Raw genomic sequence first — 144,179 nt, forward strand, 5'->3', positions numbered from 1 at the left:
TAAGGAAATTAAAATTTGAAGTGCACTTTTTTTTAACCCCAACCCTTTTTCTCAGCTACCACTTGACAGATAATACTGTGCATGGCTGGGCCCTTAACAATGGGGTCCGTCGGGCAAAAAGTGTCCCCTGGAGGGGGATGCACAGCGCCCTTCCTCTATTTGAAAAAGAGCAGGCCCCGGGGGTGTAGTCTTGGGGCTGAAATTGACCCAGGGACGAAGGCAACATGGACCTCCTCCCATATTTCTAATAGACAGGGCCACAGGGGTTGGGGTCCCTAGGGCCAAAATTGGCCCAGGGAGGGGACCCATGTGGCCCCCCTCACCCACAGCAGAAGGGTCTGGCCCTGGGGGAAGGGGTCCCTGGGGCCAAATTTTAACCCAGGGAAGGGGAGCCTCATGGCCTCCTTTTCCTAACAAAATAAAAAAATCTTTAAAAAGCCGGTCTCGGGAAATGGCTGGAGGCCCCACCCCCTTTCACCATAACTCTGAAAACGCACCTGCCGGCAAGCTTGTGAAAAAATGGACAGATGATGCCAGGATTCCCCTCCTGACACATTACTAGTTGGGGTAAAAAGTACCCTTGTCTTCTGAAGGTCCGTGGGGGTCAACTATCCCTCCTGTTACCTCCAGTAAGTCTCACACAGCGGGATTGCTGAGAGGTCAACGGAGGCCCTGTCTCCTTTTTCCACCACTCTGCAAACATGCCTCCTGGTACACCACAAGTTGGGGGATGACGTCCCCTTTACTGCTGAGTGTCCTTGGGGGCCAAGAAACCCTCCTTTTATTGGCATTGTTGAGAACTGGTAAGAGGCCCGCCCCCTTTCTCCACCAATCTGAAAACCTGACTACTAGTTACAAAACCAAAGGTTATAGGGACATTATAGTTAGGAAATAGAACCTTTAGAAACATTTTGAAATTCACTGAAAAAACAAAGCTTACAGGGACGTTATAGTTAGGCTGACATTTCAATCATACAAAACCAGAGAAATTCAGCAGTGATAGTTAGCTGAGCTGATTATAACTTAAACCCTGCAATGCACTTCTTATAACCTCACATATTACATCACTCACTCAGAACATGTTCAGTGACATTACCCATGACATCATTCATGACATCTGAACCGATATCACTTATGACATCACAGATTACATCATCCAGTGATTTTGAGTGTTTTCTAAATGTTGAACATATATGCTAAGGTAAGTGGCTGTGGGAGTGCCTGTATGGGTGAGTGAGTGGGTATGTGAGTGAACTGATATTAATTACAGAACATTGGGGCACATGCGAAAATGCTTTTCAGATGTAGCAAACCCTATTTTGAGATGCAGTAGCCTGTTAATGGGTTTGCAATTTGTTATTAGGGAGGAGTGTGTTTTGAGTGTCCTTTCCTAATACCGAATCGCCTCGGTACATAGGAATGTTTTGTGACCGAAATGCAGTTGCAAAACATTCACATTTTACCACCTACTTTAAGTAGGTGGTAACCCATTCGCAAATGGGAAGAGGTCTCCAAGGGACTCTTCCCCTTTGTGAATGTTTGTTACAGCATTTCTTAAGAGCATTTCTTAAGAGCAGGCAGTGGTCCCATGGACCAATGCCTACTCTTATAAAAGGAAAAGAAAACTTTTCATTTTACTTTTTGTAAATCATCTCATAAATGGGCTCCTTTACAAAAAGAAAGATTGCTATATTTAAAAGCAATGAGGGACATGGTGGTCTGCTGACCTCAGCAGACCACCATACCCTTGATTTTTGTGATTCGTTGGGGGTCGCAAATTGCAATCTACCTTATTAATATCAAAGAGGTAAAGCAGTTTGCAAACCCCTAGGAATCGCTATCTGAAACTCTTTGAGTTTCATACATTGTAAATTGCGATTCCCAGGAATGCTTTATCCCACACTTCTGCCTGTAGAAAAGTCCTTACTTATGCGTGGGTATATATACAGGCTGGTTTGGGAAGTTGTTATACAAGATATTACATTACAAATAATATGGATTACCCTGTCCACCAAAGATTATGGTAGACATGTTTTATTTAGAATCAAGGGGACTGTGATCTTCCAAGATGCACTATCCATTCTTGTTCATCTGTCTGAAAGCTTAGTCCCAAAGCCAGGAAAGGTTTTTGCTCTGATAGTGCCATAGGCAAAATCAGTTATTTTGCTACTACCCCATTGATTGAAACAGCATGGCAATTTGTCACACCATGAGTGTACCTCAATAGATCCCTCTACATGTTGGCGTCATGGGCAAATGCCCAGCTTGCCTTTGCCAAATCTAGGTACTGACCACAGTCTGACAGATTATTCTTTTTGTGTTCTTCCACACAAGGAATATTGCTCTGGTAGGTTGGGGTCAGGGCTTACATTTGCATGACCAAGACGAGTGTTTGCCCAGGACTCTGTCACTTGGAAAGTTCACCATTCAGCCAACCACAAAGAAAGTTGCAAAACTGTTATTTTTTTGTCATACAGGTACCTCACCACATTTGTGATGAAGCATCCTGTTTGCCAAAATGAAAATCATGAGCAGAAGGTACATGGCACATTTTCCACAGCAGACGTCATATCCATCACATTGCGGTCAGACTATCATGTCAAACAATATTCAAATTATTGTTACAACAATTACAAATGGACTGTCTTTATTTATTCTCAACTACCTGATTCTCGTCTGGACCATATTGCTGGCTACAGTTAGTTGGGATTTCCAACACCTCAGGTGTGAAGGACGGGGCATAGTCACCTGTTTCTTCAGCAACAGTAAAAATGTTCTGAGTTTAGGAGGAAAATGACCTAATTGATTAAAAATCATGTATATCAATGTGACAGTGGACACTGATACAAACTCTATAAATGAAGTACCCGTTTAACCAATGAGGGACTGGAACAACCAGATAAGGTAAACACAGCACTGTTGTACTAGTCTGTCAATCATGATAGATACTTCAGATGTCCACCATGTTTGATCCTCCTTCCAAAACTGTTATTGTCAGCATGGAGTATGCCTCATACATCATTTGATGCCCAATCCTGCCATGTATTATGATGTTTTCACAAATAATAACTATTTGACTCAATCGCAATCAAAAAAGCTACACTATGTTTCATTTAATTTCTGTCAAGTTTGATGGAAATTTAAAAAATGTTCAACAAGTATTTTTTTTATTCTTTAGGGAATTTTACATGTAGTTTATTTAACTATATTAATATACTTATATTACACTGAATTTTAAAAAAGTGTTTGAGTTTGTTTACAAATGTAGGTTACTTTAGAAAGTAATGTTTTATATTTTATAAAAAATTTGGCCATTCCAATATCCTTTTAGCATTGCACTTTCTAATATTAAGATATGGCCATTAAATATCCCAGACAAGAAAGAGAAAGACATGACAACATAATGAACGTGTTTGCAGACCACTTCTTGCTCTACAGACTATGCAGGAAAGATACACCATTAAATAATTCAGGCTTGACCACACTGACATTGGAGCAGCAATTTCAATCTGAATTGTTGTTGTACGTGAGAATTCTGACTGGCATCCAACCTACTATGAAGATCATCACCGTTTGCATATATGCTAAACTGATTTTTTTGAGGAATAAAGTGGATGCTCAGATGATGTCTCAGTCAATATGTTTAGCTGTCCTCAACCATGTCCTGGATGTTATGGTCAGATCCATAAAGGATTATATTTTCTATGAATTTTGCAACGCTGAACAAAATCAAGACTGAGCTTTTTGGATTGAAAGATGCACCGCCTGTAGTAGGCATCATAAATGGTACCCATGTTGCATGGATACCATTTCATCTTGGGAGCAATTGGACCACACCTTTAAGCATTTTCACTCCATCAATGTGCAGGTGATGTGCAAGGTACTTCAACATCATAGGTGTCTGTGCAAGGTTTCCTGGTTTTACCCATGACTCGTTCATGCTATGCAACCGCAGTGTACCACAACAAATAGAAGGCATTCTAACAAGGATAACCTGACTTGTTGGTAAGTGTCATCTATTAGCCCTGTTAACTATTATGTGTTCAAACATTCATCAGATGTTTAGACTTACTTTTTGTGTTTATGTCTTTCAGGTGACTCCCAGTATGCTATACATACCTGGGTATTGATACATCTGAGATACCTCACAATTCCAGTAAAAGCCCATTTCAATGAGACCCATGTGTTAATGAAGGATCATGTGAGCGGACATTCGATCTCTAAAGGCCGAGTTGTTCATCTACTGAGGATTATTTAGAAAAATATATATACAGTTAAAACCTTTCAAGGCAATATTCACCTAATTCTCATGATTTAATTTTCCCATTCCTTCCTTGGTCATGCCATCCTGCAATCAATCTGCTGTGACATGAGTAAGTCATTGGTGAAAACTGTGGATTATTTTACAGTTACTGGTGTTGGAGAGATCAGGAGTGCTAGATGCCAAGCCATTGGTGCAATGGTGATGCTTCTATTTGCAATCCACTTGTTCTCAAGCATGGAGTGATACAATTTACATTGATCTCAAAGGGACCTGACACATGTGGTGAGTGGATCATAGTCCTGAATTCGGACTTGATATTTTCTGCTCTACCCAATCTGTGGGGATTTGGTGAACATTATGCAATCACCAAAGAATAATGTCTAACGAGAATATGTGAGCATCCAAATGGGTTGGGGAGGACTCCCATTTATATTCTGAGTAATTTTGAGAATCAGTTAACACATATATGCAAAACTGACTTAAGATATTGCCAATACGTGGATTTAAACCATTAAATTAATCGGAGAATTCATGTTTGACTTAAAAAATGAAAAGCACCAAAAATATTTATGAATTCTGAGCTGTATTTTCCAAGCTTGTGTTTTTTTTGCATGGTGAATAGTACTTGTGAGTGTTTGTTGATGTGTCCTTCTACATTGCATGTTTGTGTGTGTTTTCTTCTCCATTGCAAGGTTTGTGGATGCCTAATGCATGTTCATTAAAGAAAATGTTCTATTCACACAATTTACTATTTTCTTAGAGACATATATTGGTGTGACAATTACTGTTTGTGATCCTAAACTGGATATGGGTTGTCTGGATTTATTGATTGTCAGTGGTATTAAGAAAGATTTGAAGTGTATACGGGATGTGATAAAAACAGTTTTATTAAAATAGATCCAAAGAAGGAGTAACATATGAACAACATTTCAATTTGATAGTTTGATTTAGAAAATGTTTAGAATACATTCTGCACATTATATTCCATGTACGATTGGCAGTAAACGGTAAACTTTAATATTAGATGCAAAAGTTCAGTTGGCCAATAGTTGTTTAAAGTACTTTTCCCTGCGACAGTTCATGGGCAGATGAGAAATGTTTTGTTATCAGGTAGATGGGAAGAACAGTCTTGATGCTCATTCTAAGATATCACTTTCTGTGTGCCTTGGTGGTAGGTTCTTTGGTGTTGTTCTGAATGGTGCATGATATATGACCCTTCCTAGGGACCTCTGGAGTTTTGTGAGTGGAAAAGGGGGTGACAGGTACCTTCACAGGCAGCAGTGTTCCACTTTGTATGGGTCCATCAGTGGGAAATGTCTCACGGGCAGAGATAGCAGCAGGTGGCGCTTGACCACAGGAATCAGTGTCCAATTTTGACACTGCTGCAGTCAGTGTTTTGAAGGCATTCTGGGTGACTTCAGATTGAAGACTTTAAACACTGAAGTGATGCTACAGGATTTTGTTCTGGACCCCCTAGAAGCTGAGTATTCTGGCCCAGCTGATCTTTCTGCTGTGTAGCCGCACCCATCCAACCACTGGCAATCAGTCAGGATAGCATTCCAACCCATTGATCGTTTGCCCACCATGCCACTTTAGATTAGAACTAACAGTAAGCAAATCAGTCTTGATCCTTCTCCAGTAGGAGCTGTCTTGCTTAAAATGCTAAGCCAGGTCTTTTCCGAAATGGAACACAAGCAAGCCAAAACTGGTTTTAATCTGATTGGGGTTCTTCGGTCTGGTGTAGATTGGTTTTAGAGGCACAATGAGCAAGGGACCTACATCTGGAAATACCTTTGGCCACTTAGGATGTTACATCAAATACACAAAAGATGAAGGGATGATGCTTGCAGTACATCTAACCATTGGCAATCTCTCGGTTAGCATTCCAACCCATCTTTCTTTTTCTCACCATGCCACCTCAGATTAGATATAGCCATTTGCATATCTGTTTTCGCCCTTCTCCAAAAGGAACCATCCAGCGCAATATGCTATGCCAAGTCCTAGCAGAATGGGAACACCGAAAACCAGCTTCACCATGATTGGGGTTCTTCAGTTGGGTGTAGCTTGGTTACAGTGGCCCAATGAGCAAGGGACACACATCTCAGCTTAGGCTGGGCAACTTAGATGTTACATCAAACACATAAAAGGTGATAGGAGAATGCTCAATAGGATAATAATAACAGAACCAAATTTATTTCTCTCTAGCTGCTGGATCTGGAGATACTATGGAAACAACAACTACAAGGACCCTGGTTCAGCAGCTGAGCTCAGAGGGGGATATCAAAATGGCAAATTCCTCTAGTTGGAGTTGGTGAATTCACAATGCTGAGCTATTATAATTCTATTCCTGATTCAACTTTTATTTTAGTTTACGTTGTAGGCTAACATGGTACTAAATGCACTATTTGAGGAACAATGTTTTTTGAAGTACTGTTTTGAAATATACCATATCATACTATACCATAGGACTTTATTTCGATCTCAGTGGATCATAAAAGTACGGACAAACAAGACAGACACAATACACATATACATAAAAGTGCAAATATAAATATAAATAGATAAAATATATCAATATAAAACACAGTATAAAAGGCACATAAATTAATGGCACAAGCCACTACCTAAAGGTGTAGAAGGATAAAAATCACATATAAAATCTACAGCGTAAAAATGTCCCGCTATGAAACCTCACAAACATCAAACAATTCTTATCAAAGGTCAGTAGCAGACTGTAGGAATTTAGTGCACTTAAACCAAAATGTCTTAAAAAACATAGCCAGACACAAAACTACAATCTCATTAGTATCACACTGCATTATTCTGAACATTTCCCAGAAGCTCCCTACCACTTAGATTTTTGCATAGGGGAACAATCCATTTTGCATATATGTGTTTATAAAAGGGGTACAAAACCTAACATGGATAATCGATTCAGAACATCCTTCACAGCATGAACACAGATCATTGAATGGACCATTTTCCTGTTGCCATCTACAAGTAAATGATTTTATAGGTAAAGTGACATACCCAAAATGAAGATAGAGTTTCCTTGCTCATGGAGGGACAATTTCATCAATAGTACTTTCGTAAAAGGCCATTGGTTTCCTGTCAGTGAAAGACATGGAAAAGGAGCCCTTCAATTGTCTCACGTTATTAATTGCCACACTTTACCAATATAGTCCCTTTATACTGGCCTTTCCAATCAAACGCATGCTCTCTGGTGAGGTCCAATATTTGTCCAATTTCAATCCGTGAAGTAGGGCCTTAACGGCACAGAGCCATGGTATTTTCCATATGTACTGTGGGACTAAAAGATCTTTGATTGCCTCCCGATAGGAATCGAGGGTAGGTGTAGTCCATAACCTATACCAATAAGTCAACAATCTGCAATTAATCTTGTGGCCAATTTTCTTTTGGGCCATGTCTAAATATAGGGGGCTCAACGGTTTACTTATAGGGAGATTCAGTAGGGTTCCTAAAACCTTTACTCCACTATAGAATGGCACTCTGTATGTGAATAGTCCCACACCTCTGTGCCATATAGAACCGCCCTGAGGCCTTCACATTATTTATTTCCAAAGCCGGAGCCACCCTTATCGATGATGTTTTTTGGTGGATTTTCCATATATAGGCAGTATGCTGGATCAAAGATAAATTAGCTTTTTCCACCTGCGTGACCAACAGAAATTGGAGGTCAATTTAATACCCAAATACTCAAATCTGGACAATACATCTAGAATTGTATCACTCACTAGCATCCTCCTCTTACCAAAAGTCGATGTCTGTCTGGCGAAAATCATCAATTTGATCTTGGAGTTGTTAAACTCCAAGCCCCGCTCCACACAAAACAGTTGAAAGGAATTTAGGATTTGTTGCAGATCCTGTGGTGACTTAGAAATTAACAAAGTGTTTACGGAAAAATAGGTGCTGGAACCCTACGCCTTCCTATCTTGGGTGAATCACACCCATCTCTATTGAAAAAGCCAATTACACTGTTTATATATAATCTCAAGAGAGTGGGAACCAGAACTTACCACTACTTGACCCCCCAATCAATATGGATGGGGTCGGTGAAGGCCCCGTCCTGCCCCACCTCACCTGAGCAAATGTATCAGCATGAAGCCTCACATGGATGTCCAACATGGGAGTTGGTAGCCCCATCCCCTTGAGGACCCTCTATAGCTAGGCATGGAGAACCAAGTCAAGTGCAGCACAAAGATCGACGAAGGCAAAATACTGTTTGCCCTTGCCAATAATCACCTTAATATAGTACATGCAGGTAAAATGAAAAATTTGATCCACAGAACTCACATATGGCCTAAAACCCACCTGCCAATCTGAGAGAATACACTTGTCCCTAATCTACTCCTGTGTACAAGACAAAACCTATATACAAAAGATTTTTTGTAGGTAGTCAGTCAGGCTGATAGGCCTATAATTGACTGGGTTTGCACTGTCCCCTTTTTTATAATTAGTAATAATTTTCACTAGGAGGGTAGAATCTACATACCAGCTAGGATTGAAATATAAAGCAGATTGTTATTTGGCCCCCAAAATTCTGGGTTTTCTCTATATATATTGTTGGCAGCCGTTCTCGCCCTATTGTGCAACCAGGAATACAGGCATTAATAGATGTTAGTGTTTTGCTAAGCGAAAATGTCAGGTTGGTAGACTTAGGGGTGGGACTGGTTCGTATAGCATCTACATCGCTCTCGGTAGTGACACATTTTTGAGAATAAAGCTGTTCAAAATGTGATATCCAGTCTTGGGGCTGAATACAGATATCAAGGGTTTGTTGATGACCGTTGAGACAACCAGCAACTATTTTCCAAAATTACATATTGTCTTTGTTGGACGGTGCTACATTAGTCCTTAGGGATCTCTCCCATTCTCTTTTAGCTTTCTTTATCACTTGATGATACAACTTCCTTTTCTTCGATATATCTGACTGTAATTTGTGTCTCAATAGCCCCAATGAGCTCAATCTTAGCTTTACTGCATTTACCATTGTACCAGTTATTAGTATTAGGCACAGTATTCCTCCTGTGCCTTTGTTTCCCCAATACCTCTCTGATGTGGGTTGTTAATTTTTATGATTTAAAGTAAAATTCTCAATTCTAGAAGTGAAAGGGAGCTTCAATAGGGACTCGCAGATAACAATTACACTACTGTTAATCATTTCCAGTGCTTCTGGGCTTTTCATTACCTTGTCCCATCTAGTTGCTCTAAGATTGTTGGTGTACGAGAGGGAACCCGTGTCTCTATTACCATAAGATACCTGGGCTGGGGGTACTCAATCACATCGCAGCTTACAAAGGCCATTATGGTCACTATATGAGAACTCGATTATATCCATTACCACAATTACGAGCCAGAGCTTTACGTCAGCCAAAAAGTAGTCGATTCTTCTACTACTTCATACCCCATTAAAAGTCCATTTGACTTGGCGCACAGAGTGACATTGTTAGACCTGGCATCTTTTGGTGTGTTTCCCCTGGCTTTTTGCTGTCTGACCTCCCATTTTTGACTCTGGTTTTACTGGTTTTATGTCTCTGCGCACTTTCTTACTACTGTTCAATGTTAAAGTGCAAGTGCTCCTGTTGTTATGGATTGGTGTTTCCATTATTGGCCTATTTGGTTTACTAAGTAAGTCCTTAGTAAAGTGTACTGAGAGTGTCATGGCCTGTAAATCAAATGCTGCTAATGGGCCTGCAGCACTGATTGTGCCACCAACCTAAGCAGCCCTGAAATGGGGTCTCAGATCTGCCACTGCAGTGTCTGCGTGCAGTTTGTAACTGCCATGTTGACCTGGCAAGTGGAACCACTTGCCATGCCCTAATCTTCCCTTTTCTCACTTGTAAGTCACCCATAAGGTAGGCCCAAGGTACCCCTGTGGGCAGGGTGCTGTGTATGTTAAATGTAGGACATGTAGTGGTGTGTGTAAGACATGTCCTGGTGGTGAGTTACAGTGTATTTTGTTTTTCACCACTGCAAGGTTATCTGTCCCATAGGACAGAATGGGAGGTTGCTTTTAGCATTTTCATGGCTGGACTGAATAGACCTGGGCTGCATTTAGAGTAGTAGGAGGAGATAGCCTTGCCCCTGAATGGGCCTGGTCTTCCTTACACAATGCTGTCTCCACCTCCTGCGGGGAAGCTGGGCCAGAGAGGACAGAACTGGTTTAGACTGAGCCCAGAGTCTCTATGCCTGAGAGAAAAAAGATAAACTGAGTATACATTTGGGGGCCCAAATCCCAGAGCTTTGGAACTCACTCGTATCAAGAAATCTTCCAAGAAGAAGTGCTGGAAGAGCTGGTGTGAGGAGTACTGCCCCTCTGCTGTGTTGTTGCTTTGTTGAGTTGGCCTGCAGTTGCTGCTTCTGCCTAGGGCAGTGAAAGGACTGGACAGAACGTTCTTTTCTTGTGCTGAGTATCTCCAAGTGCTTAAAGTAGAGCTTGCCTTCTGTTCTGAAGTCTCAGGAACTGCAAAGACTTTACCAACCTCTGGGTACAGCTTCTGGAACAGTTGTTTCAGTTTCCACAGAGAAGGGAAATGCAACCGACTCCATCACGTACTCCGTTGCTGGCTCCGAGTCCTGAAGGCACGGCAGAAAGCACCATTGTATCTTGGACCGCAACCCTGGTTTCACCGATGACAATGACAGGCGCCGCTTCCACCGAGCAACTGCTTGCACCATGTGCTGTGGGCACTGCACTCTGCACCACCTTGCTTCACTTTGCCACTTTGGTCTCACCGATGCCGTCGCTGTCTGCTGACTTTGACACCCGTGAACGCATCATGGCTAGGGGCACTGTTCTAAGTTTCACGATGCATCGCCTCGTCTTACACAGCAGTCTGTGCCGACCAATGGCAGCTGAAGCTGACCTGCTCTGTCGCTTGCACCATGACCTGCCGGCACCGCAACTAGCCCCGCCTCACTCCGTATCGTAGCCATGGTCTCACCGATGCCGCTGGATGGCAACCACTGAGCCGCTGCCTGCACCGCGCCTTGAGGGCACTGCACGCTGCACAGCTTATCTTCACATCGCAACCGCATCGGTTGATACGAGCAGCTTGCACCAACGTGTCGGTCATAGCACAAAAGGTACTATTTACGAGTCTGCCGACACCCCGACCAACGCTATCAATCAAAACTGTTGGACTTTGTTGTTTTCAGTATCACGGTAGCCCTGGATGGAGCTACCAACTCAGAAGAACTGTGTTTTTTAGCTATTTCTGCAAAGTATATATTTTTAAGTACTTGTGATGGACTCATATCATTTTGGTCTTGTTATGGATGTGTAAAAATATTGGATATTTTTCTAAAATGGTGTGGTGTTCTTTTGTAGTGTTTTCACTGAATTACTGTTGGTTATGTGAAAATTCTTTACACACCGCTGCTGAGATAAGCCTGACTGTTCGTGCCAAGCTACCAAGGGGGTGAGCAGGGGTTATTTTAGGAGTGTAACACCCTTACCTTGACTAGGAATAAAGGTCCCTACTTTGACAAACGTTCAAACCATTGCCAACTAATGACCCCCATTTCTAACAGACATCTACGGTTAGTTTAATGTCATGGCCAGCAACTGACCCACCTTTGCTGTCCACCTGACTATGGGTAGATCAACTGAAGGAACACTCCTTTAATTATCCTGTTCTTGCATTAGATCATGTGGAAAGGCTGCCAAAGGTTCAAAGGTGGCATTTAATTAAATTGCCTGCCATCAAAAGCCAATCCTTTTCCGGGCTCTCCAGAAGGGCTTGCTCTAAAATACTAATTACCTTATTGCTATTCTCCCTCTATTGTACACATTATACATTCTTAGTATCAACCCAGATGAAAGCACCAGTCTAACTGCTAATATATCACAAGAAACTACAGATTTAGAGATATTCTACATCAGAGGGATGCTTTGATCCATGTGCATAACCCCCTGAGGGTCTACCCCTGGCATATTGGATATCATTCACACAAAAAGATGTAGGCACCACGTGTCCTGAAAGAGACAGATGTCAAATGTGTCAATAAAATGACCACACTAATCCTCCTCCAATAGCTGCTACATTCCATGACAATATTTTGATCCCATCAAAGATAGAGGGGGCTGGTTCCCTAACAAGACTGCCCCCATTACTCACAGTCGGAGGCATAATCTCCAAATACAAGGTCTGACCAAACAGTCCATCACCTGTGACTCCTACATTTGCCCCCTTCTCAAGGGTGGTGGGTCAGCCAGCTTTTGGGCTTGTAAGGGACGGATGAGCTCTTTCTCCACATAAGCCCTAACAACTGCATTACTGGAAGGAGGAGCCTTACGTACCAGTCAATAGGAGGCAACAGTCAACCTGCGACTGGCTTTGTCCCGCCCAGTCTTGACCCCTGTGTGTTGTAACTCTCTAAGCATAACTGGATCACAGAACTTAGTTTGGATCTGTGTGTTTGCGTTAGAGATAGTGTGAGCTTCAACTGCCATGAGAACTTCCACCAAGTGATTGAAAACAAAGGAAACAAAGTAAATACACAGTTTATCATAGCAGTGATCAGTGGTACAGAACCTTTCCACCCTCTATAATGTCACTCCCAATTAATGTGTAGCATTGTCTTGTCATACTACACCAATATATCACCTTGTTAATTAGGGAATCTGAGTCTTCTCTAATCCCAGGGGCTATTGTGGGGACCCTCTCAAGGAATATTGTAGCTGTCTGGTACCCTTCAGTACCTATGGTATAAATACCATCTTGGACATTCCCTCTTAGCTGACACCTCCTTACTTCAGCAGAATGCTGAGTGCAAAAATACAGTGGGCATTCCTGCCGCCAAGCCACTGTGAATAGTTCCCATTAAAATGGACTCAGCCTTGGAAAAGAAGATTGTGGCCATCCTTTCCTGTCTGCTAAAAACAACCAATTTTCCACTATAGACCGGGTTGGAGTTAGCTGGGAAGCAATATTTTTATTCGATACCTGAAGAGCAGCTGAGCAGATGCAAGAAGCGATGGGCTTCCTTTTACATGAGGAGAGAACACCCAGGCCCCAACAGGGATGACATCTGGTCCATTTGCGTTTTTCCCTCAAGACTCTCAACCGTCTTCTGGAGTGTTAAATATGGTTCCCTAAATCCCCAATAAACCCCATCATGTTTTGCAGCAATGAAATTATCCCTGGGTTTATACAGCACTGGCAATCTGTTTGTAGATTCTCATTTACAATGGCATTTTCCTCTGTGAGGAGGGCTAAAAGCGATTGCTACATTCAATAGTTGGTTGAGTAGATAATAAATGCGACTGAACAGGCATTGTGTTGGATTGGGACCCATGCAAGTCATTATGAAAGGCTAGAAGGCAGCATGGTTGGTGTTTGGATTGAGCTTTTTCAATTATTTTATGTACCTGTATGACTGGCTCAGCGTCAGGGGTTTTTGATCTAGGCCTTAATAGATGCAGTTAGAATTGGCCAGGTCTGCGCATTCCAACAACAGGTTATCAATCCTGGCCAATTACCTCTTTGCCCCCAGCTGATGGTTGCGTTTTTTCCCATTGGGAGCCCTATGACCACCCGCCACAGCTTGGATTTTCCCAGGTCCAATAAAGGGGATAAACAGGGGGAAAGAAGCACATGAAAGAAGGTTTATAAGGGCAAACCACTTTTTCTAAATCTCACCACTTTGTAAGAATAATAATAATGAAAATAATAATAATAATAAAAGAAAAGCCTAAAAACCTAGTAGTAAATAGCTAATAGGTAGTGTCTAAGCTATCTTACCCATTTAATGACCACAGACATAATCAAAGACTCATAGTCTCCTTGTCTGAGTAAATAAAAAATGCTAAGCAGCAGAAATTACATTCCTGTGGCAGGTCAGCTGATAAGAGGTAGTCCATCTTGGACACCTTTGGCTGCCCAGTAGTGGTAGATGATGGACATAAAAAGAACAAAATACATACAAGCACCAATAGCAAGATTGCAAAGTCGCAGTATCTTGGCCTCTCCTCATGCGGCAGATGGTTTATGGAACAATGAGTCCCTCCAGCAACAAGCAGCAGACAAGAGAACAGGGCATCCCATGCGTGAGAAATGGAGCGCTTAAGAAAGCAGGGAAACTGGCTATGGCCCCAATCCTGGGAGAGATTATTTATGGGACAGCGAGTCCCTCCAGCAACAGGCAGTAGGGGACAGAACCTGTCATCCCGCACTGCGGGAGAAGTGGAGCCCTTGAGAGCACGTGTAAACTGGTGATGGCCGCTCCTCCTTAAGCAGATGGTTTATGGGACAGTGAGTCCCTTCAGCAACAAGCAGCAGGAAACAGAACCAGGCATCAAGTCTATGCAAGAAGGGGATGCCCTTTCAGTCGGAAGCAAGGCAGGAGAGCCACCTAGCCTGTGCCTGCTGCAGCAGGAGGAGGGGAAAAGGCAGGAGGACAAAGGGAGGCACAGCTGTGGCTGTGTCAGTGACCCAGGTGCAGAAGGAGAGGGGGTGTCAGTGATGTAATTAGAGATGTCATCAGTGATATCATCAGGGATGACACTGACCATCTCATGAGCGATGCATTATGTGAGGTCATAAGCATGGTTTTGTATGAGTGAAATCTGAACCTAACTATAACATCCCTGTTACATTTGCTTTTTCAGTGAATTTCTATGTTTTTTTTAAAGATATTTCCTTATCTAAAGTGCATGAACAGAAGAGGGAACACTTTTGCAACACATTTCAGTATTTTTCTACACTGGCCCAGGAGGGTCTCACTGTATCTGTGCATGTCTAACATAATTACACATCATTGTTTGCCCATATTTTATTACATCAGATGGAATGTGGGGGCAGCTTCCCAGACAGTTGAAATGTATTACCTGCATTTCAGTGACTGGTGGGCAGGGGATGCAAACACTGGTGTGAGTGAGGGGATGGAGAAAGGGCTCCCTTTACAAATTTAATGATGCTCCTGAATAAACTTCCTGAAGCTCTGCTATGGGTAGGAGTGTAGCCATAGGTTTAAGGAGGAACTTTAAGGCAAAGCATTTGTTTACCATAATCTCACTTAACCCCTTCGATGCTCATGACGGAATGGTTCCGTCATGAGCATCCGTGCCCCTGTACTCATGACGGAACCATTCCGTCATGAGGCCAGGGGCACGAAATCCCTCTGCTGCAGACAGCAGAGGGATTTCTATTTAATCCCTTTGACCTTGGGAGCTGGGGAAGAGCTTCCCCAGCTCCCGAGGCCCCCTCCCTGGTTTCTGTGCAATGAAGACCAGCGCGCACGTCACGCTGTCTTCATTGCACAGAAACCGAAACTGAAATGAGCCTTTAGGCTCATTTCAGTTTCACTTTGTATGTGCTCAGGGGGCTATCTCAGCCCCCCGGGCACATAGAAAGATGGGAGAGGTATCATTGGAAAGGGGAGAATCTCCCCCTCCCTAGTGGATCTCTGCTTGAGGATCGCCACAGGAGGGTGATCCCCAAGCAGGGATCCACCCACTAGACACCAGGGGGGGGGGAGCGGCCCCTTAGGCAAGGGCTTCTGCTCCCCCCAAATATTTTTAGTGTCATTTAGTGAGCAAAAAGCCCACTAGACACCAGGGATATTTACTTTAGCACATAATTTATTAGGGTGTGGGCTGCCCATGAAGGGCATGTCCATGCCCCCACCCCGCATAATGTACAGCCTTTCTGTCCCCCCTGGGGGGCAGTTGGGGGCAGAAAGCCCACTATACGCCAGGGATTAATTTTTTCTTATAATTTGTGGCCCCCACACAGCCTCCGCAATAATGACAGCCTTTCTGTCCCCCCCGGGGGGGAGATGGGGGCATTAGCCCCCAATCTGCCCCCCCGGGGGGCATAACGCCCAGTAGACACCAGGGAATTTTTAAGCACATTTTAATTAGGGTGGGGGCATTGGCATGCCCGTTTTGGGCAGCCCCCACCCTAATTAAAATTTGCCCAAAAAACTCCCTGGTGTCCTGTGGACTTTCTGCCCCCCCTGGCGGGCGGATGGGGGCATTAGCCCCCAATCTGCCCCGCCGGGGGGCAAAAAGCCCACAAGACACCAGGGATTTTTGGGGGGCAAATTTCAATTAGGGTGGGGGCTCCCAAAATGGGCATGCCCATGCCCCCACCCGCAAAAATAACAGCCTTCCTGCCCCCCTTGGGGGGCAGATGGCGCAGTAGCCCCCAATCTGACCGCCCGGAGGGGCAAAACACCCACTAGACGCCAGGGATTTTTTTGGCAAATTTTAATTAGGGTGGGGGCATTGGCATGCTCGTTTTGGGCAGTCCCCACCCTAATTAAAATTTGTCCCAAAAATTCCCTGGCGTTTAGTGGACTTTCTGCCCCCCTGGGGGGCAGATGGGGCCATTAGCCGTCAATCTGCCCTGCCGGGGGGGAACAAAAAGCCCACTAGATGCCAGGGTTTTTTTGGGGGCAAATTTGAATTATGGTGGGGGCTCCCAAAATGGGCATACCCATGCCCCCACCCCCTCCTCCCCAAAAATAACAGCCTTCCTACCCCCTGGGGGGCAGATGGGGCAGTAGCCCCCAATATGCCCCCGGGGGGGCAAAAAGCCCACTAGAGGCCATGGATTTTTTGGGAACATTTTAACTAGGGTGGGGGCATTGGCATGCCTGTTTTGGGCAGCCCCCAACCTAATTAAAATTTGCCCAAAAACTCCTTGGTGCCTAGTGGACTTTCTGCCCCCCCCTGGGGGCAGATGAGGGCATTAGCCCCCAATCTGCCATGCCAGGGGGGCAAAAAGCCCAATAGACGCCAGGGAGTTTTTTTGGGGCAAATTTAAATTAGGGTGGGGGCTCCCAAAATGGGCATGCCCATGCCCCCACCCCCCTCCCCGCAAAAATAACAGCCTTCCTGCTCTGCTGTAGGGCAGGTGGAGCAGTAGCCCCCAATCTGCCCCCCCCAGGGGGGCAAAAAGCCCACTAGACGCCTGGGATTTTTTAGGCAAATTTTAATTAGGGTGGGGACATTGGCATGGCCGTTTTGGGCAGCCCCTAACCTAATAAAAATTTGCCCAAAAACCTCCCTGGCATCTAATGGACTTTCTGCCCCCCTTGGGGCAGATGGGGGCTTTAGCCGCCAATCTGCCCCACCGGGGGGGCAAAAAGCCCACTAGACGCCAGGGATTTTTTTGGGCCAAATTAGTATTAGGGTGGGGGGTCCCAAAAAGGGCATGTCCATTCCCCCACCCCCAAAAGAATTACAGCCATCCTGCCCCCCTGGGGGCAGATGGGACAGTAGCCCCTAGGCTGCCACCCCGGGGGGCAAAATGCCCACTAGACACCAGGGATTTTTTGGGGCAAATTTTAATTCGGGTGGGGGCATTAGCATTCCCGTTTTGGGCAGCCCCCACCCTAATTAAAATTTGCCCCAAAATCTCCCTGGCATCTAGTGGACTTTCTGCCTCCTCTGGGGGGGCTGATGGGGGCATCAGCCCCCAATCTGCCCTGTTGGAGGGGTAAAAAGCCCACTAGACGCCAGGGATTATTTTGGGGCAAATTTTAATTAGGTTGGGGGCTGGCCAAAACTGACATGCCCATGCCCCCACCCCCTCCCTGCAAAAGTTACAGCCTTCCTGCCCCCCGTGGGGGACAGATGGGGCAGGCAAGGGCTCAAAAGGTTGTGAGGCGAAATCAACATTGCCTATCAAAAAATGTTTTGGGCCCTTGACTGTCGCGGCTACTTAGGCCTCCCACACAAGTGAGGCCCCATTTTTACCGGGAGACCTGGGGGAACGCTGGGTGGTGGTAAATTTGTGTGAGCCCGGTGATGCCACAACTTTCCCACACCAAAATGTGTAAAGAAAGTGATTTTTTCAGCTAAAATTTAGGTTTGTAGGGGATTCTGGGTAAGGAAACGTTGGGGGATCCATGCAAGCCATACCTCCCTGGAAGCCCCCGGGTGTCTAGTTTTCAGAAATGTATGGGTTTGGTAGGTTTCCCTAGATGGCCGCCGAGCACCGGGCCAAAAACCCAAGTGACCCCCTTGCAAAACCAGGTGGTTTTGCGATAGGCCATTTTGATGTCGCCTCACTACGTTTCGGGCCCTTGCCTGTCGCGGGTACTTGCGCCTCCCACACAAGTGAGGCACCATTTTTACCGGGAGACCTGGGGGAACGCTGGGTGGTGGTAAATTTGTGTGAGCCCGGTGATGCCACAACTTTCCCACACCAAAATGTGTAAAGAAAGTGATTTTTTCAGCTAAAATTTAGGTTTGCAGGGGATTCTGGGTAAGGAAACTTTGGGGGATCCATGCAAACCATACCTCCCTGGAAGCCCCCGGGTGTCTAGTTTTCAGAAATGTATGGGTTTGGTAGGTTTCCCTAGATGGCCGCCGAGCACCGGGCCAAAAACCCAAGTGACCCCCCTTGCAAAACCAGGTGGTTTTGCGATAGGCCATTTTGATGTCGCCTCACTACGTTTCGGGCCCTTGCCTGTCGCGGGTACTTGGGCCTCCCACACAAGTGAGGCACCATTTTTACCGGGAGACCTGGGGGAACGCTGGGTGGTAGTAAATTTGTGTGAGCCCGGTGATGCCACAACTTTCCCACACCAAAATGTGTGAAAAAAGTGATTTTTTCAACAAAAATTGAGGTTTGCAGGGGATTCTGGGTAAGGAAACGTTGGGGGATCCACGAAAGCCATACCTCCCTGGAAGCCACCGGGTGTCTAGTTTTCAGAAATGTGTGGGTTTGCTAGGTTTCCCTAGGTGCCGGCAGAGCTAGGGTTCAAAAACTACAGCTAGTCACTTTGCCAAAAAAGGGTAATTTTTCACTGCAAAATTGAGGTGTGACCACGTTGTGTTTTGTGCTGTTTCCTGTCGCGGGCACTAGGCCGACCCGCACAAGTGAGGTACCATTTTTCTCGTATTACGTTGGGGAACGCGGGGTGGGTGGAAATTTGTGGATCCATGCAGATTCCAGAACTTTCCATCATAGAAATGTGGGGAAAATTTGTTTTTTTTGACAATTTTTTAGGTTTGCAAGGGATTCTGGGTAACAGACCCTGGTGGGTGGCACTCAAGTCACCCCATCCTGGATTCCCCTGGGTGTCTAGTTTACAAAAATATATAGGTTTGCTAGGTTTCCCAAGGTGCCGGCAGAGCTAGGGTTCAAAGACTACAGCTAGTCACTTTGCCAAAAAAGGGTCATTTTTCACAGCAAAATTGAGGTGTGACCACGTTGAGTTTTGCGCTGTTTCCTTTCACGGGCACTGGGCCAACCCGCACAAGTGAGGTACCATTTTTCTTGTACGACTTTGGGAAACGGGGGGTGGGTGGAAATTTGTGGATCCGCGCAGATTCCAGAACTTTCCATCATAGAAATGTGGGGAAAATTTGTTTTTTTTGACAATTCTTTAAGTTTGCAAGGGATTCTGGGTAACAGACCCTGATGGGAGGCACTCAAGTCACCCCATCCTGGATTCCCCTGTGTGTCTAGTTTTCAAAAATATATAGGTTTGCTAGGTTTCCCTAGGTGCCGGCAGAGCTAGGGTTCAAAAACTACAGCTAGTCACTTTGCCAAAAAAGGGTCATTTTTCACAGCAAAATTGAGGTGTGACCACGTTGCATTTTACGCCGTTTCCTGTCGCGGGCACTAGGCCGACCCACACAAGTGAGGTACCATTTTTCTCGTAGGACTTTAGGGAACACGGGTGGGTGGAAATTTGTGGATCCACACAGATTCCAGAACTTTCCATCACAGAAATGTGGGGAAAATGTGTTTTTTTTTTACAATTCTTTAGGTTTGCAAGGGATTCTGGGTAACAGACCCTGGGGGGAGGCACTCAAGTCACACCATCCTGGATTCCCCTGGGTGTCTAGTTTTCAAAAATATATAGGTTTGCTAGGTTTCCCTACGTGCCGGCAGAGCTAGGGTTCAAAGACTACAGCTAGTCACTTTGCCAAAAAAGGGTCATTTTTCACAGCAAAATTGAGGTGTGACCACGTTGCGTTTTGCGCCGTGTCCGTTCACGGGCATTGGGCCAACCCAAACAAGTGAGGTACCATTTTTCTCGTACGACTTTGGGGAACGCGGGGTGGGTGGAAATTTGTGGATCCACGCAGATTCCAGAACTTTCCATCATAGAAATGTGGGGAAAATGTGTGTTTTTTGACAATTCTTTAGGTTTGCAAGGGATTCTGGGTAACAGACACTGGTGGGAGGCACTCAAGTCACCGCATCCTGGATTCCCCTGGGAGTCTAGTTTTCAAAAATATATAGGTTTGCTAGGATTCCCTATGTGCCGGCAGAGCTAGGGTTCAAAGACTACAGCTAGTCACTTTGCCAAAAAAGGGTCATTTTTCACAGCAAAATTGAGGTGTGACCACGTTGCGTTTTGCGCCGTTTCCTTTCAAGGGCACTGGGCCAACCCGCACAAGTGAGGTACCATTTTTCTCGTACGACTTTGGGGAACGTGGGGTGGGTGGAAATTTGTGGATCCATGCAGATTCCAGAACTTTCCATCATAGAAATGTGGGGAAAATGTGTTTTTTTGGACAATTTTTTACGTTTGCAAGGGATTCTGGGTAACAGACCCTGGTGGGAGGCACTCAAGTCACCCCATCCTGGATTTCCCTGGGTGTCTAGTTTTCAGAAATATATAGGTTTGCTAGGTTTCCCTAGGTGCCGGCAGAGCTAGGGTTAAAATACTACAGCTAGGCACTTTGCCAAAAAAGGGTCATTTTTCACTGTGAAATTGAGGTGTGACCCCATTGCATTTTGTGCCACTTCCTGTCGCGGACAGTAGGCCAACCTGCACAAGTGAGGTACCATTTTTCTCGTAAGACTTTGGGGATAACGGGGTGGGTGGACATTTATGGATCCACGCAGATTCCAGAACTTTCCACCACAGAAATGTGGGGAAAATGTGTTTTTTTTTCAATTTTTTAGGTTTGCAAGGGATTCTGGGTAACAGATCATGGTGGGAGGCAGTCAAGTCACCCCATCCTGGATTCCCCTGGGTGTCTAGTTATCAAAAATGTATAGGTTTGCTAGGTTTCACAAGGTGCCAGCAGAGCTAGGGTTAAAAAACTACAGCTAGTCACTTTGACAAAAAAGGGTCATTTTTCACTGCGAAATTGAGGTGTGACCACATTGCATTTTGTGCCACTTCCTGTCGCGGGCAGTAGGCCAACCTGCACAAGTGAGGTACCATTTTTCTCGTAAGACGTTGGGGAACACGGGGTGGGTGGACATTTATGGATCCGCGCAGATTCCAGAACTTTCCACCACAGAAATATGGGGAAAATGTGTTTTTTTGTCACTTTTTTAGGTTTGCAAGAGATTCTGGGTAACAGACCCTGGTGGGTGGCACTCAAGTCACCCCATCCTGGATTCCCCTGGGTGTCTAGTTTTCAAAAATATATAGGTTTGCTAGGTTTCCCAAGGTGCCGGCAGAGCTAGGGTTCAAAGACTACAGCTAGTCACTTTGCCAAAAAAGGGTAATTTTTCACAGCAAAATTGAGGTGTGACCACGTTAAGTTTTGCGCCGTTTCCTTTCACGGGCACTGGGCCAACCCGCACAAGTGAGGTACCATTTTTCTTGTACGGCTTTGGTAAACGCGGGGTGGGTGGAAATTTGTGGATCCACGCAGATTCCAGAACTTTCCATCATAGAAATGTGGGGAAAATTTGTTTTTTTTGACAATTCTTTAAGTTTGCAAGGGATTCTGGGTAACAGACCCTGGGGGGAGGCACTCAAGTAACCCCATCCTGGATTCCCCTGGGTGTCTAGTTTTCAAAAATATATAGGTTTGCTAGGTTTCCCTACGTGCCGGCAGAGCTAGGGTTCAAAGACTACAGCTAGTCACTTTGCCAAAAAAGGGTCATTTTTCACAGCAAAATTGAGGTGTGACCACGTTGCATTTTGCGCCGTTTCCTGTCGCGGGCACTAGGCCGACCCACACAAATGAGGTACCATTTTTCTCGTAGGACTTTAGGGAACACGGGTGGGTGGAAATTTGTGGATCCACACAGATTCCAGAACTTTCCATCACAGAAATGTGGGGAAAATGTGTTTTTTTTTACAATTCTTTAGGTTTGCAAGGGATTCTGGGTAACAGACCCTGGGGGGAGTCACTCAAGTCACCCCATCCTGGATTCGCCTGGGTGTCTAGTTTTCAAAAATATATAGGTTTGCTAGGTTTCCCTACGTGCCGGCAGAGCTAGGGTTCAAAGACTACAGCTAGTCACTTTGCCAAAAAAGGGTCATTTTTCACAGCAAAATTGAGGTGTGATCACGTTGCGTTTTGCGCCGTTTCCGTTCACGGGCATTGGGCCAACCCACACAAGTGAGGTACCATTTTTCTCGTACGACTTTGGGGAACGCGGGGTGGGTGGAAATTTGTGGATCCACGCAGATTCCAGAACTTTCCATCATAGAAATGTGGGGAAAATGTGTGTTTTTTGACAATTCTTTAGGTTTGCAAGGGATTCTGGGTAACAGACACTGGTGGGAGGCACTCAAGTCACCGCATCCTGGATTCCCCTGGGAGTCTAGTTTTCAAAAATATATAGGTTTGCTAGGTTTCCCTACGTGCCGGCAGAGCTAGGGTTCAAAGACTACAGCTAGTCACTTTGCCAAAAAAGGGTCATTTTTCACAGCAAAATTGAGGTGTGACCACGTTGCGTTTTGCGCCGTTTCCTTTCAAGGGCACTGGGCCAACCCACACAAGTGAGGTACCATTTTTCTCGTACGACTTTGGGGAACGCGGGGTGGGTGGAAATTTGTGGATCCACGCAGATTCCAGAACTTTCCATCATAGAAATGTGGGGAAAATGTGTTTTTTTGGACAATTTTTTACGTTTGCAAGGGATTCTGGGTAACAGACCCTGGTGGGAGGCACTCAAGTCACCCCATCCTGGATTCCCCTGGGTGTCTAGTTTTCAGAAATATATAGGTTTGCTAGGTTTCCCTAGGTGCCGGCAGAGCTAGGGTTAAAATACTACAGCTAGGCACTTTGCCAAAAAAGGGTCATTTTTCACTGTGAAATTGAGGTGTGACCCCATTGCATTTTGTGCCACTTCCTGTCGCGGACAGTAGGCCAACCTGCACAAGTGAGGTACCATTTTTCTCGTAAGACTTTGGGGAACACGGGGTGGGTGGACATTTATGGATCCACGCAGATTCCAGAACTTTCCACCACAGAAATGTGGGGAAAATGTGTTTTTTTGTCAATTTTTTAGGTTTGCAAGGGATTCTGGGAAACAGATCATGGTGGGAGGCAGTCAAGTCACCCCATCCTGGATTCCCCTGGGTGTCTAGTTATCAAAAATGTATAGGTTTGCTAGGTTTCACAAGGTGCCAGCAGAGCTAGGGTTAAAAAACTACAGCTAGGCACTTTGCCAAAAAAGGGTCATTTTTCACTGCGAAATTGAGGTGTGACCACATTGCATTTTGTGCCACTTCCTGTCGCGGGCAGTAGGCCAACCTGCACAAGTGAGGTACCATTTTTCTCGTAAGACGTTGGGGAACACGGGGTGGGTGGACATTTATGGATCCACGCAGATTCCAGAACTTTCCACCACAGAAATATGGGGAAAATGTGTTTTTTGTCACTTTTTTAGGTTTGCAAGAGATTCTGGGTAACAGACCCTGGTGGGTGGCACTCAAGTCACCCCATCCTGGATTCCCCTGGGTGTCTAGTTTTCAAAAATATATAGGTTTGCTAGGTTTCCCAAGGTGCCGGCAGAGCTAGGGTTCAAAGACTACAGCTAGTCACTTTGCCAAAAAAGGGTCATTTTTCACAGCAAAATTGAGGTGTGACCACGTTAAGTTTTGCGCCGCTTCCTTTCACGGGCACTGGGCCAACCCGCACAAGTGAGGTACCATTTTTCTTGTACGACTTTGGTAAACGCGCGGTGGGTGGAAATTTGTGGATCCACGCAGATTCCAGAACTTTCAATCATAGAAATGTGGGGGAAATTTGTTTTTTTTGACAATTCTTTAAGTTTGCAAGGGATTCTGGTTAACAGACCCTGGTGGGAGGCACTCAAGTCACCCCATCCTGGATTCCCCTGGGTGTCTAGTTTTCAAAAATATATAGGTTTGCTAGGTTTCCCTAGGTGCCAGCAGAGCTAGGGTTAAAAAACTACAGCTAGTCACTTTGCCCAAAAAGGGTCATTTTTCACTGCAAAATTGAGGTGTGACCACGTTGCATTTTGCGCCGTTTCCTGTCGCGGGCACTTGGCCGACCCACACAAGTGAGGTACCATTTTTCTCGTAGGTCTTTAGGGAACACGGGTGGGTGGAAATTTGTGGATCCACGCAGATTCCAGAACTTTCCATCACAGAAATGTGGGGAAAATGTGTTTTTTTTTACAATTCTTTAGGTTTGCAAGGGATTCTGGGTAACAGATCATGGTGGGAGGCAGTCAAGTCACCCCATCCTGGATTCCCCTGGGTGTCTAGTTATCAAAAATGTATAGGTTTGCTAGGTTTCACAAGGTGCCAGCAGAGCTAGGGTTAAAAAACTACAGCTAGGCACTTTGCCAAAAAAGGGTCATTTTTCACTGCGAAATTGAGGTGTGACCACATTGCATTTTGTGCCACTTCGTGTCGCGGGCAGTAGGCCAACCTGCACAAGTGAGGTACCATTTTTCTCGTAAGACGTTGGGGAACACGGGGTGGGTGGACATTTATGGATCCACGCAGATTCCAGAACTTTCCACCACAGAAATATGGGGAAAATGTGTTTTTTTGTCACTTTTTTAGGTTTGCAAGAGATTCTGGGTAACAGACCCTGGTGGGTGGCACTCAAGTCACCCCATCCTGGATTCCCCTGGGTGTCTAGTTTTCAAAAATATATAGGTTTGCTAGGTTTCCCAAGGTGCCGGCAGAGCTAGGGTTCAAAGACTACAGCTACTCACTTTGCCAAAAAAGGGTAATTTTGCACAGCAAAATTGAGGTGTGACCACGTTAAGTTTTGCGCCGTTTCCTTTCACGGGCACTGGGCCAACCCGCACAAGTGAGGTACCATTTTTCTTGTACGACTTTGGTAAATGCGGGGTGGGTGGAAATTTGTGGATCCACGCAGATTCCAGAACTTTCCATCATAGAAATGTGGGGAAAATTTGTTTTTTTGAAAATTCTTTAAGTTTGCAAGGGATTCTGGGTAACAGACCCTGGTGGGAGGCACTCAAGTCACCCCATCCTGGATTCCCCTGGGTGTCTAGTTTTCAAAAATATATAGGTTTGCTAGGTTTCCCTAGGTGCCGGCAGAGCTAGGGTTAAAAAACTACAGCTACTCACTTTGCCCAAAAAGGGTCATTTTTCACTGCAAAATTGAGGTGTGACCACGTTGCATTTTGCGCCGTTTCCTGTCGCGGGCACTAGGCCGACCCACACAAGTGAGGTACCATTTTTCTCGTAGGACTTTAGGGAACACGGGTGGGTGGAAATTTATGGATCCACACAGATTCCAGAACTTTCCATCACAGAAATGTGGGGAAAATGTGTTTTTTTTTACAATTCTTTAGGTTTGCAAGGGATTCTGGGTAACAGACACTGGTGGGAGGCACTCAAGTCACCGCATCCTGGACTCCCCTGGGAGTCTAGTTTTCAAAAATATATAGGTTTGCTAGGTTTCCCTACGTGCCGGCAGAGCTAGGGTTCAAAGACTACAGCTAGTCACTTTGCCAAAAAAGGGTCATTTTTCACAGCAAAATTGAGGTGTGACCACGCTGCGTTTTGCGCCGTTTCCTTTCACGGGCACTGGGCCAACCCACACAAGTGAGGTACCATTTTTCTTGTATGACTTTGGGGAACGCGGGGTGGGTGGAAATTTGTGGATCCACGCAGATTCCAGAACTTTCCATCATAGAAATGTGGGGAAAATGTGTTTTTTTGGACAATTTTTTACGTTTGCAAGGGATTCTGGGTAACAGACCCTGGTGGGAGGCACTCAAGTCACCCTGTCCTGGATTCCCCTGGGTGTTTAGTTTTCAAAAATATATAGGTTTGCTAGGTTTCCCTAGGTGCCGGCAGAGCTAGGGTTCAAAAACTACAGCTAGTCACTTTGCCAAAAAAGGGTCATCTTTCACTGCAAATTTGAGGTGTGACCACGTTGCATTTTGCGCCGTTTCCTGTCGAGGGCACTAGGCCGACCCGCACAAGTGAGGTACCATTTTTCTCGTAGGACTTTAGGGAACACGGGGTGCGTGGAAATTTGTGGATCCACGCAGATTCCAGAACTTTCCATCACAGAAATGTGGGGAAAATGTGGTTTTTTTGACAATTTTTTAGGTTTGCAAGGGATTCTGGGTAACAGACCCTGGTGGGAGGCACTCAAGTCACCCCATCCTGGATTCCCCTGGATGTCTAGTTTTCAGAAATATATAGGTTTGCTAGGTTTCCCTAGGTGCCGGCAGAGCTAGGGTTAAAAAACTACAGCTAGGCACTTTGCCAAAAAAGGGTCATTTTTCACTGTGAAATTGAGGTGTGACCCCATTGCATTTTGTGCCACTTCCTGTCGCGGGCAGTAGGCCAACCTGCACAAGTGAGGTACCATTTTTCTCGTAAGACTTTGGGGAACACGGGGTGGGTGGACATTTATGGATCCACGCAGATTCCAGAACTTTCCACCACAGAAATGTGGGGAAAATGTGTTTTTTTGTCAATTTTTTAGGTTTGCAAGGGATTCTGGGTAACAGATCATGGTGGGAGGCAGTCAAGTCACCCCATCCTGGATTCCCCTGGGTGTCTAGTTATCATAAATGTATAGGTTTGCTAGGTTTCACAAGGTGCCAGCAGAGCTAGGGTTAAAAAACTACAGCTAGGCACTTTGCCAAAAAAGGGTCATTTTTCACTGCGAAATTGAGGTGTGACCACATTGCATTTTGTGCCAATTCCTGTCGCGGGCAGTAGGCCAACCTGCACAAGTGAGGTACCATTTTTCTCTTAAGACTTTGGGGAACACGGGGTGGGTGGACATTTATGGATCCACGCAGATTCCAGAACTTTCCACCACAGAAATGTGGGGAAAATGTGTTTTTTTTGTCACTTTTTTAGGTTTGCAAGAGATTCTGGGTAACAGATCATGGTGGGAGGCAGTCAAGTCACCCCATCCTGGATTCCCCTTGGTGTCTAGTTTTCAAAAATGTATAGGTTTGCTAGGTTTCCCTAGGTGCCGGCAGAGCTAGGGTTCAAAAACTACAGCTAGACTCTTCGCAAAAAATGTGTAAATTTTCATTGTGAAAATGTGGTGTGTTCACGTTAGGTTTTGAGCCACTTCCTGTCGTGAGCACTATGCCTACCCACACAAGTGAGGTACCATTTTTATCGGGAGACTTAGGGTAGTTCAGATTTGTAAAGCAACTGTTATTACCTATTGATTTTTGATGCATTTCTCCCTTCCAAATGAAAGACATTGTGTAAAAAAAAAGTCATTTTGAAAAATGACCAATAATTCTCATGCTAGTATGACTATTCCCAATTTCGAAAATGTGCAAATATACACTGTTTCTAAACTCTGTAATTTGTTCCCATTTCAGAAATACATAGGTGTCTTTCATACCGATTTTTCCATGTATACATTTTCTCACAATAATTGCTATATACCCACCCGGAACATAATAATAAACCATTACAAAATGCTGCTCAGTTTTTTACTCTGGGTTTGTTGGGCTCTTAGTGAACCTACAAGTCCTATATATCCCCACAACCAGGAAGGTCAAGCGGATGTAACGGTACATTGCTTTCAAAGAGATGTCATAATTAGAAGAAGTTACAGGTGAAAACGTTGACACAAAAGGCTGCTTTTTTCAACTAATTTATAATTTTTCCTATATTTAACTGGTAGTTTCTATAAAGAAACCTTGATGGATCTACATAAATGACCCCTTGCTGAATTCAGAATTTTGTCTACTTTTCAAAAAGCTATAGCTTTCCAGGATCCATTATTGCTTTTGTACCCATTTCTACCATTAACTGGAAGGAGGTTGTCCCAAAAAAATGCCAAAACTGTGTAAAAAATGTTGTTTTTCTGACAAAATTCTGTCATTCCCTAAAATCTGGAGAAATGGTGATTTCAGCCCCACAAACCTTTTTTGATGCCATTTGCAGAGAAAAACCCAGACGCTTTCATTTGCAGCCCGTTTTCCCCATTTTTCACAAAAAAACCAAAAACAAATTGCTGTATTTTGACTAATTTCTGGGAACCCTCTACGACAATCCACATTCCCTGGGTACCTTTAGAATCCCCATGATGTTGGAAGAAAAGGACGCAAATTTGGCGTGGATACCTAATGTGGTCAAAACGTTACAGGGGCCTAAGCGCGCACTACCCCAAATAGCCCAAAAAATGCTTAGCACAGGAGGGGAAAAGGCCTAGCAGCGAAGGGGTTAAGAGCAGATCCCCCACACCTCTAAATGCCTCTGTTATGGATGCTCCAGGTTAGAGACAACCCTGCTGTGAGGGGCACCAATGCACACAGGCTGTGTCTGTAAACATATTGAAATGTACCTTTCCTTATCAGGAAATGTATCTGCCAAAGTCCTTTCGTTTTTTCAGAGATTGTGAAAGTTAGCTAATATCGTGCAACAAAACTTAAACCACACACGCCTCAAAAATATTCACATGCCAAACAAAGCTGCTTTGCCCATACAGCTGCAGACGAATGTTGGCTGTATTGAAGGGAGGTAGAAGTTTTCAAACTAAATTATTTCTACATATACAATTACTCCCAAAGCTAGACCGATACTTGAAAGGCAGGTTCCACCCTCTCGCAGCTGGAACAAAGCTTCCGCACTTCACTCGTAAGAAATATCAAGCAATTTGTGTAAAACGCAGCACTTTGAAAAGATAGGTTCTGTCACATACTGAGGGCCAGATGTACGACCAATGGCATTAGCAACTCTCAAATTGCAAAACATGTTGAGTCGCAATTTGCGAGTAGCTAATGCAAATTTACAACAGTGTCAGAGACACTGTTTGAGATTCCCAGTGGGGTCGCAAATTGCATGACTCATCAATTTTTATGAGTCACTCATAAGTTGCGACCCAATTGGGAATGGCTGGCCCTCCCAGGTATGGTGACTTGCTAGGCTCAGCAGGCCTCCATGTCTGAGACTACTTTTAAATAAAGCAGTTTTTTTTAATGGAGTTTGTTTTCCTTAAAGGAAAAAGGGATGCATTTAAAAAAAGAAAAATGAAACATTTTTGTTTTATTTTTTAAGGGCACTTAGTGGTCCCTGAGACCACTGCCTGCCCCTAAAAAATATTTTCCCCTGCATTCACAAAGGGGAAGGGGTTCCCAGGGTACCCCTTCCCGTTTGCATGAGCTTTACCACTCTTTTGAAGAAGGCGGTAAACTGCGAGTGTTTTGCAACCGCAATTGCGGTCACTAAACATTCTTATATAGGGTAGTGAGTTGCTATTAGGAAGGGACATCCTTGGAACGCCCCTTCCTAATAGCGAGTCGCAAATTCTATTTAGCGAGTTGCAGATAAATTGCAATTCACTAAATAGTGATTGAACATGGTCCATAAGTATTTTTGCATGCGGAAACGTGTCGCAAGCCCGTTTGCGCATGCACATGGGTCGTACATATAGCCCTGAGTGCTTGCATGTCCTCAGGTTAAAAGGAGAGTGCCAGCACTTCTAAGCAGGGATGCATTACTTTAATGGGTGAGAGCTAGTAGCAGAGAGGCACTTACTCAGTGATAGAGCCCTGGCCATATCTCATGGCACATGTGAATCTAGGGTGCTTTACCTAGCTCTCCTTGGAATCAATACCACAGAGTTAGCCTTGGCACCCCAAGTATCGCCGGAGCTTGCACATACATATTTTACGGTCGTCATCCGAGCAGTTGCAGGGCTCCGGCGCTCCGTGGAATGAACTAGTTCATGATTTGGTCCAAGGCTCCCCGATACTGTTGGGGTATTCCAGACTGCCAGAAAAACTCAAAACAAAATTAACATTAACAGTAATTACTATTAATGTTCTGGAAGCGCCAGCAGTTCCAGAACACTGGTCCCCTCTCATCTTAGAGGGGATCCGGAGCAATAACAGCACATGTATGCTATAATTTTGACAGGGCGCTCTGCAGCTTTCGTTCTTGTAAGGTTCACATTAGCAGTTCGGAGAAATAAATAAAGAGCACCCGTCTCTTATCCTTCTGAAAAGCAGCAGCAAAAATGACAGTGCAAAAGGGCACCTAAGTCATCTGTGAAACTCAGTCAATGCTCATTCAAAGTATATGGGAACACGGGGCAAGGCAGGGGGTTGCCAGGCCTCACCACCCTTCACAGTGGACTCAGGCAGAGTGTATTTACTTACTTTATGATGGTGAGTGGCTGAAACTGTTTATATAGTGCCCACTGTGAGCTGAGCAAAGCACCTCCTAAAAATCTTTTAAGAAGTTATCATATAAGGTTGTTATCTTATGATTCCATTGATCATACAAGCATGGCAGTGCTTGTGTGTATGGTGCTTCCTAATAATACTGTGAATCATCAAAGTGCTAAAAATTAATAAGGGCTGCCATTAACTGCTGCAATATTTCTCGTGCCATCGGACTTGAAAGGATGAAAGTGAAATCGGTCAGCAGATCCCCTGTCATGAAGTTAAATGCAGGTATAGGGGTTTGACCCACAGAGCCATCTTGCAGGCAGGTGTGCTGCAAAGTGTTCCTTTGCAGTGAGAGGAAGTGGCTCCCTACCTCCTGCCCTCGCACTTCCAGTTTTTCCAGCACCTTCACTCTCACAACCATTGACTGAGGCTCACCCTCCTTCTCCCTCACATCTGCCTAGGAGGTGAGGCAGACAAATATATTTTAGGTCCTGATATAGAGCCTCAACTACCTCCAATGGAGTGAATGCCCCACTCCCTCCTTCCCCAAACACACTTTCCAGAAGCCAGAAATCGCGTAAGACTATTTACTCATGGATGAGCTACAGGATTATGAAAACACAGCACCCCGGTCTACCCCCACATAATATCACTCACTCTCTAGGCTTCCTATCACCAAATCTGTTTTATAAAGACATTACACCTCAGCCGGCACAGTTCACCCTAGCATCTGCCCACTGTACTTCATCACCCCAGACACTTTCCGCCTCCTACCCCACTGCCCCTATGTCTCTCAGTGCTCCTAATCTTTGGGGGTCTCTCTTAGGGGTGGCCTGGGCAGGCTGCAGGTAGTCTGAGGCTCCTTATCAATCCCATAACTGTGTCTCCAAGACCCTCTGCACCAACAAGTGCCTCCAATTTTAATTTCATCAGTCAGGAGGGCAGACCGAGCCAACAGCTGGTACTCTAACAATTCACTTATTTATGGCCTCTATAAGCAGAAAGGTAAATAAATTACAATGTTAAATTCTACTTCAGCACGTTCAGTAGATCCAGTGAAAGTCCTTAATATACATCCCAATATGGCATTTTGTAGGTGCTCAAGCCATTACATTCCTCTTTCATCTCGCTAATCTAGTTAAATATTTGTATTAGGGGTTAGTATTGGCAGCTCGGAAAATTTGTTTTTTTTAATTTTTGCAGCAAATTTGTGATTATCCCCAATGTCACAGCAAACGTATAAAAAAAAAGAAGCTTTTTTTGCCGTGGTGGGTACCCAAAGGAACCCCAAGACCAAGGCTTGGCGGTCTAAGTATCCATACCCCTTTTTCTTTTCTGTTTTTTTTTAGGGACTTAGCAGATGTGTGTCCCAGAATGGCTGCCAACACTTCCTAATGGAACTGTTGCAGCCAAACAAAGCTCTGCAAATTCCTACACAAGCTCATCATTCTTTGTGAAGTCTTCGCAGCCACATATATCACTAACTTTATTTTCTTACATGTACCAACAACTATGTAGTATCCTGCATTTGTAATGTAATGTATTTTACTCTTCCTGCTCAGCCAGCGCCTGTGCTCTGTGCTCAATAGAATGTTGGAGTCATGATGTGCCTCGGAATGTTGGGACACAGAGAGGTGAAGTGACAATTGAGCATGAGCTGAGCAGCAGACATGCTGCTCCTGGTGGGGCTTCAAAACTTAACTACTTGTTGTTCTGAACTATTCAACATGTTACCTGCTTGAATAAAACATCTTAATTACAACCTTCCTGCGTGGACATCCTCACTACAAACTATTAAATAACAAAAAGCAAAATCTGCGGAACAAATCTAGCTTTCGGTCATATTTGGTGTAATTCCATCCAGCGGTTCAGGCAGTAATCGTGTTCAAAACTTGTATGGGAATTAAAACGGGAAACACGTTTTTCTGGGCCCCCGCTTCACGGATCACCATGAAACAGGATCACTTAAGCCAACTGAAGGAAGGGCTTCAGGCAGACAGGCCTGAATATTAGGACCAGTTAGTGGCAAATAGGGCACAGCTTAGTTGTGTACATGGTCCACCTTGTAGGTGGAGGCCATTTGCAATCTCTCCAGGTGAAAACCCAAGCCAATTCGGGTTGGACAGCTTCTACAACCCAGAGGCAGGTCAGGGCCTTCCTTGGTCTGGTTGGGTGTTATAGAAGATTTGTTCAAAACTATGGGACCCTTGTGGCTCCCCTGACAGAACTCACATCTGAAAAGTGGCTAAAGAACGTTATGTGGACCCCAGAGTCAGAAGGGTTTTGACACTGAACAATGCTATGTGTTCAATACCAGTGTTAGTGGCCCTTGACTACACAGGAGAATTTGTAGTTCAGACAGATGCTTCAGGACAAGGGATTTGGGCAGTGTTGGTACAAGTAAATAAGGAGGGCCTTGATCAGCCAGTTGCCTTCTTTAGCAGGTGACTTGTCCCTAGAGAACAAAGGTAGGATGCTATTGAGAGAGAAGCCTTTGCCGTGGTTGGAACCCTGAAAAAGCTGGCACAATACCTGTTTGGTACTCACCTCCATATTCAAACTGATCACTGACCTCTCAGATGGCTCATGAAAATGAGGGGGGAGAATCAATAGCTATTGAGGAGGTCCATTTCTCTACAGGGAATTGACTTCACAGTGGAACACAGACCTGGAATTGCCCATGCTAATGCAGATGGGCTTCCTTGGTTTCTCCACTTAGCTGATAAGGACTACCAGGGTGTAGGCTAGTTGCCTATCAACTTTCATTTAGAGGGGCAAATGAGAAAGTCATCCTTTTTGCCGTGTTAACTGCCATTGTGTTGGTAACTGACTCTAACTGTGCCCTATGCTCTGCTAACCAGGCCAATGGCCAGTTCTGATTAGAAAGGTGTATGGTATTTGGGTAAAGTTACTATTGCCCATGACAGAGCCTAGTGACTCCCTAGTATGTGGTAGGGCATGAAGGTTTAGAAGTCCAGAGTTTCTGCACTTATGTGTGCACTGCTGGGGGACCTGTTGTCATCTTGAAAGTTAGTCCTGCTTTACAAACTGCTTTTAAACTCAAATTAAAAGTAAATTTGAATTTCGTGCTACAGGTACTTACAAAGTGCTAATCTACCTTATTCTTCATATATGTCACCCCTAATGTGTCCTCTCGGTGTTCCAGGGTTGGGGTGCCATGTTATTATAAGCAGTAACATTATAAAATATGTTTGATATGCCCTGGTGAGGGAAGAACTGCCTGTTCCGATTTTGCCCATTGTAGATATTTACCTCCATAGGCTAACATTGAAACCTTTTTATTTAACATAAATATGGCTAGGAAGGGGCTCAAAATATCATTCAAAGACTTAAAAGATTGGCAATGATAAATCCAACAACTTGCCGCTGTTGGTTTTATCATGACTTGTACAGAAAAGAAGTCTCAGAACTTTCTTTTCTGTGTACCAAAATACAGCCTGCTAGTGGTCTCACCTGAATGGTCAGCTTTAGCAGGATTAGTCAGGCTGTTTTGATGAGGTGATAAATGGAAGCATAAAGCAGAGGCTATCTAAATGGGAGCGCTCTGCAACTGCGGAGGATGGGTCAGAAAGGGGCCTGGATAAATCAAACTTGGTTTCAATGAGACAGCAGGATAGTAAGGAATGCCAAGTCTGCTACCCCCTCTTCCTGTACCCCAATTAAGATGGCAAGCCCAGGAATGGAAATTGCAGAGGGTCTAGAGGGGTAGTGTTATTGGAAATGAGCCACATCGGAAGGTTGGTTTTGCTCGTTCTTACTCCAATGGATAAAAACTCTCCATGTTGAATTTTAAAGTGCAGTGCTTTGTGGGAAAAAATATGTAACCTTTTGGAGAAAGCTCACATGATTATGGGTGCCACCCTGCCCCCCATTGGAAAGAGGTGCCCCCTACTTCTTGCCCCAGATCATTGAAAAAACATGTAAAAGCTGCATAGCAACTCAGATTTGGTGCCTGAGACTATAAGAATAATGACTGCCCTGCTGGAACCCTAGTCTGCACCACACAGGAAGAACTACTCATGTTGGACACTTGGAACTGCAGCCCTGAGGACATTGTACCGCTTCAAAAAGGATTAAGGAGTGGACTCCCAGAGAGCATCAGATACAAAAGAGGTGCAAGAGTGCCATGCCTGAAACTATAAGGAAAAGGATTCCTTGTTGAAGCCGTGATCTGCACCCACAGGATTGCACTCTAAAGAAGTGCACTGCACAATCTGGAACAACAGCCCTAAATGACTTTGCCTTGCTCCACAAAGTAAAGGAGTGGATTCCCTAAAGATGACAGGTTAAAAGAGCTTCACCTGACTATCCCTCTGAAGTAGTCCGCATCCTGGAGTGTGCCTAGGAGACATTTAAAGATTTGACCAGGTGCATTGTGGAAAATATAGTGACAACATCCCAAGGACCATCTCAGAACTTTTTGACCCTCGGATTGGTGTTGTGGACTCTTTCTTGCATCAAGAAGCACTTTTGAAAGTAAGCGTAAACATATAAATTTTGGACAGCCTGAACTCCTGACTTTGTCCCAGTCCAGAACAACCTTTTTTACTTTTTGAGCGCTATTTGCTTCTAAGCTCTAGATTTACAATTAATCTTTAAAAATTCATATCTCTGGTTCCCTACATTTGATTTTTGTTGTTTTTGTGTCTCTATGTTTATTGAATATTTCCTATTTTATAAATTGGTTTGAGATTTTTATTTTCTGTTATGGCTTACTGATTTAGGTGCCGATTCCGATCCTGTAAAACCCGGGTACAAATGGTCGTACGGAGCTCTCCGTACGACTCGTACCCGGGAATTCCACCGTACAAACCAGCAAGTACGATTCGTACAGAAATACCATTTACGTACGAATCGTAAAAAACACCGACCGGCAAAAAAATACCTAAAATTCTGATCCTGGACAGCGCGTACGCGACGTCCGCACAGAGACAGGCAGCGTTTTACGGACCAGCAAGTACGATCCATCCCTACGGCACTCCGTAGGGCTCTTTTTTTACAGGAGCCAAAAACTGCCGTAAAAGCTGATTCCCCAGGGGTACGAGTCGTACAGGCCCCCCACCCCCTACCCCCGCATATGCGTGCCGTACCCCCACCCCCGCATGTACGCGCCGTACCCCCCCGCATGTACGCGCCATACCCCCACCCCCGCATGTACGCGCCGTACCCCCCGCATGTACGTGCCGTACCCCCACCCCCGCATGTACGCGCCGTACCCCCTGCATGTACACGCCGTACCCCCACCCCGCATGTACATGCCGTATCCCCACCCCCGCATGTACGGGCCATACCCCCCCCGCATGTACGCGCCGTACCCCCACCCCCGAGGCGCTGGGGGTACGGCGCGTACATGCAGGGGTGGGGGTACAGCGTGTACATGCAGGGGTGGGGGTACGGTGCGTACATGCGGGGGCTACGGCGCCTACATGCGAGGGGGGTACGTCGCATACATGCGGGGGTGGGGGTACGGCGCATACATGCGGGGTTGGGGGTACGGCGCGTACATGCGGGGGGGCCTGTACAACTCGTATCCCAGGCACAACTGTCCCCGGATAAGAGCGGTACGGCGTGCGCCCCGTATGGGGCTTTTCCCATGCGCTTGTGTTTTCGGACGGGCGGTATGGATCGTACTTGCGCCCTCAGACTTCTGTTTTACGATTTGCACGTAAAAAAGTCCGGCTCCCTCTGGTACACTTTTCCCGATGCTATTCGTATGTATTTTTCACATACGAATCGTACTTCGCCGGATGTAGGGCACTTGTACGATTCGTAGGTAAAAAAATACGGATACGACTCGTACGGTAATTCTTTTTAACGGATCGGAATCGGCACCTTAATGTATTGTTTTTTTAAATGTTTTACATATCTGTCTCCTGAGTTAAGCCTGCCTGCTCACAGCCAGCTACCAGGGTTGAGCAGGAGGCTAAAGTATTGAGACCTTGCTTGGACCTTACATTGCGTTGGTGGCCTTACTGCTACTGGTAGGTGCATACTTACCCCCACTATTAATCCACTTTCCAACAATATTGTTATGTACTAGGTTAAGAATCCAAAATTATAATTTTTTAAAAAAAAATCAAAATTATAGGATCATGTTCAAATCTGGTTTTGCACCGTTTCTGATTTTCCCACACCCATTTGATGATGACATCCTTCCCCACACAGATCTGTCCTCCAAAGTCTATTAATAAAGGGGGCATGTTAGAGCCCGAAGGCCCGACACAAATGGAAGGGAGGTGACAAATGAAAGCCATAGTGTTAAGAACGGTGCTATATAACCAGATCATTTCTTGGAGGGCTTTTCCTGCGGCATGCCATTTACTTGGGCAAGCTGCTGACAATCTTTTACAATTTTTTTATTCATTTGTATTAATATATTCTAGGACAGCACAAAATAGTTTTAAAATGGGTTGCGGACATCTTGTGTAGGAAATCTGTCATGCAGTATGATGTCTGTTGGACAGTATTGCCCATCACAATGTTCACAGGTGTGCCTTCTTCCATAAAGGTCTCTGTTAAAAAAATGATCACCCTAGTGGTGATGTTGTTCATTGTCCTCACACCAACCTATTAGATGTGGTAATCCACTTTATCTAGAAGGAAGCTTCCTTCCATTCCTAACATATTCACTGCACCAATAACACCCAAGGTTAACTTATTCTATGGTTTGTTTAGTAACTAAACTGCTGACAAAGGAGATTGTTGCACCACTTTAACGTTATCACTGTTACACAACTAATGCAATCCCTCTTTCTGTATTCAACCTTATGTTCTATACTTGGCCACTAGTAGAGTAATCTGACCCTACACTTGATTAGGCTTCTTCCTAAGTTGCGTTTAGGTATTTTCTCTTAGAGCACATGAGTTCCCCCTCCAAATAACATCCATTGAATCAGTTGTAACCATTTTCATCTATTTTTACCAATTGTCATGCATTGAAATTTTCAGTTTCTTCTTACTTCCCTTGATAGCCATTCAGTACCCTTCCTTTGACTGATCCCAAGAATTTATCTTCAGTTCATCATCTGTTGACATGTAAAAAAAATCATTTTGGCACATTGTATCTTAGGCTCAAGTAGCCATGTTGCACGTGTGAGTGTATTTAATTCTGGCCTCCTATATATGAAGGCATTAGCAATTGGTTGTGGGCCCTTTATTGCGCAAAAGATAACCATAGGATTATAGCCCAGTAGAATATGAGGACCTCTTGATCAGCACCAGAACATATTTGCTAGCCATTTATGGCTATGCAGGTGAAAGCTATAATTTTCTCTTTTCCACCCATGGCCTAGCCTGTGTTAGGTTATCACTGAGTCCTTTCATATCCTATTCATCAGAATAGTGTATCCAGCCACATCAAACCTAGTGCCTTATAAGTATCATCTTTTACTTTATTCAATGTCAATGGACACCGCTTTGTTTAATTTTAATGAACTCCTTTTTCTGTGCTACATATGAGAGGATCAATAACAGTAGCAAAGTTATTGGCGTACTTTGAAAAATATTTGTTTAAATACAAAAAATATTTGACTACATCTTAGTTTGTGAGTGGAAACTTCTTTACAGCTTGAACTAACTCTCAGATGGTTTTCACACCAACTTTACACATGGTGTACCCCAAATGCCAAAAGATCCACCCCAATCAACACTTTCTCCTTTTTACCATAAACCCATACTCTTTCAACCTCCCTTAAAATGCCATCTTGAATTATAAAATCTGTTCCACAAAATATGATGCCCTAGAATGCTATCACATTCCTGAGGCTCACCGCAGTCTAGTACATGAAGCTACGGAAGACAGTGTCAGAGGAGGGCAACCCAAATGGCATCGTACAGAAAATACATGGATCTAGAGGTGTGCCTAAGGTAGTAAGGAGGCTTGACAATGGATGAAGCTCAACCTGATGGTAGGCAAAAGAGAAATCTATGATCAGCAGCTAGTATTGTCCACCAGCCTGTGCATCTTAATGATATTGGGAAATCAGAAGCAATTCACCCAAATGCTGGAGAGGAGATCTCCTAAATAGTGCACACGCGGAGAATCCCTGCTTGAGGTTTAGTGACCAAAACATGGGGAGTGACAGCACCGTGCTAGCAGCAGCCTTGACAGAAAATGTTGAAGTATATACAATCAGTGGGTAAAATAATAATCTAAAATAATGAAGAAAACATGTTGTGCTTCTATGCTACGGAATGGCGTAATTTCTCTCAGTTTTTCAGAAACAGGAAAGCAGTTTTTGGTTATTTTTATCATTGAAAATCAGATTAAGGACCTCTAGATGGAAGACCAGTGTGAAGATCTTGTTGGCAGCTGAAAGTAGAGATCCATAATAACATTGGAAACAGTTCTGTATTACAGTATAGCCCTATGGCCCACTGCTGAGGGCTGCATTGGTTACTAAAGTACCAGAACCCGATTCATAGGACTGAGCTGTAAGTAAGGGCCTATAACGAGGGAGAGAGCCTTTAACCATCGCGATAGCTTGAGGCAGAAGGGCTACAAGGATGTTAGAACATTCCACGCACTGAGGGTAGAACATTCTAAACTAAAAAGGGAGAGAACTGAAGACAAACATTGGAATTTTGGAGTAGTTGGCATCCACCAGCTATATTTAGACCTTCAGTGGAGCTCCCAATATCCCAATGTTCTAATTTACCTTATAGACACTATAGAGAAGCCAGGCAGTGGCTGTGGGTGGAAATACATTGGGCTGTGGTTCTACCCAACAACAAGTACTGCAGATTCTGGCCAGTCTGAGGGAAATGCTCTCACACTGTGAAGGTGCATGGGAGGAAAACAGTAATAATTCCAGGTCCCTAAATGAAATGCTGCATACAGATGAAAACTGTTTTTGCTTGGCTTAGTTCATTATGGTTAGAACACATGATGTGCGCTTTATACACACGCAGGAACACAGCAGCACCAAATAAAGGATCTTTAGCTGAAGGTTTCACCCACAGGAATGCAGGTTTACTATGACTAAAACAAGGCATCGTGCTGGTCAGATGCTGGCTGCTGGTAAAGGACCCTGCTGTCCAAAGGGATTCAAAAAACCAGACTCAAAAGTACCTGAAATTGAAAGTTCCAGCTGATGGCTACACTGAAGTGAAGTTTGCACAATTGTCACAAATTCATTAAAGATGCCAATGAAGCCAATGAAACTACATAGATAGATGTAATTAAAACATTGATTACCTTGGTATAAATCACACTACGTAAGATAGCTAATAGGGTTATTGTGTAAGGGTATATGCTAGACGATGTATTGAATCAAGATGGAGGAGCCTTCGACTGCCCACCTGATCCCTACAAGGGGTTGGAGTCCTGGTCGCCAATTAACTCTCTCCAGGCAAAAAGGTAGTTTAGAGATGCAACAGCATGACCAAAAGGTATTTTCTCCTTGTTGTCACTATTCAAGGGTCTCCGGCAGAAAGTTATTAGAGAAGGAAACCTCACAATATTCAAATGGAGAAAAGGACTAAAAACGTACAGCAGGTATAGGGAGATAACAAAAAGAATGTAGAACAAGGAAAGGGAACTACCAGGAGCAATACAAAGTAAATGTGATTAAGTAAAAATTACTGCATACTGCTGCATTACATTAGAATAGAACTTTGATAAGTGTGCAGTCTTTGTATAACAAATATCCACGTGAATGTCCATGCTATAAAACTATAAATGCACTGGTTGTGCAGCAGGCCACAACTGACTGTGTTAGAGTATAGTTTGGGTGAATAACGAGCATTTAGAATGTACTGCCAGTGTATATTTAATTCAGAGTTAATGTGTTCTTATTAAGCCCAGCAGTCTGATTTTCATTTATCAGTTCATACATGAAGAGAATGCGCTCTTTCTTGGTTTTGATTTTTTTATAGTTTATACCTGAACAGAGCACAGTGTTCCTTGCTTCGGATTTTCAGGTAACAGTTCATGCATGGAAGAAGCACACTGGTCCTTGCATCCATTGCATCAAGTGACTTACACACAGAGAGGTAGCTGTGATTCAAGAGCTCTTTGGATGACTAACAGCCATGTTTTTAAATACCAATGATCAAGCATGGAATTATCTTCCTCATCAGAGGTGAAAATGAAACATGATTCTTAAATTAAATGCCTTATTTCAATGCACCATTTAAAAGTGTGACACAGGCAGCAAAGCGCTTCATTACAATTTTAGATCCCGGGTTAGCTCTCTGTTGGAGACCTTTTATTTCCAAACCATATTTCATATTTAAAGTAGGATTTTGGTCAAACCCATGTTCATCATTGGATGACTTTGTTGTCCATCTCCAGTGTCTGCTCTTAATCCAATGGCTTTCCTTCCTGTTCTTGGGTTTGGCTGGAGGAGTTGTATCCTTATATTGCTGGCTTGAGGGGACTTATTTTTTGTATGTATAAGCTTTGCTTGGCAGTGCATGTGTATCCCTGATCTCTACACACTTCTTTTCTTTTTTTTACGATAGCCCAGCCCATCCATCCTACCGTTTTATTTTCTTTCATTTTTTAGTTTTAATTTATTTACCATTCTGACAAGACCATTCGCCATTTTTAAATGGTTAATAAAAATGGGTGCACAATCATGCTTCATAAAACATTCATGCACATGCATCGTAACATACACATGCATCACAATGCTTGGAGCCTGAAGCCTCATGACACATGCATAACTATTGGCGGCCATCTTGGAATAGGTTCTCATTGATAGAGAACATCTTTCTGTCCATATATGTGCATATAAATGACAAAAAACTTTGGCACAGGCATAAACTTGGTATTTTAGTGACAAGACTTATGGGCTTTGCCAATGATTATTTTAAAAGGGTGTTGAGAAAGAATAATAAAATATTCAAGGAAATCTCTCTGCTGGCTCTGCATTTTCTTGCCCATTAATGAATGTGAGTAATTTAAGGCAGTTCTAAGAGTTGAATGATGTACAGGGGGCCACAGTACTTTGTAAATAAACATAAATAAGCAGCTTTTTTAACTTGCTGCTAGTTGCTCTTGTTTTCAATGACCCGGCTGTAATCCGGACATAAAGACGGCCACATGCAGATAGCAAGAGTCAGCTGAAAAACCTTCAATAATACTTAACCACTGCCACTTTTTGTCATGATACAAAGAGAAGACATATGTGTATGAGAGCAGCACCAGATGTAAGACATGGCAGGCATGATATACGCTGACATAGCAGAAATAAACATACATGGGAAATGTCATTCCTTGTACCATTTTAATGCATGTGTGTACCATCCAGTTATACTCAACACAGCTTGGAGCCTTTATTCTTGTCCCATCTTTGTTGCAAGTCTATCCAGCAAAACTGTGAACTGTGGAAGTGCATGTTTGTGCAACTTAGATACTCGTAATTTTGGCTGCTAGTCTTTGCTGCATGTTTAGTGTGTGTTGAGACACACAGTACTTTACTCATACTTTTCTTGCATAAGGTACAACATTCAATTGCAGATGTTGTTTTGTAGAATACAAGGATGTACCTCCATAGTATGATCTGCCTAAGGACCCCCATTGTATGACTAATTACTGTGCTGTAAATGCAGGCTTAACCACCTGTGCTACCATCTTGGGCCATGGTGTTGCCACCAAAACACTGTCAACAAATGCCCATGTGTTTTCTTGATATGGCTAAGTACATGAACCACATACCCATATGACACATTATACGCTGAAGTGCAGACAAAATGTGCCCAAAAGTGAACATCATTTGCTTCAAAGCCATGATGTCCATCAAGACTAGGACAGACTGGGTCACCATATGCATACAAATCAGCAATAAGGAATGGGCACCCAATGGCTCCAAGGCACCAGACTTCTCAATTTTCTAGCTTGGAGTTTCCAGTTAAAATCTTCATGTATTGTAGTCTCAGTTTACCACTTTCAAAGCAAAAGGACAAAAAACCTTAAAACAATGATTTGTCAAAGCAAATACCAGACCTTGAAATATGGCTCCATAGTCCCTCATTCACTCACCACAACTGTATATCTAGCTACTGCTATCTTGTGCCTCTGAAGTGCCATCAAATGCCAAAGATTATCCATAACATTTTCAAAAACAATCATGATATGCCAAAGGCCTACTGTAACATATCAAAAACACAATACTCTCTACTTTGTATTGGGACCTTTGATATCACTCCGACACAAAGCACAACTGGAAAAACGCACCTCTGTGGAATCTAGAATCATTCAGTGATGTTGTACTGTTTTATGTATAAAACAAGTTTCACTGATCTTACTTCAAGTGTCCTGAGTGTGTATTGCCATCGCTGTTGATTGTTGTAAAGGATCTTGTTGTTTGACTTACATACATAGGCTTTAGAATTATAAGTGTGGGGTGCTGCAGATACCCAAAAAAGCACAAATTAAGCAATTTTTTTTGTAATTATGTGATCAAAACAAAGATTTTGACAAATCAAGACACTTTAAAATATAGATGGACACATATTTTTTGAAACCTGATTTTCACAAACATTATTGTTTGAGCACTTTTTTATATCAGTAATGCATTAGCACATTTAGTTGGGGAGAAATATATTGTCTGTAAATGCCAGTGTTCTATCACACCATGCTTTAGTAGCATATTTGCTTGACAGTGCTCCAAATGCACCACCTGCTACATACCACACCCTTACCTCTCTCCTCCTGAAAGGGTGTGGCTCACTTGTAACACTTGTTATTTGTGCAATGCTTGGATTTTTCTCAGTGTCTATAACTTCAGTGATGTAACATTAATGGCAGCACCTCTACTCTTAAAATGTATCCAGCACCAATACTTCAAAACAAAATCTTACTTCATCACATAGAAAACACAAGCAAAAAACTAATGAGGGTAAAAATGGCCTTTTTAAATAAATATCATAAAGCAATATTTGTTACTGTCATAATTTTTCCCATAGTATTGGTGCACTCTGAATCTACTGTCAATTTTAAAATTAATAGTCAGGTCATACGTAGGTGGTTGCGTCAATTGGATTATTGTCTTCTAAGTGAAAAAAATACTCAATGAAGTTTTAATGATAAACCATTGGAGACTGGATTTAAACCCTTTATTATATACATACATTTGTGCGTAAAAGAAGTCACAGGTGTGATCAATTTCATACTTCACATGACCTCTGTATGGGTATTTCAAGCAATTCTCTGAAGCAAAAGTATTAGGGGCAGATTTACAAGAAAGTGACGCATCTGTAGAGATGCGTCACTTTCCCTGCGCCAACATTCCAAATCCTTGCGTCACCATGGATGCGCCGTATTTACAATACGGAGCACCATGGTGCAAGGATTGACAGATGCGTCAGAAATTCTGACGCATCTGTTGACGGAAAAGTCACGCATTGCTGGAGTTGTGTCGCAAGCATGACGCAAATCCAGCAATGCTCAGGGGCGTCCTATGCCTAACATGCTGCGTCACTCCTTACGCCTGCTTCAAGCAGGCGCAGGGTTTTGACGCAGCATGGACGTAAAAGTGACTCAGTGAAATCTTGTAGATTTCACTGCCTCACTTTTACGGGGCTTCCTGCGACAGAACGCCCACCCTGCATACATTAAACCTGACGCAGGTTTAATGTGGCGCAGGGCTTCACAATGTGACGCATCTCCCTAGATGCGTCACGTTGTAAATGGGCCGCAACTTTTACACTGCTGCTGCATCACAAAAGTATTGCAACGACGGTGCAAAAGTGATGCAAGGGGCTTGTAAATCTGCGTCTTAGTTTCCTTAATGCAGCGTCTTAGTTGTGACCTAAAATTAAAGTTAGCTTTCTATTGAAACAGGCCTGCCCTTTTGTGAAGTCAACATAGGTGAACAGTGTATTCACATAAGAAATTCAAACATACTTTTTTGTTTGGTGTCTCCCGAATACAATCCCATGCGCCACATTTCTTTCATTGCACAACTTGGTAGGAACAGTAAATCCCTTGTAAATGGTACCTAGGGCAGCGAGGGTTTCCAAGGGCTGCAGCATGTATTGTGCCACCGTAAGAGACACCTCAGCATACTCATGCAAACTGCTAATGCATGCTTTGTGACATGGTGAAAAAAAGGGAAGACAAAACAATCTCCTGTGTGCCATACCTGCAGACGTTATATGTAATACAGGTATGTCACCCTCATGCAAGCCTTACAACCCTAAGGCAGGATGCATTATATGACATGTGAGTAGATATGCCACTGTAATGTCCATGTCGATTTATGGGCTTTGCAAACACAAGGAGAGGGTGGATGGAGCACTGAATCTTTTCAGACACTCACCCCAGTCACGGATCTGTGTTGAATCCATTGTCGTTCTTTAGCTTACTTTACCACCCCAGTTCAGACCCTGCCATATGCAATTCAGTCTTGACCCTGTTCCTCATGGGAATAGTCCAGCCTGAACTGCTGAGCCTGGTCTTCCCTGGAGCAGAAGCAAGCATCCTGGGACCGGTTTCAGGGCAAAATCCCTTATAAGCCAGGCTAGATTGAATCCAGTGGCAAAGTGAGCAAGGGACCCTAGGCATACCATGCCAACTAAGTGTGATCAAAGCAAACACAAGGAGATGATGGACGGAGCACTGAAACTTTTCAGACACTCACCGATCTGGGTTGAATCCATCATCGTTCTTTAGCTCACTTCCCCACCCCAATTCAGACCTAGCCATATGCAAATCAGTCTTGATCCTAGTCCAGTCTAAACTGCCAAGCCAGGTCTTCCCTGGACTGGAAACAGGCATCATGGGACCAATTTCAGGTTAACACCCCTCATCAGCCTGGCTAGCTTGAATCCACTGAAAAAGTGAGCAAGGGACCCACATCTGAGCATACCATTCAAACTTAGGGCGAACAAGTCAAACACAAGGAGATGATGCATGGAGTGCTGAAACCTTTCAGACATTCACGCCCAGTCACATATATGGGTGAGTCCATCATCATTATTTACCTCAGGACCAGAAACATGCATGCTGTCTTTGAATGGATAGAGAGCAGCCAGATCAAATGCAACACAGAGAAGACAGAGATGATCTCTTTTGGATCACATGAGACCAACTGGTAGGAATATGTTTGGCGCCCTGCATTGCCAGCCTCTCCACTCCCCTCCCCGGTGATTAAAAACTTTGGGGTGATGCTAGATAATACCCTCTCTATGAGGGCTCCGATCACTACGGTGGTAGGCCAAGGCTTCGTGCTGCTCCAGACTATTAAGAAATGTCTCCGCTTCCAGCCTTTAGAGACAAGAAGAGTAGTGATTCATGCATTGATTACTTTGCATCTAGATGTCAATCCATTGTGTTTAGGGGATGCGGAAGCTCAGGTGAAGCGCCTGCAGGTGGTCCAACATTCTGCAGCCATGTTACGTTTTCGTCTGCCTAGGCGCTCTTTTATTGCTGCTGCACTTAAGGCCCTGCATTGGGTGCCCATTAAGAAACATATTACATTTAAACCACATTTGCTTTCACTAGGGCAGTGTTTCTTTCCAGCCTTAGTTATCTGGTGGATAAATTCACTCAGTATATTCTCTCCAGAGAGCTGTACTGCGCTCTGCTTCTGGTTATCCCACACGTTAAGCGTGTCTGTAGGGGCAACAAAGCCTTCTCTTTTCTGTCTTCTTAGGCTTGGAATGAGCTCCTTCGAGAACTGTGCTTTACTGTAGCTGAGCTTATATTCTGGTCGGCAGTAAACCTTCTACTGTGGGGTAGTGTATCTGGGCCATTCCTGCTACTGCAGGGACCCTCCTTGGCATAGCTGCATGCTTTATAAACCCTCATTCATTCTTTCATTCATTCACAGACTGGCAGGTCCTGACCAGCCTATCACCACAGATGAGCCTCTGAACCCCTAGAGGTTTCAGCCCATGCTCTCTGAGGTCAGAAACAATACCTGCTCTGGGAGGATATGTTGTCACCTCCTCCAGAACAGGATGGCTAAGTAATTAGCATATTAGGGCAAGAGGCTTCAAAGGCCTCTGCCACCTTTGATATTTGACCCGGGCTTCCCCAGACAGGGAAAATGCCAACCTCCTACCCTGGGCCAATTTGGCACCAGGACAGACAGGAAAATGTGTTTGTCAGGAGGCAAGTTTACTATCAGGCCAGTTCCACTTCTAAGGCGGGCTACCTTATGTGAACACAAAAACTATATTGTTCTTGTTTTCTGGTGGAATTAGGCTTGCTGAGTCAGGGTGATGCCCACTTCCCAAAGGAAGTGTCATATAGAAGGTACAGTCACACTTAGGGTAAGTAGCCCATTGGCTATTTCCTGTCACTCCCCTTAAATTCCTAAATGGAGTATTTAGGGGCACCCCTGTTGCCAGGAATTTAGATTTTGATGGATCCAGTAGAAGAGGACAAAGAAGAACAGTGTGAGACCAAGAACTGAAGCCTGCTGTGGAATTTTGGTGCCAAATCCTGCCTGCCCCAGTCTCCACAATCGTGACCGAGTGGCTCGTCCTGCAGCTGAGAAACTACCAAGAATCTTGGTAGAATATCAACCCTTTGCAAATTTCCAGCAATCTCCCTTGGAGAGAGGAGCTACTCCCCTGCAGTCCATAAGCACCAACGTCGGGTTCACTGTGCTGGCACTCCCCAGCCAGCCCAACACAGTAGTCAACCAGGAAGAGGTACTTGTGCTCCTGGGTATCAGATCTGTCCACTGACTGAGTGAAAGGACACCAGGACCGACCGAAGTTGCACAGCACCAATACTCGGGGTGCCGGACTCCTTGAGGGAAACACAATCGATGTGAGTTCAATCCGGACTCCCACTACACTAAGACATCTGCACTACAGAGAGACACTTCGAGAGTGTCCCAGCTGGCCTAATTTTTCACCCTCAACTGGCAAACCTGACAACCATGAAGATCTTTTATGCACATAGCCCAGCCAATCTATCTACTCTGCATCCGAGCACCCCAGCTCAGGTACCAATGAACTAGCTGGTCCCCCTTGCTCCCAGGACCCTTATGATCTTCGACACCCGTTGGGAGTTCCAGGACTTGTCCCCAAGTCCCCCTCTGCAGCCTATTTTTTAGGTGCCCCCCTTTTTTTGCCTGGAGTAGCGTGCAAAGCTGCAAACCCAACCAGCATATCTGCACCTGGATGCCACAAGACAGGACAGGTAATGAGTAAATGATGGTGGTACTTTGGACCATGACCAACAGCAGCCCTAAGTCCGAAAGGAGACCCCAGAAACTGACCATAAATTACTGTATGCAACATGTTACTTTTATCGCCCTTAGGAAAGCACTGCTGCGTAAAGTCACATTTAAGTGAACTTTTTACTTACTTGTGAAATTCAATATTTAAAAAAGTACTTACTTGATAATAAAGTTCTTGGTATCCAAATTTATATAACTATATGATTTATTTTTCTAAATTGGTCTTGAACTTATTTTTGAGTGTGCGTCTCATTTATTGCCTCTGTGAGGACAACAAATGCTTAGCACTACCCTCTGCTAAGCCTAAACAGCTCACCAACACTACCGCAAAATAGAGCAATTATTGCTATCCTTTTTGCATCTGTAAACCAATAAGGGTTGTCTGCACATTACACAGTATACCTCATTTTGGTCCACTATATAAAGAGTTAGCTTCCTACATCAATTACCACATTAAAGTCTCCCAGAAATTGAGACCCCATTAAACTGATGGTGCATGCACTAGGATATAGAAACTTGTGGGGGTTCCCACAAAATGAGGGGAGTTTATCAAGAGCCCAAATGGTAAGAGCATTTAGCCCTGGTGGTGTATTCTGGTCCGCTCACTGAGTTCTGGAAATCCCTGCTCCACGGAGGAATGCAGAATTTCTGAATCCGCCCATTCAGGCGCTAAGTGGAGTTTTTTTCAATTTGCACACTCGAGTTTCCTTTTGTCTCTCAATCGTGAGCACCAAGACTCTTGCCCACTTGCGAGTGCGCGCAAGACTTCTTGCACCGCTGGTGAATTCCAGCGAGACTTTGCGCTCACTCGAGCGGCTTCCGCCCTCAATGGCACCAATCTAGCATCCTTTGTGCCAAACGCACACTAGGCAGTCGAGCAGCTTTTCTGCTTGAGAATGCAGCTAAAAGACAGTTGGAGCAGATTTTTTTTCTCCAACTGGCCATTGGAGTTTTCTTTTTTGTGCAAGAAGCCATTTTTTAAAATTGTTTTTTCAAACCAGAAGGAAGTGCCTCAGAGACTGCAACTTCCTGTACCTCTCCAACAAGCTCGTCCCCGTGCTTTTTCCTTCTCCTGGTCACTTTCCAATGGGATTTGGAGCTGGAAGGATCACTCTTCTTGTCTGCTGCATATATACCATTGGTTTTAAGGACTTTGTTTTTGAGAAATCACAAGTAAGTTGAAAAACTAGTGTATAAGGGTGTTGTTTGTTTGATTGGGGGCATGCACCTGGATTTATTTGTACTTTTATTCAATTTTTTAAATTTATTGTGGTAGGTAGCCTGCAGTTTTAGTAGGGTCTAGTTATTTTTTAACAGTTCATTTTTTTCTTTTGTGAAGATAACATGTTGCACAGTTTACTACATTTCCTTCCCGTTTTTTTATTAACTTTGCTATATTGATTTAATTCACTTTGTGTCCTAGCCTGCCAATGGGCCTTCCAGCCAGTAGACCCTGCACTATTCATGGGTGAATCAAACAACTGTTTCTGCGGCTTCTGTTGGATTGAAACATTATTTAGGCCATAAATGGCATTGGATTAAAGTACTAAATGTGGTTTTTGTGGTGGTATTTCACTTTTTCCCCCTGCAAACAATGTATAGGTTGTATAATGGCTTTGGAGGATGTGTGTTATTGTATGCATTTTTAGACCTGTTAATTTTCATTTTTGGCATTCCTGAATTAATGCTGTGTTCTCTTTGTTACCATGCCTCTTTTGACTGGCCAGTGTGTGCCTATGTGTGTTTAGGCCACCATTTGCCATTGTTGCTCATTATGCCATGTGGCCCGGTGCCATTTTGTATAGTCAGTGTCCACCCTAGGCCTGCATGTGTTCTTTGTTTTCCAGGCCTCCTCCTTCTTGTTGTGACCATGTGGCTGGCAGCCATTTTACATTGCCAGCAAGTGTGTTTTCCACAAAGGCCTGCATGTCTTCTGTGTTTGTGGCCTGCCTTCTTGCTGGTTGTTGTTCTGACCATGTGGCTGGTGGCCATTTTCTGTAGCCAGCCAGTGTGCTTTCCACATAGGCCTGCATGTCTTTTTTGTTTGTGGCCATGCCTTCTTGCTAATTGTTGTTGTTGTGACCATGTGGCTGGTGGCCATTTTGTGTAGCCAGCCACTTTGCTTTTGCCATACACCTGCATGTGATCTATGAAAATGTGACCATGCCTCCGTGCTCAATGTTATTTGTGGTTGATGACCATGATACAAAGGCTGGCAGCCATTTTCTGCATCCAGCTAGTGGACATTTCACTTATCTTAAATTTTTGTAGTTCGATTTTATGAATTTTATTGTTTTAATTATACATTATGCTTGGTGTTTTATATTTTTTATTATATATATACATTTTAAAAATAGATTTTTGTAATTTACATTTTTCTGGGTTTTTTCCATTTCTTTCTTCAAAAATTGTTATTTTACTTTTTTAAGTTATATTTTTTAATTTTTATTTTTTATTTTCATTAAGGATTATTCCATTGTCTCCTCCACCTCCCTGAGTACCACATCTGTATGTCGCTCTTTCTGATACTTACGGAGTGTACTGCACACAATGAAAGTTTGTTGGTGTAGTTTTACGAATGGATAGTCAGAGTGTATCATTGGTAAGTTATCACACTGAATGATATTGTTTGTTTGTACTACTACTTGATTTGCACCAATGCCATGTTTCACTATTGTTTTTCTTGTTTGTTTGCTTTAAGTGCATTTAAGAAGAAACATCACTCACAGTACTGCCAGACAGAAGGCCTGTGCACGAAGTGATGCATGACTGACTACTCAACATGGTCATCTCTTCAGCTTGTTGTGAAGCTAAGTGCCACTGCCAAATGACAGCTTCAAGATGGCCCCAAAGAAAGATGCTGCAAAGAAAGTGGCTAGTGGGGAGCAGAAGAAGCACATTTCCACCACTGGCATGCTGACCACAACCTTTTTCAGGAAAGTTGTGCCTGCTGCACCGGCCTCCGGCAAGTAAGTTGAACGCAGCACTCCTGCAGCAACAGCACCACCTCCCCAATCTAAGACCAGGACCAAGTCTGTCAGTGAGGCAGCAGGTGCGATCATCTCAATGCCAACGAGTAGTGATGTTGAATTGGATTTGTCTCTTTCGCAAAGTAGTACACAATCATTTCAGGATGAAAGCAAATTGGATAGCAGCCACAGCTAGCAATAATACATTTGCTTGATTTTAGAGCAGAACAGGATGTTGAGCTTCCTTTTGAACAAGACGTTGAACCTCCTCTTTTGGAATCATTAGCCTCCGGATCTCCAGCAAGGAAAAGGAAGAAAACTACTACACCATGGAACGTGGAGTGGACCCCGAAAGAGACCAGGAGACAGCAGGGGAGGCAAGGGTAAAGAAATGTTCCAGAAGGACTTAGACTTATAGAAGGGGTTGAAGAGGAGGATGATGACGATGAGGTAGTCATGGTGGAAGGTGACACAGAACGATCAGACATTGCTATTCAACCAGCTCTGAGGGATCTGCAAAGAAGCCCCTCCTGAGACCTGCACCAACCCTTGCCTCAGGAAAAGCAGAGAGCCATTAGAAGACATCCCCACCTACCTCCAGTTATTCTTCAGGCATTGGCAGTGGCCCAGTATAAAGTACTACTCCTCAGTTTGGGACTTTTTTACAGGTAGGAAAGAGGGGGAGCACATTGCAGTATGCACCATTTGCCACACAAATGTTCGTCGAGGTAAGCCTGGTACACATTATGGTACAGGAGGCCAGATGACCCATAAGAAAAAACACAACACAATCAAGTGGGAGGAGCACCTTAAAAATGCTGAATGTGATCTTGGTGGTGGGGATAGCCGGGGAACATCAGCTATAAGTCCAATCATGGTGGAAGGTGATGATAAGGAAGAAGAGGGTGACATCTTCACGCAGCATAGCCCTGTCCCAAACAGTGTGCCAGCAGATTCACCAACCTCAGCAACTTCACAATGGCACAAGAAGACTCAGAGTGAGATGATGGAGACACCACGGCATACAGTAACTGTCCCACCACCACAACGCACATTGAGTCTACCACTAGCACCTACTTCTCAAAAGATGTCTGTGCGAGTCCCCCAAAAAAGGAAGAAAATCCAGGCTACTATTACAGGCATGTTTATGCAGGAGGGGTCCTACGAGCAAAGCCACTCATACACACGTTTGCACAATGGGAAACTGGCAAAAATGTTAGCGCTAGACCTCCTCCATTTTTTCTTTTGGGGAAGGAATGGGATTCTTAGAATTATTGGCAGTCATCTGCCCAAAATGGAAGGTACCAAATAGGACCTATTTTTCCAGAGTGGCTGTTCCAGCGCTGCATCACGATGTGCTGCAGTTGGTTTGACAAGCTTCGCAGCAAAGTGTTGTGCACACTATACACCTCACGACAGACATATGGACCAGTTGTCAGGTGACTGATTACATGTGCTTCACTGCACACTGGATCTCTTTTGCAGGGGTTAAAGCAAAAGATATTTTCAGGTCTTGGCCCTGAAGAAAGCTTTAAGAGCTTTCAGCGGCATGCAACAGTGGCCATGTTCGCAATGGCTAAATCACATACAGCTGTCAATATCTTGGGGGAATTAAATGAATGGCTGCAACCCAGAGGTCTTAGAATTGGATTTGTTTCCACAGACAATGGCAGTAACATAGCCAAAGCCATGTCAGACGGAGGCAATTTCAGGGTCCTGTGCTTGGCCCATTGCATCAACCTGGTGGTGCAAGACTTCCTCAAAAAGGAAGACATAGTCAGCAACATACCGACCACCTGCAGAAGAATCTGCACTAATTTCAACCACTCTTTTAAAGCCAGGAAGTAGCTGATGATTATTCAGCATAATAACAGAGCACCAGTTAAAACCCTGATACAGGAGGTGCCAACACAGTGAAACTCCACATTTAAATGCAGCAACGTCTGTTTGAGCATTACAAACAAATCAATTACTATGTCATTCAACTGCCTCTTGGTTAGACGTCAGACTGCCCTTTGTTTTTCTTCGTTGTTCTTCATCCAGCAACTCGCCGGACCCGCTGCGCGGGTCCCGCAGCGCGCAAGATCATCGCGGGAGTTGCCAGAGGGGCTGCCTCATACCTGGGGTGAGTGCATTCAGACCAGGGCTGCGAGCAGCGGGGACTCCATTGCCCAGGAGTCCCTGCGAGCCCAATTAGTCACACCTGGGCTGCTCTCCCTGGTCGCCACGCCCCCTCGCCCAATCATCTACCTACTTCAGGAACACAGTTCCCCGCTGCGCGGGAGCGTGCGGGAGCACCCGGGGATAAGCCCGGGCAAAGGGCGGGCCGTTTGAGGCCGTTCGAGGACGGAAGAGACCGGACCGGGCCATCTCCCTAACTTTTACTCATTCGGACTGTATATCCAAATTTGTATGTATTGGTACCTCATTGCCATTGCACCTGTGAGTTCTTAAAGATTTAGTATCATTGACAATCTGCTTACATAAGACGTTAACTCCCCGTATTGGTCTAACAGGAACTATGGTTTTAACTAGAGGAAACAAAACCAAAGTGTTGGGGGGTGGGGGCAAGCTTTTGGGCCCCATGGATGATTTTATTACCAAGGCAAATACATTCATAGACCAAAGTATTAGTTTGATAGAAGGTAGGGTATCTTTGGATTTAGCGTTGGCCAAGAGATCCTCCATGGGGAACTTAGTGGATGCAAGAACCCCCGAAATACCCAACATCTTTGGGAGAAGGACGCCTGGTGAGGGTAGGCGTAGCCTACCAAACAATGTGGACCTGTCGGCCTCCCAGCTTTCCGATTTCCAGACAAGCTTAGACCTAGAAAGGACACCAGAACTGATACCTCAAATTACACCGGATGAAACAAGGCAAACAAGAGGGAGGAGGGAGGGCGCTATAAGGAAAAGAAAGAATGTTCGAAAAAATCCCATTCCAAACGAGATTAGTGACATGCCTAGCAGAAAAGAGAAAGCACCCCCTAGAGCAGAACAGATAGTAGAGTCTGTGATCACAAATCAGTCCACACATGATACTCCAGACCTTATTAGTCTGGAATCCTCCATTCATTCACCCTGTAGTAAGGAATAGGCGATAGCAACAATTCTCAACTGCTAAATAACACTTCAGATCTATTAAAATCTTTCCTTGCTCCAGTAGAAGTAAGATTATCACAGATAGAGCACCAGCTATCCAACTTCATAAATCTCACAAAGTCCAAGCAAGTGCTGGGGGCCCGAAAATGGGGGGAAACAAGCAGACCCCTCTTAAGCCAGCACTCATACAAAAAAAATGTACCTATACCTCTAAAAGTAACATCTAAACCAACACCCCCGAAACATTAAATATCAACAGAGCAGTGAAACCTTCCACTAATGCTACCATAACCCTACCTCAGGGTAATGCCTTGTCAGTAATAACACCGGCGCCTAAAACATCGGCACCCAAAACATCAGCACCCAAAATATCGGCGCAGAAAACTCCGCCTTCCAAAATACCTGCCCCAAAAACTTCGGCCCCAGTATCCAACAGAGGTGATACTAGGGGACCCCCTGAAGCTAGATTTGCTGTCGATATGCCACCGGAAGCAAGTCCCTTCATAGTTGTAATGACAGGTGTGCCCGAGTTAGTGGATTATAACGCAGAACCTACGTGGTCATTGAAAAACAAGGCCCAACATTGGCTAATTACCAATAGCCCTATTCCAGCAACTTGGACATGTAGGATTCTGATGGTACGTAGGACTCCATGGGTGGGAAACAGCAAAAAAACAATACCGGGAGACTGTATTCTGATTACATTCGAAGATCCCCGTGTGGTAGATTATATTTGCTCCTGGGAGTTTCTGAATGTAAGCGGAGATATAGGCACCAAGCGACTTTCCTTTTTCTATCCTTCAAGGCACCGCAATGGTCCCTCTAATGATTATTACAGCCCCTGGGAAGTAGCAGCTCTCCGTCATAGTGAACATGGCAACTCAAGGCAAATAGTGGGCCCCCGACATCATGATTACGACAGTTCCTGGTACACAGTGGGGCACGTCATCGGGGAGGAGGATGGGATGATTGGGGTCCCTACACTCAGAGGACGGCCTATAGAGAGCTGCCTCGCTGGGATGCCTGGTCCAGCATCCCGACGATGAATAGGTTTAGTGCCCTTGAATCGGTCGATTGACCACTAATGGCGACCGTATCTATCAATCCCAAGACACCCCATTTAACGCCTAAAGTAAAAACAATTTGTTTAGTAAATGAAGCTGAGGTGATCAACAGAGAACTGTTGCCCCTACCTATCATCTTTTGGAATGTTGCGTGCCTTCGTCCCAAAATTGAGGATGGAACTGCCATGAATTTCTTGGAGCTTGGCAAAATCATCTGCCTCCAGGAGACATGGTCCATGACGGAGCTCCACCTCCCGGGTTATAAAACATACTTTACTCCAGCTCTGGGCAGTGGTGTACGCAGACCTAAGGGAGGGTTGACCACGTATATTGCAAATACAGGGAACCACCTAAAAGTATCAAAAGTATCTGTAGTTGCTTCTGACCCAAATTTTCAATTATTTTCCCTTGCTTTTAAAAATAAAGAGTCCATCCTCTTGCTTAACCTCTATAATAATTTAGAGGAGGACCAATTCTTGACCTTTCTCTTTAACATCCAGGAGAAAACCCATTTTTTAAAGGCAGGAAAAGGGGTGGTTCATCTTCTATGGGGAGGAGATTTTAATCTGCATCCATGCCCACACGCTGGAAAAAATCGTTGTGGGATAGTGGATGAACATGATGCTCCCCTCATGCACTAGTCCATACCAAGGTGGGGATTGCTATGAATAATGTCTTATCGGACTTGGAACTCTCGATAGCTAACGAGCCAAGTCCAGGCTTAAACCTCCTGCAACCAACATATGTGGGTAGGGGATACAAAACGACAGTCGATTACATCCTTCTGTCGTCTGGATTGTTGCCCCGAGCTAGGTCCTTTGAGGTCCTGACTAACACACTAAGCGATCATTCTGCCTTGAGTATGGATCTTCATGCAATTAATTCTCAACCCCTAACCGTAGTTATAGCTAAAACTCTTGCCCAGAACAAATTGGAGGTAGGTAAGCAAAACAGATATACATTAAAGTGGGGGAAGATAAACCCAGCAGAAATTACTGAAAAATTGGTAAAAAAGGCATACTCAAACATAACTAAATGCCTGGATTTATGAGAAACGGATAAAGAAGTCCTAAATAATTTTACCCAGATATTAGAGAAAATTAAGGGACTTCTTACAGTAAATCCAAAGAACTCGAACCCAACTACTAAAGGGTGGTTTAATCATAGCTGTACCAGGGCCCTAACTAAGTTAAAGATGGCCCTGAATAAAACAGTCAGAGACCTGGAGCATATTCAACTCCTTCGACAGCAATATGGTAGGGCACGTAAACAAAGAATTCAAGAACTAAAACAGAAATTATGGGACGATTTGCACATTAGTGCCGTCTCTAAAAATAGGGAGGCTTTCTGGCGAACCGTTAAATCCCCCTACCTATTAGATGATAACAGTCCCAAGATAGAAGTGGCCATAGAGGAAGATACTTGGGTGTCACACTTTTCCAAAATCTTTAAAAATACAGTAACATCACTGGGGACAGAAATCTCACATCCAATAGTTGAATACCCAATATCCCTGCATTTTGACATCTCCGAGGTTTTAGTGGCACTAGAAACAAGCAAAAACGGGAAAGCCCCAGGCCCAGACGGGGTCCCAGTGGATCTTTTTAAATTCAATCCGGATCTCTGGGCCCCCCTCACGAGAGTGTGCACTGCAGCCGCAAAAGTGGGTCTGATAAAATCTTGGACCAAATCTATCATGGTCCCAATTTTCAAAAAGGGGGATCGTCAGGACGTCAAATGCTACTGCCCCATCTCACTGCTGGATTCTCTGTGCAAGGTCATTGGCAGGGTCATGCTTGAGCGACTCCGGCAGTGGGCTGAGGAGGGAGGCATCATTTCCGATCTCCAATTTGGATTTCGGGAGGGGTTTGGAACGGTGGAGCATGCCCTCAACCTTAGTTTGATGGTGGGCAACGATATCCAAGCAAAGAAGGACACGGTCTACATGGTGTATGTAGACCTGTCCGCTGCTTTTGATTGCGTTTCACACGCAAAACTCTGGATGGTTTTGAGACAAATGGGAGTGGATCCCCCTCTTTTAGATTTTTTGAGAGAGCTCTATTCTAAAGCCTCTGCGAGGGTGCGCTTTGGCATGAAGGGGGAGTTGACAGCATCTTTTGGAGTAGAGCGGGGAGTCAGGCAGGGGTGTGTCCTGGCCCCCTTTCTCTTCTCATTGTATACGAATGGCCTGGAGGAAGAGATGTTGAGGGGGGCCCAGGATCTCCCGCGGGTAAAACAGCGCCTGATTCCCGCTCTGCTCTATGCAGATGATGCTGTCTTTTTGGCGCGCACTCCGCATGAATTACAGAAGTCCCTGAATAGGTATGTTGATTTTATGGGTGGGCTGGACTTACATGTGAACGTCAATAAAACGTTTGTCATGATAGCAGGCAGTGGGAAAAATCGAGCTAAGGATATCTATCTCAAAGACCAAAAACTTGAGGTAACTGCCCAGTACTCGTACTTGGGTATCATGATTGACGAAAGGCTAAACTGGAGGCCAGCAGTAGAGGCCAGGTGCCATCTCTTTAAAAGAGCCATAATGTCCCTGATGAGCTTCTCCCAGAGACTGGGGAGAAGGGCCCCAGTGAAGCTACTAAAAATCTATAGCGCCAAGTGTCAGGCGATTGCGTTGTATGGGGCGGGAGTCTGGGGACACGTAGATGTTAGCGCCCTTCAGGTGGCAGAAAACACCTTCCTCAGATTCCTTTTAGCAACACCGAGACGTACATCAGTTTACGCATCCCACTTGGAACTTGGAATCCCTTACTTAGAGGATTTGTTAAGGATCCAACCATTATTGCTCTGGCGGCGCATTTGGACTTCTGACAAAAATGCCCTAACCCAAGCAATCGTGGTGGACTCAATGACTCTTGATCAATCCTTAAAAATAAAATGGCTTCGGTATGTTAGAAACTTCTTCAAGGATCTTGGTTTGGAGAAATATTACCTTGAACCCAAAGATATCATTGATCTACCAAAGAGAGCGTTGAAACAACTGGCTCTGAGTCATCTAGAGTCCCTGAGGTTGACCTCTGAGTCGACAAAACCCTCGGTCCTTCATGCAAACATAATCCAGTCCACCTATTTTATCCAGCCTTATTTAACACTACAGATTAGTACGTACGATAGAATGTTATTGACAAGATTCAGATTAGACTTCTTTCATAGACTAGTAGCTTTTCCCGAGTAAACAGGTGGGATCCAATTCTCACTACTTGTCCCTGTGATGAGGAATCAGTACAGTCTAACTTACATACAATATTGTTTTGTAAATTCCATCATCCACATCGGAAAATCTGGCTACTATCTCTATTAAGGCGATGGGGACTTAGACAATGTCGCCCCGCAATGCTACGTCTCCAACTGTTAGAATCTGAACCGGTTTGTTATCATGTCCTTAACTTTTTAAAATGCACTATGAGGCATAGGAAAAATCTGTAAAAATCACGCTGGACCTAGTGCCATATGACGTAAGGAAATCACTTGATTCTTTGTTTTTAATATATATGATTTTGTGTTTGTATGAACTCCATTTTGTAAGATGTTCTCTCTTTTAATATGAATTTGTACTATCAAAATTTTGCTTTTATGGTTTTCCAATGTGTAAAGCTGAATAAAGAAAATTAATTAATAATAATAATAATGTCATTCAAAGAGGAGGGGATGCAGTTAGGAAAGCTATGACCATGGATGCAGACAAATGGGACCTAGTCAAATTCCTGACACAGATGCTACTCTTTTTTGAGGTCTTCACACTGGAAGTTAGCATGGAGGGCAGTACGATGGGCCAATCTAGCCCATTGTTGCATCTCCTATAAGACCAGGCAAAGAAGGATTCTGAAACGTTCGCTCTCACAGGTGTGAATGAAATACAGAAGAGCATGCCTTGGTTGAGATCATAGTCCTTCGATGGCTTCTAATATAAGGCTGCAAAATGACATTATCGAGTCTAAGAATACATATTTGCCACTCTACTTCATCCACAGCACAAATACATGTTGCCCACTTTCATTCTTATTTCTGAAGGGGATGTTTTAAAATACAAGAGGTGTGTTGTAGAGCAAGCCAGAGACTTGGAAGAAGAATGGCTGGAACTCCGAGTCCCACCCCGCAGTTCTTGGGTGCCACCTTTAACTTCACGAAAGGGCAGTCTTGTCTCACAGCAGCCACCAACACCATCAACCAGAGCACTAGCAGCAACAGCAACAGAAGGACTGGACCCACCCTCTGCATTGTATTCATTTCAACTGGCAGGGCTCAAGTCCAGTGCAGAGCCAATGGCAAAACAAGATGAGCAAGTGGTAGCACCAATGACCATCCACAGGATGTTCCAGGACTGTCTGGATGATCCAAGAGAGGTGATTTTTGGGACTAGGGCCCTAACACATCCAAATGGATGTCATGTTTCATCATCAGGCTTGCTCCTCGTCGGACCAACTCTGCAATGCCCAACGGGTACTTGCGAGGGGGATCTTCCTAGGAGATTTTTAGTCCCGATGCCATCTGTGCAGATGTAGGGCCCCCGGTGAAGCTTGAAGGAAATGTAGATGTGAGTGGATAGTGAAAAGTGACTTAAAAATAGACTAAAAAATTCTCTAAAAAGGGGTTTATACTGCAAGTTTGATTGTCCAATTAAAAATGTGGTAGACACCAGTGGAGACAATGATCCCTGGTGGCAAAGGAATTTTAAGGTTGACATGTCCCTTGCCATCATAAAGTCAGTAAAGATCAATGGGCAATGTGTCAGGACCAAGTGAACCTAATCTACACAGTGTTTGGGACCAAATTATGGACTGTATGGGATCCGAACACTAAGAACCCAATCATAATGTACCTTAAGAATTGTGCATGCTTTTGGTAGTAGCGCTCATTTTAGTTAAGGGAGTAAAAAATATCATCATATACTCACGCTGATCCCTTGATCTAAAGGCTTTGAAATAATAAGAAACATGTTTAGTAGCCTACAAATACATGTTTGCATCTCTCACAATTGGTACATTTGCTAAAGGCTTGCCTTATTCATAATAAAATAGTTTAATGGAATTTTGCAGACAATATAAGTTCAAAAGATAGACCAAGAGAATGCATAAGACAGAAGCAAATGAAAAAAGTCACCTCGTGAGCTGCAGACTCCGAGGGGTAGGAATATACATACCAATCTTCTACCTGCATAACTTTAATGAACACAGCTGATAATTGGAAATAAACATTATAATTATAAACAGTCTCATGCTGTAGGAGGTGTCAAACTTTGTTATCTTGAGTAAAGTTACTGACAACAGGTTTCTTTGTGGTATTTACTGAGTTCTCAAAAATAGCGACAGTGGATTTTATTCTGCGCCAACAGGAGGCCTAAGGCTCTAATATCCTCTGAGCATTACCCTAACTCTCTAGCTGTCCTTTAGACATTTGTAAGTGACTTGATAAATGGCTTCCCTTTTGTGACTGCCCTTCCCTCAGGACGGCTTGTCAATGTTGGATTGGCAGTCATCAAATTCAATACCAGTCTTTACGAGATAGGTCAAACCCAGACCTTAGTATTTTTGATTGTCTTTTCTGTCTCTCATGTCATTTAGAAGTCGTTAATTCTATGCTCTCATCTGCAATGTTAAGTTGCTTAGCAGGCTCTGGTTCTTCTAGTTCACTAACTTCCCTTACTGTCTTTTCTCACATGCCAATAGTCTCTTTCAGCTTGTCATAGTCTTTGGCCAGTCTTTCTCAGTCAAGCCACGATCTTTAGAAGTTCTTGGGATTTCTGGCTCTGGCGAGGCTGACTCACTTTCAGAGGTGGAATATTCTTAAACTTTCAGGTTCCTGGGATTTTGACTCAGGCAGGTTAGATTCAGCCTTCCATAAGTTTTGGCTGTCTGCAAATGCTGTCTGCACCACCACCTGGCTCTCGTTCTTGTTGATGCTCTACTCTGAGTGACTGAACCCCTGGACTTGTCTTGTTCTTCATCGGAAGGCCCAGAAATGTTGAACCTAGGGTGAGTCTGTGAATTAGTGGATGTTGAGTCTCCTTTATCCTCTTCACGTCTTACCCTCTTGGTATGAGAGACGTGTATCCAGTTCGGTAGAACAGCACATTTCATGGCAGTGTTGGTGACCAGGATCACCTTTTCAAGACTCCTCCAGACACAACGTGCTTCTTTATGTGGACCCAATATCTGGGGTTCAAATCATGTCCTCGAGGCTTTCAAACAGCTGGAGTAGCAGCATTAACCTGATGTGGGATAGAAAGCACCACCTCACCAAATCCCTTGCAGTACATGAGAACCAGATCATTTATGATGTTTATAAGTTTATAAGAGCTGCCATTCAATTTTGCATGGCTCTACCCATCAACACCTCATGAGGAGATAATCCTCTAGAAGGGTATGAAAACTCATCGATACCAAAGGAAGGGCGCCTGGCCATTTAAGAGAAGTAGATGCACAAGCTTTGGCCAACTTGGCTTGATCATTCCATTCAGTCTCTCCACCACCCCTGATGCCTCAGGTCTCTTGCTACAAAGTAATCTCTGGCCAATCCCCAGCCAGTGTACAATAGCTGCATCACCTCATTCTTGAAGTGGCTTCCTTGAACTGATTCAAGAAGAATCTACATCCTGAATCGCTGTATTAACTCTTACAACAACAATTTGGCAACTCTTAGGCTGTCACAACTCTGATTGGAATATGCCTTGACTCATCTTAAAAATAAACACAATGCAGAGGATATATATCCATTGGCTACTTCAGAGCATCTCCACAAAATCAACCTAGAGTTGTTTGAAAGGACTATCAGACTTTCCAATGTGACTTGTGATCACTACAACCTTTTTGCCCGCATGCTGTTGTTGACACAGACTTTCTGCCATTGAACGAAAATTGGTATTTTACATGTTATGGCATAAGGTAGACACTAGCCCATCTCTGCCTACATTTGTTGGACGATGCATGTGTTGTACTTTAGCAGGTAGCATTTAATCAGCGAGCACTGGCTTCACATTACTAAAGATCCAAATGTCACTGGCGTCCTTCATACATCCTGTCTTTTCCCATTTATCTTTCTCTATTTTGGGGCAGGTTGTTGTAATTCTCTCAGCTCCTTGAAAGTGTGTGCAGTATTCAACAATTTGTTTGTCACAGTTTCTCCTTCCGCATTACAGAACTCATCAATGTGAAAGGTGCTGGACTCCAAAGCACAATATCAAGTGATTTCATCCTCAGAGTAGTTACCTTGGGTTCCCTTTCCACCACTGCAATTTCTTTTGACAATTGCAGAGCTTCTAATAGATTTGAGACATATAACTCATTTTGGATGGGGAAATCTAACAGAGGCCATGAAACCTCGCTGTGACCATAACTGCCCACAATCATGCACAAGTCTGAATCCATACTGGCTGTAAGTAAAAATCATAACTCTTGAGTCTTTTGATATACATCAGGCTCTAGTAAGGGAAATCAATTTGGCTACTTGTGCAGGCATTACATGGCACAGGTAGGACACTTCCACAACCCAACTTAATGTGCAAACAGCATAAGCAAGTCTTAAAATGCAATGTTGGCCTCTCAGACAAGGCCCATCGACAAAAAAGGGTATGGACAAATTCAGGAAGAGGTACATCTAAAGGGTCAGGCCTTGATTTTCTGCATAATTTAGTAACATTGTCACAGTCAAGGTCAAAATCATCCTTCTCATTTCCTTCGGGGTTCAGGACATTGCATCTCCTGATAGAGACATTTTCAGCATCGGAGTGATTCTCTCACAGCTGGTTAAGGGGCTGTTTCTCAAATGCTGCATGCATGTGCATCGTCATGAGGATTTCAATTGAATGAATGACCATTACAATTAGTGGGTAGCCCATCACCATCACATCTGTTTGGTGAATGCTGAGGTTCACCTCTGCAACTGCTTTGAGCCAACCAGGCAATGCCGCAGCTATGGGATCAAGAGTCACTGAAAAATACCAGATGGGATGCTTGGTCTCCTCTTGGGACTGTGTTAGCACCGATAAAGCACACCTATTTATCTCATGGCAAAAAGCAAAAATGATTTTGTATTGTCTGGCATTTCAAGAGCTAGTGCACTGTAAAGCAAATGTTTAAGCTCCTAGAAGGCTTCCGTACCATAATCATCTCTTGGTACCAGGTCATTGACATCAGTGCGCATCAACCTCACCTCATTAAAGGCTTTGTCACAAAGGAAAACTTCAGGATCCATTGTCGGCAATAGCCAACCATGTCCAATAACATTTGCACTTCTCTGTGTGTGGTTAGTAACTTCATTTTAAGGACTGTGTCAATGTGTATGTGGGACACTCGTCTGACTCGCTTTCCTATCTGATGTTCTAAATACATGACCTATTTTTGGAAGTATTGCAGTTTCTCAGGTGAAACCTTAAGTCCATTCTCAGCTAAATGGTTGAGCATTGCAATGGTGGCTTGTCTGCAAGCTTTTTGGTCATCAATGCAGTTAGGAGATCGTCGATGTACTGAATTAGGGTTGAGCTACTTGATAACTGCAGAGATTTTTCGTAATTATCTGACTGAAATATGACGGACTTTAGGTTACCCGTGGGGATCCCAACACCACATGAACTGAAATGCAAATGGAAATTGGCTCTCTTTTTGAAGGGGACCTGAGAAACAAACCTTTGTTTGCTTTGCTTTGTTCACCCTAAGTTGGCAGGGTATGCCCAGGCATGGGTCCCTTGCTCACTTTGCCACTGGATTCAAGCTAGCCTGACTGATGACAGCTGATTACCCAGAAACCGGTCCCAGGATGCTTGTTTACGGTCCAGGAAAACATGGCTTGGCAGTTCGGGCTGGACTGTTCCCATGAGGAACAGGGTCAGACTGATTTGCATTTGGCCATGTCTGAACTGGGGTGGTGGAGTGAGCTAAAGAATGATGATGGATTCAACCCAGATCAGTTGACTGGGGGTGAGTGCTTGCATTCTTCAACACTCCGTCCATCATCCCCTTTGGTTTTGCTTTGAGAATGAAACCCGCCAGAAGTCAATGACCATGAACCATTCAGATTTGGCATTAATTTGGAACAAGATCACAGCAGGGTTCAGTACCACAGGATAGTATAGAATGACTATTTGGTTAATTTGCCAGAGATCCTAAATTATCTTCTTCTTTTTGTTTGCCATTTGGAAGGCCATAATCAGAGAGTTACATAGACTTGTGATGACTTGTTTAAGGAAGCCCTGCTTTATCATGCTCTCAGTTACAGGAGTGATTCCTGCAATGGCTTATGGGGTCATTTTGCATGGGCATGTTTGAGAACAACCTGTGTTAGATCAAATGGCTATCTTTACACTCGTTGCTCCTTTGATCAATCCAATCACACTCACTATAAAACTCAAACATCCTCTTTGACTGTCTCTCTTAAAACAATGGGTAAGTCCTCATTGGTAATTACCAAGTACAGTTTGGCAATTACATCCCATCATAACAAACTTACAGGCTCAAATCACACTCCACATGCAACTGGGAAGACTAGCCTGGGAAGATCTTGAAAGAGCTAGTATTCTTAATGATTCCAAGAGTTTTTGGGAAGTTATAAATCACCCCCTTTTTGGGAATGATGCACGGAGTATGGATCCAATAATACCAGGGGAAGTTTGAGAATCTAATTTCTCAAACATATTCAATCCAAATGGCGCTTCACCACAAGAGCAAAGAGATGAAATAGTAACTAATTTACAAACTGCACTCCATCTTAGCTCTTCCCTGACTGTATGTGAGGTTGAGGTTGCATTAGCAAAGGGTATCTCCTCGAAAGCCCCAGATCCTGATGGGGTGCCCTTGGACTTGCTCAAAAACCAATCCACAATTATGGGCACCCTTGATTGTTAATTTTTATAAAGAAGTAATGGTGGGGCGTATTCCTTCATCATGGAAAGAAGCAGTAGTGGTACTGATCTATAAAAAAGGTAACAGGAATGACCCTGTATGCTACAGGCCTATTTCCTTAATTGAGGCTACACGCAACGTCCCGGGAGGGTAATTCTTGTAGGTCTAGAGTCATGGGCTAATGCCTCTGAACTCATATCTAATACACAATATGGCTTTAGGAGGGGTATGGGAACAAATGAACAGTGCCTCAACCTGTCCCTGATTAAGGCTAAGTACATGAAGGCCAGGTGGGGTTCAATCCACCTGGCCTTCATGGACTTATCCAGTGCTTTTGATACAGTAAATCATGGGAAGTTGTGGACACTGATGGAAATAATGGGCTTTAAGGAAGCTCCTATTACATTGCTGTGCAGGTTGCATGTGTCTACTACTGTTGCCATCTGCTATGGTCCTGGGGGAAAGAAGACTAGGCCCATTGTTTCTACAGAGGGGGTTCACCAGGGTTGTATCCTGGCCCCTTTTCTATTCCCTTTATATGCAAATGGTTTGGAGTTATTTCTGTTTGAGCAGCAACTAGATTTTCCAAGCATAGGAGGCAAATCGGTTCCCTTGTTGTCATATGCAGATGACATGGTTCTGATGGCTTTAACGACCAATAGCCTCCAAAAAGCTTTGAATGCTTTTACTGACTTTATGTTGGCATTGGACCTAAAAGTAAAATTCAGTAAATCTTTCATTATGGTATGCGGTCCTAACCAAACTAAAACAAGGAAATTCGTTGTTAACCCCTTCGGTGCTCATGACGGAACGGTTCCGTCATGAGCCACGGTTGAGCTGTGCTCATGACGGAACCGTTCCGTCATGACCACGCCCGCGCAAGATTCCGTCAGCACAGCGGCGGAATTTGCGCAGCATGGAAGGGGTTAAGGAAAAGATTATTGATAAGGTGTCCAATTTTACTTATTTAGGGAACGTTTTTAATAACACATTGAATTGGGACCATCTGATTGTGGCAAGGGTCCAACACACTAGCAGAATAGTAGAGGGGCTGTTCTGCTTCGCCTGCAAGCTGGGACATAAGCCGGTAGCAGAAATGATAACCCTATACAAATCAAAATGCCTGTCAGTAGCTACTCACGGGGCAGGAGTATGGGGACATCATAAAAGTACCCAGATACAAATCTTGGAAAATATATATATTTTTTAAACTGTTGATGATTCCTATTAGTTCTCCTACACATTTTTGTCACTCGGATGTGGGGCTGAATTTTGTAGAAAACAGAATAAATATCGCCCCACTGATTCTATGGGTAAAAATGTTGACCTCAGAGGACCTATTATTTTCAAGGAGTATTCTCAGAGACTATTTAAACCCTGAAAAGGCTCTGGCTATCCACTGGCTTCGTTACGTCAAAGATAATTTTAATGAGATTGGCTTAGGGCACTATTATGATAATCCCGATAGCATTCAATCTAATATGAAATTGATTATAAAAAACGCATATTATGCTGAATTTTATTTGTCTTTCACTACACATGTACAATCGCGTTTCCTTATGACCAGATTTTTGCACGCTGGACTTTCTTGTGGCTTTTCCTAAACAGGCAAGTTGGTGTGAGAAACTGATTCCCTGTCCATGTAATAATTCAGCCCAACAAAGCCTATGCACTTTATGTTGTTTTGCACACTTTACAAAGATCTAAGGGCACGTTTTATCAAGCCCTTTTTGTGCAAAATCCGCCCCTGTTCTTACCAGGAGGGTTTTAATTATGTACAATCATTATCTACTGCTGCTATTTGTACTGCTGTGCTTAACTTCATTAGAACTACTTTAATTATTAGGAAACGCTATGAATTGTAAAAGGAAATTTAAGTTTTAGGTGATTTTACAGTTTTATTTATTTTGTATAGATGTCTTGGAAAATGATAGGATGCATTAGTTTTATTAATAAAGAACTTGTACTGGGGGAGCAAGAGCCATGGAGGAGAATATGTTTTTTTAAGATAGGGCAAAGGGTACATTGTTTTAAAATTTTAAACCTTCAGTCTACGAATGTCTTTTTTGTCTAATTTTTGCACAAGTCTTCTTATGAATACTTAACTATTTTATGTATTTATGCCAAACTTTTATGATTCGAATGAATTGAATAAAGTTATTTTGACTTGACTTGACTATTTGGTTAATTTTCCAGAGATCCTCTTACATTCCACCCACAATCCTTTGGGACCTCTGAATGAACAAATGCATCAAGATCCTCCAACAAGACTTTGAAAATAGTCACAATCTGTGTTTACCACTTATCAGGATTTTCCCTTAACTTAGGAAGAAAATTTGTAAAGTGGAAAAGTTGTCTGGAAACATGGGACATGCACAAATGCTCCTTTCTGTACCTGCCTTAAAGAGTATTACCTTACTGCCTCTCATGTGGCCTCACACTCATTTTCCCTGTCAGCCTATTTCCTTTTTTTTCATCTTATCCCCTTCTTTCTTGGAACACAGTTCCCTCAACTTCTCGGTCTTGCTCCAATCCGTAATGTTGTCAATCAATTCACTTACATGGGTTCTCAATCGCCTCAGCTTTAGCATCTTCAATTCCTTTTCACCCATCATCATCCCAACATTCTTCTGCAAGTTATTTTTCTCAGTTAAATTGACTCAGCATTTATCCACTACTTTCTCCTTTCCCGCATGCTCCTCTTGTGCCTCTTTCGCAGGTTCATTACTCATGTAGAGCAATTCACCCTTGTTGTAGTGTCCTCTGAAATCAATCCCTATGTTCCTTTTAACAATTTCTTCAAATGCAGCGTTCAGCTGATTGACATTGAGTCTTGTGTTTTTTTAAGTGAAGGGTCAATTGGTAGGGTCTCAACAACAATTGGCTTTTTGCCATGAAGCTAGTCGAAACCTCTCCTTGCTGAGATCATAATGCTATTATGCTGGGTGCTGGTTCTGGATCCTAAGAGATGCTTGGAAGGGTCTGACTCAGGGGGTACCAGCAACTGTCTCAGTGGAGGTGGTTCATGGGGTACCCAATAAAAGGGATGTGCTTGTTGAGGGCTGAGCAGGGGGAGAAATTGCAGTTTCATTGTAGCTTGGGGGTGTGCAGGCTTTGGTAGGGTTTGGGGTATCTGCACTAGTCTCAGTTGCTTTTGGAGAGGTTTCTGCCTCTGATTTATTTTAACATTTCTCCTTCTTCCCAAGTTTCTGCTTTACTGTTACCTCACCCACTATCAATGGATAAACTCCAAAGGTCTCTATCACTAATTTCCTAAATTTTTTCTGCCTTTCATCATCCTGTGCATGTACCCATGTTTAAGCCCTATAGTGTTTATTTAATGCAAACATCTTCCTTTTCATTTCATTTGCCATCTGTTCCCAAATATTTAAAGCATCAAACCACGAACATCTCGACTGAGGTTTCAACTCGTACATGCTCAGTCTCAAATTTTCTACTCAGGGAATATTGAAAGCAGTGCTCAGTGGTAAATGTAGCTCTCCATATTTGGACTTCTGTTAGTGTCATTGGCTAAGTCACATGGACATGTGTAACCCTTTCTTGGCTGCCATTTCCCTAACTGGTGTGCCTTCGGTTGGAAATTTCTCTTCCTTATTCACATCTTTCTTTTTTTTTTAAAAGGGATTCCTCAGGCTTAGAAACTCACAATCACGCTCCGTTCCAATTAACATTGCTCCTAGTTTGGGTACATGATATGCTGACCAATATCAGTGCATCTCTGTCAAAGGTCACCCGATTGCAGAGCGGCTACATTGTACGCCAGCCAAACCCTGCCCAGCACCAAATGGACAAACACCTGAATTCTGGCAGGAATTCCTGAACCACTTTCTCCGACAATTCTTCCTTTGTCTTCTTTGTCCAACCAGAAATCTCTATAATGCCAAGAAGACTACCTACTCTCATACAGCAGTAGAATCTCGACCTGCAGGAATCACCATACCCAGTGTTCTCACTCCTGCACACCAAGGAATAAACTGCCACTAAACTTGATTAAAACACTTGTACAAAGGAAAAGTTACAGCCCTGCCTTGGTGTGACTAATAGTGCCTCAAAGTACACCTCACCTTAGCTGACAAGTTCAACAATTCAGTAATCTAACATAAGGTACCTCTTTCCACTATTTACTGTACATGTAACAATCTGCATTTGTCAAATTAAAAAGTCAAAGAATATAATAAATAGCATAATAACTACCATCCCCATAAAGCTGAGAGCTAAACTTACATGATAGGTGTTCTCAAAATCTGTCCAGCGCATTTTACCACAGTAGGCCTACATAAACTGCCTTCCAGCTCACTTCTCATTTATCATTTGAGGACATGCAATTCCCTATTTACTCACATTGTCCTTCTTCTGTTACCTCATTTTCTGTATCCAAGATCAGGTTGAGACTGGGTCAATTTGAATCTTAGAGAAAAAACGGCCGAACCATGAAGATACAGTAATAGATTCTAGAGCTAATTGGATTTTACTAGAACAGATTGGATGCAATTGGAACCATCAGCTCTGCTACGAGATCTGTCCATGGCAAACCAGTTTTCTCATATCCTTACCAAGGGCATGCCAATGTCTCAGACCGAATGCAGTGTAGTCCCTATATGAACTGTGATGCTTCCCGACTGGACCTGTCTCTAATTCTATAGAGCCTAGAACCAGAACTGTTGCATTCTCCGTAAGAATGACAGACATGGGGCAAGAGTGTTATGCAGAATACATGAAGAATCTCACAAGCATGATTAGCACAAATGATGAATACAAAGAACTCTGTAAACTTCAATGCAAAATCCAGCATCGATGGGTCTGACTACGTGGGGAATGGTGTATCCTAGTTATAAATGAAAAGCATGTCCTTTTATAGGATTTTAGACAAAGGATTTCATACATTACTAAGCTTGTCCATGGTTCTCAGGAAATGCACCAATAAAGAATTATCAAAAAAGAAACATTTTAGTACAGAATACATTTGATGATCTTCTCATAACACTACCACATTAAATATAGTTACTTTGATAGTTTATTAATACACATGAGTTTACACATGGTATAAACAATAACCTGGGACTGGTTGGATTCAACATGATGAAAAGCTCCCAGGAGCACTCATTATTTTCACTTTGAAGATTACAATTATTTATTTAGCTGATAAATAACTACAACAATGATCACATAGTTTGGTACAGTGCCACTTCAAAATAGAAGACAGTCGGCCAGATGTACGACCAAGAAAACTGCGCATCGCAAATTGCGACTCTTTTGCGAGTCGCAATTAGAGAGGCGCAATTTCCGATGTACAACAGTGTTTTTCACACTGTTTGCGATTCCCAATGGGGTCGCAAATTGCAAGGCTCATTAATATTAATGAGCCTCTCACAATTTGCAAGCTCATTGAGAATGACAGCCCTCCCAGGGATGGTGGGCTGCTGGGCTCAGCAGACCACCATGTCTGGGACTGCTTTTTAATAAAGCAGCTCATTTTTTTTAAAATACAGCCCGTATTCCTTGAAGGAAAATGGGATGCATTTAAAAAAGAAAAATGAAACTTTTCAGTTTCATTTTTTTAAGGGCAGGCAATGGTCTCTGGGGCCACTGCCTGCTCTTAAAAAAAATAGTTTCCATCTTACTCACAAAGGGGAAGGGGTCCCCTTTGCCCTTTGCGAGTGGTTTACCGCCGACTTGAAGTAGGTGGTAAACTGTGAGTGTTTTGCGGCTGCAAATGAGGTTGCAAAACACTAGTACATAGCATGTTGATTCCTTATTAGAAAGGGACGCCCCTTCCTAATAGCGAGAGTTGCAATTGGTATTTTGTGAGTCAGAGGCTCGCAAAATAGCATCTGGACAGGCTATTACCCTTTTTTGCAGCCACAAAGGGGAGATTATCCCGCAAAAAAGGGTTGTACATCTGGCCCAGTATATCTTAGGATATGTTTGTGCAAGTTTAATTTCAAGCTTTTTAAGAACCCAAAACTTAAAAGAACGTTCCTACCGATGACTGCAAATACAGAGAGGGAATGAACCCCAACAAGTGGAATGGAAATAAAAAATGTTAAGAGCCAAACAAATTAAATCCCGGTTGATGAAGACAAAAGGTTTCACAGCAGCTGTAGGAAGCTGAGTATTGGTGACTGCGCTTCTGCATACCAGGTATTGTTAATATGTGTTAAAAAGAAGTCCAAAACATGAACTGTCCTTAACCATTCTCAACAAAATCTGTCAGTAACTAAACCATCCGTGACCCGTGCAGGTAAGAGTGGTGGGTCAGGGTTGGGGGGGGTTTGACAGAAGAACATGAGGGGAAATTAAATAAATATTAAATTTTCCCTCATCGTCGTCTGTCAAAATACTCACCACATGGCCTCACCGCTCCAACGCTCGTACCTGCATGGGCCGCGGCTGAAGTAATCTTCATCTGGTGAAGAGGAAACCTTTAAGCTACCCTTTAAATCTCTGTTTCAAAGATCAGGGTCCAGAAGATGGATCCCAGGAGATGAGAGGAGACAACAAGCATGTGAGGTTAGCTAATATGTGTGTACTTTTGGAACGAGTAATTTAAATAGACAGGCCTGCTCCGTGCCAATCAGTGGAATCCTTTGATATGGCAGAGTTACTCAGGGACAACGATCACAAAGGATGAAATTGTACTAGAATTGGCATTCTCCTGCCCCTCACTTTAATCTTAAAAATGAGAAACTTTCTGATGTGGTACCCTCATGGGGCAAACGTTGATGTTGTCTGTCCACTTGCCATGAGTTTTAAGTACATTTTCAATTCTACCCTGTGGGAAGAATATATAATCTACCAAACAGTGCCAGAACCAAGGCAAGCACATACACAAGGGACTGAAGACTTGTGCTTAATTATGGTATGAGTAAATATGAAGTTGCTCCCAGTACCGGATCGTGCAGATGACTGCTTCTCCTGGAATTATATCAATGATAGTTAGTTTGGCGCCAGCAACTGTGTACAGTGGCCTCCAAAAGAAGGGCGAAAAACAAACAGCTTATTTATCTGGTTAAGTAATAAAAATAGATCTAAACTTTGATCAAGACAATATTTTAAGGCTGAAATCGATTCATATGTTCATCTTTCGAGTTTAGCATTACAGTTCTCAGTAGTTTTTATGAAGATTGGAGAAAGTGGGAAGAAAGAGAGAACAAAAAGAAGAAAATAAACAGTGCAAAAGCCAATCTTTTTTTCGTATGTTATGTTGAAAGCTAGGGAATTACACGAAATATATAGAATGTAAGAATTGCCATATTAAATGTATAGATGCCAAACTTAGTAGTGTCAGTTTATGTCCTAGTCAGAGTATGGAACCCTTTCCTAGTCAGAGTAAACAGGTGTGCGGGGTGCTACAGTACCCCCAAAATAACCATGCTGTGGTTCAGGGGGGAGACTGATGCCATTATTTTTTTTTTTTTTGTCACAATTGGTGTGCCTTCAATGACAAAGGCAAATGTCAGTCAGGCTGTGTCTTCTGTCAAGCTGCTGCTTATTCTTTTATCATGGAGTTTGGCATTAACTTACTATGTGACAATTTTGCGGAAGAACTTGAAGTGTGAGAGGAAAGGCTGCAGGGTGTCATGTTTTTTCTAACACACAATATATAAATACCGGTAAATGAACTGTACAATTTATTAAGAATACATCAGCAGTTAGGAATGCACAAATTAAGCAAATTTGTTTTGCAATTCTGAAGTGTGATGGAAACAAAGATTTTAATTTGATGAAAACAAATCAAGGCATTTTACTTACTGAAGCACAAATGATAAATGCTCAGGAAACCCAATTTCCAGGCATTAATATTAGTGTGCTGCATAGTTTAATCGGTAAAACTGTGTGTCTGTGCAAATTAGTCTCTATTTCAATTAAACATATTCTTTCTGTAAATGACAGTGTCGTACCACACCATGCTCTAGCTATATAAGTGTGACAGATTGTTCAAAAATGTACCATTGGCTAAACACTAAACACTGACCTATCTCCTGCTAAATGGGTGTGCCTCATTTGCTACACTTGTTCTCTGTGTTAAGCTTCAACAATCCCTATTACTTGATTGATGTAACATTGATGCCAGCACCCCCACTCTGAAAATTGTTCCAGCAGCACTGCAAACTTACTAAGTTGTGTTCATGCAACCACATTGGGAGTGCTTCTGTCTTTATGAATAGTGTTGTTGCTGCCCATTAATTGTACAGTTGTTTTGCTGATCAGCAAGGGCAGTGTTTCACTAAAATGTATAAAAGCCTTCCTGAAAACTGCGGGAAGTGTCTCAGTAAAAGTATAGGAACTTACTGTAGTGTCTGTACTGCCTGGGACGAAGCATGGACGCCCATTAAAATAAAGATTTCCAGCATAAGTTATTTTTAAACTTTTAAATCACAAGTATCCCAGTATTTAGAACACTCTTGATACTCTCTAATTGAATGTATAGCAGTCTTGTTAAGTAGCTTGTCGCACTATGATACTCCATGACTGATTTGAATGGGAGGGGTTTGGGCTGATCTGCTCTGGTAGATGAAACATCAGCTACATAGAGATATGTGGTACGTTTTGGTGTTGATTCTTCTGTTGTCATGTTGAACAGAATGCCTGTTCCATTCGTGTCTACAGCCTGATCAGCCCAGCAGGAATTGTAGTATAGCATTAGCCAAGCCAATGTTCGATAATAGGGGAAACTCCATGACTTTCTGCCCACCAGTGAGTATCACTCGAGCTTAAGAACTTCAAATTTAGTTCAAGCTAGATAGAGCCATTAAATCCATGCCCTCTGAGCTGAGACTGTTACAGCTCCTTAAAAACAGCACATTTTGTTTCTCACTATACTGAAGTCATCTTGACTGAGTTTGACTTTGCTATAGCTGCAAGAAATATTTTTTGATTTTGTTAAAGTCTTGTATTTTTTGTCTTGTATTTTTTATTCTGAAGTGCATTTACATGCGCACCTGTTATTATTTCATAATTCTAATGCTCTTGAGCGACAGTTATGGAGCAGTTTATTTATTTAAGAAGCTTCTTTGCTGAAACTGAGCCATCCTAAATGTTTCCCAAGTGCTGAGTTTGGTGCAGGTTTTTTAGAGAGAAGACAGTAAGGGCCAGATTACAACTTTGGCGGTTCAGTTCTGGAACTGCCCGCCGCCACACTGCCAACGTTGTGGTCAGACAGCCCGCCAGAGTTACAAGTTATTCTTTTTCTGTTGGGCCTTTCTTTGGTGTTCCCATGGCGATGCCCTGAAAATGGGCACTGCAATGGTAATGCCAAACACAGTTCCTGCATGGCATGGACTGAGAAGTCCATGCCTTGGAGGAATTTGTGTGCATGCAGACAGGGGGCCACATGTTGTGCCCCATGTGCATCCACATGTAGACGAGCCTTACTCTCAGCTACAGTGTTCCTGGAGTAAGAACCTCCATGACATCACCGGCTGAGAGGGAACTTGTAATATGCTTGGCGGGACCGCGAACGTTACTGCTAAGCATATTGCAGCCTCCTGACCACCATTGGCAGTTCCCTGGTGGCTGTGGCAGGGCTGTGGTGTTCTGACCACCCAACTCATAATCGGGCCATCAGGAGACTGCCGTGTCCCACAAGTCTGGTTTTCTGTGGACTGCTAGACTCATAATCGGGCCCTAAATGTCTCAAAATTAGAGTATTTTGCGTTCTAAATCCCTTTGGCTGAACTCTAATTTCCTAGAATGTTTGTGGAAGAGGTTAATTAGGTATAGAGGATTCATGAGATTTCTTATAGTCAGTGTTATACCTGGCATCTTTTGGCATGTCTCTACTGTCTTTTTGCTTCTGACCTCCCGGTTTTGACTCTGTTTTTGCTGATTTAGTGGCTCTGTGCACTTTTCACTGCTGCTCAGGGTTAAAGTGCAAGTGCTCCTATTGTAAATCATATAATGGATTGGTGTTTTCATGATTAAAATACTTTATTTACTAGTAAGTCCCTAGTAAAGTGCACTGAGGATGCCAGGGCCTGTAAATCAAATGCTGCTAGTGGGCCTGCAGCACTGGTTATGCCACCCACACAAGCGGCCCTGTATTTTTTTTAATTGAAAATACAAAAAACAGATACAACAATAAGAAACCCTTTTCTTTTTATCATGTGTCTCCCCCCTACCCTCCCTCCACCCCTCACAGTTAAAAACATCGGAATAGGCATTGGTTGATGAGTAGCCTATTACAGGTATTCAATGTCTAATGTTACGAGAGTCAAGAAAACAGTGGACAAAGGGAAAAACAAAAGAAAAACAGGAGGAAAAAGAAAAGAAGACAAAAACGAAAGAAAGAAAGAAAAGCTTATTTATGGCGTCAACAGTGTGAATACGTGAATGTCTCAGCTAAAATCCAACAAAATCAAACATTATTGTGAGTACACTAAGTATCCCTCAGAATATTCCTCAAAAGAGCAAGAACTATTATTCGAATGGCGAAAGCCCCTATTAAGCCTACCTATCTAAGCCAAGCGGATAACGGTTGCCAGATAGCAAGACCCTTTTTTTTCCCCTATTGCCCATTTTGGAGAATATAGCCTTTTCCAATTTACAAGTAGAAATCAATTAGGCTAACGAGTGGGAAAATAATGGAGGGTTGGGCTCCTTCCATGATGAAGTTATACAGAGACACAGGATGGTCATAGCTACAAAGATAAGTGCGCCTCCGTTCTTTCTACTGACTTTATCTTGCGTGCCTAGTAAAACAGTTGGGGGTGTTAGTTGAATTTCCTGTGATAGGACTTTACTAAAGAAGTCTTCTCTCTGGCCCAAGAGAGGGGTAAGTTGGGGACAAGTAGCGAACATATGGATCGAATCCACACTAAACTCTGCACACCTAGCACAGAGTGTTCCTGCCCCCGTTCCCCAATTCGCAACTCTGTCCGGTGTAATATATAGGAAAAAGGCGGTCTTAAAAATTTGTGCCTGCAATTTTGCTGATAGCAAGTCACTCCTGGCTGATTGCACAGCTTGGTTGAATGTGTCAAACGAGATATTTAGCTTTCTTTGCCATTTATTGGCAGTGACAAGCATATCGTCAGGCATCAAACTAACTAATTTAGTGTATATGTATCTGATCCTGGGCAGGGTGGATCTTTGTAATTTATCAATGAGGTCTACTCTAGAGAAGCCAGCTGTCCCCCCGGTCTTATGGGATAGAACGTTTCTTACAGCCATATATTTAAAAGACTGATGTTCTCCCAATTGAAATTTAGTTTGGAGAGCACAAAAAGATTTAATACCATCAGTGGTTATCAAGTCTCCCATTTTCAGTATACCTGCTCGATGCCATTCAGGCATATAGGAGGCGTTGAATATCAATGGTAAATTGGGGTTATTGTTAAGAGGGGTGTAGTAATTTAAACTACCCAGCCCAAAAGTTTTCTGTATATTGGAGAAGATTTTGTAGACATTCATTAACATCTTAAATCTTACCCGTTTGTAGTAGCCAAAGGAGAGCTGCTTCCAGAGGCATCCACGGGTCTCTTCCCCCAGGAGCAGTTGATAGGGTGATGGTAGGCCTATATCTGGGGCATGTAAATGTTCTTGTAGCAGCTCTGCGCTGTATTGCATATCCGCAGTCCAATAATAAAATCTCAAATTAGGTAACGCCCAGCTGCCCCTCTCTCGGGGAAGAGAAAGCAGTTTAAAAGCTCGTCTTAGCCGGAAATATGCCCAGATAAATTGAGAGAAAATATGATCGAAGTTCTGTAGCATTGTTTTGCTCATCTCCAAGTGGATGGCTCTAAAAAAATAGGGCAGTTTAAGAAAGTAAGTTATTTTAATGACATTGCATCTCCAACGTTAAAGAGTGGTGAGGGACACAGAACTCGTGTGCACAGGTGAGTATTCTAGGTGTATCACTTATTAGCTAGATATTCAAAGAAACCGCTCACTTCTGATGATCCACCGCCCAGAGGTCATCTAACAAAAGATTAAAACCACACAGAACGAGAGTACAATTATTAAGAATTCATCCACAATTGATTATTGAAGTCCATAAATAATAAAAATTCCAATGCAAGCTTCCGTGTCCACTTGTCTTTATTGACACTTGTTCCAAACTCTTCAAAACACAGATCAATCAATATTTCAATAGAGCCAGCCTACGCGTTTCGTCCCCCATGGGACATCATCAGGGCTGAATTATTTTCATGTTACTGTCCATTCTTATTCTTTTTCCAATTTTCCGATATTTCTATTTTATGATGCAAATTCTTTTTATAATGTCGAACGAGTTCCTGTCAATTGCTCTTCCAGCCTTCCTGATCGATTTTCAAAATTTCTATTTTGTGATGCTAATTCTTCTTATTATGTCCAAGCATCTCCATGAAGTTCTCTCCTCTGCAGCAAGGCCCGATAAGTGGACTTTACGTGACATTTTAATCTGCTCCAGCAGAGTACCGTTAACTAATACATTAGCTGTAGGGTTACTATAGAGAGCTTGTATGGCTTGTATTGCTTTCGATCCAAAGCACATTTTCCTCATGCCAGCCCAAAGGAATGACCAGGAGACCCGATCAAACGCTTTCTCAGCGTCGAGTAGAATGAATGAGATCGGGTCTACTGTTACTTGATCTGCATCCAATAGGGTGATAGCTCTGTGAATATGTTCAGTTGTACTCTTTTTAGGGGTAAACCGGTGTTGCCACTGCAAAATCAGAGACTCTATTCTCAATGATAATCTCGAAGCAATTACTTTGGCGTATATTTTGGAGTCACAATTAATTAGGGTGATTGATCGATATGATCCCATTTCCAGAGGAGATTTATCTTTTTTAGGGAATATTACTATCTTGGCATTAAACCAAGAATCCGGGGGGGTGCACCACTAAAGATAAACTCTACCAGTGTAATAAGGATGTTTTAATCTGAGGGGCAAATATTTTTTAAAACTCCACCGGAATATGGTCTGCACCAGTCGCTTTCCCATCCGGGAGACTTTCTAGGGCTTTAGCTATCTCTTCCCATCCGGGAGGCACCTCAAGTTGGTCATAGTCATCGGGACTAAGTGCCGCCAGGGTGATCTGGTCTAGATATGCCAGACTTTCATCCTCTCTCAGTTTGGATGTCTCTATGTTGTCTTCCGAATAGAGATTCTGGTAAAAATCACAAAATGCATTGCGCATCTTGCTTGCATCTTTTGTGATCTCACCAGAACTAAGCTGGATTGTCGGAATTTCTCTAGCAGACGCTTGTTGTCTGATCCTGAGAGCAAGTTGATGGCCGATATTATCCCCACATTCGTATATTTTTTCCCTAACAGAAGCCCATTTCTTGGCAATTTTCTCAGCAAATATGGACCCTATTTCTGCCTTACTAAGTATTACTTCTAACTAAGCATTTTCAATTTCAGCCTCTAGATTGACTGTTAGGATTAGTTTTTCCCCTGCTTTTTTCATCTTGTCATGAGCCCTTGCTAGCTGTGCTTTGTCTTTTTTGTTCTGTCTTATGGAATACCGCAAGGTCTCACCTCGAATGCCCGCCTTCATTGAATCCCATACGAGTCACACCGCTGCTGATCCTATATTGATTTCCAAAAAGTCTTTGAGCATATGTAAGCAGTAAGAGTCATCGTACAATAAGGCTTTCTCAAAACACTAATTCAAGGTTTCCCTCCTAAGCCATAACCCATTGATGTTTAGAATAAGAGGGTTATGATCCGTGATCGTGGGGCCATCTCAATAGAACAGTTTTGAAATATTGATGTAGACACAAGAAAATAATCTAGTCTAGCAAGTGGCTGAAAAGTATGTACACCCCGGGTGATTGGGCTTTAAATTGGCCCAGACGTCACTAAGCCTGTGTGTTTGTATTAGGTTAAGTAGGGCCTGAAAGACTTTGGGCTTCCTGCCTGTATAGGGCCAATGATCGGTTGCCTTCCAGTTGCTGGGTAAATTGATATTTAGATCCCCAGAGATTACCAATGGTAAGGGCCAATGGGCTAGTTCTCCCGAGATCCAATGAATGACCCCAGGATCATCAGTGTTGCTCCCGTATGTGGAGCAAAGTGTAATGGCCGAGTTAGGGGACAGATGACATTCTACAATAACCCATCTACCCAGAGGATCAGATTTTACCCTGTTAGAAGTCAATGGGTGTCTATTTTGAACCAACACTCCTACTCCTCTAGTCTTTGCCCCCTGGGAGGTTCCCCCAATGACCCTATACCCCAGTGTGTTTAGTAAGTGCTTCTGGGATCCTTTCACATGTGTTTCTTGCAGGGTGATAAGTTCAGCTCCTAAAAAACATAGACCCTGAGTTACTCTCTGCCTTTTCGAGGCATCATTTAGACCACAGATTTTAGCGGACACAATTTTTAAGGAACATAGATTATTCATATTGTTTGAAATTTTTTTTCTTCTGATTTTCTCCTAGATGTATATCCTGTACCGTCATGTATTTGGTGCATCCCACAATATACTAAATTTGTACTTATTAACACAATGTTTCCCCTTTCCTATTTTCCTTTCTTTTGTTTTATGATTTACCCTTCTTTTTTTGTGTTTTGTTTTCATTAGCCAATATCAAATTTACCAGTGTCGTGAACCCCACCACCATCGACTTGTGACCCCCCCCCCGGGCCCCTACCCTCCCCCCCCTACAATTGGAGTAATCAGGGAAACCCTGAATGAAGGTTATCAGTTGGGATGCATCGCCGCTAGCCTACGCGCTAAATTAAACGGGAGGCATTATCGGCCTTATACCTCAAATTTCCTAAGCTTCAAGGGACGAGTCACCCAAATTCAAAGAAATAGTCAGATTACACCACCATATTACTAGAGTTGCTTTTCCTGACTTATCGCTTACGTTTTTCTTAATAGCTTTCCCCCGCTTGTCTTTTATTTATTATCCTTCTTTTTCACCTTTATCTCCCCCAGGTACTTCCCTGCCTTGATCTCAGACATGAAAATTTGTGTGGACCCATTCAAATTAACTTTCAGCCCGGCGGAATTCATTAAAAAGACTTGGGCACCTAACTGTTGGAATGGGGTGATTAAATGGCACAGGTGCCACCTGCGCTCTACCGTTGTATGGCAGAAGTCAGGTTTGGCAAAAAACATCACCCTATTAGCCCCTTTCGGAGAGTTCGGATGGGCCTGATCATACACAAATTGTCTAAGCAGGAAGTTCCCAAAGAACACTAAAAAAGCCCTAGGTTTTCCACCGGAAGGGTTGCTGCCACTTCTATTCAGTTTGATGTTGAAGGGGAATCGGTGCGCTCACTGGATTTCATAGTCCCAGTTGCAGTTCGTTTGAGTCGGGAAAGTTTTCCGTAACAATTGTACGATGTAGCACCTTGGGTCATCACCTTCAACTCCTTCCGGAATGCCTAGCAGTCGGAGATTGTTCCTGCGCTGTCGATTTTCTTGTTCCTCCATTTTCATCCTAACATCTGCTAGACATGCCTCATGAGCCGAACCCTGGTTCTTCAGAGTGGTTACCTCTGTTTCTAGGCTCTCTATGCGATCTTCGACCATGCAGACCCGGTCGCTTATGTCAAGACATCATTTGTTTAATTTTCGCCAGTCCCCCTGTAGCTTTTTTGTCAGTGCGAACTTCTTCTTGAAAATCCTTGATAGGAGCCAAGATTGAGGATAAGGAGGGTTCTGTCCTAGGTTCTATTGCAATTGCAGATTTATCATTTTCCCAGATAGGTATCTGTTCATCTTCTTCAAATGGGGGATACCACATTTGTGAATCTGAATAGTCCCATTTGAGCTGGCTCTGTCTCTTAGGGGGATTTCTGTTTTTTACCTGACGTTGTACCGGCCCTGTGTTTTTAGAGAGGTCGTTACTAATATCTTCACTAGAACTGATTGGTTCTCCGTCAGAGGTGGAGAGCGAGCCGTCTGAGACCGAGTAGAAATGTTCACCACTAACCTCTGGAGTCCAAGGGGCTCTGAGGCCAGGATTAGGTTCTGCTCCGAGGATGTAATCAGTAATACCTTTTGCAAGGTGGTTTAGCCCAGTTTCGCTTGCGGCCATCATCTTGGTAATTACTGGGTCTAATGGGGTAGCAGCATCTTCATAAGGCGGTGCAAGAGCAAGTAAATCAACAGGTACCTTTTCCAAAGTCACTAGGCCCTCTGTGCTAATTTGGTCTATAGACTGCTCGCCAAGAGATGCCTCCCTTTGTAGAAGAGTGCCACTTTCTTGAGACTCCCCCAGGACAGCTCCAGGTCTTGTGTGCTCCCATACGTCTGCAGAGAGTGTGGGGGATGAGGCAGCATTCAGAGCAGCGTCCGGATTAATAGATAATGTCTTAGGTCCTGCAAGCATTTCTACAATTGTTGGTTGAGAGCCCTCCTTAACCCCCCTGACACCCTCACCACCTCCGGTTTTTCCTGTAGCCCATTTTAAACAGTTAGCTTCCCTTTTACCTTTTATTGAGCTGTCCGATGCATCAGCCTCCACTGAGATAATGTTGTTTGGCGTGGGCTAGACGATCTTTGGCTTGTTAGTTTTCACATCTCCAGGGCCCCTGGACGACATTTGCCACTTCTGATGTGGCTTTCTCTTTATAAAAATCAATCCTGGAGTGAGCACTGAGGGAGTCGAGTAGCACAGTAGCAAGAGGTGGCAGAAAAAATAAAGCACTCTTCCTAGTGCGTCGTGTCTTCCTCTTCTCGTACTTCCCCAGGTTTGAGAGCAAAGCTGTAACGCCCGTGTCCTGCTCTCTCTCTGGCTCAAAGGCAGAGATTGCAGAAGGAGCACTAGGATCAGTGACACAATGTAGCAGTAAATCAGGAGGGAGATGAAACAAAGTATCGTCTCTCCCAGTGCAACATCTCTTCCAAGATTAAAGGCGACTTCCAGACTTCTTTGGGCTGAAGAACGGAGCAGCTACAATCGTGTCCCGCTTTCCTTCAACCTCGGCATCTTGGATCAGCCCGCATGCCCGATTGTCGAGATGCACGGCATGCACGTCTGAGGGACGAGGAATCAAACTGACACCATCTTGCTCCTCGCTTTAGGTCACAAGCGGCCCTGTAAAGGGTTCTCGGACCTGCCACTGCAGTGTCTGCACACAGTTTGTAACTGCCATGTCAATATTGCAAGTGCACCTACTTGCCAGGCCCTAACCTTCCCTTTCCTGACATGTAAGTCACCCCTAAGATAGGTCCAAGGTACCCCTGTTGGCAGGTTGCTGTGTGGGTTAAAGGTAGGACATGTACTGGTGTGTGTGGCATGTCCTGGTAGTGAATTACAGTGCTTTTGTTTATTTTTCACTATTGAAAGTTTATCTCTCCAATATGACAGAATGGGAGTTTGCTTATAACTTCTTATCAGCATGTCTGCCCATTGAGACAATAGAGTTTAGTATGCCTGGACTCAGAATATAAAAACGCCTGTTTTAGTAAAGATGACTTTTACATTCTGTGTTTGAAAATACTACTTTTTGAAAGAAAGTATTTTCTTGCTTAGCCCTCCTATGTACTTCTGCTGGGTTTGTGTATTGACTGTCTAGCTTTGGAGTGACAGAGGCTGGGGACGTGCATTCTCTTAAGACAGCCACTTGGGTGTTCGAGGTGTGTCCTGCCTTTCCTGAATGAGTCATGGCTGGCTGAAAAGACCTGGGCTGCATTTAGAGTCGTAGGAGGAGATTTCCTAGAACCTGAATGGGCCTGGTCTGCCTTGGACAATGCTGTCTCCACCTCCTGCCTGGAAGGTGGGTCAGAGAGGACAGAATTGGTTTGGGCTGGGAACGGACACTCCCTGCCCCAAATACCAAAGAAAAATGCAGTATAAATATTGGGTGGCAGACCTCATATCTTTGGAACTCACTGGAATCAAGGAACTGCCAGGAAGAGTACTGCCCCTTTGCTGTGTTGTTGCTTTGTTGGGTTGGCCCGCAGTTGCTGCTTCTAGTTTGGGCAGTGAAAAGACTGGACTGAACATTCTTGTACTGAGTTTCTCCAAGGGCTTGAAGTAGAGCTCGCCCCTGTTCTGAAGTCTCAGGGGCCGCAAAGACTTCACCGACCTCTGACTATCGCCTCTGGAACTGTGGTTCCTGTTGCAACAGAGGTGGGAAAGCAACCGACTCCATCGCTGGCTCCATGTCCTGAAGGCACCACAGAGGGCACTGCCATATCTTGCACCGCAACCCTGGTCTCACTGACGATGATGACCACCGCCGTCACCGAGCCGCTGCTCAGTTAGACGGAGCTGTTGGATTGTGTTGTTTTCAGCACCGTGGTAGCATTGGATGGAGCTACCGCCTTCAAGGAACTGTACTTTTGAAGTATTCTTGCAAAGTGCAGATTGTTAAAGAATTGTATGTTGGATTTTTGTCATTTTGGTCTTGTTTCGGATATATATAAACTTATTGGATATTTTTCTAAACTGGTATTGTGTCCTTTTGTAGTATGTTTACTGTATTTCTATTGGTCATGTCAGCAGCTCCCCATTTGGAAATGCAATGCCGGCTCCCGAGGGAGGCGGGGAGCCGGCAGGACCATGGGGGAATTGGGGCTCCCCCCACGGTCCCCAAACAAGTTGCCAGGCCCTGGAGGATGGTGTTCCACGGGGCCAGAAGTGTCCCGGGAGGAGGGCCACATGGCCCCCCTCCCCATTGAAACAAAACAAAATTAAAAATAAAAGGCAGGCCGGCCCGGGTGATGGGTTCCCAAGGGGCATAATTGACCTGAGGAGAGGGGCTGCACGGCCCCCCTTCCAAAAATAAGTAAAAAAAGGATGGACAGGCCCCGGGAGATGAGGTCCCCGGGGCCAGAAGTGGCCCGTGAGGGTGGCCACGCAGCCCCCCTCCCCTATCAAAAAAATACAATAAAAAAATTAAAAAGGAAAGGGCGGCCCAGGGCCATAAATGGCCTGAGGAGTGGGGCCACGCGGTCCCCCTCCAAAATTATACAAAAATAAATACATACTGGCCATGCCCCAGGGATTTGGACCCCGGGGACGAAAATAGCCTTTGGAGGGGAACCACGCGGCCCCCTTCTGTTTTTTTTTAAGATTAACAAAATTGGGGTCTGGCTCTGGGGGATGGGTTCCCCAGGGCCCAAAAACTAGGAAAGGAAGGCCGCACAGCCCCACTTCTAAACAAATATTTTTTTTAAAGCCGGCATCGCACCGAGGCCCCTACCCCTTCCCAGCAACACTCTTCAAACGCGCCCGTGGCGCGTTTTAAGTTGGGTAATTAATTTTCCTTCAATACTGAGGGTCCATGGGGGCAACTCGCCCACAAAGTACCTCCAGTAAGCCCACATGGCTGCCTTGCAAAGAGGTGTTCCGAGGCCATGCGCCTTTTTACACCTCTCTCAATGCAGCTTTGTGGCACTTACTAGAGGTACCTTGTGGGCTAGTTGGACCCCAGGGACCCTCAGGATTCAAGAGGACTTAATCCCCCAACTTAAAATGCGCCACAGGGAGCGTTTGCACACTTGTCTCATCAGGACCCGACCCCTCCCTGCACCACTGTGCAAACGCGCCCTGTGGAGCATTTTAAGTTGGGGAATTGATTGCCCTTAAATCCTGAGGGTCGCAAGGAGCCAACTAGCCCACCAGGTACCTCCAATAAGCGCCACAGGGCTGCGAAGCAGAGAGGTGGTCGGAGGCCACGCCCCTTTTTACACCCTTCTGCAACACAGCTCTGTGGTGCTTACTGGAGATACCTGGTGGGCTAGTTGGACCTCCAGGGACCCCTAGGATGTAACGGGATTTAATCCCCAAATTTAAAATGAGCCATGTGGCATGTTTGCAAAGTGGTGAAGGCAGGGGGCAGGGCCTGATGTGTCAAGTGTGCAAACATGCTCTCTGGTGTGTTTTACGTTGGGGGATTAAGTCCCCTTGAATCCTGAGGGTCCCTGGTGGCCAACTAGACCACCAGGTATCTCCAGTAAGCGCCACAGAGTTGCATTGCAGAGAGGTGTAAAAAGGGGCATAGCCTCAGACCACCTCTCTGCAAAGCAGTCCTGTGGTACTTACTGGAAGTTCCTGATGAGCTAGTTGGCTCCAAAGGACCCTGAGGATTCAAGGGGACTTAATCCACTCACTTAAAAAGCACCACAGGGCGCGTTTGCACACTTGTCACATAAGGCCCCGCCCCCTCCCTGCACCACTGTGCAAACGCACCTTATGGTGCATTTTAAGTTGGGGGATTAATTTCCCTTCAAACCTTAGGGTCCCTGGGAGCCAACTAGCCAAACAGGTACCTCCAATAACCTCCACAGGACTGCGTTGCAGAGAGGTGGTCTGCGGCCATCCCCTTTTTTACACCTCTCTGAATCACAGGTCTGTGGCACTAACATATGCACTGCTACAATCCCCTGAGCACTACTGATGCAGTCCAGCCATCTCCTTGTCACTACCCATGCACTCCTCCAATCACCCAGCCATTCCCATGTCCTTATCTAATCACTGCGCAAAAACACAAGCCCTTATAAATTCACCATGCCCTCTTCTTGCAGTACTCTAATCATACAGTCAGTACCCATGTACTCATGCAATGGCCCAGGCACTAACACAGGCACTGTTACAATACCCTGAGCACTAATGATGCAGCCTAGCCATCTCCTCGTCAACACCTATGCACTCCTCCAATCACCCAGCCAGTTCCATGTCCGTATCTAAACACTGCGCCAAAGCACAAGAACTTATAAATTCACCATGCACTCTCCTTACAGTACTCTAATCATCCAGTAACTATCCATGTACTCATGCAATGACCCAGGCACTAAAACATGCACTGATACAATGCCCTGAGCTCTAATGATGCAGTCAAGCCATATTCTTGTAACTACCCATGCATTCCACCAATCACCCAGCCAGTTCCATGTACTTATCCAAACACTCTTGCAAAACCCAAGCACTTATAAATTCACCATGTGCTCTCCTTGCAGTACTCTAATCATGCAGTCAGTTCCCCTGTACTTATGCAATGACCCAGGCACTAACACATGCACTGCTACAATCCCCTGAGCACTACTGATGCAGTCCAGCCATCTCATTGTCACTACCCATGCACTCCTCCAATCACACAGCCATTTCCATGTCCTTATCTAATCACTGCTCCAAAACACAAGCACTTATAAATTCACCATGCACTCTCCATGCAGTATTTTATTCATCCAGTCACTACACATGTATTCAAGCAATGACCCAGGCACTAACACATGCATTACTACAATCCCCTGAGCATTACTGATGCAGTCCAGCCATCTGCTTGTCACTACTCATGCACTCCTCCAATCACCCAGCCAGTTCCATGTCCTTATCTAATCACTGCACCAAAACAAAATAACTTATACATTTACCATGCAGTACTCTAATCATCCAGTCAGTACCCATGTACTTATGCCATGGCCTAGGCACTAACACATGCACTGCTACAATCCCCTGAGCATTACTGATGCAGTCCAGCCATCTCCTTGTCACTATCCATGCACTCCTCCAATCATACAGCCGGTTCCATGTCCTTATCTAATCACTGCTCCAAAACCCAGGCACTTATAAATACACCATGCACTCTACTTGCAGTACTCTAATGATCCAGTAACTACCCATGTACTCATGCAATGACCCAGGCACTAACACATGCACTGCTACGATCCCCTGAGCACTACTGATGCAGTCCAGCCATCTCCTTGTCACTATCCATGCACTCCTCCAATCACCCAGCCATTTCCATGTTGTTATCTAATCACAGCGCCAAACCACTAGGACTTATACATTCACCATGCGCTCTCCTTGCAGTACTCTAATCATGCAGTCAGTACCCATGTACTTATGCAATGGCCCTGGAACTAACACATAGGCTGCTACAATCCCCTGAGCACCACTGATGCAGTCCAACCATCTCCTTGTCACTACCCATGCACTTCTCCAATTACCCAGCCAGTTCCATATCCTTATGCAATCACTGCACCAAAACACAAGCACATATAAATTTACCATACACTCTCCTTGCAGAACTCTAGTCATCCAGTCACCAACCATGTACTTATGCAATGACCCAGGCACTAACACATACACTGATACAATCCCCTGAGCACTACTGATGCAGCCTAGCCATATCCTTGTCAACACCTGTGCACTCCTCCAATCACCCAGCCAGATCCATGTCCTTATCTAATCACTGCGCCAAAACACAAGCACTTATAAATTCAAAAATGCACTCTCCTTACAGTACTATAATCATGCAGTAACTACCCATGTACTTATGCAATGACACAGGCACTAACACATGCACTGCTACAATGCGCTGAGCTCTACTGATGCAGTCCAGCTATCTCGTTACCACTACCCATGCACTCCTCCAATCACCCAGCCAGGCCCATGTCCTTATCTAGTCACTGCGCCAAAACACAAGCACTTATAAATTCACCATGCAATCTCCTTGCAGTACTATAATCATCCAGTCAGTACCCATGTACTCATGCAATGACCCAGGCACTAACACATGCACTGCTACAATCCCCTAAGCACTACTGATGCAGCCTAGCCATCTCCACGTCAACACCAATGCACTCCTCCAATCACCCAGCAAGTTCCATGTACTTATACAATCACTCCGCCAAAACCCAAGTACTTATAAATTCTCCATGCGCTCTCCTTGCAGTACTCTAATCATGCAGTCAGTACCCATGTACTTATGCAATGACCCAGGCAGTAACACATGCACTGCTGCAATCCCCTGAGCACTACTGATGCAGTCCAGCCATCTCCTTATCACTACCCATGCACTCCTCCCTCCAATCACCCAGCCAGTTCCATGTCCTTATCTCTTTACTGCGCCAAAACCCAGGCACTTATAAATTCACCATGCGCTCTCCTTGCAGTACTCTAATCATCCAATCACTACCCATGTACTCATGCAATGACCAAGGCACTAACACATGCAATTCTTCAATCCCCTGAACACTACTGATGCAGTCCAGCCGTCTCATTTTCACTACCCTTGCACTCCCCCAATCTCCCAGCCAGTCCCATGTCCTTATCTAATCACTGCTCCAAAACACAAGCACTTATAAATTCACCATGAACTCTCCTTGCAGTACTCCAATCATGCAGTCAGTACCCATTTACTTATGCAATAACCCAGGCACTAACACATGTACTGCTGCAATCCCCTGAGCACTACTGATGCAGTGAAGCCATCTCCTTGTCACTACCCATGCACTCCTCCAATCACCCAGCCACTTACATGCCCTTATCTAATCACTACACCAAAACACAAGAACTGACCAATTTACCATGCACTCTCCTTGCAGTGCTCTAATCATCCAGTTAGTACCCATGTACTTATGCCATGGCCCAGGCACTAACACATGCACTGTTGCAATCCCCTGAGCACTATTGATGCAGTCCAGCTATCTCCTTGTCACTATCCATGGACTCCTCCAATCATCCAGACAGTTCAATGTCCTAATCTAATCACTGCTCCATAACACCAGCACTATTAAATTCACCATTCACTCTCCTTGCAGTTCACTAATCACCCAGTCACTACGCATGTACTCATGCAATGACCCAGGCAATAACACATGCACTGCTACAATCCCCTGAGCACTACTGATGCAGTCCAGTAATCTCCTTTTTACAACCCATGCACTCCTCAAATCATCCAGCCAGTTCCACGTCCTTATCTAATCACTGCACCAAAACACAATCACTTATAACTTCACCATGCACTCTCCTTGCAGTACTCTAATCATCCAATCACTACCCATGTATTCATGCAATGACCCAGGCACTAACACATGCAATTCTTCAATCCCCTGAACACTACTGATGCAGTCCAGCCATCTTATTTCCACTACCCTTGCACTCCCCCAATCACCCAGCCGGTCCCATGTCCTTATATAATCACTGCTCCAAAACACAAGCACTTATAAATTCACCTTGCACTCGCCTTGCAGTACGCTAATCATCCAGTCAGTACCCATGTACTCATGCAATGACCCAGGTACTAACACATGTACTGCTACAAACCCCTGAGCACTACTGATGCAGTCCAGCCATCTCCTTGTCTCTACCCATGCCCTCCCTCCAATCACCCAGCCAGTTCCATGTCCTTATCTCTTTACTGCGCCAAAACCCAGGCACCTATAAATTCACCATGCACTCTCCTTGCAGTACTTTAATCATCCAATCACTACCCATGTACTCATGCAATGACCCAGGCACTAACACATGCACTGTTACAATCCCCTGAGCACTACTGATGCAGTCCAGCCATCTTCTTGTCACTACCCATGCACTGCTCCAATCACCCAGCCAGTTCCATGTCCTTTTCTAATCACTGCGCCAAAAAACAAGTACTTATAAATTTACCATGCACTCTCCGTGCAATACTCTAATCATTCAGTCAGTACCAATGTACTTATGCAATGACCCTGGCACTAACACATGCACTGCTACAATCCCCTGAGCACTACTGATGCAGTCCAGCCATCTCCTTGTCAACACCTATGCCCTCCTCCAATCACCCAGCCAGTTCCATGTCCTTATCTCTTTACTGCGCCAAAACTCAGGCACTTATAAATTCACCATGCACTCTCCTTGCAGTACTCTAATCATCCAATCACTACCCATGTACTCATGCAATGACCCAGGCACTAACACTTGCACTTCTTCAATCCCCTAAGCACAACTGATGCAGTCTAGCCATCTCCTTTTCATTACCCATGCACTCCTCCAATCACCCAGCCAGTCCCATGTCCTTATCTAATCACTGCGCCAAAACACATGCACTTATAAATTCACCATGAACTCTCCTTGCAGTAATCTAATCATCCAGTCAGTACCTATGTACTCATGCAATGACCCAGGCACTAACACATGCACTGTTACAATCCCCTGAGCACTACTGATGCAGTCCAGCCATCTTCTTGTCACTACCCATGCACTGCTCCAATCACCCTGCCAGTTCCATGTCCTTTTCTAATCACTGCGCCAAAAAACAAGTACTTATAAATTTACCATGCACTCTCCGTGCAGTACTCTAATCATTCAGTCAGTACCCATGTACTTATGCAATGACCCTGGCACTAACACATGCACTGCCACAATCCCCTGAGCACTACTGATGCAGTCCAGCCATCTCCTTGTCAACACCTATGCCCTCCTCCAATCACCCAGCCAGTTCCATGTCCTTATCGCTTTACTGCGCCAAAACCCAGGCACTTATAAATTCACCATGCGCTCTCCTTGCAGAACTCTAATCATCCAATCACTGCCCATGTACTCATGCAATGACCCAGGCACTAACACATGCACTTCTTCAATCCCCTAAGCACAACTGATGCAGTCTAGCCATCTCCTTTTCATTACCCATGCACTCCTCCAATCACCCAGCCAGTCCCATGTCCTTATCTAATCACTGCTCCAAAACACAAGCACTTAGAAATTCACCTTGCACTCGCCTTGCAGTATGCTAATCTTCCAGCCAGTACCCATGTACTCATGCAATGACCCAGGTACTAACACATGTACTGCTGCAAACCCCTGAGCACTACTGATGCAGTCCAGCCATCTCCTTGTCTCTACCCATGCCCTCCCTCCAATCACCCAGCCAGTTCCATGTCCTTATCTCTTTACTGCGCCAAAACCCAGGCGCTTATAAATTCATAATGCACTCTCCTTGCAGTACTCTAATCATCCAATCACTACCCATGTACTCATGCAATGACCCAGGCACTAACACATGCAATTCTTCAATCCCCTGAACACTACTGATGCAGTCTAGCCATCTCATTTTCACTACCCTTGCACTCCCCCATCACCCAGCCAGTCCCATGTCCTTATCTAATCACTGCTCCAAAACACAAGCACTTATAAATTCACCTTGCACTCGCCTTGCTGTACGCTAATCATCCAGTCAGTACCCATGTACTCATGCAATGACCCAGGTACTAACACATGTACTGCTACAAACCCCTGAGCACTACTGATGCAGTCCAGCCATCTCCTTGTCTCTACCCATGCCCTCCCTCCAATCACCCAGCCAGTTCCATGTCCTTATCTCTTTACTGCGCCAAAACCCAGGCACTTATAATTTCACCATGCGCTCTCCTTGCAGTACTCTAATCATCCAATCACTACCCATGTACTCATGCAATGACCCAGGCACTAACACATGCACTTCTTCAATCCCCTAAGCACAACTGATGCAGTCTAGCCATCTCCTTTTCATTACCCATGCACTCCTCCAATCACCCAGTCAGTCCCACTGTCCTTATCTAATCACTGTGCCAAAACACATGCACTTATAAATTCACCATGAACTCTCCTTGCAGTAATCTAATCATCCAGTCAGTAGCTATGTACTCATGCAATGACCCAGGCACTAACACATGCACTGTTACAATCCCCTGAGCACTACTGATGGAGTCCAGCCATCTTCTTGTCACTACCCATGCACTGCTCCAATCACCCTGCCAGTTCCATGTCCTTTTCTAATCACTGCGCCAAAAAACAAGTACTTATAAATTTACCATGCACTCTCCGTGCAGTACTCTAATCATTCAGTCAGTATCCATGTACTTATGCAATGACCCTGGCACTAACACCTGCACTGCCACAATCCCCTGAGCACTACTGATGCAGTCCAGCCATCTCCTTGTCAACACCTATGCCCTCCTCCAATCACCCAGCCAGTTCCATGTCCTTATCGCTTTACTGCGCCAAAACCCAGGCACTTATAAATTCACCATGCGCTCTCCTTGCAGTACTCTAATCAGCCAATCACTACCCATGTACTCATGCAATGACCCAGGCACTAACACATGCACTTCTTCAATCCCCTAAGCACAACTGATGCAGTCTAGCCATCTCCTTTTCATTACCCATGCACTCCTCCAATCACCCAGCCAGTCCCATGTCCTTATCTAATCACTGCTCCAAAACACAAGCACTTAGAAATTCACCTTGCACTCGCCTTGCAGTATGCTAATCTTCCAGTCAGTACCCATGTACTCATGCAATGACCCAGGTACTAACACATGTACTGCTACAAACCCCTGAGCACTACTGATGCAGTCCAACCATCTTCTTGTCTCTACCCATGCCCTCCCTCCAATCACCCAGCCAGTTCCATGTCCTTATCTCTTTACTGCGCCAAAACCCAGGCACTTATAAATTCACCATGCGCTCTCCTTGCAGTACTCTAATCATCCAATCACTACGCATGTACTCATGCAATGACCCAGGCACTAACACATGCAATTCTTCAATCCCCTGAACACTACTGATGCAGTCCAGCCATCTCATTTTCACTACCCTTGCACTCCCCCAATCACCCAGCCAGTCCCATGTCCTTATCTAATCACTGCTCCAAAACACAAGCACTTATAAATTCACCTTGCACTTGCCTTGCTGTACGCTAATCATCCAGTCAGTACCCATGTACTCATGCAATGACCCAGGTACTAACACATGTACTGCTACAAACCCCTGAGCACTACTGATGCAGTCCAGCCATCTCCTTGTCTCTACCCATGCCCTCCCTCCAATCACCCAGCCAGTTCCATGTCCTTATCTCTTTACTGCGCCAAAACCCAGGCACTTATAAATTCACCATGCGCTCTCCTTGCAGTACGCTAATCATCCAGTCAGTACCCATGTACTCATGCAATGACCCAGGTACTAACACATGTACTGCTACAAACCCCTGAGCACTACTGATGCAGTCCAGCCATCTCCTTGTCTCTACCCATGCCCTCCCTCCAATCACCCAGCCAGTTCCATGTCCTTATCTCTTTACTGCGCCAAAACCCAGACACCTATAAATTCGCCATGCGCTCTTCTTGCTGTACTTTAATCATCCAATCACTACCCATGTACTCATGCAATGACCCAGGCACTAACACATGCACTGTTACAATCCCCTGAGCACTACTGATGCAGTCCAGCCATCTTCTTGTCACTACCCATGCACTGCTTTAATCACCCTGCCAGTTCCATGTCCTTTTCTAATCACTGCGCCAAAAAACAAGTACTTATAAATTTACCATGCACTCTCCGTGCAGTACTCTAATGATTCAGTCAGTACCAATGTACTTATGCAATGACCCTGGCACTAACACATGCACTGCTACAATCCCCTGAGCACTACTGATGCAGTCCAGCCATCTCCTTGTCGACACCTATGCCCTCCTCCAATCACCCAGCCAGTTCCATGTCCTTATCTCTTTACTGCGCCAAAACCCAGGAACTTATAAATTCACCATGCGCTCTCTTTGCATTACTCTAATCATCCAATCACTACCCATGTACTCATGCAATGACCCAGGCACTAACACATGCACTTCTTCAATCCCCTAAGCACAACTGATGCAGTCTAGCCATCTCCTTTTCATTACCCATGCACTCCTCCAATCACCCAGCCAGTCCCATGTCCTTATCTAATCACTGCTCCAAAACACAAGCACTTATAAATTCACCTTGCACTCGCCTTGCAGTACGCTAATCATCCAGTCAGTACCCATGTACTCATGCAATGACCCAGGTACTAACACATGTACTGCTACAAACCCCTGAGCACTACTGATGCAGTCCAGCCATCTCCTTGTCTCTACCCATGCCCTCCCGCCAATCACCCAGCCAGTTCCATGTCCTTATCTCTTTACTGCGCCAAAACCCAGGCACTTATAAATTCACCATGCGCTCTCCTTGCAGTACTCTAATCATCCAATCACTACCCATGTACACATGCAATGACCCAGGCACTAACACATGCAATTCTTCAATCCCCTGAACACTACTGATGCAGTCCAGCCATCTCATTTTCACTACCCTTGCACTCCCCCAATCACCCAGCCAGTCCCATGTCCTTATCTAATCACTGCTCCAAAACACAAGCACTTATAAATTCACCTTGCACTCGCCTTGCTGTACGCTAATCATCCAGTCAGTACCCATGTACTCATGCAATGACCCAGGTACTAACACATGTACTGCTACAACCCCCTAAGCACAAATGATGCAGTCTAGCCATCTCCTTTTCATTACCCATGCACTCCTCCAATCACCCAGCCAGTCCCATGTCCTTATCTAATCACTGCTCCAAAACACAAGCACTTAGAAATTCACCTTGCTCTCGCCTTGCAGTATGCTAATCTTCCAGTCAGTACCCATGTACTCATGCAATGACCCAGGTACTAACACATGTACTGCTACAAACCCCTGAGCACTACTGATGCAGTCCAACCATCTCCTTGTCTCTACCCATGCCCTCCCTCCAATCACCCAGCCAGTTCCATGTCCTTATCTCTTTACTGCGCCAAAACCCAGGCACTTATAAATTCACCATGCGCTCTCCTTGCAGTACTCTAATCATCCAATCACTACCCATGTACTCATGCAATGACCCAGGCACTAACACATGCAATTCTTCAATCCCCTGAACACTACTCATGCAGTCCAGCCATCTCATTTTCACTACCCTTGCACTCCCCCAATCACCCAGCCAGTCCCATGTCCTTATCTAATCACTGCTCTAAAACACAAGCACTTAGAAATTCACCTTGCACTCGCCTTGCTGTACGCTAATCATCCAGTCAGTACCCATGTACTCATGCAATGACCCAGGTACTAACACATGTACTGCTACAAACCCCTGAGCACTACTGATGCAGTCCAGCCATCTCCTTGTCTCTACCAATGCCCTCCCGCCAATCACCCAGCCAGTTCCATGTCCTTATCTCTTTACTGCGCCAAAACCCAGGCACTTATAAATTCACCATGCGCTCTCCTTGCAGTACTCTAATCATCCAATCACTACCCATGTACTCATGCAATGACCCAGGCACTAACACATGCAATTCTTCAATCCCCTGAACACTACTGATGCAGTCCAGCCATCTCATTTTCACTACCCTTGCATTCCCCCAATCACCCAGCCAGTCCCATGTCCTTATCTAATCACTGCTCCAAAACACAAGCACTTATAAATTCACCTTGCACTCGCCTTGCAGTACGCTAATCATCCAGTCAGTACCCATGTACTCATGCAATGACCCAGGTACTAACACATGTACTGCTACAAACCCCTGAGCACTACTGATGCAGTCCAGCCATCTCCTTGTCTCTACCCATGCCCTCCCGCCAATCACCCAGCCAGTTCCATGTCCTTATCTCTTTACTGCGCCAAAACCCAGGCACTTATAAATTCACCATGCGCTCTCCTTGCAGTACTCTAATCATCCAATCACTACCCATGTACACATGCAATGACCCAGGCACTAACACATGCAATTCTTCAATCCCCTGAACACTACTGATGCAGTCCAGCCATCTCATTTTCACTACCCTTGCACTCCCCCAATCACCCAGCCAGTCCCATGTCCTTATCTAATCACTGCTCCAAAACACAAGCACTTATAAATTCACCTTGCACTCGCCTTGCTGTACGCTAATCATCCAGTCAGTACCCATGTACTCATGCAATGACCCAGGTACTAACACATGTACTGCTACAACCCCCTAAGCACAAATGATGCAGTCTAGCCATCTCCTTTTCATTACCCATGCACTCCTCCAATCACCCAGCCAGTCCCATGTCCTTATCTAATCACTGCTCCAAAACACAAGCACTTAGAAATTCACCTTGCTCTCGCCTTGCAGTATGCTAATCTTCCAGTCAGTACCCATGTACTCATGCAATGACCCAGGTACTAACACATGTACTGCTACAAACCCCTGAGCACTACTGATGCAGTCCAACCATCTCCTTGTCTCTACCCATGCCCTCCCTCCAATCACCCAGCCAGTTCCATGTCCTTATCTCTTTACTGCGCCAAAACCCAGGCACTTATAAATTCACCATGCGCTCTCCTTGCAGTACTCTAATCATCCAATCACTACCCATGTACTCATGCAATGACCCAGGCACTAACACATGCAATTCTTCAATCCCCTGAACACTACTCATGCAGTCCAGCCATCTCATTTTCACTACCCTTGCACTCCCCCAATCACCCAGCCAGTCCCATGTCCTTATCTAATCACTGCTCTAAAACACAAGCACTTATAAATTCACCTTGCACTCGCCTTGCTGTACGCTAATCATCCAGTCAGTACCCATGTACTCATGCAATGACCCAGGTACTAACACATGTACTGCTACAAACCCCTGAGCACTATTGATGCAGTCCAGCCATCTCCTTGTCTCTACCAATGCCCTCCCGCCAATCACCCAGCCAGTTCCATGTCCTTATCTCTTTACTGCGCCAAAACCCAGGCACTTATAAATTCACCATGCGCTCTCCTTGCAGTACTCTAATCATCCAATCACTACCCATGTACTCATGCAATGACCCAGGCACTAACACATGCAATTCTTCAATCCCCTGAACACTACTGATGCAGTCCAGCCATCTCATTTTCACTACCCTTGCATTCCCCCAATCACCCAGACAGTCCCATGTCCTTATCTAATCACTGCTCCAAAACACAAGCACTTAGAAATTCACCTTGCACTCGCCTTGCTGTACGCTAATCATCCAGTCAGTACCCTTGTACTCATGCAATGACCCAGGTACTAACACATGTACTGCTACAAACCCCTGAGCACTACTGATGCAGTCCAGCCATCTCCTTGTCTCTACCCATGCCCTCCCGCCAATCACCCAGCCAGTTCCATGTCCTTATCTCTTTACTGCGCCAAAACCCAGGCACTTATAAATTCACCATGCGCTCTCCTTGCAGTACTCTAATCATCCAATCACTACCCATGTACTCATGCAAACACCCAGGCACTAACACATGCAATTCTTCAATCCCCTGAACACTACTGATGCAGTCCAGCCATCTCATTTTCACTACCCTTGTACTCCCCCATTCACCCAGCCAGTCCCATGTCCTTATCTAATCACTGCTCCAAAACACAAGCACTTATAAATTCACCTTGCACTAGCCTTGCTGTACGCTAATCATCCAGTCAGTACCCATGTACTCATGCAATGACCCAGGTACTAACACATGTACTGCTACAAACCCCTGAGCACTACTGATGCAGTCCAGCCATCTCCTTGTCTCTACCCATGCCCTCCCTCCAATCACCCAGCCAGTTCCATGTCCTTATCTCTTTACTGCGCCAAAACCCAGGCACTTATAAATTCACCATGCGCTCTCCTTGCAGTACTCTAATCATCCAATCACTACCCATGTACTCATGCAATGACCCAGGTACTAACACATGCAATTCTTCAATCCCCTGAACACTACTGATGCAGTCCAGCCATCTCATTCTCACTACCCTTGCACTCCCCCAATCACCCAGCCAGTCCCATGTCCTTATCTAATCACTGCTCCAAAACACAAGCACTTATAAATTCACCTTGCACTCGCCTTGCTGTACGCTAATCATCCAGTCAGTACCCATGTACTCATGCAATGACCCAGGTGCTAACACATGTACTGCTACAAACCCCTGAGCACTACTGATGCAGTCCAGCCATCTCCTTGTCTCTACCCATGCCCTCCCTCCAATCACCCAGCCAGTTCCATGTCCTTATCTCTTTACTGCACCAAAACCCAGGCACTTATAAATTCACCATGCGCTCTCCTTGCAGTACTCTAATCATCCAATCACTACCCATGTACTCATGCAATAACCCAGGTACTAACACATGCACTTCTTCAATCCCCTAAGCATAACTGATGCAGTCTAGCCATCTCCTTTTCATTACCCATGCACTCCTCCAATCACCCAGTCAGTCCCACTGTCCTTATCTAATCACTGCGCCAAAACACATGCACTTATAAATTCACCATGAACTCTCCTTGCAGTAATCTAATCATCCAGTCAGTAGCTATGTACTCATGCAATGACCCAGGCACTAACACATGCACTGTTACAATCCCCTGAGCACTACTGATGGAGTCCAGCCATCTTCTTGTCACTACCCATGCACTGCTCCAATCACCCTGCCAGTTCCATGTCCTTTTCTAATCACTGCGCCAAAAAACAAGTACTTATAAATTTACCATGCACTCTCCGTGCAGTACTCTAATCATTCAGTCAGTACCCATGTACTTATGCAATGACCCTGGCACTAACACATGCACTGCCACAATCCCCTGAGCACTACTGATGCAGTCCAGCCATCTCCTTGTCAACACCTATGCCCTCCTCCAATCACCCAGCCAGTTCCATGTCCTTATCGCTTTACTGCGCCAAAACCCAGGCACTTATAAATTCACCATGCGCTCTCCTTGCAGTACTCTAATCAGCCAATCACTACCCATGTACTCATGCAATGACCCAGGCACTAACACATGCACTTCTTCAATCCCCTAAGCACAACTGATGCAGTCTAGCCATCTACTTTTCATTACCCATGCACTCCTCCAATCACCCAGCCAGTCCCATGTCCTTATCTAATCACTGCTCCAAAACACAAGCACTTAGAAATTCACCTTGCACTCGCCTTGCAGTATGCTAATCTTCCAGTCAGTACCCATGTACTCATGCAATGACCCAGGTACTAACACATGTACTGCTACAAACCCCTGAGCACTACTGATGAAGTCCAACCATCTCCTTGTCTCTACCCATGCCCTCCCTCCAATCACCCAGCCAGTTCCATGTCCTTATCTCTTTACTGTGCCAAAACCCAGGCACTTATAAATTCACCATGTGCTCTCCTTGCAGTACTCTAATCATCCAATCACTACCCATGTACTCATGCAATAACCCAGGCACTAACACATGCACTTCTTCAATCCCCTAAGCACAACTGATGCAGTCTAGCCATCTCCTTTTCATTACCCATGCACTCCTCCAATCACCCAGTCAGTCCCACTGTCCTTATCTAATCACTGTGCCAAAACACATGCACTTATAAATTCACCATGAACTCTCCTTGCAGTAATCTAATCATCCAGTCAGTAGCTATGTACTCATGCAATGGCCCAGGCACTAACACATGCACTGTTACAATCCCCTGAGCACTACTGATGGAGTCCAGCCATCTCCTTGTCTCTACCCATGCCCTCCCGCCAATCACCCAGCTAGTTCCATGTCCTTATCTCTTTACTGCGCCAAAACCCAGGCACTTATAAATTCACCATGCGCTCTCCTTGCAGTACTCTAATCATCCAATCACTACCCATGTACTCATGCAATCACCCAGGCACTAACACATGCAATTCTTCAATCCCCTGAACACTACTGATGCAGTCCAGCCATCTCATTTTCACTACCCTTGTACTCCCCCATTCACCCAGCCAGTCCCATGTCCTTATCTAATCACTGCTCCAAAACACAAGCACTTATAAATTCACATTGCACTCGCCTTGCTGTACGCTAATCATCCAGTCAGTACCCATGTACTCATGCAATGACCCAGGTACTAACACATGTACTGCTACAAACCCCTGAGCACTACTGATGCAGTCCAGCCATCTCCTTGTCTCTACCCATGCCCTCCCTCCAATCACCCAGCCAGTTCCATGTCCTTATCTCTTTACTGCGCCAAAACCCAGGCACTTATAAATTCACCATGCGCTCTCCTTGCAGTACTCTAATCATCCAATCACTACCCATGTACTCATGCAATGACCCAGGTACTAACACATGCAATTCTTCAATCCCCTGAACACTACTGATGCAGTCCAGCCATCACATTCTCACTACCCTTGCACTCCCCCAATCACCCAGCCAGTCCCATGTCCTTATCTAATCACTGCTCTAAAACACAAGCACTTATAAATTCACCTTGCACTCGCCTTGCTGTACGCTAATCATCCAGTCAGTACCCATGTACTCATGCAATGACCCAGGTGCTAACACATGTACTGCTACAAACCCCTGAGCAATACTGATGCAGTCCAGCCATCTCCTTGTCTCTACCCATGCCCTCCCTCCAATCACCCAGCCAGTTCCATGTCCTTATCTCTTTACTGCGCCAAAACCCAGGCACTTATAAATTCACCATGCGCTCTCCTTGCAGTACTCTAATCATCCAATCACTACCCATGTACTCATGCAATGACCCAGGTACTAACACATGCACTTCTTCAATCCCCTACGCACAACTGATGCAGTCTAGCCATCTCCTTTTCATTACCCATGCACTCCTCCAATCACCCAGTCAGTCCCACTGTCCTTATCTAATCACTGCGCCAAAACACATGCACTTATAAATTCACCATGAACTCTCCTTGCAGTAATCTAATCATCCAGTCAGTAGCTATGTACTCATGCAATGACCCAGGCACTAACACATGCACTGTTACAATCCCCTGAGCACTACTGATGGAGTCCAGCCATCTTCTTGTCACTACCCATGCACTGCTCCAATCACCCTGCCAGTTCCATGTCCTTTTCTAATCACTGCGCCAAAAAACAAGTACTTATAAATTTACCATGCACTCTCCGTGCAGTACTCTAATCATTCAGTCAGTACCCATGTACTTATGCAATGACCCTGGCACTAACACATGCACTGCCACAATCCCCTGAGCACTACTGATGCAGTCCAGCCATCTCCTTGTCAACACCTATGCCCTCCTCCAATCACCCAGCCAGTTCCATGTCCTTATCGCTTTACTGCGCCAAAACCCAGACACTTATAAATTCACCATGCGCTCTCCTTGCAGTACTCTAATCAGCCAATCACTACCCATGTACTCATGCAATGACCCAGGCACTAACACATGCACTTCTTCAATCCCCTAAGCACAACTGATGCAGTCTAGCCATCTACTTTTCATTACCCATGCACTCCTCCAATCACCCAGCCAGTCCCATGTCCTTATCTAATCACTGCTCCAAAACACAAGCACTTAGAAATTCACCTTGCACTCGCCTTGCAGTATGCTAATCTTCCAGTCAGTACCCATGTACTCATGCAATGACCCAGGTACTAACACCTGTACTGCTACAAACCCCTGAGCACTACTGATGAAGTCCAACCATCTCCTTGTCTCTACCCATGCCCTCCCTCCAATCACCCAGCCAGTTCCATGTCCTTATCTCTTTACTGTGCCAAAACCCAGACACTTATAAATTCACCATGCGCTCTCCTTGCAGTACTCTAATCATCCAATCACTACCCATGTACTCATGCAATGACCCAGGCACTAACACATGCACTTCTTCAATCCCCTAAGCACAACTGATGCAGTCTAGCCATCTCCTTTTCATTACCCATGCACTCCTCCAATCACCCAGTCAGTCCCACTGTCCTTATCTAATCACTGTGCCAAAACACATGCACTTATAAATTCACCATGAACTCTCCTTGCAGTAATCTAATCATCCAGTCAGTAGCTATGTACTCATGCAATGGCCCAGGCACTAACACATGCACTGTTACAATCCCCTGAGCACTACTGATGGAGTCCAGCCATCTCCTTGTCTCTACCCATGCCCTCCCGCCAATCACCCAGCTAGTTCCATGCCCTTATCTCTTTACTGCGCCAAAACCCAGGCACTTATAAATTCACCATGCGCTCTCCTTGCAGTACTCTAATCATCCAATCACTACCCATGTACTCATGCAATCACCCAGGCACTAACACATGCAATTCTTCAATCCCCTGAACACTACTGATGCAGTCCAGCCATCTCATTTTCACTACCCTTGTACTCCCCCATTCACCCAGCCAGTCCCATGTCCTTATCTAATCACTGCTCCAAAACACAAGCACTTATAAATTCACATTGCACTCGCCTTGCTGTACGCTAATCATCCAGTCAGTACCCATGTACTCATGCAATGACCCAGGTACTAACACATGTACTGCTACAAACCCCTGAGCACTACTGATGCAGTCCAGCCATCTCCTTGTCTCTACCCATGCCCTCCCTCCAATCACCCAGCCAGTTCCATGTCCTTATCTCTTTACTGCGCCAAAACCCAGGCACTTATAAATTCACCATGCGCTCTCCTTGCAGTACTCTAATCATCCAATCACTACCCATGTACTCATGCAATGACCCAGGTACTAACACATGCAATTCTTCAATCCCCTGAACACTACTGATGCAGTCCAGCCATCACATTCTCACTACCCTTGCACTCCCCCAATCACCCAGCCAGTCCCATGTCCTTATCTAATCACTGCTCCAAAACACAAGCACTTATAAATTCACCTTGCACTCGCCTTGCTGTACGCTAATCATCCAGTCAGTACCCATGTACTCATGCAATGACCCAGGTGCTAACACATGTACTGCTACAAACCCCTGAGCAATACTGATGCAGTCCAGCCATCTCCTTGTCTCTACCCATGCCCTCCCTCCAATCACCCAGCCAGTTCCATGTCCTTATCTCTTTACTGCGCCAAAACCCAGGCACTTATAAATTCACCATGCGCTCTCCTTGCAGTACTCTAATCATCCAATCACTACCCATGTACTCATGCAATGACCCAGGTACTAACACATGCACTTCTTCAATCCCCTACGCACAACTGATGCAGTCTAGCCATCTCCTTTTCATTACCCATGCACTCCTCCAATCACCCAGTCAGTCCCACTGTCCTTATCTAATCACTGCGCCAAAACACATGCACTTATAAATTCACCATGAACTCTCCTTGCAGTAATCTAATCATCCAGTCAGTAGCTATGTACTCATGCAATGACCCAGGCACTAACACATGCACTGTTACAATCCCCTGAGCACTACTGATGGAGTCCAGCCATCTTCTTGTCACTACCCATGCACTGCTCCAATCACCCTGCCAGTTCCATGTCCTTTTCTAATCACTGCGCCAAAAAACAAGTACTTATAAATTTACCATGCACTCTCCGTGCAGTACTCTAATCATTCAGTCAGTACCCATGTACTTATGCAATGACCCTGGCACTAACACATGCACTGCCACAATCCCCTGAGCACTACTGATGCAGTCCAGCCATCTCCTTGTCAACACCTATGCCCTCCTCCAATCACCCAGCCAGTTCCATGTCCTTATCGCTTTACTGCGCCAAAACCCAGGCACTTATAAATTCACCATGCGCTCTCCTTGCAGTACTCTAATCAGCCAATCACTACCCATGTACTCATGCAATGACCCAGGCACTAACACATGCACTTCTTCAATCCCCTAAGCACAACTGATGCAGTCTAGCCATCTACTTTTCATTACCCATGCACTCCTCCAATCACCCAGCCAGTCCCATGTCCTTATCTAATCACTGCTCCAAAACACAAGCACTTAGAAATTCACCTTGCACTCGCCTTGCAGTATGCTAATCTTCCAGTCAGTACCCATGTACTCATGCAATGACCCAGGTACTAACACATGTACTGCTACAAACCCCTGAGCACTACTGATGAAGTCCAACCATCTCCTTGTCTCTACCCATGCCCTCCCTCCAATCACCCAGCCAGTTCCATGTCCTTATCTCTTTACTGCGCCAAAACCCAGGCACTTATAAATTCACCATGCGCTCTCCTTGCAGTACTCTAATCATCCAATCACTACCCATGTACTCATGCAATAACCCAGGTACTAACACATGCACTTCTTCAATCCCCTACGCACAACTGATGCAGTCTAGCCATCTCCTTTTCATTACCCATGCACTCCTCCAATCACCCAGTCAGTCCCACTGTCCTTATCTAATCACTGCGCCAAAACACATGCACTTATAAATTCACCATGAACTCTCCTTGCAGTAATCTAATCATCCAGTCAGTAGCTATGTACTCATGCAATGACCCAGGCACTAACACATGCACTGTTACAATCCCCTGAGCACTACTGATGGAGTCCAGCCATCTTCTTGTCACTACCCATGCACTGCTCCAATCACCCTGCCAGTTCCATGTCCTTTTCTCATCACTGCGCCAAAAAACAAGTACTTATAAATTTACCATGCACTCTCCGTGCAGTACTCTAATCATTCAGTCAGTATCCATGTACTTATGCAATAACCCTGGCACTAACACCTGCACTGCCACAATCCCCTGAGCACTACTGATGCAGTCCAGCCATCTCCTTGTCAACACCTATGCCCTCCTCCAATCACCCAGCCAGTTCCATGTCCTTATCGCTTTACTGCGCCAAAACCCAGGCACTTATAAATTCACCATGCGCTCTCCTTGCAGTACTCTAATCAGCCAATCACTACCCATGTACTCATGCAATGACCCAGGCACTAACACATGCACTTCTTCAATCCCCTAAGCACAACTGATGCAGTCTAGCCATCTCCTTTTCATTACCCATGCACTCCTCCAATCACCCAGCCAGTCCCATGTCCTTATCTAATCACTGCTCCAAAACACAAGCACTTAGAAATTCACCTTGCACTCGCCTTGCAGTATGCTAATCTTCCAGTCAGTACCCATGTACTCATGCAATGACCCAGGTACTAACACATGTACTGCTACAAACCCCTGAGCACTACTGATGCAGTCCAACCATCTCCTTGTCTCTACCCATGCCCTCCCTCCAATCACACAGCCAGTTCCATGTCCTTATCTCTTTACTGCGCCAAAACCCAGGCACCTATAAATTCACCATGCGCTCTCCTTGCAGTACTCTAATCATCCAATCACTACCCATGTACTCATGCAATGACCCAGGCACTAACACATGCAATTCTTCAATCCCCTGAACACTACTGATGCAGTCCAGCCATCTCATTTTCACTACCCTTGCACTCCCCCAATCACCCAGCCAGTCCCATGTCCTTATCTAATCACTGCTCCAAAACACAAGCACTTATAAATTCACCTTGCACTTGCCTTGCTGTACGCTAATCATCCAGTCAGTACCCATGTACTCATGCAATGACCCAGGTACTAACACATGTACTGCTACAAACCCCTGAGCACTACTGATGCAGTCCAGCCATCTCCTTGTCTCTACCCATGCCCTCCCTCCAATCACCCAGGCAGTTCCATGTCCTTATCTCTTTACTGAGCCAAAACCCAGGCACTTATAAATTCACCATGCGCTCTACTTGCAGTACGCTAATCATCCAGTCAGTACCCATGTACTCATGCAATGACCCAGGTACTAACACATGTACTGCTACAAACCCCTGAGCACTACTGATGCAGTCCAGCCATCTCCTTGTCTCTACCCATGCCCTCCCTCCAATCACCCAGCCAGTTCCATGTCCTTATCTCTTTACTGCGCCAAAACCCAGACACCTATAAATTCGCCATGCGCTCTCCTTGCTGTACTTTAATCATCCAATCACTACCCATGTACTCATGCAATGACCCAGGCACTAACACATGCACTGTTACAATCCCCTGAGCACTACTGATGCAGTCCAGCCATCTTCTTGTCACTACCCATGCACTGCTTTAATCACCCTGCCAGTTCCATGTCCTTTTCTAATCACTGCGCCAAAAAACAAGTACTAATAAATTTACCATGCACTCTCCGTGCAGTACTCTAATGATTCAGTCAGTACCAATGTACTTATGCAATGACCCTGGCACTAACACATGCACTGCTACAATCCCCTGAGCACTACTGATGCAGTCCAGCCATCTCCTTGTCGACACCTATGCCCTCCTCCAATCACCCAGCCAGTTCCATGTCCTTATCTCTTTACTGCGCCAAAACCCAGGAACTTATAAATTCACCATGCGCTCTCCTTGCAGTACTCTAATCATCCAATCACTACGCATGTACTCATGCAATGACCCAGGCACTAACACATGCAATTCTTCAATCCCCTGAACACTACTGATGCAGTCCAGCCATCTCATTTTCACTACCCATCCACTCCTCCAATCACCCAGCCAGTCCCATGTCCTTATCTAATCACTGCTCCAAAACACAAGCACTTATAAATTCACCTTGCACTCGCCTTGCTGTACGCTAATCATCCAGTCAGTACCCATGTACTCATGCAATGACCCAGGTACTAACACATGTACTGCTACAACCCCCTAAGCACAACTGATGCAGTCTAGCCATCTCCTTTTCATTACCCATGCACTCCTCCAATCACCCAGCCAGTCCCATGTCCTTATCTAATCACTGCTCCAAAACACAAGCACTTAGAAATTCACCTTGCTCTCGCCTTGCAGTATGCTAATCTTCCAGTCAGTACCCATGTACTCATGCAATGACCCAGGTACTAACACATGTACTGCTACAAACCCCTGAGCACTACTGATGCAGTCCAACCATCTCCTTGTCTCTACCCATGCCCTCCCTCCAATCACCCAGCCAGTTCCATGTCCTTATCTCTTTACTGCGCCAAAACCCAGGCACTTATAAATTCACCATGCGCTCTCCTTGCAGTACTCTAATCATCCAATCACTACCCATGTACTCATGCAATGACCCAGGCACTAACACATGCAATTCTTCAATCCCCTGAACACTACTCATGCAGTCCAGATATCTCATTTTCACTACCCTTGCACTCCCCCAATCACCCAGCCAGTCCCATGTCCTTATCTAATCACTGCTCTAAAACACAAGCACTTATAAATTCACCTTGCACTCGCCTTGCTGTACGCTAATCATCCAGTCAGTACCCATGTACTCATGCAATGACCCAGGTACTAACACATGTACTGCTACAAACCCCTGAGCACTACTGATGCAGTCCAGCCATCTCCTTGTCTCTACCAATGCCCTCCCGCCAATCACCCAGCCAGTTCCATGTCCTTATCTCTTTACTGCGCCAAAACCCAGGCACTTATAAATTCACCATGCGCTCTCCTTGCAGTACTCTAATCATCCAATCACTACCCATGTACTCATGCAATGACCCAGGCACTAACACATGCAATTCTTCAATCCCCTGAACACTACTGATGCAGTCCAGCCATCTCATTTTCACTACCCTTGCACTCCCCCAATCACCCAGCCAGTCCCATGTCCTTATCTAATCACTGCTCCAAAACACAAGCACTTAGAAATTCACCTTGCACTCGCCTTGCTGTACGCTAATCATCCAGTCAGTACCCTTGTACTCATGCAATGACCCAGGTACTAACACATGTACTGCTACAAACCCCTGAGCACTACTGATGCAGTCCAGCCATCTCCTTGTCTCTACCCATGCCCTCCCGCCAATAACCCAGCCAGTTCCATGTCCTTATCTCTTTACTGCGCCAAAACCCAGGCACTTATAAATTCACCATGCGCTCTCCTTGCAGTACTCTAATCATCCAATCACTACCCATGTACTCATGCAATCACCCAGGCACTAACACATGCAATTATTCAATCCCCTGAACACTACTGATGCAGTCCAGCCATCTCATTTTCACTACCCTTGTACTCCCCCATTCACCCAGCCAGTCCCATGTCCTTATCTAATCACTGCTCCAAAACACAAGCACTTATAAATTCACCTTGCACTCGCCTTGCTGTACGCTAATCATCCAGTCAGTACCCATGTACTCATGCAATGACCCAGGTACTAACACATGTACTGCTACAAACCCCTGAGCACTACTGATGCAGTCCAGCCATCTCCTTGTCTCTACCAATGCCCTCCCGCCAATCACCCAGCCAGTTCCATGTCCTTATCTCTTTACTGCGCCAAAACCCAGGCACTTATAAATTCACCATGCGCTCTCCTTGCAGTACTCTAATCATCCAATCACTACCCATGTACTCATGCAATGACCCAGGCACTAACACATGCAATTCTTCAATCCCCTGAACACTACTGATGCAGTCCAGCCATCTCATTTTCACTACCCTTGCACTCCCCCAATCACCCAGCCAGTCCCATGTCCTTATCTAATCACTGCTCCAAAACACAAGCACTTAGAAATTCACCTTGCACTCGCCTTGCTGTACGCTAATCATCCAGTCAGTACCCTTGTACTCATGCAATGACCCAGGTACTAACACATGTACTGCTACAAACCCCTGAGCACTACTGATGCAGTCCAGCCATCTCCTTGTCTCTACCCATGCCCTCCCGCCAATAACCCAGCCAGTTCCATGTCCTTATCTCTTTACTGCGCCAAAACCCAGGCACTTATAAATTCACCATGCGCTCTCCTTGCAGTACTCTAATCATCCAATCACTACCCATGTACTCATGCAATCACCCAGGCACTAACACATGCAATTATTCAATCCCCTGAACACTACTGATGCAGTCCAGCCATCTCATTTTCACTACCCTTGTACTCCCCCATTCACCCAGCCAGTCCCATGTCCTTATCTAATCACTGCTCCAAAACACAAGCACTTATAAATTCACCTTGCACTCGCCTTGCTGTACGCTAATCATCCAGTCAGTACCCATGTACTCATGCAATGACCCAGGTACTAACACATGTACTGCTACAAACCCCTGAGCACTACTGATGCAGTCCAGCCATCTCCTTGTCTCTACCCATGCCCTCCCTCCAATCACCCAGCCAGTTCCATGTCCTTATCTCTTTACTGCGCCAAAACCCAGGCACTTATAAATTCACCATGCGCTCTCCTTGCAGTACTCTAATCATCCAATCACTACCCATGTACTCATGCAATGACCCAGGTACTAACACATGCAATTCTTCAATCCCCTGAACACTACTGATGCAGTCCAGCCATCTCATTCTCACTACCCTTGCACTCCCCCAATCACCCAGCCAGTCCCATGTCCTTATCTAATCACTGCTCCAAAACACAAGCACTTATAAATTCACCTTGCACTCGCCTTGCTGTACGCTAATCATCCAGTCAGTACCCATGTACTCATGCAATGACCCAGGTGCTAACACATGTACTGCTACAAACCCCTGAGCACTACTGATGCAGTCCAGCCATCTCCTTGTCTCTACCCATGCCCTCCCTCCAATCACCCAGCCAGTTCCATGTCCTTATCTCTTTACTGCGCCAAAATCCAGGCACTTATAAATTCACCATGCGCTCTCCTTGCAGTACTCTAATCATCCAATCACTACCCATGTACTCATGCAATGACCCAGGTACTAACACATGCACTTCTTCAATCCCCTACGCACAACTGATGCAGTCTAGCCATCTCCTTTTCATTACCCATGCACTCCTCCAATCACCCAGTCAGTCCCACTGTCCTTATCTAATCACTGCGCCAAAACACATGCACTTATAAATTCACCATGAACTCTCCTTGCAGTAATCTAATCATCCAGTCAGTAGCTATGTACTCATGCAATGACCCAGGCACTAACACATGCACTGTTACAATCCCCTGAGCACTACTGATGGAGTCCAGCCATCTTCTTGTCACTACCCATGCACTGCTCCAATCACCCTGCCAGTTCCATGTCCTTTTCTAATCACTGCGCCAAAAAACAAGTACTTATAAATTTACCATGCACTCTCCGTGCAGTACTCTAATCATTCAGTCAGTACCCATGTACTTATGCAATGACCCTGGCACTAACACATGCACTGCCACAATCCCCTGAGCACTACTGATGCAGTCCAGCCATCTCCTTGTCAACACCTATGCCCTCCTCCAATCACCCAGCCAGTTCCATGTCCTTATCACTTTACTGCGCCAAAACCCAGGCACTTATAAATTCACCATGCGCTCTCCTTGCAGTACTCTAATCAGCCAATCACTACCCATGTACTCATGCAATGACCCAGGCACTAACACATGCACTTCTTCAATCCCCTAAGCACAACTGATGCAGTCTAGCCATCTACTTTTCATTACCCATGCACTCCTCCAATCACCCAGCCAGTCCCATGTCCTTATCTAATCACTGCTCCAAAACACAAGCACTTAGAAATTCACCTTGCACTCGCCTTGCAGTATGCTAATCTTCCAGTCAGTACCCAGGTACTCATGCAATGACCCAGGTACTAACACATGTACTGCTACAAACCCCTGAGCACTACTGATGCAGTCCAACTATCTCCTTGTCTCTACCCATGCCCTCCCTCCAATCACCCAGCCAGTTCCATGTCCTTATCTCTTTACTGCGCCAAAACCCAGGCACTTATAAATTCACCATGCGCTCTCCTTGCAGTACTCTAATCATCCAATCACTACCCATGTACTCATGCAATGACCCAGGCACTAACACATACAATTCTTCAATCCCCTGAACACTACTGATGCAGTCCAGCCATCTCATTTTCACTACCCTTGCACTCCCCCAATCACCCAGCCAGTCCCATGTCCTTATCTAATCACTGCTCCAAAACACAAGCACTTATAAATTCACCTTGCACTCGCCTTGCTGTACGCTAATCATCCAGTCAGTACCCATGTACTCATGCAATGACCCAGGTACTAACACATGTACTGCTACAAACCCCTGAGCACTACTGATGCAGTCCAGCCATCTCCTTGTCTCTACCCATGCCCTCCCTCCAATCACCCAGCCAGTTCCATGTCCTTATCTCTTTACTGCGCCAAAACCCAGGCACTTATAAATTCACCATGCACTCTCCTTGCAGTACGCTAATCATCCAGTCAGTACCCATGTACTCATGCAATGACCCAGGTACTAACACATGTACTGCTACAAACCCCTGAGCACTACTGATGCAGTCCAGCCATCTCCTTGTCTCTACCCATGCCCTCCCTCCAATCACCCAGCCAGTTCCATGTCCTTATCTCTTTACTGAGCCAAAACCCAGGCACCTAAAAATTCACCATGCGCTCTCCTTGCAGTACTTTAATCATCCAATCACTACCCATGTACTCATGCAATGACCCAGGCACTAACACATGCAATTCTTCAATCCCCTGAACACTACTGATGCAGTCCAGCCATCTCATTTTCACTACCCTTGCACTCCCCCAATCACCCAGCCAGTCCCATGTCCTTATCTAATCACTGCTCCAAAACACAAGCACTTATAAATTCACCTTGCACTCGCCTTGCTGTACGCTAATCATCCAGTCAGTACCCATGTACTCATGCAATGACCCAGGTACTAACACATGTACTGCTACAAACCCCTGAGCACTACTGATGCAGTCTAGCCATCTCCTTGTCTCTACCCATGCCCTCCCTCCAATCACCCAGCCAGTTCCATGTCCTTATCTCTTTACTGCGCCAAAACCCAGGCACTTATAAATTCCCCATGCGCTCTCCTTGCAGTACTCTAATCATCCAATCACCACCCATGTACTCATGCAATGACCCAGGCACTAACACATGCACTTCTTCAATCCCCTAAGCACAACTGATGCAGTCTAGCCATCTCCTTTTCATTACCCATGCACTCCTCCAATCACCCAGTCAGTCCCACTGTCCTTATCTAATCACTGCGCCAAAAAACATGCACTTATAAATTCACCATGAACTCTCCTTGCAGTAATCTAATCATCCACTCAGTACCTATGTACTCATGCAAAGACCCAGGTACTAACACATGCACTGTTACACTCCCCTGAGCACTACTGATGGAGTCCAGCCATCTTCTTGTCACTACCCATGCACTGCTCCAATCACCCTGCCAGTTCCATGTCCTTTTCTAATCACTGCGCCCAAAAAACAAGTACTTATAAATTTACAATGCACTCTCCTTGCAGTACTCTAATCATTCAGTCAGTACCCTTGTACTTATGCAATGACCCTGGCACTAACACATGCACTGCCACAATCCCCTTAGCACTACTGATGCAGTCCAGCCATCTCCTTGTCAACACCTATGCCCTCCTCCAATCACCCAGCCAGTTCCATGTCCTTATCGCTTTACTGCGCCAAAACCCAGGCACTTATAAATTCACCATGCGCTCTCCTTGCAGTACTCTAATCATCCAATCACTACCCATGTACTCATGCAATGACCCAGGCACTAACACATGCACTACTTCAATCCCCTAAGCACAACTGATGCAGTCTAGCCATCTCCTTTTCATTACCCATGCACTCCTCCAATCACCCAGCCAGTCCCATGTCCTTATCTAATCACTGCTCCAAAACACAAGCACTTAGAAATTCACCTTGCACTCGCCTTGCAGTATGCTAATCTTCCAGTCAGTACCCATGTACTCATGCAATGACCCAGGTACTAACACATGTACTGCTACAAACCCCTGAGCACTACTGATGCAGTCCAGCCATCTCCTTGTCTCTACCCATGCCCTCCCTCCAATCACCCAGCCAGTTCCCTGTCCTTATCTCTTTACTGCGCCAAAACCCAGGCACTTATAAATTCACCATGCGCTCTCCTTGCAGTACTCTAATCATCCAATCACTACCCATGTACTTATGCAATGACCCAGGCACTAACACATGCAATTCTTCAATCCCCTGAACACTACTGATGCAGTCCAGCCGTCTCATTTTCACTACCCTTGCACTCCCCCAATCTCCCAGCCAGTCCCATGTCCTTATCTAATCACTGCTCCAAAACACAAGCACTTATAAATTCACCATGAACTCTCCTTCCAGTACTCCAATCATGCAGTCAGTACCCATTTACTTATGCAATAACCCAGGCACTAACACATGTACTGCTGCAATCCCCTGAGCACTACTGATGCAGTGAAGCCATCTCCTTGTCACTACCCATGCACTCCTCCAATCACCCAGCCACTTACATGCCCTTATCTAATCACTACACCAAAACACAAGAACTGATCAATTTACCATGCACTCTCCTTGCAGTGCTCTAATCATCCAGTTAGTACCCATGTACTTATGCCATGGCCCAGGCACTAACACATGCACTGTTGCAATCCCCTGAGCACTATTGATTCAGTCCAGCTATCTCCTTGTCACTATCCATGGACTCCTCCAATCATCCAGACAGTTCAATGTCCTCATCTAATCACTGCTCCATAACACCAGCACTATTAAATTCACCATTCACTCTCCTTGCAGTTCACTAATCACCCAGTCACTACGCATGTACTCATGCAATGACCCAGGCAATAACACTTGCACTGCTACAATCCCCTGAGCACTACTGATGCAGTCCAGTAATCTCCTTTTTACAACCTGTGCACTCCTCAAATCATCCAGCCAGTTCCACGTCCTTATCTAATCACTGCACCAAAACACAATCACTTATAACTTCACCATGCACTCTCCTTGCAGTACTCTAATCATCCAATCAATACCCATGTATTCATGCAATGACCCAGGCACTAACACATGCAATTCTTCAATCCCCTGAACACTACTGATGCAGTCCAGCCGTCTTATTTTCACTACCCTTGCACTCCCCCAATCACCCAGCCGGTCCCATGTCCTTATCTAATCACTGCTCCAAAACACAAGCACTTATAAATTCACCTTGCACTCGCCTTGCAGTACGCTAATCATCCAGTCAGTACCCATGTACTCATGCAATGACCCAGGTACTAACACATGTACTGCTACAAACCCCTGAGCACTACTGATGCAGTCCAGCCATCTCCTTGTCTCTACCCATGCCCTCCCTCCAATCACCCAGCCAGTTCCATGTCCTTATCTCTTTACTGCGCCAAAACCCAGGCACCTATAAATTCACCATGCGCTCTCCTTGCAGTACTTTAATCATCCAATCACTACCCATGTACTCATGCAATGACCCAGGCACTAACACATGCACTGTTACAATCCGCTGAGCACTACTGATGCAGTCCAGCCATCTTCTTGTCACTACCCATGCACTGCTCCAATCACCCTGCCAGTTCCATGCCCTTTTCTAATCACTGCGCCAAAAAACAAGTACTTATAAATTTACCATGCACTCTCCGTGCAGTACTCTAATCATTCAGTCAGTACCAATGTACTTATGCAATGACCCTGGCACTAACACATGCACTGCTACAATCCCCTGAGCACTACTGATGCAGTCCAGCCATCTCCTTGTCAACACCTATGCCCTCCTCCAATCACCCAGCTAGTTCCATGTCCTTATCTCTTTACTGCGCCAAAACTTGAGCACTTATAAATTCACCATGCGCTCTCCTTGCAGTACTCTAATCATCCAATCACTACCCATGTAGTCATGCAATGACCCAGGCACTAACACATGCACTTCTTCAATCCCCTAAGCACAACTGATGCAGTCTAGCCATCTCCTTTTCATTACCCATGCACTCCTCCAATCACCCAGCCAGTCCCATGTCCTTATCTAATCACTGCTCCAAAACACAAGCACTTAGAAATTCACCTTGCACTCGCCTTGCAGTACGCTAATCATCCAGTCAGTACCCATGTACTCATGCAATGACCCAGGTACTAACACATGTACTTCTACAAACCCCTGAGCACTACTGATGGAGTCCAGCCATCTCCTTGTCTCTACTCATGCCCTCCTTCCAATCACCCAGCCAGTTCCATGTCCTTATCTCTTTACTGCGCCAAAACCCAGGCACTTATAAATTCACCATGCGCTCTCCTTGCAGTACTCTAATCATCCAGTCACTACCCATGTACTCATGCAATGACCCAGGCACTAACACATGCAATTCTTCAATCCCCTGAACACTACTGATGCAGTCCAGCCATCTCATTTTCACTATACTTGCACTCCCCCAATCACCCAGCCAGTCCCATGTCCTTATCTAATCACTGCTCCAAAACACAAGCACTTATAAATTCACCTTGCACTCGCCTTGCTGTACGCTAATCATCCAGTCAGTACCCATGTACTCATGCAATGACCCAGGTACTAACACATGTACTGCTACAAACCCCTGAGCACTACTGATGCAGTCCAGCCATCTCCTTGTCTCTACCCATGCCCTCCTCCAATCACCCAGCCAGTTCCATGTCCTTATCTCTTTACTGCGCCAAAACCCAGGCACTTATAAATTCACCATGCGCTCTCCTTGCAGTACTCTAATCATCCAATCACTACCCATGTACTCATGCAATGACCCAGGCACTAACACATGCACTTCTTCAATCCCCTAAGCACAACTGATGCAGTCTAGCCATCTCCTTTTCGTTACCCATGCACTCCTCCAATCACCCAGACAGTCCCACTGTCCTTATCTAATCACTGCGCCAAAACACATGCACTTATAAAACCACCATGAACTCTCCTTGCAGTAATCTAATCATCCAGTCAGTACCTATGTTCTCATGCAATGACCCAGGCACTAACACATGCACTGTTACAATCCCCTGAGCACTACTGATGCAGTCCAGCCATCTTCTTGTCACTACCCATGCACTGCTCCAATCACCCTGCCAGTTCCATGTCTTTTTCTAATCACTGCGCCAAAAAACAAGTACTTATCAATTTACCATGCACTCTCCGTTCAGTACTCTAATCATTCAGTCAGTACCCATGTACTTATGCAAAGACCCTGGCACTAACACATGCACTGCTACAATCCCCTGAGCACTACTGATGCAGCCTAGCCATCTCCACGTCAACACCTATGCCCTCCTCCAATCACCCAGCCAGTTCCATGTCCTTATCTATTTACTGCTGCCAAAACCCAGGCACTTATAAATTCACCATGTACTCTCCTTGCAGTACTCTAATCATGTAATGTAATGTAAAAATTACTTATAAAGCGCAACATACACCGGACGGTTTCTTGGCGCTATTTACTTTATTCAGCAGAAGGCAAAAAGACGGGGAGAAAAGAATTTATGAGTAGGTGCCATGGAAGAGGTGGGTTTTTAGGAGAGACCTAAAATGAGAATGAGAGGGAGAGAGTCTCAGTTCCAGCGGCAGAGAGTTCCAAAAGGAGGGTGCCAAACAGGAGAATCTGAGACCTCCGTGTTTTTTGGAGGGGATGTAGGGATGCAAGAGGGTGGAAATGAAGGACGGACCGATGCCTGCCAGAGATTTATGGGTCAGGCAGCCAAGTTTGAACTTGCAGCGCTCCAAGACAGGAAGACAATGGAGGGCCTTAAGGAGAGGACGGACGTGATGATGATTTGGTTGGTGATGAATAAGGCAAGCTGCCTGGTTCTGAATCAGCTGAAGTCTGTTGATTTGGTATTGTGGGATGCCGACATACAGGGCATTGGCGTAGTCAATCCGAGAGATGACTAACGCCAGCAGGACCAGGGTGAGGGCTTCAGTAGTCAGAAAGTGGGCTATTTTCCGGATCTTCCGGAGTTGAAAGAAGCAGGAGGACACGGTGGCACTGACCTGGTGCTTCCTTGAGAGGTCTTGGGAGATGTAAACCCCAAGGCTTTTTACTTTGCCAGCAGGGTGGGGGGAAGGACCGAGAAAGAGGGGCCAAAAGGTAGAGTTCCAAGGATTGGATGGGCCTCCGACAAGAACGAGCTCCGTCTTGTCGGGATTGAGTTTAAGATGGTGAGTGCTCATCCAGTTGCTAATATGGCACAGGGTGGACTGGAAATCTTGAGCCGCTTCGTCCGAGGAGTCGAGATTGAAAACGAGCTATATGTCATCTGCATAGTTAAATGCAGTGACATTTCTGCCGCGGAGGGAGCGGATCAAAGGGGTGAGGTAAAGGTTAAAAAGAAGGGGTGACAGGGATGAACCCTGCGGCACACCGCAGGTAACTCTCGTCCGGGTTGCTGTAAACTGAGAGAGACGGACCGATTGATGGCGGTCAGGAAGAAAGGAACGAACCCAATTGAGGGCCGTCCCGCTGATGCCTGCCTCTTTGACACGGTCGACTAAGATGGTATGATCGACCGTGTCAAAGGCCGCTGACAGATCTAAGAGCACCAAGGCTTGGCTGATGTTGGAGTCAGCGCCTCTGCGAAGTTCCTCCATGACAGAGAGGATAACCGCCTCTGTCGAATGGGCAGGTCTAAACCCAGCTTGCTGGGAGTCCCAAAAATTGGAGTCCTCAATGAAGGTACTCATGCAATGACCCAGGCACCAAACACATGCACTTCTTCAATCCCCTAAGCACAACTGATGCAGTCCAGCCATCTTCTTGTCACTACCCATGCACTCCCTCCAATCACCCAGCAAGTTCCATGTCCTTTTCTAATCACTGTGCCAAAACACAAGCACTTATAAATTTACCATGCACTCTCCGTGCAGTACTCTAATCATTCAGTCAGTACCCATGTACTTATGCAATGACCCTGGCAAAAACACATCCACTGCTACAATATCCTGAGCACTACTGATGCAGTCCAGCCATCTCCTTGTCACTACCCATGCACTCCTCCAATCACCCAGCCAGTTCCATGTCCTTATCTAAACACTGCGCCAAAACACAAGCACTAATAATTTCACCATACACTCTCCTTGCAGTACTCTAATCATCCAGTCACTACCCACTAACACATGCACTGCTACAATCCCCTGAGCCCTACTGATGCTGTCCAGTCATCTCCTTGTCACTACCTATGCACTCCTCCAATCACCCAGCGAGTTCCATGTACTTATCTAATCACAGCGCCAAAACACAAGCACTTATGAATTCACCATGCACTCTCCTTGCAGTACTCTAATCATCCAGTCATTACTCATGTACTCATGCAATGACCCAGGCACTAACACATGCACTGCTACAATATCCTGAGCACTACTGATGCAGTCCAGCCATCTCCTTGTCACTACCCATGCACTCCTCCAATCACCCAGCCAGTTCCATGTCCCTATCTAAACACTGCGCCAAAACACAAGCACTAATAATTTCACCATACACTCTCCTTGCAGTACTCTAATCATCCAGTCACTACCCACTAACACATGCACTGCTACAATCCCCTGAGCCCTACTGATGCTGTCCAGTCATCTCCTTGTCACTACCTATGCACTCCTCCAATCACCCAGCGAGTTCCATGTACTTATCTAATCACTCCGCCAAGCCCTAGCACTTATCAATCAATCAATCAATCAATCAAGCATTTGTATAGTGCGCTACTCACCCGGAGGGTCTCAAGGCGCTTGGGGGAGGGGTTCCGCTACTGCTCGAACAGCCAGGTCTTGAGTTGCTTCCTGAAGGAGAGGTGGTCTTGGGTCAGGCGGAGGTGGATGGGGAGGGAGTTCCACATCTTGGCAGCCAGGTAGGAGAAGGATCTTCCTCCTGTTGTGGCTCTTCAGATGCGGGGGATGGCGGCCAGGGCGTGGCTGGTTGATCAAAGCTGGAGGGTGGGAGTGCAGAAGGTCACACGGTCGTTGAGGTATCTTGGGCCTTGGTTGTGGAGAGCTTTGTGTGCGTGGGTGAGGAGTCGGAACGTGATTCTTTTGCTGACGGGGAGCCAGTGCAGGTTTCTCAGGTGTACGGAGATGTGGCTGTGTCGGGGAATGTCCAGGATGAGGCGTGCTGAGGCGTTCTGGATGCGCTGGAGTCGTTTCTGGAGTTTGGCTGTGGTTCCGGCGTAGAGGGAGTTGCCGTAGTCCAGTCGGCTGGTGACGAGGGCCTGGGTGACCGTCTTCCTGGTTTCGGTGGGGATCCACCGGAAGATCTTACGTAGCATGCGTAGGATGTTGAAGCATGATGCGGAGACGGCGTTGACTTGTCTGGTTTTGGAGACAAATTCACCATGCACTTTCCTTGCAGTACTCTAATCATCCAGTCAGTACCCATGTACTTATGCAATGGCCTAGGCACTAACACATGCACTGCTGCAATCCCCTGGGTGACCGTCTTCCTGGTTTCGGTGGGGATCCACTGGAAGATCTTACGTAGCATGCGTAGGAAGTTGAAGCATGATGCGGAGACGGCGTTGACTTGTCTGGTCATGGAGACAAATTCACCATGCACTTTCCTTGCAGTACTCTAATCATCCAGTCAGTACCCATGTACTTATGCAATGGCCTAGGCACTAACACATGCACTGCTGCAATCCCCTGAGCACTACTGATGCAATCCAGCCATCTCCTTGTCACTACCCATGCACTCCTCCAATCATCCAGCCAGTTCCATGTCCTAATCCAATCACTCAGCCAAAACCCAAACACTTATAGATTCACCATGCACTCTCCTTGCAGTACTCTAAACATCCATTCAGTACCCATGTACTCATGCAATGACCCAGGCACTAACTCATGGCAAATACAGAGGAGGTCATATTAATCACAGGGGTATCCCAACGCGTAGTGTTCCCTAGTGTATGTAGGTGTTTTCACTGTATTCTAAGTGTCTTTTTTCATAGTACTGGGTCTAGGCCTTTTTATTCAGAGTCAGTTACCATCAGTTCCCATCAGCAAAATGTTGGTGGCACAGGAGGACTTTCTGCTGCCCTGTGTGTGTTCTTTCTGCACATCTCTTGTTTCTTCCTGCATCTTTCTTTGTCTTTCTGGACTTCTGTTGCCTCTTTTTGCATTTGTCTTGCTTCTTTTGAACTTTTCTTCCTCTTTCTTCACATGTCCTACCTTTGTATGCATAGTTAGAAATTTGTATTTAAAAAAACATTGAAATTCACTGAAAAAACCATAGGTTTCAGGAACGTTAAAGTTAAAAATTGAAATTTAAAAAACCTTAGTAATTCCCTGAAAAAAACACAGGTTTCAGGGACGTTAAAGTTAGTTGGACATTTCACTCATACAAAACCAGAGAAATTCGGCTGTTATAGTTAGTTCAGCTAACTATAACTCGTGCTCCCGCAATGCTCATGACCTAACATATTATATCATTCATGACATGGTCAATGACATCACTGAGGACATCTCAAATGACATCACTGATTACATCATCCAGTAACTGGGTGTTTCTATAAAGTTTAAATATGTTTTATATATATGAAAAGGTGTATTGAAGAATGGGTGGCTGTATAAGTGTCTGGATGGATGATTTAGTAGGTGCGTGACTGACTGTATTAGTGAGTGATTAAATGTCTCTTACTTAGTGACTGATACAGACATTCACAGATTGTATAAGCGGTTGCATGGGTTGGTGTGTGTCGGAGAGTAGGATCTGCTTTTTATGGTTATCCCCACTTTTTGCTGATTTGGTTCACTGTTTTTCGAATTTAGTCTGGCTGGGGCCCTGCTATTCAGGACCCCAGCCTAGCTGCTTCCTCTCTAAATTGATTCCTAGTACCTAAGGTACACCACAGATTGGATTCTTAGGTGCCCTTATAAGTCCCTAGTATATAGTATACTATTTACCCAGGGCATAGGTACCCCAGAGGCCAACCAGGGGCTGCAGCATATATTATGCCAACCCTGGGAAGCCCTCCAAAATTACACCACAGGTCTGCTACTGCAGCCTGGATAAGGTGGTGCATGCACCCCTTACTGAGATATAGGTTCACTATATCTCACCCAATCACTGCACATATAGACCTATCAGTTACCCCTATGGCATGCCTTAACAATCCTGAAGGCAGGGTGCTTGGTTTTATGTGAGAGGGTGCCCATGCATGAGCAGAGCTCCTCTGCTGCCTTTGGAATCTATTCTCTGGGGTTGTCTGTGTTGCAGCCTGACCATATACTCTTAAGTGCATTATAACTAAATGGTAAATGCTAACTTTGGACTGGCTGCACGACAGCATGTTGTGTTTGGTGTCAAACACCTTGGAATAATACCCCCACACCAGTAACTGGTGTGGGAGTATGATCCCACCTATCTAGAGGGAGAGACATGACAGCACCGGTATACTGGGTACCAGCTAACAGAGCCCTGGCATCACAAAATGGATGCTGCCAGCCACAGACACGTGTCTGGCCATCTGCTGCTGACGGAAACTGCGGCAGGGGAGGTCTGGACAATACGTTTCCCATCACAGGGAGGTGTTTCCACCTCCCAGACAGGCCTTAGTGGATTAGGGATGGGTGGGAGCACTCCAGGATTGCTTTGAAGTCTGCATTGGGGGCACATTTGGTGTCCCTGTGTATAGTCTAGCTCAAACCAGTTGCAGGTGCTACCAGCCTCTGTTCTGGCATGAAACTGGACAAAGGAAATGGGTGTAGCCACCCCTGTTTCCTGACCCTCCCATAGGTGTGTCCCCAGAGGTTGTCCAACCCCTTCCTTGGGTAAAAGAAAGGAACCCCTGGCTATAGGAGTTTAGATTACACCTGGATGAAACTCTGCTACAGAAATCCCAGAACTTTGATGATCTACACGACTAAATTACTGAAGAATCTCACTTGGAGTAAAGGAGTTACTCCCCTGCTTGGCAGGCACCAAAGACGCATCTGTCCAGTCTGCATCACTGAAGCTCCCGTCAGACGCTGAAGACTTTGCAACACAGGAGGTGGGTTTTCAGACTTCCCAGAGGCTGACCCGAGTCTCCAGCAAAGCTGAAAACCGTAGCCCTCGTGGGTACCGTGGAACTGCACCCCCTGGACACCGTGCACATTTGCAAGTGCATCTGCTTCTCAACATCGTTTGAGGCTGTGCATTGGGTTACTTGTAGCCCAGGCTCCAAGCACCATTTCCACTGAAGATTGCTGGCCTACACTCCACGAGTGTTCCGTGAGCCAGCCCTTTGTGTGTTTGCTTGAGGCTCCTTTGCGATCCCTGGTCCGTTGACTGGTGGGTCCCTGTGAAGGCAACTCTTACGTTAATTGGGCTTTTCTGATTGCTCCAGACGTGCCCTGACTCTCCATTGCTTGGGGAATCCCCATGACCTTGCTGGTCCTCATCAAAGCATCTTTTCTCTTCCTGCGATGGTTGCTGTTGCCAAGGTTTGTTGTGTCCTATCCGGACACCGATGCTGCAGCACTTGATATCCTTTGTGGGACAGCTTGAATCCACCTCCTGGTCATTCTCAATGCCTCCTGGTGCTCGTGGCTGAAGAGTCAAGCTTCCCCTCTTCGCACCTGAAGCACCCGACATCGGTTTGCATTCATCTATCGTGCCCCTGGTCACTGGCAAGTGACCCAGACTCTGTCCCCTTAGCTTTCAGGTTCTTCACATCTTCGATCCGGGATTGGATCTCTTTGGACACTTCTCCTCTTCCCGGCATCAGCACTTTTCAGTCTCCTGCCATTGAAAACGACAACGCGACCCAACACCATTTGTCCCCAATGCACCCAGCTCCCCTCGGTGAGGTAACAAGAGTACTCCAGTGCTCCCGTGGGTGTTGGCCCTAGAACCATCTAAGTTCAAAAGGGTTTGTTCCTAGTTCACCTCTAAGTGTCCTTAATATTTAAAATTCTAACCGCAACTTTCTCCGTAGAAGCTAACGGGAGCTCGCGGCTGTGTTCTCACACTGCACATGGCCCCCGTGGGTCCCCTGTGTCACTACCTTGGGTGGTTCCTTGGGATCCCAGCGATTCTACAGGCTCTAGGCCTTGTGTCTAGTCAAGTTGTGGTTCTGATACCACTTTCTTAATAAATGGTTTGGTTCGCCCCTAGGGCCCATCGTATATTGTGCTAATTTACTATGATATTTGAAGTGTAACATATGTGCTTTTACCTCTAGCCTCATAAAGAGACTAGTAGGGTGTGTTTAGGAATAAATACATATATTTTATATCTATACCTGGTGTGGTCTCCTTTCATTCAGCCACTCAAGAGATTATAGACTAGTAAAACAAGCTGCTTTACATTCCTTCAAGACTTAGCCTGAAGGCTGCTCTCCATAGGTACTACTAGGATAGCTTTCAATAAGGTTGTCTTTAACCTATCATCAATAAGGGGTTGTTTGGACTGACACAAGGTGCCCACTATAACTAGTGGGTGGCATATACCAGGCTAAATTCTCACAGAGAGTAGCTAAATGAGGATCTATATGGGTTATTGATTGGTTGTCTGAGTATCTGCATGGGTGCCTGAGTGTCTGTGCTGGTGAGTGGGGGGGGGTGACTCTGTGCATAGATGTCTGAGCGGATTAATCACTGGGTGTATGGGTTCAAGAGTGTATCTGTGAAGGGCTGTATGGGTGGGTGAGTGTCTGTATGGGTGTGTTTGTGAGTGAATGGATGCCAGTCAGTGGTACATGTGTGAATAACTGCATATGTGAAAGGCAGTGTATGTGAGTGATGAAGTGTATAAATGACTTGCAGCCTCATGCATCAACCCAAAATCCAGTCGGTAAAATACCGATTCGCTAATAGCTCCCGGTATTAAGTTAAAAATACCCAATCCCAATGCATCAACCCAAAAGCAGAAATCGCTATTTAAGGAATCCTTAAATAGCGATTCTTTAAATAGGGATTCCTTAAATACCCATTCCTTAATTAGGGATTCCTTAAATACCGATTCCTTAAATAGCGATTGCATTTAAGGAATCCCAAAGTGAGATTCCTTAAATGCAATGCATCAAAGTTAAAAAATTAGTGATTCCGCTAATAGGGGGAGCAAATTACCATGAAGATGTACTGCATGGTAATTTGCAAAAACTTTGAAAAATGCACTTTTGTGCATTTTTCAAAGTTTCATGTTGCGCACACACATTCCCTTAGAGCATGTGTGTGTGCAACATATGTGCACATATCATTTTCAGGGGTGCTATAGGGTGTCATTTTGACACCCTTGCACCCTTGAAATTGCATGAGCAATTAGCGAGAACCTACTGGTACTCGCTATTTGCTCATGCAATCTCCGATTCATTCCTATGGGCCTGGAGGCCCATAGGAATGATTGGGACGGCATTCCTTAATTGCTACTCGCTATTTGCTAGTAGCAATTAAGGAAAGTTAAGGAATCGCTATTTGAATAGCGATTCCTACATGCATAGCCTTTTGCTATTCCTTATTAGCGAATCCTTATTTTTCGCTTATAAGGAATCGCAAATGCTAATGTTGATGCATATGCCCCTATATGTGAGAGTAAGTGATTGGGACAGTGGCTGTATGGATCAGTGTGTGCTTGTATTAGTTATTGTATAAGAGTCTAAGTATGTGTTAGTATATGTTTGAATAAGTGTAGTGGTGTGTGTATAACTGTATAGGTGAATACATTGGAGTGTGAGTGATTCTTTGCATGACTGACTATGTGTGTGAGTAACTCTATGGATGAGTGGCGGTGTGTGAGTGTCTAGATAGATATGTGAGTGCATATGTTAATGCCGTATTGTTGGTTGACTGCATGTATGAGTGACTCTGTGGGTGAATGAGTGGATGTGCGTAGAACTTGGAATTAGTGAGTGGGTTTGTACTAACTGGTATTGGTGTATCTATGGTTTTGCAAATGGTAGTCTGTATTTTAGAGTGGATGTATCAAATGTTATGTTAGTGTTTGAGGAGGTGCATCAGATTATCACGTGGATGATGTCATTAGTGATGTCGTCAGTGATGCCATTTGAGATGTCATCAGTGATGTCACTGACCATGTCAAGAGTGATGTTATATGTGACGTCATCAGCAGTGCATTAGGGGGGCAAGTTATAGTTAGCTCTGCTAACTATAACAGCTGAATTTATCTGGTTTTGTATGAGTGAAATGTCAGCCTAACTATAACCTCCATGAAACCTCTGTTTTTTCCAGTGAATTTCTAGAGTTTTTCAAATGCTAATTTCTAACTATTCCTACATAGGTAGGACATGTGCAGAAAGAGGAAGAAAGGTGCAAAAAGAAGCAAGAGAAGTGCAGAAAGAACCAACACAGGTGCAGAAAGAGGCCTACTTTGATTGTACCTTACAACAGAGTCATACAAAGTAGCCTAATCACTAATCCTTCTAATCATTCACCCAAGTCTGACCACGTTTGTAAAGCTATGCATGCATGTCTCTGCTTTTACCTAGTGACATGTCACATAAAAATAAGCATACAAATACTTGAATACCTGTTTTGCAAACAGCATACTCTGTAAATATGTGTACAAAACGGTGTATGTATCTCTTTCTGCTCATATTACAAGGCACATGGGTATTCAATAATATATTTAAGGGGCTCTATAACACATATATACATAAGACATTTCTGCCTGTGCAACTGAATGACAGAGCAGAGCGGAGAACATTAAACCACCCATGGAGAAGCTACCCACTTTTTAAGCTACCATCTTCAGATGCATAACACATGTGAGAATACATATACAAGTAGACATATACCTCAGTCACAAAAGCATGCAGACCTTTAAACTTGATAGCTTGCAATTCCCATTTGAGTACAGAAAGAGGTGAAAGAAGTACAGAGAGAAGCAAGAGAAGTGCAGAAAAAAACAAGAGAGGTCCAGAACGAGTAACAAATGTGCAGAAAGAGGCAAGTGAAATGCAGAAAGAGGCAAGAGGGGTGTAGGAAGAGGCAGGAGTAGAGCAGAAATAGGGAAGACAAGTGAAAAAAAGAGGCCACAGGGGTGCAGAAAGAAGCAAGAGAGGTGCAGAGAGAAGCAAGAGAAGTGCAGAAAGAAGCAACAGAGGTGCAGAAAGAGGCAAGAGAAGAGAAGAAAGAAGCAACAGATGTGCAGAAGGAGGCAAGATAACTGCAGAAAGAGGCAGAAGTGGTTCAGAAACAAGCAACAGGGGTGCAGAAAGAGGGAACAGGGGTACACGCATAGACAAGAGAGGTGCAGAAAGAGTTAAGAGTATTGCAGAAAGAAGCAAGAGGGGTGCAGAAATTTGCAAGAGAGGTGCAGAAAGAAGCAAGAGCAGTGCATAAAAAACTAACAGAGGTATAGAAAGAGGCAAGGTGGGTGCAGCAAGAGGCAAGCGCAGTGCAGAAAGAAGCAAGAGATGAGTGGAAAAAGGCAAGAGAGGTGTACAAAGAGGGAAGAAGGGTACAGAAAGAGGCAAGAGGGGTGCAGAAAGAGGCAAGAAGGGTGCAGAAAGAAGCAAGAGAGATACAGAAAAAAGCACAAGAAGTGCAGAAATAAGCAATAGAGATGCAGAAAGAGGCAAGATAAGTGCAGAAAGTGGCATGAAAGGTGCTGCAACAGCTAGGAGAGGTGCAGAAAGAGTGAACAGGGGTGCAAGGGGCAAGAGAGGTTCAGAAAGAGGGAATAAATGTATAGCAACAGGGGTGCAGAAAGAAGGTAGTGAGGTGCAGAAAGAGGCAACATAGGTGCAGAAAGAGGCAAGTGAGGTGCAGAAAGAGGCAAGTGAGGTGCAGAAACATTCAAGAGAAGAGCAGAAAGAGGCAACAGTAGTGCTGAAAGAAGCAACAGAGGTGTAGAAAGAAGCACGATAAGTGATGAAAGAGACAAGAGAGTTGCAGAAAAAAACAAGAGAGGTGAAGAAAAAAGAAAGAGATGTGCAGAAAGAAGCAACATAGGTGCAGAAGGAGGCAAGAGAACTACAGAAAGAGGCAAAAGAGTTGCAGGATGAGGAAAGATGGTTACAAAAAGAGGCAAGAGGGTTACAAGAAATAGCAAGAGAGGTGTGGAAAAACGCAAGAGAAGTGTAAAAGAACCAACCGAGGTGCAGAAAGAGGCAAGAGTGGTGCAGAAAGAAGAAAGAGAAGTGCAGAAAGAAGCAAGAGGTGCAGAAAGAGGCAAGAAAACTGCATAAAGAGGCAAGAGAGTTGCAGAAACAGGTAAAAGATGGAACAGGGGTGCAGACTGAGGCAAGAGAGGTACAGAAATAAGCAATAGAGATGCACAAAGAATCAATCGAGGTGCACAGAAGCACGAGAAGTGTAGAAAGAGGCAACAGAGGTACAGAAAGAGGCAAGAGAGGTACAGAAATAAGCAATAGAGATGCACAAAGAATCAATCGAGGTGCAGAAAGAAGCAAGTGAGGTGCAGAAATAGTCAAGAGGGGTGAAGGAAGAAGCAAGAGAAGTGCAGAAAGAAGAAAGATCAGTACAGAAGGAGACAAGAGAACTGCGGAAAGAGGCAAGAGATGTTCAGAAAGAAGAAAGAGTGGTGGAGAAAGAGGCAAGAAAGATGCCGAAAGAGGCAAGAAAAGGCAGAAAGAACCAAAAGACATGCAGAAAGAGGCAAGAGAACTGCAGAAAGGGGCAAGAGTGATACAGAATGAGGCAAGAGAGGTGCACAAAGAGGAAAGAAGGGTACAGAAAGGGGCATTAGGGGTGCAGAAAGAGGCAAGAGCTGTGCAGAAAGAGGCAAGAGAGGTGCAGAAAGAGAGTTCCTGGGGGCCAAATAGCCCTCCTGTTACCTCCAGTAAGGCCCACATAGCTGAATTGCTGAGAGTGGTCAGAGGCGATGCCCTTTTTTACAATACTCTACAAATGCTCCTCCTGGCGCTCTGCTCTTTGGGGGATGAAGTCCACTTTAGTCCTGAGGCCCTCAGGACACAACAGGACCTCATCACCCCACCGGCAGTGCGCTAAGAGTCATGTTTGCAGAGTGGTGTAAAAAGGGGCATGGCCTCGGACCACCTCTCAGCAATCCCACTGTGTGAGGCTTATTGGAGGTACCTGGTGGGCTAGTTGGCCACAAAGGCAAACTGCAATGTCCCGGGGGTGGGTACCCCAGGACATTGTTAGAGCCGACTCTGGGGGGGTGTTGGTCCCTAGGGCCAAGGAGGGCTCCAGGAGGGGGCTGTGTGGCCTCCCTCCCAACAGCATTAAAGCCCCAGGGGAGGTAGTGTTCTCCAGGGCTTGGTGGATCCCACAAGGCCACCCTCCCAACAGCATTAAAGCCCTAGGGATGTAGTGGTGCCTGGGGCAATGGGGGGCAGGAGTCCCCCCAAATATTTTTTTTATAAAAAGCCAAAGGAAGGTGGTGGTCGCCGGGCATGCAGGGGCCCTTGCGGGCCCTGTATAACAATTAACCATTGCCCCGGGACCTGGCCAACCCTGGGGCTTAAAAGAAACTAATTACAGGACACCGCTTAAAAAAAAAAAGCTTTTTAGGCCCTCGGATCCATGTGGGACCCCTTGAGCAGGCCTAGAGGGCAGGATGCTTCTACCCTGCCCCTTTTCTTCTTTTTTCATTTTTTTTCTTGTGACTTGGTTCAACCGAGTTGCAAGATGGCTGCCAACACTTCCTGGTTTGAAGTGTTGGCAGCCAATCAGAAGTCAGCTCATGATCAGGGTGGTTCGCGGAACCATCGCGGTCACCAGACACTAATATTGTTTAAAGTATGAATTTCTAAGGAACTACTGAATAGATTTACACCATTTGAAGCAAAGAGTGCACTCTGGACCAAGAGCTACCTCTCTGACAACTTTGGTGTAATTCTGTTCAGTAGATCCTGAGAAATGAAAAAAAGAATACTTTCAATATCTGAGCACTGAGTTGCGACTTCTCCCGAGCATGAGCTTCATTCTAATTGGCTGCTGACACGCCAAACCAGGAAGTGTTGGCAGCCATCTTGTGACTCAGTAACCGAGTCACAAGAAAACAGTAAAACAAAGATGAAAAACAAGAAAAGGGGGCAGGGTAGAAACACCCTGACTCCTAGGTCTGCTCAGGGGGTCCCTTAAGGACCCCCAGGATCCTAAAAAGATTTATTTTTTAATCGCCTGGATGAAAAAATGTAAAAAATACGAAGCGCGGACTCCCGCGCTTTGTTTAATTAAGTCCCTGGGTGGGCCAGGTCCCGGGGCCAATCACAAAATATAGTGCGGGGTCCCGAATGATGCGGGGGGTTACTGCTGGCTGCACAAGACATGCCGGGGGAGGAGGGGCTGAGGCAGGGGGTGAGGGGCTGATGAAGAGAAGCGTGCCACTGAGCGGCGCAGAGGAGGCTATCTTTCAGAAGCTGCCATCCTCCTGTGCTGCTGCTACTGGTGTTGAGTCTTGAGCAGACGGCTCTGACTCGGCCCCCAGTGCTGCAGTCCTGTTGAAGACAGCCAGGCCGCCTCCCCCTGCTGGACCTGGAGCACGGTGACATTACAGCTTCCAGCTGAGGCGCAATCCTTCCTTCCAGGCGCAGACATCCTTCTGCCGAGGTCCCTCACCTGCTGGTTCCCTTTCTCTTGTGCAGGAGAGTTGAAGACATTTTAAAAAATGTGGTCTGCTAACAGCTCTCCAGCCTGAGTCTAGAGTAGAGAATTTAATGCAAAACGACTAAGCTACAAGGCGCAGCAGAATTTGCAGTCACAAATCGCTTTCTGACAGACTCGGATCTTCTCACTAACTGCTGTGAGCACTGGGTCGGAAACCCCACATGCAGCCAGGCATGCAGTGCGGGAGAGGACGAGGTAAAGTGAGTGAGGTGTACCAAGGGCTGCTGCAGAGATAACAATCGGATTAACGGGGAAAAACTGTCTGCGAGCCGTGCCACTGTGAAGCAGGTGTCAGATGCTCTTTTGACCTCAGAACAGCTCACCGAAGAAGATACATTCAGTCAGGGGGTCTAACTCATTTTTCTTTCCCTCTTAGCCCTCAGCCCCAGGTACTTATGCACACTGTTCCTTGCAACAAGTCAGTGCTTGACAAGTTTCTTCTCAGCAAAGGTCTGCTTTTTATATCCATATGCCTGTGGTGTCAAGAATTTCAGCATAGCATTGCCCAAAGCAACCCGCGACCCCCTCCCTCCTCTCTCCTCGTGCTACCTCCTTCCACTCAGTATTGAGCATGTGACCCAGTGCCTTCAGAGGAAACCAGGACTCTTCAATCTTTTTAGCACAACGTCCACAAATCTAATTTTACCCCCCTGCCCCCCACACCCACCCACCATGTTGGTCCGTCACCTATTGCTTTCGGAGAGAGTTATATGGCAGCAATAAAGCACAGGAATGCATCAATAGCAGTGTCAGCGTGCATGAATCATTGTAATGTAAACTTAGTAGGCAGTATCCTGACTCCAAGGGGGCAACTGCCCTGCCCCCACCACCATGGACCCCATGGCCTGCGCTGCCCCTGTCACCATTGCCCCCATGCTCAGGGTCATTGTCAGCCGATGAGTCGCTCTTCGGGCCCATGAAGCAAAACCACAATAACCAGTTTGTAGAGAGGCACGTAAGCTGAAAAGACAGATTTGGAACACCTCACATCTACAATTGGGACAGTCACAGAATTCCACTATATGGTTGACTAGTAATGCGTGACAATGTTGGCCTGGCTTTTAGCCAGCAGCAAGTTGAGGTTTGTGATTTGTAGTTTCAATTTTAACATAACCAGTCCGCTAAAATATTAAAAGTCTGACTGAAAGTGCCATATACAGCTTTTCGGCTCTCAGTGGGCCAAACGCGTTCCTGAATTAAAGGGTGTGCTCCTTTAATTCTAGACACATCTTCAGTGCCTGGGTACCCTCTTGGCTGATTAGCCACTACACAAGTCCCAATTGATTGATTGTAAATAGCTGTCAGAGTACCTAGTATCCACAGGAGCCGATGATGGTCCCAACGCCCCGCCACCTCAGGCACCACCCAAGAATACTCAAGGGAGCGACTAAAGCAGGGGGAAAAGGGGAAGTGGAAGAGAAACAAGAGAGACAGCCTCGGAAGTAGGTGGTTCCTCACGCTGTGGTCTGGGTAGGTCTTCTACTGCACCTGGATTTTAAAGACACAAATGTAAAATGCAACCCACACCCTTTTATACTTGATATAACACCACAACACTGAAATTACCCAGTAGACCTCAGGCTGTTGCTTCTCCCTTTGTTGTTTTTAATGGTTTTATTCTGCATCTGTATTTTGGGGAAACAACAGCATTTTTAAATAAACATTCCTACTCTGAGTAACAATGAATTGGTATGTATTCAGTGAACCCCACCTAATTACCTTCACTACATAGAGTAGTGTATTATTTCAACTGTCTGTATTGTCGTCTTGAGAAAGAGTTATGAACCCTTTTGGATTCTCCAAAGTATACGTTTTCGACTTGAATACTTTTTGTTTACTTCAGAGTCAATAAGCTATGAACTCCTGGTTATGTAGGATTATATACAAATCTTCAGTCACAAACCTCTGAGGTTCTAGGAAGGTGAAATCACAACATTATTAACTGGAACCTGAAGCACTACACAAAGGTTACCTCTGGTGCTCATGAAAGGTGAAAACCAAATACCGCTATCTGGAACATGAAGTTGATAGCGCTACACGAATGTTCTCTTTCTTCACGTCGCAGCTCACTGTATTTTTCTTGTCAGGATACTTGACTCCCACGTTGCACATGCGTATACTAACCACAAAGTGAGAAAAAAAGTATTTGTTTGAGGTGAACACAAAACTAGCTCTGCGCCATGAAGAAACGCTACACACTCCCAGGAGTCTACAGTTGAAGTGCGCAGTTCCTTCGTGGAACGCGCACCTTGAGCTTCCTAACTGTCGCGTGAGGGAAAACACTAGACCGCCAACCTGCTTTAGATCTGTGCTCATCCGCGCGGCCATTTTCCTCATCTGAGTGTCTTATGATTGTTATGCATTGCTTCTACAGGAGTTTTGATGCCCCACACCCTCGTCTCCACCGCGAATACTTAGTTTGTTTTGCCCAAGGTTTGCAGGTCTTTACGCTGCATCTCACTATGGGTGAAATTGTTGCCAAAGTCTTGACAGTACCTCCCTCCAAAAGGGGCTCCCCCAATTTTGGTTTAGTTGGATAAATCTTATGGAAATTCCTGATTAGCTTGGGTGCATGCACATTTAAAAAGAGCTCCCACGATCTCTCCTCTGGCCCAAACCCTTTCCAATCGACCAAATAGTACAATTTGTTTCTGGAGATTTTTGAGTCTAAAATTCTACTAACTTCAAATTCATCTCCTGACTCAACTCTAACAGCGGTAAGGGTTGATTTCAGTCTTGCATTGGGAGTATTCTTTTTTAGCAATGAAATATGAAAGGCTGGATGAATTTTTAACTGTTTGGGCAGTTGTAACCTCACCACTACTGGATTGATAATCTTTTGAACCTTGAAAGGGCCGAGGAATCTAGGCTGAAACTTCCTGTTCCCTTTTAGTCTCAAATGTTTAGTGGACAACCAAACTTGATCTCCCACCTCAAACTTGGTGCCTACCCGTCTCTGCTTATCTGCCTGTCTTTTGTAGGATTCTTTAGCCTTGAGTAAATTTGCTTGAGCCTTTTTGTAAGAGTTCTTCAACTCCCTCACCATAACAGTAACTGCTGGTACTGTCTCATCTTGTTTCCCAACCATTAAATCAGAATGTCTTCCTGAATTCAAATAGAACGGTGAATACCCTGTTGAGTCATGTACTGCATTATTGTAAGCAAACTCAGCAGTCCACAAGAGATCCGACCAGTTCCCATCCTGTTCCAACAAATAGAGTCTCAGATATTGTTCCAACTCCTGATTAACTCTCTCCGTCTGACCATCAGTTTCAGGATGATAACTGGTGGAATACCGTGTGTCAATGCCTAAGCTGTGCATAAAAGTTTTCCAGAATTTAGAAATGAATTGGGTCCCTCTATCCGAAATGATTATTTGTGGAATTCCATGTGCTCGAACTATGTGTTGATTGAATATTTGAACTAGTTGTGGTGCTGTAGGTATTTTCTTTAACGGAATGAAATGGCCCATCTTGGAAAATGAATCCACTAACACCAATATGACTGTATATCCCTGACTAGCTGGTAGATCTACAATCAAATCTAAAGACACTGTGTGCCAAGGGTAGGGTGCATTAGGCAGAGGTTACAATAACCCCTGTGGGGCTTGTCTGCTAGGCTTCCCTTTTATACAAGTTTCACAAGTTGAAACGTACTGTCCCACCTGAGCCGCCATGCCGGGCCACCAAAAATTTCTTCCAATCAACTCCAGAGTTTTCTTAATGCCCTTGTGACCCGCCAAACGATCATCATGACATTCTTTCAGAGCTTTTGTCTGCAGGTCTTCAGTGGGAAGATACAATTTTCCATCATAATACGGAAGGCCTTCTGTAATAGTTTTCCTGTCGTCCTCACCAACCCAATCTTTCCAAACTCTGTCTGAACAATTCTCTCAGATTTCCTGGGTAAATTCTTCTAAGTGGACCGCTCCTACAATTTTGTTCAAAGGGATGATAGGTTCCACCTTAGTGACTCTCAATTCTTCTGGCGCATTCATTCTGGATAAGGCATCCGCTTTTCCATTTTTCACTCCTGGTTTGTACGTGATCACAAAATTAAAATCTGAAAAGTACAAAGACCATCTTAATTGTCGTGGTGCAAGTGTTTTAGCTGACTTTAAAAACTGTAAGTTACGATGATCTGTGAATACAGTCACGCAATGCTTGGCTCCCAATAAATAATGTCACCAATCCTGGAAGGCTTCGTTTACCGCCAACAGCTCTTTATCTGCAATTGAATAGTTGATTTCAGGTTCCGACAGTTTCCTTGATCTAAATGCCACAGGATGAAGTTGCCCTGTTAGTTTGTCCCTTTGCGACAGTATCCCTCCTGTAGCGAAGTCTGACGCATCTGTCTCCACGAAGAAGGCCTGCTCCGGGTCAGGATGCATCAAAATTGGGGCTGTAATGAAGGTTTTCTTTAGGAATCAAAACACTTCTTCTGCCTCATTGGACCAATCAAATTTCTTTCCTTTCTTCAGTAGTTGAGTAATTGGGGAGACTTTGGCAGAAAAGTCAGGAATAAATCTTTGATAAAAATTGGCAAAGCCAAGGAAGCTTTGTATTTCCTTCACATTTTTAGGTGAAGACCATCTTGAATGACTTGCACCTTTGCGGGGTCCATAGCTACTCCTTCAGCTGATATTATAAACCCAAGGAACTCCACACACTCAACATGAAAGGAACACTTTTCCAACTTGACAAATAGATGATTTTCTAATAACCTTTGTAAAACTGCTCTCACATGTTTTACATGGTCCTCCATGCTGTTTGAGAAAATCAGAATGTCATCTATATAAACAACTGCTACACAATCCAGAAATTCTCGAAGAACATCATTTACAAGATGTTGAAAAGCCGCAGGAGCATTACTTAGCCCATAAGGCATCACCTGGTACTCGAAAAAGCCATATTTTGTCCTGAAGACTGTTTTCCACTCATCACCTTCAGCCACCCTTACCAAGTGATATGCCCCACGTAAATCAAGCTTAGTAAAAACTTTAGCTCTTTTGACCTGATCCAGAATAGGGGATATAAGAAGTAACGGGTATCGGTTCTTCACAGTTACCTGATTCAACGCTCTGTAATCTATACAAGAGCGAAGAGTTCCATCCTTTTTGGGTCGAAAAAATAGCGGCAATGACACTGGTGATTTGGAAGGTCTGATAAAACCGATCTTCAAATATTCGTCTAAGTACTCCTTGAGATAGACATTTTCTGCTTCAGTCAGGGCGTAGATACGACTGCACGGCATAGTGGCTCCTGGCTCTAACTCAATCTTGCAGTCATATTCCCGATGGGGCGGAAGCTTCTCCGCATTTCTTTTATCGAAAACACTGGTCAAATCTTGATATTCTACTGGAATTTCTTGTGATTTTAAGGCACAAACGCAATTAGTGAGTCGAGCCAATTCCGTAGCTGGAGTTCCTTCCGACCTTGTGTTTGTGCCTGAGAAACAATTCTTAATACAATGCTCAGAGTTCATTTTCACTGTTCTTCTTTCCCAGTCAATAGTGGGGTTGTGCTCAGTCAACCAAGGTAATCCAAGTATTAGCTGAAATTGCGGAGCATCTATGAGATTGAATCTAATATATTCTCGATGACTCTGTAACCCCACTAACTCTAAAGTCTCCGTTTCATCTGTAATGGGACCTGATGTGAGATTTGAACCATCCACTGCCTTGACCACTTCAAAAAACTTCTTCTTGATTGCTCTTACTCCTATTTCTTTAGCATAGCTCAGGTCACAAAAATTTCCCGTTGCGCCAGAATCGATCATGACTGACACCCCAGGAACTTCTTTGTGTCCGAATTTAATTGTAAATGAGACTATTAAGTGCGGAGCTTCCGATTGTAGAGTATTAACTAATTGTTGGTGTGCCGGAGTCGACTGTTCTTTGTTTCCCACCAGGGCAACTCCCTCTACTGATGGGATCTGTCTTTTAACCCCAAATTTTTCTTGGGCTTCTTGAGGCAGTCCTTTACAAAATGTCCAGAATTTCCACAATACATGCACAGATTTTTTGCTCGCCTTTTTTCTCTTTCTTCCTTGGTAAGAGGCCCTCTTATTGACCCTATCTGCATAGGTTCCTCTCCACTAGCTGAATCAGTCTTGTTACTGTCTGTCTTGAGGCGATCCAAACGAGGAACAAAAGATCGGAACTCCTTCTTCTTTTCCGACCGTCTTTCATATAGTCGATAATCGATTTGAAGAACTAGATCTATCAACTCAGATATTTCCTGAGGCCTCTTGGGTATTTGAGCAAGGGCATCCTTTAATTCATCCTTTAGACCTCAATAGAATAAGGCTGAACGTTTATCCTCTGGCCAGTTGGTCTCCACAATTAGTTTATTAAATTGTGCAATATACGCTACCAAGTCACGACTCCCTTGCTTCAGATCCAGCAGTTTGTTGTCTGTAGCTTGGTTGGCGGTTCTCCTGTCAAAAATTCTCAAAAACTCCTTCTTGAAAAGTTCGTAGCTGTACAGGGCTGTGTCGTTTCGAGAGATCAAAGGTATTGACCAGGCGGCGGCATCACCACTCAAGTAGGACAGCACAAATGCAACTTTTGCCTGCTCTTCCTTAAAGACTACAGATCTACATAGAAAATGCAAGGAACACTGGGTAAGAAATATCTGAGCTTTGTGTGGATCCCCATTAAATCTCTCTGGATTAGCTAATGGCACTATAGGAGCAACCGAATGAATAACTTGTGTGGCTACCTCTGCCGCTGACCTACGGTTTGCTTCTAACCCTGGTAATGGAGTGGTTCCGGCAAGGAACTCTTCCATTCTTAATTTAATTTGATGTGTCTCCTGCTGACACCTTCTAATCTCCTCCCTAAGACTTCGATTTTCATCAGCTGATTGAGTCAATTGGTTTTGTAACCCTTCGAGCACTCTTGCCAAGGCTTTTAAATCAAGACCCTCAGCCATATCGACTCAGGTGGATTAAGGGCACGTCAATCTGTCAGAGTACCTAGTATCCACAGGAGCCGATGATGGTCCCAACGCCCCGCCACCTCAGGCACCACCCAAGAATACTCAAGGTAGCGACTAAAGCAGGGGGGAAAGGGGAAGTGGAAGAGAAACAAGAGAGACAGCCTCGGAAGTAGGTGGTTCCTCACACTGTGGTCTGGGTAGGTCTTCTACTGCACCTGGATTTTAAAGACACAAAGGTAAAATGCAACCCACACCCTTTTATACTTGATATAACACTGAAATTACCCAGTAGACCTCAGGCTGTTGCTTCTCCCTTTGTTGTTTTTAATGGTTTTATTCTGCATCTGTATTTTGGGGAAACAACAGCATTTTTAAATAAACATTCCTACTCTGAGTAACAATGAATTGGTATGTACTCAGTGAACCCCACCTAATTACCTTCACTACATATAGTAGTGTATTATTTCAACTGTCTGTATTGTCGTCTTGAGAAAGAGTTATGAACCCTTTTGGATTCTCCAAAGTATACGTTTTAGACTTGAATACTTTTTGTTTACTTCAGAGTCAATAAGCTATGAACTCCTGGTTATGTAGGATTATATACAAATCTTCAGTCACAAACCTCTGAGGTTCTAGTAAGGTGAAATCACAACATCATTAACTGGAACCTGAAGCACTACACAAAGGTTACCTCTGGTGCTGATGAAAGGTGAAAACCAAATACCGCTATCTGGAACATGAAGTTGATAGCGCTACACGAATATTCTCTTTCTTCACGTCGCAGCTCACTGTATTTTTCTTGTCACGATACTTGACTCCCACGTTGCACATGCGTATACTAACCACAAAGTGAGAAAAAAAATATTTGTTTGAGGTGAACACAAAAATAGCTCTGTGCCATGAAGAAACGCTACACACTCCCAGGAGTCTACAGTTGAAGTGGACAGTTCCTTCGTGGAACGTGCAGCTTGAGCTTCCTAACTGTCGCGTGAGGGAAAACACTAGACCGCCAACCTGCTTTAGATCTGTGCTCATCCGCGCGGCCATTTTCCTCACCTGAGTGTCTTATGATTGTTATGCATTTCTTCAACAGGAGTTTTGACGCCCCACACCCTCGTCTCCACCGCGGATACTTAGTTTGTTTTGCCCAAGGTTTGCAGGTCTTTACGCTGCATCTCACTATGGGTGAAGTTGTTGCCAAAGTCTTGACAATAGCTTCTCTTTAATCGCTCCTCCTGAAGCTTTAAGCTTATGACTTGATAGCTAGAGTAAATATGAACTTTTCACTAAGTATAACCGGTCAGCCGGTCCGTCCCTGAGTCTTTCTTTTCTTCTTTTTTATTTATATAGCGCTTACTATCCCCCTGACGAGGCGATACATTTGGAAACTAAACAGCGTATTTTTTTCTCCATATTTCCACAGCATATGGCCTAGGCAGATCAACTCTCGCAACAGGGGAAGCATGCATGGCTTAGAGCTGCATGAAAAATGCTAATACTCACAAACTAGAACAATAGCTCCGTTGGAGAAGGTGACAGTCGCAGAGAGCCACATGCCTCCCTCAGCCACCTTAAAACCAGGCGAGGCATTCAGCAGACAAAGAACATACAGACCAGCCTGGTTGCAGAAGCTCTCCACCCTTAGTGACTGGATGACTTCCTGGCCCGGGCTCTCACAGGACCGACCCCTCATATAAGGAAACCTCAAAAAGTTCCATGTTTAGGGTGAAGAGAAGGCTTCATCGCAGGAGACATGTTTACATTCCTGGACTTTGTTTCTTACGTCTTTATGAGCCGTATCGGTCCGATTGGCTCAATGAAAATGAACCAGGACTACAACTCCCAGAATGCACCAATATGCCAACTCAAAACTGACAAAGTTGTGTCTGGCTGACAAGGAGTTATCTAGTCACCCTACCCAGGCTTATAGTGCATTAGGGAGAAACACTGATGCTACCCCAATCCACCAGAAGGTGATCTTTAAAAAAATGAATATCTATTCATAGCCACTAACTCTCTTACCAGAAAAATAAAATCAACTAAATCTTTCCCTGTATTATCATTTTTTTGTTTGTTTTGCTTGTGGTGTTATTGGCTTGCTCTTGCAATGCAAAAAATTCTGCTGCTGGACATGAACATACAGTTGAACTTAAAAGGTCAGAGGTCAGCCCTTAGATCTCAGCGCCGGCTTGCAGTCAGTCTGGCATGTGTTGTGCTCTCAAAATAATGTTTTTGAAAAACGAGGGCAGGAGACGGGGCTCCCGAAATGTTATCACAGATGGGTGGCATTTTTAATCACATCTGTAACAAAATGAGGCACTAAGCAGTCCCATGTAACACTGTCCGCCATTATTGGCTATTAGCAAACAGCATTCTGGGACTAGTAGTTTTCTCTTTACAGCCGGAAGCAAGGCACAAGAATGGCAGCATGCTGCTGGGTAAGAAACGGGGCTGGTATAAGGTGTCACACCTGACTTTGGGGCACCTCAGCTGACCAACTAAGACGACCTAATGTAATTTAAACGTATCTACATCACTGCTATGTTACCACCGTGTGCCAGTTTGTAAGATTTTAGACACAGCAGTTACTTGAAGAAAGATTATAAATAATATAAAAGTTACTGCTTTGGACTATTTTGTGTTTATCTAAGCACTTTATATATTGGGTTTTACCCAATCGAATTAGTTAGTGCCAGCGTATAGACTTTGGAAGAATGAAGAGCTCAATTGAATGAGACGCGTGGACTAACCAAAAGTATAGCCGTGCATCGTAAGTGTTAACATAAGGTTTATTGTAAATGAGCGTCGAAAATGGTAATTTCAGGAAGGACAGTGACCTGCGGGAGTGGGGTATAACTAACGCCCCCCTTCACTCCATCAGTCATCCCCCTCAGCCCCCCTCTCACCAGCCTCCCTCAAAGCTGCAGTGTGACATATATCGAGGGCTGCCGCCTTTTCCAGTTTCCATTTGTTCAGGATTTAGGGGTAACAGCTGCTGGCTCTGGGGGTCTCCTCCTCCAACTTGCCCGGCATTTACTGTATTTCACAAGCCACGGATCAGATGATTAACAAAGCGTTTTACTTCTGTTTGTTTTGTATGGCGTATTCAGGGTTCTTTTTTTCCTAAATGCTGCATAATTCTAGGAGCACAGGATACGGCAAACCACTGTAAAGGGGTTTGAGGCCTGCCATTATGAAGTCAAAAGCCATATTTTACAGGGAACTGTGAAATATTCTCATGTTTCACGTATTGCTGTGAAATACGGGATTTTATACCACTGCATTTTGCAAATGTAACATGCAATGTATTACGTTTTGTATGTGGGGTGCAGGGGGCATTATTTTAATATTATAGATCACTGGCCTCAAAAACACAGCTAAGAAATATGTCCAGCAGCATTCCTACTCACTCTGTTTTGATGGTGCAGACGTTTCTGCATTTTATCAGGGGCTTCAGAGCACTGTAGGTTAATTCCATGTCACAAGTCCTCTGCTGCCCTGGTCCTGGAGATTCTTTTTACAACTCATTGCATGCATGTGTGAAGCATTAATGGCTTTGAATGAACTGCACCGAAACTACAAGTCACAAAATGCATTGATGTGTTTAGTAAAAGCAGAATTCAGAAACGAAAAATGTCTCTGCATGGACCCACAAAATATTCCTGAATATTGTAAAGCTATTTAGAGGTTTCTTTACCACCCTCTCTGTTTCTGCCAGGTTCCTATGCCTTCCCACCTCCCCCACCCTGAGTTCTATCTTCCAGGGATGGTTTCTAGGCCCCCCACGCCGAGATTGACTACTGATAAGAGGCAGGGGCCTTTCTACTCAGAGAAGGTCTTGCTAATGCCAGCACAAACAAGATGGCGATCCAATGCAGTGCACGCCTTCATGTCTTTTTGCCCTTTTTCCAAATCCCTGGGTAAATCCCCCAGATCCCAGATTTGTAGTGTAACCTGCACTCTTTCTTTGCCTCTATTTTATGTTGTTCTACCTCGACAAAAACAGTGTGTGTTGTTTCCCTTGGTGTTTGTCCGTTCCACAGAGAGGCCTGGAGCATCTGTCTCCATCCCTGACTGAGCTTTTCCACCCATGCCTCGACACCCCCTCCTCCAATCAAGGCGCTTGATCCCCAGTTTTTAACCTGGCCATCATTTGGGGCGCTCTCCATATCCAAAGGCGTTGTTTGTCCAACAAGCCCCCACCCCACTGCACCACCAATCTATGATTCCAATCGTGGGATCATCAGCATAACAAAGCCATGGTGGTGCAGCAGCATGAGGGAGCTTTCTTCAACATATCCCACCATTCTTAGCAAGCAGTGTTGAACGGTGTCTTTGATATCCATTTTGTCTCTCTGCTCTACATCGCCGTCTGCCAGGGACTTTCCAAGTGTGTGTGTGTGTGTATCACAGAGAATTATGGAAAAGTGCTTACTTGCAGAGACTAAAGGCTTGCCACTGTGGAAATGTTTCGAGCACGCAGGTGTTCTTTAACCACATGAATGTCATAAGGCTATAAATGTATTCTTTGCATATGGGTGAGAGGTTTATGGCTTAACAGCCTTTGCATATCAGTAACGAAGGGAACGTCCAGCAATTGACTCTTGTTTGCTTAAGGCTTGGACTGTAGTATAAAAGCTGTACTGCAATACATGTTTGGCAGTTCCCTTTCAGACATTTACTGTGTCTATATGACGGAGCCCCACTCTTTAGTGTAATAAATTTGTCCAGTGTCGATCTTCATTTGTGAACCCGTAGACTAAGGGTGACCCTGCACCGATGAGATTGAGGAAAATCTTATTTCTACAAATGGTACCCAACATGGGGCCCCACTGAAGACCGCGGCTGGACCAAGAGGAGGTCGCTTTGAAAAGGCGAAACCACCAAGGGGCGCCCTGCAAAAAGAGACTTTTTACTGCAGCCGATCGACTTGACCTTTTTGGTGGCTGTGAGTCTTAACTGGGGCCCTTTTCGATTGGCAATTTGGAGGCGATTTATTGATCGGAGGATCAACAGGTGGGAGTTGAAACCTACAATGAGGTAGGATTGTAGTGTTTGACTGTTGGTCTTAAGTTTTTGAATTTTGTTTTATAAAAATATTTGCAAATATTTTAGACAGGTAATGTGAGAAATATTCTCCTCTTTATATTGATAGTGTGATATAACATTTCTAAAAACTACATAAACATGCCTGTTTTTAGTACATTACGTACAATATGTTGTCGTTGTTATAACAGTAATAGATTATTGGAGGAAAGACAACCAGCACCTCTCGAGGGTACCCATAAATATGAAAAGTACATTAAACACAGTTTTTCTTCCATACTGTTCAGTACTTTGTGTCATAAATATACGAGGGATAATAAGACTTTACAGTGGCCACACAACGGTACCTTTGAATATAGTAAATTGCAATACTTAAAGGAACAATTATTTAAGAAGAAAAGTAGACAAAGTATGTTTGATACATTATGATTATGGAGAAAAGAAATAACACAAAGACAGATAAGGGAAGATAAAAATAAAAAAAAATTGGAAGAACAGACACTTTTACAAGCACTTAACGAACTCAAGTTAAAAGAACATGAGGAATAAATAAACTGTGAAAATAGACGGTTTAGACTCCAAGTACAAAAGGCCTATATCGTCAGATATGAGAAAAATAATCAGAGAGTGGACAATGAGGACAGGCAAATTGTTACAACAGGCGGTACAACATATTTTTACACGCAAAGAAAGACTCCAGAGACAAACATCAGAGACAATAAAAACATTTCCAATGCGAGAAGCAACACCTGTCTTTCATCCAAGAATAGGGGATGGAACAGGCGACAATGCGGCCTGTTTTAAATTCCAGTGCATTTATACGCCCTGGAAGAGAGCAAACATATTGACCCTTAAGGCTTACTTACCTGACCCTCGGAAAAATCCTAGTACATTCTATGATGAAATGAGTGCTGCTCTGTCTTCTTGTGTTAGGACTCTTGCAGACATTGAAAGGTTTTTCGGACTCACCCTGCCTCCTGATCACTGGCGTATGGTCCGGAAACAAGATCACGTCGATTTTGGAGGTATATGGACTGATATTCTAACAGCAGATGCAGAGAGAAAGCCAGGAGAAAAACCAGCAGAGATTATTTTAAACTTGCCAAATGAAATAATTGACTATATGAAAACAGTAGTACCTCCCTAAAAGATATCTTGGGCAAAATTAACTGCTTGTAAACAAAGATTTGAAGAAACATTCCATGACTATAGTGGTCAAGACACAACATCTGATACCGGCAAACACTTATTTTTAGACAAATGTATGGCAAACCTGTTTGAGGAACTTCGATTTTCGATCGTGATCGAATTGACCCGCCATTTTGTGCTCCGCCACCATTTTATGTTGCCCTCACTCAGGCAGCACAGGCGAACAAATTCTATTCTGCTTTTTCTGCAGTCTCGTGTCGAAATACACCTTCTGCCCATGTTTGCAAAGCTGATGTTAGGACTGGCCGAGTACACTAATCCCCGTCTGGTTTTTCTAATCCCCGTCTCAACTATCTACTCGGTTCACACTATTCCCTTCTGACTTTATCTTATCGTCTGGCCTTCACTGTCTTCTACTAGCATTCTCTTGTTTCACAACTGTCCTCCGACACACACAAACGTATCTCGCCACCTGCAAGTTAGTTATGAATCTGTTAATAAATTAGTTTGAGGGAGGGGTGACAAACACGGTTGCTTCGAGTCATCTGACACTTTGTTTTCAAACCTTTTCAATTAGTTCTGTCCTATTTTTCAACTTTTCCTATTGGCTCTTTCTTATATGTTCTGGGTGTGTATTTGGTTAATGTATATGTCACCTATGTGGTAAATAAGATTGTGCGCCATGGAGTGAGGTGGCAGTCTCCTAAGAACCTACCTTGTGTACTTCTGGGATAACTGTACTAGCTGCAACTAATAAATCTGATCTTCTAACGCCTAACAGAGTGTCCCGTGTCTCTGTGTAGCTGAGCAGGAGAACCCAGGAGATTAAGGCGTACCCTGCGCCACCAGGCCCAAAATGTTCTGGTTCTTCATGTTACCCGATATTTCACAGAAATTACGGTTAGCAGAAAGTACATGGGCGGTGTCAACTCCAACGAGGATATTTGACATGGCCCAGTATTACGAAAGTCAGGTTAATGATGACAATGACAAAAAGGAAGGGAAAAATAAAGATTTAAAGACTGAAATATTGTTGCAACAAGCTTACGGATTGTCTAGAAATAGGGGTCGGAGAGTATCAACTTCCGACTCACCAAAACAATTTATGCAGGATCCACTGGCATCAGACCCTTTGGGACCCAACCACTGTGCCTACTGTAAAAAAGAGGGGCATTGGGTGTCCGTACGCCCACTACTTCGTCGAACGGGTCAATGGAAGGGCACAGCAAGAAAGCCCACACAGCGACCTAATACTAATGACAAGAGAAATCACTTTGACAACCAGGGGCCAACAAAAAATTACTATGCCGATGACTTCTCTGAGCAAAATGCAACAGGGATGTATTTTAACTAGGACAGCGTAGGACAAGTGGAGGGATCGGTTGTAATACCAGTAGATCAATCAGGCCAATATGTGAAAGCCAAAATAATGGGACAATTACAATAGTTTTTGGTAGATACTGGGGCTACACGAAGTGCCATTAACCAAAAGCTGATCCTTGGGACTCCCTTGTCTGGCCATAACAATTTATCTGTTGGTTTCGCTAGAAAACCTATCCTCAGTCCCGTGTCAAAACCATTAGATGTTACCATAGGTCCTTTCACTACACCGTTCCTCCTGGCACCAAAGTTCCCTGATAATTTGTTAGGATTAGATCTACACAAACATTTTCATGCGCGTATATACTGTTCACCAGATGGTGTCTACATTAAATTTGGAAAACCTGAGATTGATAAACAAGAGGGGCCCGATTCACAGAACTAACTTAAGACAAAATCCTAAACTTACTACCATTTTGGTATTCACAGAATGCACTTACTACTTCTGGTATTCACAGAATGCACTTACTACTTTTGGCATTGACAGAATGAACTTACTACGTTTGCTATTCACAGAATGGATTTACGACTACTAACTTTAAGTCCGCACTCGGGCCGGAATTTCCGCCTCCGAAGCGGAAGTTCCGCACCCGGAGCGGGAAGTCCGCTTGCGGTCCAGAAGCTCCGATTTCGGGCCGGAAACTCCGCTTCCGGGTCAGAAAGTCCGCTCTCGGGCCGGAAGCTCAGATTTGGGGCCAGAATACATTAACTGTGGCCATTGATAATTTGAGCCAAGGGTAATTACCTGTCCAAGTCCCAACCATCCCCCACCATGCATCAGCTGACACACTCCAGCCAATCCTAGCTCTGCAGCATGTATAACTGCAGAGCATACACACACAAACCCTTTCAACATGTCACTGAATGTGTTTGTTGCACTGCCCCTTGCCATGCGGCAAAACTACTTGAGGAGGAGGAGGAGGAGAGCAGAGAGGATCTTCAGACAGAGGATCAACCTATTTGGAATTTCCAGCCAAGATGTAAGGGCCAGGTACCGTTTCCCTCCAGAAGTCATCTTGGATATGGTATGTGAGTGGGAGCAGGAACTTGACTCTGTGACCTGCTGCTCACATGCAATCCCAACATATCTCAAGATTCTTTCTGAGCTCCATTTCTTTGCCACTGGGTCTTTCCAAAGGGTCTCCAGTCTCCATGTGGGCATATCCCAGGCGAGCCAGTCACGGTGCCTGCATCAGGTACTGAGATGCATCACTGCAAGATCCCACAACCACATACAAATGCCACGTACACTGGCCCTGAGACAAAGGGCAGCACGAGATTTCTATCTCATTGCAAAATTCCCACGTGTGCTGGGTGCAATTGATTGTACCCATGTGGCCCTTCAGCCACCCCGCCACATTGCACACATCTTCTGTAACAGATACCGATGGCATTCCATCAACGTGCAAGCTGTCTGTGGTGCCAGTGGGTGGTTCATTAACATGCATGCGGTGTTCCCAGGCAGTACCTATGACAGCTTCATATTCCACATGTC

The sequence above is a fragment of the Triturus cristatus genome, chromosome 8 (assembly GCF_964204655.1).
Source record: "Triturus cristatus chromosome 8, aTriCri1.1, whole genome shotgun sequence".
Classification (NCBI taxonomy): Eukaryota; Metazoa; Chordata; class Amphibia; order Caudata; family Salamandridae; genus Triturus; species Triturus cristatus.